The sequence below is a fragment of the Musca domestica genome, unplaced genomic scaffold (genome assembly GCF_030504385.1).
Source record: "Musca domestica strain aabys unplaced genomic scaffold, Musca_domestica.polishedcontigs.V.1.1 14, whole genome shotgun sequence".
Classification (NCBI taxonomy): domain Eukaryota; kingdom Metazoa; phylum Arthropoda; class Insecta; order Diptera; family Muscidae; genus Musca; species Musca domestica.
Window position 1 is genome coordinate 4,380,294 of NW_026712192.1, and position 121,896 is coordinate 4,502,189.

At 35.3% G+C, this 121,896-nt stretch overlaps 11 protein-coding genes across 11 annotated transcripts; 3 read left to right on the forward strand and 8 right to left on the reverse strand.

The window, feature by feature from the left end:
• Window positions 1-53,762: 53,762 nt before the first annotated feature.
• LOC101898502 (antigen 5 like allergen Cul n 1) lies at window positions 53,763-54,703 on the reverse strand. The gene is made up of 3 exons (XM_020037721.2): window positions 54,521-54,703; window positions 54,069-54,463; window positions 53,763-54,011 (listed from the first exon to the last, which is right to left on the reverse strand). Exons 1-3 carry the CDS (start codon window positions 54,671-54,673, stop codon window positions 53,765-53,767), a joined length of 795 nt encoding a protein of 264 aa, XP_019893280.2. The 5' UTR covers window positions 54,674-54,703; the 3' UTR covers window positions 53,763-53,764.
• A 4,975-nt stretch (window positions 54,704-59,678) lies between these two features.
• On the reverse strand, window positions 59,679-60,602 carry LOC101898326 (antigen 5 like allergen Cul n 1-like). The gene is made up of 3 exons (XM_005186196.4): window positions 60,455-60,602; window positions 60,000-60,394; window positions 59,679-59,931 (listed from the first exon to the last, which is right to left on the reverse strand). The coding sequence occupies exons 1-3, from the start codon at window positions 60,578-60,580 to the stop codon at window positions 59,679-59,681; spliced, it is 774 nt and encodes a 257-aa protein (XP_005186253.2). The 5' UTR covers window positions 60,581-60,602.
• A 3,195-nt stretch (window positions 60,603-63,797) lies between these two features.
• LOC101898151 (antigen 5 like allergen Cul n 1-like) lies at window positions 63,798-64,884 on the reverse strand. Its single transcript, XM_020037723.2, has 3 exons — window positions 64,568-64,884; window positions 64,110-64,501; window positions 63,798-64,050 (listed from the first exon to the last, which is right to left on the reverse strand). The coding sequence occupies exons 1-3, from the start codon at window positions 64,691-64,693 to the stop codon at window positions 63,798-63,800; spliced, it is 771 nt and encodes a 256-aa protein (XP_019893282.2). The 5' UTR covers window positions 64,694-64,884.
• Window positions 64,885-71,184: 6,300 nt separating this feature from the next.
• On the reverse strand, window positions 71,185-72,195 carry LOC101896237 (antigen 5 like allergen Cul n 1). The gene is made up of 3 exons (XM_005186184.4): window positions 72,006-72,195; window positions 71,552-71,946; window positions 71,185-71,488 (listed from the first exon to the last, which is right to left on the reverse strand). The coding sequence occupies exons 1-3, from the start codon at window positions 72,132-72,134 to the stop codon at window positions 71,236-71,238; spliced, it is 777 nt and encodes a 258-aa protein (XP_005186241.2). The 5' UTR covers window positions 72,135-72,195; the 3' UTR covers window positions 71,185-71,235.
• Window positions 72,196-76,458: 4,263 nt separating this feature from the next.
• LOC101898044 (antigen 5 like allergen Cul n 1-like) lies at window positions 76,459-77,847 on the reverse strand. Its single transcript, XM_059118994.1, has 3 exons — window positions 77,336-77,847; window positions 76,875-77,269; window positions 76,459-76,811 (listed from the first exon to the last, which is right to left on the reverse strand). The coding sequence occupies exons 1-3, from the start codon at window positions 77,459-77,461 to the stop codon at window positions 76,559-76,561; spliced, it is 774 nt and encodes a 257-aa protein (XP_058974977.1). The 5' UTR covers window positions 77,462-77,847; the 3' UTR covers window positions 76,459-76,558.
• A 2,622-nt stretch (window positions 77,848-80,469) lies between these two features.
• On the forward strand, window positions 80,470-81,525 carry LOC131801036 (antigen 5 like allergen Cul n 1-like). Its single transcript, XM_059118995.1, has 3 exons — window positions 80,470-80,648; window positions 80,767-81,161; window positions 81,228-81,525. Exons 1-3 carry the CDS (start codon window positions 80,529-80,531, stop codon window positions 81,487-81,489), a joined length of 777 nt encoding a protein of 258 aa, XP_058974978.1. The 5' UTR covers window positions 80,470-80,528; the 3' UTR covers window positions 81,490-81,525.
• A 9,885-nt stretch (window positions 81,526-91,410) lies between these two features.
• LOC101897817 (antigen 5 like allergen Cul n 1) lies at window positions 91,411-92,383 on the reverse strand. Its single transcript, XM_020037722.2, has 3 exons — window positions 92,222-92,383; window positions 91,764-92,158; window positions 91,411-91,696 (listed from the first exon to the last, which is right to left on the reverse strand). The coding sequence occupies exons 1-3, from the start codon at window positions 92,342-92,344 to the stop codon at window positions 91,441-91,443; spliced, it is 774 nt and encodes a 257-aa protein (XP_019893281.2). The 5' UTR covers window positions 92,345-92,383; the 3' UTR covers window positions 91,411-91,440.
• Window positions 92,384-101,229: 8,846 nt separating this feature from the next.
• Window positions 101,230-102,226, forward strand: LOC101897300 (antigen 5 like allergen Cul n 1-like). The gene is made up of 3 exons (XM_005186190.2): window positions 101,230-101,349; window positions 101,468-101,862; window positions 101,929-102,226. The coding sequence occupies exons 1-3, from the start codon at window positions 101,230-101,232 to the stop codon at window positions 102,188-102,190; spliced, it is 777 nt and encodes a 258-aa protein (XP_005186247.2). The 3' UTR covers window positions 102,191-102,226.
• A 6,629-nt stretch (window positions 102,227-108,855) lies between these two features.
• Window positions 108,856-110,166, reverse strand: LOC101897472 (antigen 5 like allergen Cul n 1-like). The gene is made up of 3 exons (XM_005186191.3): window positions 109,916-110,166; window positions 109,323-109,717; window positions 108,856-109,255 (listed from the first exon to the last, which is right to left on the reverse strand). The coding sequence occupies exons 1-3, from the start codon at window positions 110,033-110,035 to the stop codon at window positions 108,994-108,996; spliced, it is 777 nt and encodes a 258-aa protein (XP_005186248.1). The 5' UTR covers window positions 110,036-110,166; the 3' UTR covers window positions 108,856-108,993.
• Window positions 110,167-115,104: 4,938 nt separating this feature from the next.
• Window positions 115,105-116,355, reverse strand: LOC101897117 (antigen 5 like allergen Cul n 1-like). Its single transcript, XM_059118998.1, has 3 exons — window positions 115,964-116,355; window positions 115,470-115,864; window positions 115,105-115,405 (listed from the first exon to the last, which is right to left on the reverse strand). The coding sequence occupies exons 1-3, from the start codon at window positions 116,081-116,083 to the stop codon at window positions 115,144-115,146; spliced, it is 777 nt and encodes a 258-aa protein (XP_058974981.1). The 5' UTR covers window positions 116,084-116,355; the 3' UTR covers window positions 115,105-115,143.
• Window positions 116,356-120,665: 4,310 nt separating this feature from the next.
• On the forward strand, window positions 120,666-121,471 carry LOC101896940 (antigen 5 like allergen Cul n 1-like). The gene is made up of 3 exons (XM_059119004.1): window positions 120,666-120,724; window positions 120,771-121,139; window positions 121,210-121,471. The coding sequence occupies exons 1-3, from the start codon at window positions 120,666-120,668 to the stop codon at window positions 121,469-121,471; spliced, it is 690 nt and encodes a 229-aa protein (XP_058974987.1).
• The last annotated feature ends 425 nt before the right edge of the window (window positions 121,472-121,896 follow it).

Sequence of the window (121,896 nt, forward strand, 5' to 3'; positions counted from 1 at the left end):
ATTTCTATTCCCACACTTAATTTGATAATCAATTTTAATCCAATTTACATAAATAATGAATTAATTTGCTTCAGCGAAAAAAAATGTTATTTGAAATTAAGCCAACCGATAATTACACATTGCAGATAAAATTATAGTTTTAACCTTAATTGTAATTACACAGTGTTAACACGAAAAAGTTACAGACACATACATATAAATAGAAATTTTGTAATATGAAATCGATTTTATGAAATAGAACCATACACACACAATATTGTATTAGCATAAATTAGTACAAATTATCTAATTAAAATGCAGTGATATTACAAATATAAATATATGTGTGAAATAATATTATGAAATATATATGTGTATGAAATATATATGCCACAATGTGTCCCCAACTTTGGTTGGGTTTGTTTCCAAAAAAGTGCTGACGTACTTTTTGGTATCAGGTATTTTCAGATAGAAAAAATGCATTCTCATGGGCAATACTGCCTAAAAAATAAAAAATAGTAACACTGATTTTTCTTTTTTAAGCAAGGGGTGTCCATGAGAATGTGTTATTTTTTTGGCTCTCATGTGCCTGATACCAAAAAGTTACTAGGCGTTCGCAGTTTTATTAAAAAAATCGAGTACATCTTTGTTCCAAAAAATATTTGTTCTGAGCATCTTTTGCGTTGCCTAAAAAATTCACATTTGAAAGTTGTCGAAATTGTATATGTGATCGAGAGAAAATTATAAATTAGTGATGGATTGGATCAGAAACTAAGTTTCTTCCTGATTTTTTAATGGCTCTACGTGTCAAAAAAATGAGCATGGGGTTGGAGTTTAGGACAAGGCAGTAGTCTATCTATGGCCATCGAATTATTTTTAGCGGGTGAAACGGACCATACTATTTTGTGTGAAAAATACCAAAATTATGTAATATCGTTGACTTATATAGGCGGAAATCGTTTTTCTCCAAACTTCATACAATTCAATATATCAATACAGAATCCGAAATAGTTATGAGATTTACCTATCCGATTTTTCTAGTAAATATCTATAAACAGATAAAATAAAAAATAAGATCGGCAGAATGACAGAATTTTGAATACCCTCCACCATTTGCAACGAATTTGGAAATTTTCAAAGAAAAAAATAATAATAAGATTGGAATAGAATATAATCCTTAAAAAATCTGTTAAAATTTCAAAAATACCAAAAATAGGGGGTTACCGACATTTAGGGAAACCTGGTCCTAAAAGACAATTTTCTGTCATAATGCTAATGACACTGAAATAATGACGCTAAAATCAAAATACCAAATATAGGGGTGTACCGATATATAGAGGGGCTGTAAGGAGACCTGAACCTGCATAGACAATTTTCTGTCATAAACTATAGTACCACTTAGGAACATCAAATACGAAATTTGAAACAATTCGGGTGAATAATGTCGCTAAAATCATCAAATAATCATCAAATATAGGGAGTTACCGTTGTATGGGAGCAATACGAAGACCTGGCCCCGCATAAGCAATTTCATATCATAGATTATAGTAGAACTTCAAAATTCGAAATTAAAATCATCAAAATACCGAATATAGGGAGGTACAGTTATATGGGGACTATACCTAAACGTAGATAGCCCATTTTCAATACCAAAAGTCCTGCACACGAAACATGCATTTGAGTAAAATTTTATCATCCTACTTAGATTCGTTCGGAAGCTAGAGTGATTTTCACAGACGGACAGACAGACGGACGGACGGTAAAACTCTTCGATTTTTTGAAATTTCGTCCAGAGGTAGGTATTTTTACCCTGATTCCGGGAAACAATTTTTTTCTTGGGAGGTAGACCCGGGATCCCAGATTTGTGACCCGAAAGTCCGGGTCAAAACTCGGGCTAATCCCGGATCCATTTACCCGATATAGACAATATATATATAGTTTTTTTGGACCCGGTTTTTTTATAAAACCTCCGAAAACTCGAAAAAGGGTCCATTATGAGGGTCAATAAAATTTATGACAAATTATAGCTTACACTCTTAGCTTTCGGAAATTTGTGCTAATACCTTTTTCGGGTCTAGAGATATTCTCTTCTATGTATTTTCATCCGGCAACGCGAACTAAAGTTTTTATAGATTTAACAGTTGTTATAAATAACTGGCCTATGGCAGCGTCTCAAGATTTTCTCCTCTGGGTATGTCTCACACCGGCTAATGCGAACCAAAGTTTTCTGAATTTCTTAGCTTTTGCAAGTAGCTGGCCTTCGACCGGGGCTTCAGATTTTTTCTTCTGGGTATGTTCCACACCGACTAATACGAACCAAAGTTTTCAAAATTTGATACTCACTCTAACGCCGGCAACGCGAAATAAAGAGTTTTTCTTGAAAACATAATTTTAATGAACTGGTTAGAATAAGGTAATGCGGGTGGAAAGACCCATATCTCTAGGCACAAAAATGATAGTAGCACAAATTATAACATTTTGGAAAGGTAAGAGTTTCAGCTATAATATGGCATCAATTTTGTTGACCTCCATAATGGGCCTTTTTCGACTTTTCGGGGGTTTAGCCAAACTTTCGGACCGCTTTAAATAACCCCATCATGTGACCACTTGGATATTCATAAGCTTTCAATCGATAAATATATGGTCTATATCGGGTAAGTGGATCCGGACTTTCGGGTCAAAAATCTGGGGTACCACGTCCGTCCCCTATAAATAAGTTTCCCGAAATCAAGGTAAAAAAAACCTACCACAGGAAATATTTTCAAAAAATTGAAGAGTTTTTACTAAATTAGAGTTAAGCTTTTTTGGTAAATTTTCCATAGAATAATAAACATTTTGAATAATTATAATCAAATATGTCTCCGATTTTATTCAACCTTCGCATACGTCAATATTTTTATAAATTTTGTAAAAACTGAAGTTGGGATGCAAATATCCACTCTTGTTTGAACGTTTTGCTTCTTTTGGTCTTTGATCCAAAACTATTTTTAAATAGTGAAATTTCATCAACTAAAAGTTGGTTTAATTAAATTTTTATTCTATAATCTTTTTACCATCTGAGTTTGTTTCTATTACAACTTAACATTTATATTCAATTTCATTCTCCATCCATTCTCTGCCAAGTCTTCTGTAGCTGTTGTCTGTTTGGGTTGTAGACCATTCATGTTTTTGTTGCATACCTTGCATTCCAAAATATTCTGTCTGGCTTAAGAGCATGAATATGAATATGCAAATTTACTAAAACCGAACATATGAATATTTAGTAGGTGTATGCATGTCGGTGTCATTCGCATAAAACAACAGATGACATGCTTTATTATACCAATTAGAAAACCGAATGGAGATTTAAAATTCCACACGACTGCAAATGGATGCCTAGAACTCTAAAGTGCATATCGTTGCTATAGTTTTTAGAAAAACAAAAAAAAAAAAAAAAAAAAAAAAAAAGCGGTAAATGTAGTATGCTGTTTTCGAAAATTTTAAGATACAAGTAAAACGTAATGGATTCCGGTTAAGTATCTTGGACCATAAATCAATTATATTAAATATATTGCAATCAACATGGGATAAGAGATAAATGGTTTTCAGAAACTGGATGGTTTTGCAAAGTATGATGAGGTGAGAAGCTATTGGCATTAAATAATTGAAAAAACTTTTAGTATAACTAGAATAGATTTTTTTTAACAAAATATAGCACAAGGTCGATTCAAACAAATTAATAAACAATTTTTACTCTTCGTCGTAACGTATAAACATGCCAGGCTGCCCGAAACATTGCCTATAAATTTAATTAAACGCACTTATGTCTGAAACTTCTATACGATTGAAAGTGGTATTCGAGTATACCGTTTTCATAGAACCCACAGGAAAGGTTTTCCCGATATTCGATATTTTAATGTTTTTAGCCACATTTTCAGGAATTCATTTTTATACCCTCCACCATACTATGAAGGGTATATTAACTTTGTCATTCCGTTTGTAACTCCTCGAAATACTCATATCAGACCCAACAAAGTATATATATTCTTGATCAGCGTAAAATTCTAAGTCGATTTAGCGATGTCCGTCTGTCTGTCTGTCCGTCTGTTGTAATCACGCTATCATTCGAATGAATTGAGATACGTGGCTAAAATTTTGCACACATGTTTATTTTTCCAGTAGGCAGGTTAAGTTCGTAAATGGGCCATGTAGGTCCACGTTTTCATATAACCCCCATATAACGGTACCTCCCTATATACGGTATTTTGATGATTTTAGCGACATTATTCACCGGAATTGTTTCAAATTTGGTATTTGAAGTTCAAAATGGATACTACACCCTAAGACAGGAAATTGTCTGTGCAGGTCCACGTCTTCATATAGCCCCCATATAACGGTACCTCCCGATATTCGGTATTTTGATGATTTTAGCGACATTATTCACCGGAATTGTTTCAAATTTGGTATTTGAAGTTCAAAATGGATACTACACCCTAAGACGGAAAATTATCTGTGCAGGTCTACGTCTTCGTATAGCCCCCATATAACGGTAACGGACATTATTCACCGGAATTGTTTCAAATTTGGTATTTGAAGTTCAAAATGGATACTACACCCTAAGACGGAAAATTATCTGTGCAGGTCTACGTCTTCGTATAGCCCCCATATAACGGTAACGGACATTATTCACCGGAATTGTTTCAAATTTGGTATTTGAAGTTCAAAATGGATACTACACCCTAAGACGGAAAATTATCTGTGCAGGTCTACGTCTTCGTATAGCCCCCATATAACGGTAACGGACATTATTCACCGGAATTGTTTCAAATTTGGTATTTGAAGTTCAAAATGGATACTACACCCTAAGACGGAAAATTATCTGTGCAGGTCTACGTCTTCGTATAGCCCCCATATAACGGTAACGGACATTATTCACCGGAATTGTTTCAAATTTGGTATTTGAAGTTCAAAATGGATACTACACCCTAAGACAGGAAATTGTCTGTGCAGGTCCACGTCTTCATATAGCCCCCATATAACGGTACCTCCCTATATTCGGTATTTTGATGATTTTAGCGACATTATTCACCGGAATTGTTTTAAAATTGGTATTTGAAGTTCGTTATGGGAACTACAGTCTGTGACAGAAAATTGTGTGTGCGGGTCCAGGTCTTCGTATAGGCCCCATATATCACTACCTCCCTATATTCGGTATTTTGACGATTTTAGGTACAATACCCACCGAAATTGTTTGAGATGTGGTATTTGAAGTTCGTAATAGATGCTACAGCCTGTGACAGAAAATTGTCTATTCTGGTCCAGGTCTTCGCACAGCTCCAATTTAACGGCACCTCCTTATATACGATATTTTGATGATTTTAGCTACATTATTCACCGTTCTCGATTCCGAACAAATTGAAGTAGGTTCACAAAATTTTACTCAAATGTGTGTCTGCAGGAATTTTGGTATTGAAAATGGGCTATATATGCTCAAGTATAGTTAAAGCCCCCATATAACTGTACCTACCTATATTCGGTATTTTAATGATTTTAGATACTTTATTCACCGGAATCGTTTAAAATTTCGTATTTGAAGTTATTAATAGGTAATACAATCTTCGTGTAGCCTCCATATATCGGTGCCTCCCTATATTCAGTATTTTGATGATTTTAGAGGCATTATTTGCCGAAATTGTTTAAAATTTCGCATTTAAAGTTCGTAATGGGTACTAAAACCCATGGCAGAAAATTCTATATGCAGGTCTTTTTATAGCGCCATAGGAACGTACCTCCCTATATCCGTTATTTTGAGCATTTAAGCGACATTATTTTCTGGAATTGTTTCAAATTACGTATTTGAAGTTCGTATTGTAAGTCCAGGTCTTCGTTTAGGCTCCATATATCGGTACTTCCCAATATTTGGTATTTTGATAATATTTGCTACATTTTTCTACGGAATTGTTTCAAATTTCGTATTTGTATTTAGGAATGGGTACTACAGAGTATGGCCGAAAATTACCTATGCGGGTCCAAGTCTTCGTATGGACCTCAATAACGGTAACTCCCTATATTCGGTATTTTTTTTTAACAGTATTTTTCATCGTATTTTTTTATTTCCAAATTCCTTCGAAATGGTGGAGGGTATTCAAAGTTCCGCACGACCGAACTTACTGCTTTTTTACTTGTTTTTTTTTTTAGTAATTGCGTCTGCTCTGTGTTCGTAAGTGAATTTAGGATGAATGTGTGGTTAAGGGCTTCTTCTGATTTTCTTTGATCCAGACGTGAATAATAACCAATGGGGTTATCAGGAGACTCGCAGGGAATCAGCCTCATCATCATAGATCTTTCAGAACTTCTCAGGGACACCTTCAAATCAAATAACTTACCATTTGAAAGTGTCAGAGCGGAAGAGGTGAATAGGCCTCGACCCTCGCAATAAGAAAGCAATGAGAAACGAGTTGATTAGACCGCTCAATCAGTGTAGCACTTGGGCTGCACTCCGCTTCTGGTGCTGCTGATCTAGCCTGACTTTAGAGCGGTCCTATTTTGGGTGCAACACGGTGGTTGTGGTATGCATTCAAATCACCGGTATAACTTCGGCTCGATATGCCGTAGCATTCTCAGCCGGGTGCTGTGACCCGTAGTTCAGCGGAGGTGTAAGATAGCCATCAACCCCTTACCGAGAGGGAAGTAAAGGCCATACTAGCTGATGTGCGAACAGAGGCAGAACTCTGTGAGTGGGCTACCACTATCTAAGAGAACTCTGGGTAATTTCATAGAGGCGCTAGCCGATGCGACGCCTGTGCAATGGTAACATCATGGTTGAATCCGCTAAGGTTAATTCTATCTGTTTGGCTGATTAGTGCACACGATAACTCTCGAATGGAGTATCCGATATGATTTAGTTTTAGTGCATCGTAATATTTTTATCACAATCAGATCTAGGCAATATCGGTCCACACCTTCCAGTACCTACCCCACAAGTGTTACAATTTTAAATAATCATAACTCTTATAAAATGTGAACAGAGAGTCCGATTGTCTTTCAACTTTACACTTCCCAATATTTCTACCAACACATGATCTGGTGTGAAGATAGGATATAGCAGAACACTTCTTCTGACAATTCCTCTTAGAAAATTTCAACCAAACAAGTAATAATTTTGAGTTCTTCTTTAGTGTATGGGATATGATTAAAAACCATGCACATAAAAATTGAAATAAATGTCGGATTGTCTTTAAACTTGCACATCCCAATATTCAAGAAAATCTGAAAAAATATATATTCATTTAGCCGACATTTGAAGTTGGTTTAATCAATATAACGGTATCATATCCCATGTCTCTTTATGTTTCTATATACAATCGTCTACACAATAAATCTCATAGGGAATGTTTGATTAGGACCAAACTTTCTAAGTGCAATTTCATAAATGCAATATTTTATAAATACAAAATAAACCTTATCTCAACAGAAAATTTTATTTATAAATATGCTACTTTAAATGTAATCAACCACATGGAGTAAATAGCAACGACATTTTTTTTTTTTTTTTTTTTTTTTTTGATAAACGTGCAAATTTTAATCTAAAACTATTTTGTGTAATACCAAAACGCATGAATCTCAAAACTTTTTAAACGTACTAGTCGATTTTACTTTTGCACCGCGTTAGCCCACAAATTCCATAGAAATGCTCATTCTTATTCATTATTAATTTGTTTGTGTAATTTCAAGCATGCTTAGATGCCAAAACATCTGCAACTTTTGAAGAACAAAAGATGTCAGGCGTAGAGCAATGCAAATGACTTTTCAGCTGACGATTCTTGGCGTGAAAAACAAAAGAAACGTTTGGAAAAGTTACAACCTCCCAAACATTTTGTTGTGACGTTTATTTTTTTTCCTGAATTTACAGGCGTGAACAAACAAAGGTATTAGAACGAGGGGGGGATTACTCAAACCTAAACAATGTGAAAGATGTCTCTTATAATTATGACGAGAAATGCGGAAATTCATATTTAACAAGAGGCAGTTCTTGAGAAAATCATTTTATTTTTCTTTTCTTTTCCAAGTACCAAGAAGTAATGCCTAAGACAAACAAAATGATTCTTAGCAAACAGATAAAAAGAAGAAAAGGCGGAATGATGATATCCTTCAACATAATGAAATCTGAATGTTTGTGTATAATAAAAATCTTATTAGTGAAATTACAGGATAATATGTTAAGAAACAAATAAAAAAACAAGTAAGCAAAGGCTACAGTCGAGCGGGGCCGACAGTTGAATACCCTACAACACTATAATAAACCATACAGTTTATATAGGCGAAATACACGACAGAATTCCACAAGATATTGTGACAAATAATAAAAGAAAACCATCAGGTTTCGTTCTCTAATTTTCGAATAATAGCAACTTAAACTAATTTGCTCATTTCCAATTTATTGGTAGATGTTGCACGTAAATGGTCTTCCTAGATCTGGAAGCAATTTTTCCCAAAGACCTATAACCTCTCAGAAGTGGCAAAAGATTAACATTTATTATTGGTTTTTGACTGAAACGCATCTATATGAGATACAGACATTTGACTATATTCTTCAACGAAATCAGCGTTAACGAAATAGTCAGAAGGGCGTCTTTCCAGTATTTGTGAATTCTCCAAAAAGTCACAGGAATGGACATTTTCGTATTTTGTCTACAAAAGTTGGCAAACTATTTCACACATTGAATATTTTTGGATGGCCATCCAAAACTGCTTGGCTTTTGCAATGTCCGGTAACCCCCATTCAAATGTGCGTGAGGATCGGGCGATAATTACGACCTGCTGACAATTTTGCAGTTTTTTGGTCCATTTCAACCCCTAAATATATGGCGATCATCTCCAAAAAGAGTAGGCTTCTATTCTGACCCTCATCTTATCCCCATGCAAAATTTCGTAAGGATCGGGCCATAAATGCGATCTGTATATGATATCCTGATATCCTAACTACTTAGTTTTGTTAGCTGTAGAAATATTACCAAATGTTTAATTCAAAATGAAAATATGCCAAAAATATGACAAAATTGAAAAAATATGAGAACATTTTACAAAATCAATATTTTCATCTTTAGAGAGATATTTTTATGCGATTTTTTTAGACGTTTTTTCTTTCCTGCCAAGAGGCCATCCGAATTAATGAGAACTGTCGAAATCAGTTCAGCCGTTCTCGACATATAAGAGATCTTTCAAGCATATCTTCTTTGATAGACATATATATCGCACATATTTTGCTATATATCCAATTTGTTGGATAATAACATCAAAGTTAAGGTCAGAAGTAACCTCGTGATGGCTTTGTGATTTCGCCGGGATTTAAAATATTCACGGTTTAATGAAAAATTTTGATTTTTTTCAACACAAAGGATATGGTCCATTTTACCCGCTAAATATTATCCGATGACCACCCAAATTAGTAGGCTTCTTCCCCGCCCTAAACTCTATCTGCATGCGAAATTTCGATTGGTCTATAATTGCGACCTGTATAGCTACTGCAAAATCCGACATTTTTTCAGTATTTGGTCCATTTCAACCCCTAAACATTTGGCGATCATCTCCAAAAGCAATAGGGTTCTATTCTGGTCCAAGCCCCACCTACATTCTAAATTTCGTGAAGATCGGGCTATAATTGCGACCTGTAGAGTGATTACAAATTAACATGGACAGACGGATGGACGGACATACATAGCTAGATCAACTCAAATACTTTCCTATGTGGGAAACCAATATTTCGAGGTGTTACATAATTTTTGGCCCAATCAAACTTATAATACCCCCAACACATAGTGTTGTAGGGTATAATAAGCTAGGTTCAACCGGGCCGAACTTTCAATACCCTTCACAATTTTGAAGGAAAAAATTCCTAAACATTCACTCGAAATATACCGTTCAAAGAAAAATCGTTGTATGGGAGCAATACGAAGACGTGGTTGTCCTGGATGTACAATTTTTTTATCATAGGCTGTAGTACTCTTTACGAACTTGAATACGAAATTTCAAACAATTCCGGTAAAAAAACATCAGGAAACAATGCCAGTGAATAATGCTGCTAATATCATCAAAATACCAAATAAAGGGAGGTTCCGTTATATGTGGACTATATGAAGAAGTGGACCTACAAAGACAATTTTCCGTCATAGGTTGAAGTACCCATTACGAGCTTCAAGCAATTCCGGTGAATAATGTCCCTAAATACCTAGTAACAGGAGGTATTGTTATTTAGGGCCTAGACGAAAACGTTAACCTGCATATGCAATTTTTTTGTCACAAGCTGATATTCGAAAAAATTCCAATAAAAATGTCGCTTAAATCATCCAAATAGCGAATATCGGGAGAACTGTTGTATGGGGGCTTTACGATATTGTCTACCCATAAAGACAATTATTTTCCAGGGGGTAAAGTACTAAAAAGGAACTCCTTGTGTTTATTTTCAGACAATTCCGAATATCGAGAGGTATCGTTATATGGGGGATATACGATATGGTAGACCTATAAAGACAGTTCAGGCATAAAGTACTCACAAAAATCATCAAATAGGACTAATATATATCATCCTAGAATTTTACGCTGATAGGTCTAAAATTATTATTTCAATGAGTTACAAACGGAATTACGAACTTAGTATACCCTCTATACAATTTATTGTTGAGGGTATAAAATTTAAATTTTTATATTAAGGAATAGTTAAATGTCAGTTGGAGCTGACTATTATACCCTTAACCTCTCTGGTTGTATTGAAAAATGAAATAATTAATCTGACCCGAATTTAATAAAATTTTACAGAATCGCCCCTAAAGATCAAATATAATTTATATCATGGACATAGTACGGCTTCAGACAGCTTACAGCTGAAATTAGCTGCCAAATTAACGCATGACTTATATCTATATCTGAATCGATATTTGCCATATTCGAACTCAACTTCTGATATTAAAATTCATCTCATTTGGGCGTATATATTTTGGACTTCATGCAAAGTACCTGTAAGACAATTTCATGTCACAGGCTGTAGAACATATCAGGAACTTCAAATACGAAATTTGAAACAATTCCCGTGAATATTGCACCTAAAACCGTCAAAATACCGAATATATGGAGGTACCGATATATTGGGGCTATACGAAGACCTGGACCTGCATAGCCAATTTTCTGTCGTTGATTGTTGTACCCATAACAAATACCAATACGAAATTTGGAACAATTCCGGTACATAATGTCCTTATAATCATTATTATACCAAATATCGGAGGGTACCATTGTATGGGAGCTATACGATATCGTGGACCTACATAGACAATACTCTTCCAGGGGGTAAAGATCTCAGAAGGAACGCATTGTTCAATTCCATTGAAAAACTTGCCTACAATCATCAATATGCCGAAATCGGGGGACTATATAATATTGTAGACCGATATACCCAACATTCGAATTTTACCTGTTTGCAGGCAAAAGACTGATCTGGGCAAAATTTTAGCTTGCTATATTAGTTCATTTTGACTCTAGCGTGATTACAACAAACGGACATCGTTAGATCGTCTTAGAATTGTACGCTGATAAAGAATGCATATACGTTGTTGGGTCTAAAATAATCTACATACATACTACGCAAAGTAACCTACATAGAGGAGAATTCCTCAAAAAAAGTACAAAGTATATATATTCTGGATCAGCGTAAAATTCTAAGCCAATCTAACGATGTCCGTCTGTCTGTTGTAATCACGCTATCTTTCGAATGAATTGACATGGAAGGTTAAGCTCGTAAACGGGCCATTGCGATCCACGTATCCACCCAATATTCGGTATTTTCATGATTTTAGCGACATTATTTGCCGGAATTATATCGAATTTCGTATTTGAAGTTTGTAATGGGTACTACAGCCTATGACAAAATTTTTTGTATTCAGGTCTACGTCTTCGTATCACTTCCATATGACCCCCCACAGTCGGTATTTTGATAATTTCAGCAACATCAATCGCGGAATCGTTTGAAATTTCGTATTGGAAGATCTAAGTGGGTACTACAGCCTATGACATAAAATTTCGTATGCACGTCCACGCCTTCGTAAAATTCCCATATAACGGTTTTCATTTAAGTGGTAGTTTTCGGATTTTTTTTTTTTATACCCTACAACACTATGTGTTGGGAGTATTATAAGTATGATTGGGCCAAAAATTATGTAACACCTCGAAATATTGATTTCCCACATAGGAAAGTATATATGGATCTTCCTAGCTCGCCGAGTTGAGTCGATCTAGCTATGTATGTCCGTCCGTCCGTCTGTCCGTCTGTCCGCCTGTCCGTCTGTCCATGTTAATTTGTAATCACTCTACAGGTCGCAATTATGGCCCGATCTTCACGAAATTTAGAATGGAGGTGGGGCTAGCGTCAGAATAGAACCCTATTTCTTTTGGAGATGATCGCATAATATTTAGGGGTCAAAATGGACCAAAAACTGAAAAAATGTCGGATTTTGCAGTAGCTATATAGGTCCCAATTATAAACCAATCAACGCGGAATTTCGCATGTAGCTAGAGTTTAGGGCTGGCAAGAAGCCTACCAATTTGGGTGGTCATCGGATAATATTTAGCGGGTAAAATAGACCATATCTTTTGTGTTAAAAAAAATTCAAAATTTTTCTTTAAACCGCGAATATTTTAAATCCCGGCAAAATCGCAAAGCCATGACAAGCTTACTTCTGATCTTTACATTGATGTTAACATCCAACAAATCGGATATATAGCAAAATATTTGCGATATATATGTCTATCAAAGAAGATATGCTTGAAAGATCTCTTATATGTCGAGAATGGCTGAACTGATTTCGACAGTTCTCATTAATTCAGAATGGCCTCTTGGCAGGAAAGAAAAAACGTCTAAAAAATCACATAAAAATATCTCTCTAAAGATGAAAATATTGATTTTGTAACTTTTTCTCATATTTTTTCAATTTTGTCATATTTTTGGCATATTTTCATTTTGAATTAAACATTTGGTAATATTTCTACAGCTAACAAAACTAAGTAGTTAGGATATCAGGATATCATATACAGATCGCATTTATGGCCCGATCCTTGCGAAATTTTGCATGGCGATAAGATGAGGGTCAGAATAGAAGCGTACACTTTTTGGAGATGATCGTCATATATTTAGGGGTTGAAATGGACCAAAAAACTGCAAAATTGTCAGCAGGTCGTAATTATCGCCCGATCCTCACGCACATTTGAATGAGGGTTACCGGACATTGCTAAAGCCAAGCAGTTTTGGATGGCCATCCAAAAATATTCAATGTGTGAAGGAGTTTGCCAACTTTTGTAGACAAAATACGAAAATGTCCATTCCAGTGACTTTTTGGAGAATTCACAAATACAGGAAAGACGCTCTTATGACAAATGTCTGTATCTCATGTAGATGCTTTTCAGTCAAAAACCAATAATAAATTTTAATCTTCTGCCACTTCTGAGAGATTCTAGGTCTTTGGGAAATATTGGTTCCAGATCTAGGAAGACCAATAAATTGGGAATGAGCAAATTAGTTAAAGTTGCTATTATTCGAAAATTAGAGAACGAACCCTGATGGTTTTCTTCTATTATTTGTCACAATATCTTGTGGAATTCTTTCGAGTATCTCGCCTATATAAACTGTATCACTTATTATAGTGTTGTAGGGTATTCAACGGTCGGCCCCGCTCGACTTTATCCTTTGCTTACTTGTTTTTTATACCCTCCACCATACTATGGAGGGTATATTAATTTTGTCATTCCGTTTGTAACTCCTCGAAATACTCACGTCAGACCCAACAAAGTATATATATTCTTGATCAGCGTAAAATTCTAAGACAATTTAGCCATGTCCGTCTGTGTGTCTGTCTGTCTGTCTGTCTGTCTGTCCGTCTGTCTGTTGTAATCACGCTATCTTTCGAACAAATTGAGATAGAAGGCTAAAATTTTGCACACATGTATATTTTGCCAGTAGGCAGGTTAAGTTCGTAAATGGGTTATGTAGGTCCAAGTTTTCATATAGCCCCCATATAACGGTAACTCTCGATATTCGGTATTTTGATGATTTTAGCGACATTATTCACCGGAATTGTTTCAAATTTGGCATTTGAAGTTCGTAATGGATACTACAGCCTAAGACAGAAAATTATCTGTGCAGGTCCACGTCTTCGTATAGTCCCCATATAACGGTACCCCCCGATATTCGGTATTTTGATGATTTTAGCGACATTATTTAACGGAACCGTTCCAAATTTGGTATTTGAAGTTCGTAATGGATACTACATCCTAAGTCAAAAAATGAGCCATTTAGGTCCACGTCTTCCTATAGCCCCCATATACCGTACCTCCATCGATATTCGGAATTTTGATGATTTTAGCGACATTATTTAACGGAACCGTTCCAAATTTGGTATTTGAAGTTCGTAATAGATACTGCAGCAGAAAACAGAAAATGGACCATGTAGGTCCACGTCTTCGTATAGGCCCCATATACCGTACCCCCCGATATTCAGTATTTTGATGATTTTAGCGACATTATTTACCGAGATTGTTTTAAATTTCGCATTTGAAGTTCGTAATGGATACTTCAGCCCATGCCAGAAAATTGTCTGTGCAGGTCCACGTCTTCGTATAGCCCCCATATAACGGTGATTTTAGCTACATTATAAACAAATTTTTCTTCAAGTTTCGCATTTAAATGTTGTAATAACTTATGACAAAAGTTGCCTATGCAGGTATACGTCGTCGTATAGACATTCGGTATTTTTAAGATTTTAACAGAATTTTTAAAGGATTTTTTTTTATTTTATTTATTTATTTATTTTATTTTTTTTTTTGGAAATTGCCAAATTTGTACCAAATGGTGGAGGGTATTAAAAGTTCGGCCCGGCCGAACTTACAGCTTTTTTACTTGTTTTTTTTTTTTGAAATAGCTCAGTATCCTTCCAAATAGTGAAGGGTATTAAAAGTTGGGCCCGGCCGAACTTAGCTGCTTTTTTATTTGTTTTTATTTTTATTTTTTGAATTTTCGAATTAAGATCCCTTGGAATCTTTTCATTTTAATTGTTATTTAGTAGTGTCTTCAGAAATATTGCAGATAAAACACGAGGATTTCTTTGATAGAAAATTTTAGCTTTCAGTTTTTATGAGTATCTTGGCCATATGTTCCAGTCGATTTGGTTGAAAATTAGCATGTTAGTAAATATCGCCAAGACGCTCACAAAAACTAATAATTAATGTTTATATAATGATAATGATAATTTTTATGTAATTATGATAATTTTTTATATAAATAGCATTTTTTCATAATAAGATCTCATAAAGCCAAATTAGATGCAAAACATGGTCAAAGAATTAAAAATATCTGAAATCGGAGTTATCCTTTCAAAGCTTTTTCGTAAATGTTGCGAAAATCGATTCCTGAACCACTAAGCGTCGTCCTTGTACACAGACAGTAATCGCATGCCAATTTAAGAATTCTAGAATTCCAATTTAGTACTATTGGTGGCGACTTTTAGGTCGACTGTCAAGATTCTTGCTTAAAAATATTATAATTTTGTCTCCGAACCTCAGTATCAGTACATTTTAGAATGTACCTTTGGTACCTTTTTGATAAGACCGTTTAACTACGGCTACTTATCGGTTAATCAGTTCACATTAACTCATTATCTCAGATGTGATTAAATTAAATTTCCACAAGTTATTCTATTTCTCATGTTATATAAGTTAATTTCAACTTCTCCACATTTATATAAAACTTCTGTTATGTCTGGCTATACCACACAAATCATGTGCAAGCGCTGAAAATGAGAATTAATCTGCAAAAGATTAACATAAACTTTCCATTTATGTGCGTGTGAGTGTGTGTGTGTGTGCTCAACCACAGTCACGTTCACCCGCTTATGAATTTTGCCACAAACAATTTGCATGCAAAAATTTATACATACATATACATTTTAATCGACATCACGCTTGACTGCCAAATAATAAGGCCTGAACAAATGTTTGAAATTATTCATGATTCTATGAAAATCTCATTTAAAAATCAAAAGATTAAATATAAACAAACCACAATCACAATTTTATTCAATTTAAGACCTTTCCGCAGTGGTTGTATTTACAGGCGAGTTGTGAGGAAATTAAAAATTTAGATTAAAATTTTGTAATCTATTGATAATGTTTTATTATCCATTCCAACATTTAGACAATTTTCGAAGCGAATTTGGCCTTACTGAGAACCAAAAGTATAGCTTGGCAAATTTTTCTTGGATGTTAAAAAGAATTAAACAAATAACGCAAAGTGAATGGAATGCTCACCCTTCATAATGGTTGTTGTGCTATACTGCGTATACTTACTAATTCTTCTATAATTGTACATCATACGCTACAGTGTCTGGTTTCAATGGAATATATAGGAATATTAAAACAATATTGTGAAATATCATTGTTTTTTCCGGAATCTTGTCACTGCAAATAGACACACACACATACACACACTTTTTGCCTTCAGGCAAGGTCTTAACCATATTTTATTTCTTCCTTGAGGCTAAATACCCTTTTTTGGCTTTCACATTTTATATACTGCGTTTCGAACATCTGAATTGATATTATTAGATGGCCATCAGGATCATCGATAGCAAAGTTGTTGGAGGCAAAATTCCGACAATTGGAATGAATGTCTGCCACAAATAATAAAAGAAAGCCATTGTTTTTGAATTGATAATGGGCGGAAAAACAATTTTCTGCATTCAACAATAAAGATGTCATGTTAAGATGTTAAATCAATGAAAAACAAGTCAAATAGTATCAGTAGGTTCTGCCGATAGATGTATACCCCCAGCCTTAAGTTATGATTATACCAACTGATGACCCTTTATGTGGGAGGTTCCGCAGCAGTTAGCCAATACCTATTGTCCAATTCGTATCTGACCTAAGTGTGACATAAATTTAACAATGTGTCATGTTTGTACTATTTCGTCTACTTCCTATACTTTCTATGAGATGTGTGCAAATTTTTGGAAAATGTGGAAATATGCGTGAGGTACCAGATATAGCGGGCCGAAATACGGACTTCATCTAATACAGATTAAAAATATTGGTACATTTACATTTATATCCAAATTTATGCGAAATCATTGAGATGTAGTCTGAATGGAATAATAATTTCGTGTTTTATGTATTCAAAATGTTGACCCTTTGTGGGGAAGGTACCAAAAGGAGTGGACCAATACCATCCATCTTCACAATAGACCAAAAGTTAATAAAGATATTGTGATGTTTGAAGACAATCAGACTTTTATATCACATTTTATAAGAGTTACAGTTATGAAAAATGTTGACCCTTTGTTTGGGAAGTACTTGATGAAGTTGACCGATATTATCCATTTTCACACCTGACCTAGAATGATTCGAATGATAGTTTTTCTTCCAATGAGAACATCTCTAGAACGACTTCAAATATCTTGAAACGGGTTTGGTCCAAATGTTGTGAATTTTAATAATTTTTGCACTGAAATTCCAAGTTTAATACAATTTAGTACTTTTTATGCCCTCCACTTTGAAAATGAGGGTATATTAACTTTGTAATTCCATATATAACATCCATAAATATTCGTCGTAGACCCCATAAAGTACATATATTCATTATCAGCATAAAATTCTAAGTCGATTTAACGATGTGCGTGTATCTGTCTGTTGAAATCACGATAAGGCCCACACTATTTGACGAAGAGCTTCAAAATTTTTGCAAAACAATCTGAATTGTATCTAAGATGGTTAATATTAAAAATAAGATATATCGGTTCATGTTTTGGTACAGCCGCCATATATAAATTATTTTCGCCACATTTTTGCACGAATTGGTATTTGTAGGTCAAAATGGGTTCTAGCTCCGGTGGCGAAACAATAAATGAATAGTTCCACGTTTTTGTATAGCCCCAATATAACGCTACCTCACGATATTCGGTATTTTGATGATTTTTGCAAAATTTTTCGACGGATTTGTCTAAAAGTTGGTAGTTTTAGTTCATAATGGGTGATAGCTCCGGTAGCAGAACATTGAATTTCTAGGTTCAACTTTTTCTTATAGCCACCGATATTCGCTGTTTTTTTAAATCTAGTCACATTTACCCACGAAATTGTTTCAAATTTGGCATTTAAGAAGATTTGGTAGATGACATTCCCTGTATAGGTTCCCAATATAGGTTCCCGGTTCGGTATGGCCCCCATATGAAGGCCTCACCTTTTGAAAAGTTTAACAGCATTATCCTAACGGTCTTACTGGTATTTGTAGTTTAAAGTGGAACACGTTTAAATTCAGATATGTTTATATAAAAATATTTCCTTTACCCAATGATGGAGGGAATTAAAAGTTTGGCGTTGCCGAACTTAATGTTTTTTTATACCCTACACCACAAGGTGGTCAGGGTATTATGTCTTTGTGCATTTGTTTGTAACAGGCAAAAGGAAACGAGATAGACCCATAGTTTCTTTTGATGATCTGCATAGAATCACATTCTGAGTCGATTTATGCATGTCCGTCCGTCCGTCTGTCCGTCTGTCCATGTATTTTTGTAAACAAAGTACAGGTCGCATTTATTCTCCGATCCTGATGAAATTTTGCACAGATCACTTGTTTGGTCCAAGGGCGAACCCTATTGAAATTGGAGATAATCGGTCAAAATTTAGATATAGCTCCCATATATATCTTCGTCCGATTTGCATTTTATTGTGCACCAAACGTGTAATATCAGCCTGAATTGTATGGAATTTTGCATATACACCCAAATTAGGCCTGAAAATAAGTATGCCAAATTTGATCGAAATCGGTTCAGATATAGCAATAGCTCCCATATATATTGTTCATCCGATTTGTTATTTTTGTCCTCCGCAGCCGTAATATGCACTCTGCAACAACAATATTTGGGGAAATATATCAAATACAGCTCAGAAATACATTTGCTAAATTTTATCGAGATCGGTTCAGATTTCGATATAGCTCCCATATATAACTTCGTCCGATTTACCTTTTATTGTGCACCAAATGTCTAATATTAGTCCAAATGGGAAGGAATTTGGCACTTACGACCGAATCAGTCTAGAAGCTAGTATGTCAAATTTGGTGAGGATCGGTTCAGATATAGCTATAGCTTCCATAAATATTATTTATCCGATTTGCTATATTTGTTTCCAACAACCGTAATATGCACTCCGTAACAACGATATTCAGGGGAATATATCAAATACAGCTCAGAAATATCTTTGCTAAATTTTATCGAGATCGGTTCAGATTTGGATATAGCTCCCATATATATCTTTATCCGATTTCAAATTAATTGTGCACCAAAATTATAATTATAATCATAGCGTGTTTGATTGAATTCTCCCATAAAAACTTTTAATTGTTATGTGGAGCTCTACTAAATTAGCAAAGTGGTGTAGGGTATCATAAAGTCGGACCCGGCCGTCTTTAAGACTTTCTTTACTGGTTTTTTACTTGCTTAGTGTATATTTCTAAAACCATATAATATTAAAATTCTACGGACCTTATATACATTTGAAGAAAATTGTATATATTTACTTCATTCCGTTTGGAAGCTAGAGTGTTTTAAACATACGGACAAATATGGCTAAATCGATAAAAAAAATCTTATTCAATTTAAGAATATTTATACTTTATGTTGTCTAAAATACTTATGTCGAGGAGTTGCGTACGGAATAACAAACTTAAAAAAGCCTTCGCAAATTGTTAAAATTAAATTTGTTTTCATAAATCACTCTATGTTTCTAGGATTTTAGTACTCTTATAGCTTGTATTTTTAAAAACACATCATTCTCTACACCCACTAAATAGTTTATGTATTTACCAACTAATTGGGGTTATAATAAAAACAAGTTTACTTCGTTTATGTACAGTTTACCATTTTATAACCACTACAATCGACCACTGCCTTTGAAAAACACACATACACCAACTACGAAAAATAGTACCCAAGTAAATACCCATCCGAAGTGGCCATAAATAAATTTAGCTAAGAAGGAAAAAAAGATGAATGGATTGAAAGATATATAAACACAACAAGCTTAGCACTTGAGCACAAGACTCACAAGACATGATGGTGCTTCCCAAACAACTTATGACAGACACTAAGCTCTTATTCAAAATTTAATTTTGCAGTTTGCTGGAGTGGATTTTTTGTTGTTGTCGAACTCATTGAAATGCAAACTTTTTACGAATAGCTGGTGAACGAAAAATTGCAATTATAAAATTTCCAATGCATTCCGAACATAAGTGCATGCAGACAAACCAGCTTGCTGGGAGTTTCATTGTGAAACATATTTTTTAGAAACTTAAATAAGAAAATAAAGTAAAACATATTTGGTGAAGAAAGAAAATGATTTAAAACTTGCGATAAAAAATTGGAAGAACGAATTACGAAGTTTTTATTGGCTGTAATATTTTTGTTATAATTTGAAATACCGTGAAATCAAATTTGTTGTCTTAAAATCCGGAACATGACAAAATTAACCAGTAAGGAAAGCTCAAAAAGTATGCATATTTAGTAGAGCTCTCGTAAAAAGGTTTATACAGGGCATTTCAGAGCTCTATGAGATATTTGGTACAAAATCAATATCTATCTAATTCTATCGTGCATTTTACGAACTATAGTTATCTCTGAACCGGGTTTCTCCAAATTTGACGTATTAGCTTCTAGACTGAATTCGGTCTTATGTACGAAAATTCATGCCATTTGGGCTGATATTGGCCATTTGATGCACAATTAACACGAAATCGGATGAAGATATATATGGGAGCTATAGCTATATCTGAACCGATTTTTACTGAAATTGGTGTACTTGCTTCTAAGCTGGTTTCGGTCGGATTTGCCAAAATTGATGCTATTACGGCCATTTGGTGGTCAATCACCCGAAATCGGATGAAGATATATATGGGAGCTATATCCAAATCTGAACCGATTTCGGTAAAATTTAAAACAGCTATTCCTGTGCTCCATCTAATACCTGGTACCAAATATCACGGTTGTGGAGTGAATATTACGAATGTAAGGGACTAAAACACTAAATCGGATGAAACATATATATGGTTGCTATATCTATATCTGAACCTATTTTCACTAAATTTGATATACTTGCTTCTAGGCTGAATTTGGTCCGATGTACTAAAATTCAGTCCATTTGGACTTATATCGGCCATTTGGTGCACAATTAACCCGAAATCGGATGAAGATATATATGGGAGCTATATCCAAATCTGAACCGATTTCGATAAAATTACAAACAGCTATTTCTGGGCTATATCTTTTATCTGGTACCAAATATCATTCTTGTGGAGTGCATATTACGAATGTGAGAGGCTTAAACACCAAATCGGATAAAACATATATATGGGAGCTATAGCTGTTTCTGAACCGATTTTCTCCATATTTGTTGTATTTGCTTTAAGGCTAATCTCGGTCACATGTGCCAAAATTCGGGCCATTTGGGCTGATATTGGCCATTTGGTGGCCAATTAACCCGAAATCGGATGAAGATATATATGGAAGCTATATCCAAATCTGAACCGATTTCGATAAAATTTAAAACAGCTATTTCTGTACTCCATGTAATACCTGGTACCAAATATCACGGTTGTGGAGTGCATAGTAGGAATGTGAGGGACTTAAAGATCAATTCGGATGAAAGATATATATGGGATATATAGCTATATCTAAACCGATTTTCTCCAAATTTGATATACTTGCTTCTAGGCCGAACTCGGTTGGGTGTGCCAAAATTCAGGTAATTTGGACTGATAGTGGACATTTGGTGCACATTTAACCCGAAATCGGATGAAGATATACATGGGAGCTATATCTAAATTTGATCCGATTCTCACCAATTTCAATAGGGTTCGTCCTTGGGCCAAACAAATATTGTTTAGAAAATTTCATCTCAATCGGATAATAAATGCGACCTGCATTTTGTTCACAAGAATACATAGACAGACGGACGGACTGACATGCATAAATCGACTCAGAAAGTGATTCTATGAAGGTTCTCAAAAGTAACTATGGGTCTATCTCGTTTCCTTCTCCATGTTACAATCAAATGCACAAAGACATAATACCCTTACCACTATGTGGTGTAGGGTATAAAAACAGAACAAAAAGTTTAATGGAATTAGTCGGTATTTCCGACTGCTGCATACCTAAGTCAATGGAAAAGGAGGGGTCCGTTCAATCTGTTCTCCCACTTCCCTGTGTGAGTGGAAATATTGGAATGTCTGAAATTTGAGAATAAACGGACTCTTAGTTCAAATTTTATAATTATTCAAAGTTTTGACGATTTGTGGGAGAGGTAAAGGAAGGAAGGATCGGATATCTACCATCTTCATGCAAGATATTGCCGAAGTAGAAACATTGGGATGTGTGAGTTTTGAAAAGAACCGTATGCTCAAATCCCATTTTTACGAGTTTCATGGTTATTCAAAATGTCGACCCGTTGTAAGGAGGTACCAGAAAGAGTGGACCGATAAATTCCATCTTCAAATCAGACTTTAAGGTAAGTAGAAATAGTGGTAGTAGTAGAAATATGGAGAGAGCCGGATGCTTAATTTGGATTTTATATTAGTTTTGGTTATTCAAAACGTTGACCCATTGTGGGAGAGGTACCACAAGGAATGTTCCGATCCATACCATCTTTTAAACAGACATAGTTTTGATAGAAATATTGAGATGTGCCAAGTCTGATTGGAATCGGATGTTAATTTTGCGTTATATGAGCTTCATGGGTATTCAAAATTTTAACCCTCTGTGGGGGAGGTACCAGAAGTAGTGGGCCGATATATATTTCATCTTCAAACCAGACTTTGGGTAAGTAGAAATAGTGGGATGTGTGAAATATGAAGAGAACAGGATATTTTTTTCGGAATTTAAGATCGTTTTGGTTATTCGGAGCTTTGACCTTTTGTGGTTAAGGTACCAGAAGAAATGGTCCGATCTCTACCATCTTTATAACAGATCTTGTGTTGATGGAAAAATTGAGATGTGCCAAGTCTGAATAGAATGGGATGTTAATTCCTGCATATTCAAAATGTTGACCCTCTGTGAGGGAGGTACCAGAAGGAGTGGACCGATATATTCCATCTTCTAATCAGACTTTGCGTAAGTAGAAATGGTGGGATGTGTGAAATATGAAGAAGTTTTTTTCGGATTTTATGATCGTTTTGGTTGTTCTGAACTTTGACCCTTTGTAAGAAGGTCCTTTTGGAAGTGTGTACTCATTTAGATGAAAAGTACTGAACGATACTAAATTTAGTATTTAGAGGAACGGATGGACTTGAAATCCTGAAATTTGGCAGAGTGTAAGATTGGGATATGGAAAAAGTTTTCGAAAATTGTACTTATGGGCACGAACAGTACTAAATGGTACTAAATTTGGTTCAATATAAATTTTGGAAGAACCAATAGAGTTGGAGTCTTGAAATTTTCAAATAACATTACTATTGCATTGTAGGACTGAGGTATGTAGGAAGTTTTCGAAATTTCTACTTTTGTGTACTGAATTTGGTACAGTTTAAATTTTTGGTGAACCGGTAGCGTTGAAATCCTAAAATTTCAAAATTAGATTTCTGTTTCACTGTTTGATGGAGGTAGTTATGAAAATTTGTACTTAAGTGTACTAAATAGTACTAAATTTAGAACAATTTGGATTTAGGGGAACCAATAGAGCTGGAATCCTGAAATTTCGAATTAGTAGAATCAAATTTGAAGTATATAAGTCACCTTTTCATTTCGATTTGGTATTGTGATAATATTAATTTAAAAAATATATTTTAAGAAATCAAAACTTTTTAAATTGTCTAATTTCTTCTCCCACTTCTTTGTTCGTCTCACAGTAACCCAAAAACTTTTAAGAAAAACGAAATATCCAACTATATTTTACCACACTGGCACTAAAGTGCGTAACTGACCTTAACATCGTCCTACACATACAAACTTCGCACGAATACAAACACAACCCTCGATTTACCAAAAACCCAAGAAACTACTTAGAAAACTTTATTTCCTGAGACAAGCTGCTAAATGTTGTTAGATGATTTCCGTAAGTGTCCACCACATGCATGGGGAAACGTGTGGTTTACTCCAAAGCCACAAGTTATGTTATACTTTTAAATGGAAAAGTAAAGTAAGTAAGTAATATTTTTAGTAGTAAATCATTTAAAAGATATTTAAGAGATATTTGTTAGAATTTTTATATGGGAATTGGAAATTTTGCGAATTTGATAGGAAATTGATGAAGTAGTGATAGTTTTTTCTTTCAGCATACGAATATTATTATTCTACGACAAGACATCGTTCCAGATTTCTCTTGGATTCGAAATAACAGGATTGATAAAAACAAATTTTTTATCAGAGGGTACATATATTTTGGCAAATTATTTTATTGAAGTTGAAAAAAAAAAAAAAAAAAAAAAAACAAGTTTAAAAGTATCAGCCGACAGATGTATGCCCTCAGCCAATGGTCGATTATTTAAATATGTTTTGTGATAATTTTTAGAAAATGGTAAAGTAGTCGACCGAAGCATTACATTTTCACATTGAATCTAATATAGTTAAAACAATTGGTATGGACAAAATTACAAAAAAAAAATCGAACATTGTATGCGAAATCATAAATTCCATATTCATCTCAGGCATCTGGTTGAGAGAAATTTTGAAATATTTATATTGTAAAGAATCATTGACTTTTTTCGCAAGTTATGACAGATAAATGTATTGAAAATTGTGATCCTTTGTTGAATGCGTTAACAGATATATACCATCTTCACAGCAGATCTTGTGATGGCAAAAATATTTGGATGTGTGAAATTTGAAGGGAGTTGGATGGATATTTCGTTATCTTCGAGCGTTTTGTTTTTCAAAATTTTGAATCCTATGTGGGGGAGGTACCAGAAAAGATGGTTCGAACTGTGTTAAACAGGTTTTGTTTTTATGGAATGATTGAGATGTACCAAGTCTGAATGGAATCGGATACTAACTTTGCTTTTTATGAGCTTCATGGATATTCAAAATGTTGACCTTTTGTAGGGGGGTGGTGTCGCTGGTACTAGATGTAGTAGAACAATATATGTACCATTCCAGCAGATCTTGTATAAGTAGAAATAATCAGATGTGTAAAATATGTAGAGAAAGGGATGCTTATTTCGGATTTTATATACGTTTTGGTTATTCAAAACTTTGACTCTTTGTAGGGGAGGTACCAGTAGGAATAGCTGATCTCTACCATTTTTATAACACATCTTGAGTTGATAAAAATATGGAGACGTGCCAAGTCTGAATGGAATCGGATGTTAATTTCGCGTTTTATGAGCTTCATGGATATTCAAAATTTTGACCTTTTGTGGGGGAGGTACCAGAAGGAGTAGAACAATATATATTCCATCTTCACAGCAGATCTTGTGTAAGTAGAAATAATCAGATGTGAAATATGCAGAGGTGTTTATTTTGGATTTTTTAAACCCTTCGGTTATTCAAAACGTTTACCCTTTGTGGGGCAGGTACCAGGAGGAATGGGCCAATCTTTACCTTTTTTATAACAGATCTTGAGTTGATAAAAACATTGAGACGTGCCATTTCTGAATGGAATCGAATGTTAATTTCGCGTTTTATGAGTTTCATGGATGTTAAACATTTTGACCGTTTGTGGGGGAGGTATCAGAAGGGGTGGATCGATATATTCCATCTTCACAGCAGACCTTGGGTTAATAAAAATATTGTGATGTGTGTAATTTGACAATCGGACTCTTATATTACATTTTATAAAAGATAATATTATTCAAAATGTTGACCGTTTTAGGGGTGGTACTTGATGGAGTGGACCGATATTAAACATTTTCGCACATGACCCATCACTGATGCTAATGTTAGGATTTACAAAGTTGGAGCAAAATTCTCCTTACTTTTTTCTGAGTAGACCGATATTGTCCATCTGCCGAACTCGATCTATGTTTGATAATAACACTATGATGTGCCACATTTGGATCAAATCGGATACTCCTTTCGAGAGTTATCGTGCACACCAGTTAGACAGACAGACAGACAGAGAGACGGACGGACGGACATCGTCTCCCAATATCCTGAAACGGATTTGGTCTAAAGAGACCTAGGGTCTAAAACCATTATTTCGATGAGGCCTTATCAAATGATTTAGCCATATAGCTGGGAGTATAAAATGTATAATTATAGCAAACATAGAGGAGATTCTGTATGTGGTACCATATTATGTGAACGGTACTCTGGTACCGGTCATGGTATAGTATGGAGGGTATATTAAGTTCGTCATTCCGTTTGTAACTCATCGAAACAACAATTCTTGATAAAATTCTAAGACAATTTGGCCCTGTCCGTCCGTCTAATGTAATCACTCTAGAGTCAAAACGAATAAAGGTAGGAAGCTGATAGTTTGCACAGATCAGTGTTTTGTTTGCAGGCAGGTCGAGTTCGAAGATGGGCTATATAGTTCCACGATATCGTATAACCCCCATATAACGATACCTCCCTATATTTGGTATTTTAATGCTCTAGCTACATTTTTCAATGGAATTGTCTAAAAATGCATACTAGAAGTTCTTCCTAGGCACTTTACCCCCTGGAATAGAAATGTCCACATATAGAACCCACAAACAACGGTAACCCCCGATATTCAATATTTTTGACGATCTTTGGGTCTTCGTCCATCGCTTCCATATAACGGTACCTCCCAATATTCATACTTCGTATTTAGAGTTCGCAATGGGAATTACAGTCTGTGACAGAAAATTGTCTATGCAGGTCCACATCTTCGTGTAGCCCCAATATATCGGTACTTCTCTATTTGATATTTTGACATATTATTGATTGATAGGTGCAATATTCACCGAAATTGTTTGAAATTTTGTAGTTGAAGTTCCTAATAGGTATTACAGCCAAGTCTTCATATAGCTCCGATATAGTGGTATCTACATCATTCAACTGATATTTCTTAAGTTTCGCATTTGAATATTGTAATGGCTTATGACAAAAGTTGCCTAGGCAGGTCCACGTCTTCGTATAGACCCTAATATTACGGCAATATTCGGTATTTTTAAGATTTTAACATAATTTTTAACTGATTTTATTTTTACTATTTTTTTTTTGTTTTTTTGAAAATTTCCAAATTCGTTCCATATGGTGGGTGGTATTCCAAGTTCGGCCTGCCAAACTTATTGCTTAATTACTGGTTCTGATTAAAATAGAAAATACACAATTCCAATATTAAAAATCTTTATTGATTTGATGTTCCACAGTGTAACTGGCATTCACATAAAGCTTAACATGTAATATCTTCCTCAGCATACGATACGACAAATTTTACCAAGAAAAAGAAAACAGACAGACAATGCTAACAGTCAACATGATAAAAATGGAGATAAACACATTATCATGTCTTCCAGCTCTTCGGACAACTAAATGCTTTGGGGAATGTACAAAGCTCACTCAACACTCATTCCATTGAATTGGATTACTCCGGCATTGTGGGCGAAGTACTGGATATTAAAGGATGATGGTGGCGCTCACAAAAGTACAAATATGTCATGTCACTTTGACTAATGGGACAAATACGAAGCTGAACTTGATGAGCAAAGCGTATGAAAACAAATGGATTATTGGGCAAAAATAATTCCCGGAAATGGAATCAAATATTCCCTAAACCCCATTGACATTGGTAGTTTGTGTTTTATAAATGTAAATGTATTTTATGGATAAATTGGGGTTTGTTATAGATTCAAAGTATGGCATATTTTGGATAAAACAAGAGAGCATGCAAAAATTAAATTAGTAGATATCATTCCGGGCCATACATTACATGGAACAATAATTTGAACAAGTAAAAAAACATTACGTTCGGCCGGGCCAAACTTTTAATACCCTCCACCTTAGGGTAAAGTAAACATTAGAAGAAATGTGGCATAAACCATTAAAATGCAGAATATCGGCAGGTACCGTTATATTGGGGCTATACCAAATCGTGGACCTACACATACAATGTTTCGCCAAAGGAGCTTGAACCCATTATGTGAAAAAATGTGGCAACAATCACCAAATTACCGAATATCGGGAGGTACCGTTATATGGGGGCTATACCAAAACGTGGACCTATAATTACAATGACTCGCCACACGAACTAGGAGCCATTATGATCTACAACTACCAATTTTCAGAGAAATTCTTGAAAAAAATATGTTAAAAGTCATCAAAATACCGAATGTTGGGAGGTACCGTTATATGGGTGCTATACCAAATCATGGACCCATACATACAATGTTTCGCCACCGGAGCTGGAACCCATTATGACCAACGAATACCAATTTTAAGACAAATCCGTGAAAAAATGTGGCATAAATCATCAAAATACCGAATATCGGTAGGTACCGTTATATGGGGACTGTACCAGAACGTGGACCGATATATCTCATTTTCAATACCAACCATCCTAGACACAATACAAATTGCTCTGTTAAACGCTCTACGTCCAATAATAATGTGGGCTGTGATTTCAACAGACAGACAGACAGACGGACAGACAGACAGAGAGACTGACATCGTTAAATGGACTTAGAATTTTATGCTGATTATGAATATATATACTTTATGGGGTCTACGACGAATATTTAAGGATGTTACAAACGGAATGACAAAGTTAATATACCCTACTTTCCAAGGTGGAGGGTATAAAATATTCTAGCGGGGCCCATCTGTATTTGAACCTATTTACAAAAGTGTATCAAAGGGCTGCAATCTCCTGTTAGACATCGGATCGAATCGAACAATCAGTTTGAATCACTTTCGTAATAAAACATGAGCGTTTGAGATCGCTTGTTTTGCTTAGCAACATCAGTTGATAAGAGATTGATTGGAAGGTAGCAATCACAATTGTGACATTTCTCTTTCAATCAAGAGTTTGCAGGTTGCATTTATCATCCGATTGAGATGAAATTTCGTAAATAATATTTGCTTGGTCCAAGGACGAACCCTAATGAAATTGGTAAGAATCGGTTAAAAATTAGATATAGCTCCCATATATCTTCAACGGATTTCGGGTTAATTGTGCACAAAATGGTCAATATCAATCCAAATGACCTGCATTTTTGCAGGTCACATTTATTACCCGATTGAGATGAAATTTTCCAAACAATATTTTTTGGCCCAAGGACGAACCCTATTGAAATTGGAAAGAAACAGTTAAAATTTTGATAAAACTCTTATATATATCTTCAATGGATTTCGGGTTAATTGTACCCAAATGGCCAATATCAGTCCAAATGATCAGAATTTTGACTCATCCGACTTAATTAAGTCTAGAAGCAAGTACATCTAGTTTGGTGAAAATCGGTTCAGATATAGCTATGGCTCCTATATATATGTTTCATATGATTTGGTACTACCAAGAATGATATTTGGTGCCAGATATTAGATACATCCCAGAACTACCTCTGCCAAATTTTATCAAGATCGGTTAAGATTTGGATATATCCCCCATATGTAGCCCCCATATATATCGAAGTGATATCACGCTCTCTATAGCAAAGTTATTTGATATAAAAGATGAAAATGTCTCCGTCAAATTTGGTTAAATTCGAATTGGATATGCTCTACCAAATATGCATTGTGGTGTAGGGTATCATATAGTCGGTCCTGTCCGACTTTTGACTTTTCCTTACTGGTTTTCTATATAAAAATAATGGGATTGATAATTTTTTCTTTTCTAAAAAACTTAAATTGAATTGCTTCGAACGCTTAAAAAAGGAATAAGGTAATTCGTGATCGAATAAGAAAAATCCCGCACCCCCAAAACGTCAACATTTGGTTAAAAAAACAATGGAATCAATGCCCGACATTCTTCTTTCCTCGCACAAAAAATATATCATATGTTATATTGTTTCATTTATTATGTTTTCTCATTTATGAGATGATATATCTGAAACCCATGGATCTATCTTCTACTCCATGTGGGTTAGAAGATAGAAGTTTTTTCAACGGAATATTGAAAAATATATAAAAATATATAAATTTCCTCCACGATTTCTTTTTGCAAGTTTTGACACCTAAACATTTATTCGCATTCTAACAAAATGTTTAACCACGCAGTGGTCAAGGTGACAAAAAATCTAACATAGTACGATCTGGACAGGAACATTTATATAAGAACACTGAATACCGTTATTATTTAATCATTAGGAAATTTAACATTAGTAGTTAATTCATTCAGAGGGAACTAATATTTGGGATATCCAATTCTGAGTCGATTTAAATATGACGTATACATTTTTACCTTTTATACCAAATAAAAATGCTATAGAGTGTATATATATGAAACATATATATGGGAGCTATAGCTATATCTGAACCGATTTTCTCCAAATTAAATGTACTTGCTTCTAGACTGAATTCGGTCGGATGTACCAAATTTCAAAAATTCATTTGGACTGATTTTGGCCATTTGGTGCACAATTAACCCAATATCGATTGAAGATATATATAGGAGTTATTAAATATGAACCGATTTCACCAATTTTAATAGTGTTCGACCTTGGGCCAAACAAATAGTATTTATATTTATATATATTACAAATATTATTTCGAAAATTTCGAACTATCGGTCTGTCTCGCTTCCTTCTCCATGTTACAAACAAATGCATAAATACATAAAACCCTTACCACTATGTGGTGCAGGATGTAAAAAATCCGTCGATAAATAATGTTCAAATGAAAACCTGGGCTATACGAAGTCGTGGCACTGCATAAGTAATTTTTTGTCATAGGTTGTAGTACCCATTACGAACTTTTAATACAAAATTTTAAACAATTCCTTTGAATAATGTTACTAAAATCATTAAAATACCTAATATTGGGGGGTACCATTACAAGTGGTCTATACGAAGACGTGTACCTGTATAGACAATTTTTGGTCGTAGGTTGTAGTAAAAATTCCGAACTTCAAATGCGAAATTTTAAACAATTCCGAAAATCTTTAAAATACCGAATATCGGGTGGTATCGTTATAGGGGGGCGATTCGAAAACGTGGACCGACATGGTTCTTTTGATCCAGAATATATGTACTTTATAGGGTCAAACATGGGTATTTTGAGGAATTACAAATGGAATGACAAATTTAATATACCATCCATAGTGGAGGGTATAAAAATGACTCACAGACTATACAGAAGTGTGATTGGACATATTCTAACATACAGGGTTGCCCATATTCTACGGACCTTTCGGCCCATTCCAATCGACGAGGCTTGTCCGCAGGCAAGATTCTTTGCGTCAATTGAATTTTGTACGGGAACAAATGCAAATCAATGCGAATAGTCCGTTGTAAAGTGGACCGAGCCATGCCCAACTGCTGAGAACGGCATTTTTGGGATGTTATTGGGGACCTCTCAACACTGGCTCGTACGGCAGCGATATTCTCGGCCGATCACCTTGGTCGACTTTTATATGGCCTCTTCGGATTAGAAAGAGCCTTACCAGTCAAAAAATTTTCGTATAAACGCTTAATGGTCTTCTTAGAAGGCACACTTCTCACATTTTTATATCCTCCACCATACTATGGAGGGTATATTAACTTTGTCATTCCGTTTGTAACTCCTCGAAATACTCATGTCAGACCCAACAAAGTATATATATTCTAAGTCGATTTAGCGATGTCCGTCTGTCTGTCTGTCTGTCTGTTGTAATCACGCTATCTTTCGAATGAATTGAGATAGATGGCTAAAATTTTGCACACATGTTTATTTTTCCAGTAGGCAGGTTATGTTCGAAAATGGGCACTGTAGGTCCACGTTTTCATATAGCCCCCATATAACGGTACCTCCCTATATTCGGTATTTTGATGATTTTAGCGACATTATTCACCGAAATTGTTTCAAAATTGGTATTTGAAGTTCGTTATGGGAACAAAAGTCTGTAGCAGAAAATTGTCTGTGCGGGTCCAGGTCTTCGTATAGGCCCCATATATCAGTACCTCCATATATTCGGTATTTTGACGATTTTAGGTACAATACCCACCGAAATTGTTTGAGATGTGGTAAGTTCGTAATGGGTGCTACAGCCTGTGACAGAAAATTGTCTATGCTGGTCCAGGTCTTCACACAGCTCCAATTTAACGGCACCTTCTTATATACGATATTTTGATGATTTTAGCTACATTATTCACAGTTTATTTCAAGTTTCGAATTTGAATATGGTAATGGCTTATGACAAACAATGTCTATGTATGTCCACGTTGTATAGACCCCAATATAACGGCTATTTTTTAAGGATTTTATTTTTTGAAAATTTCCAAATTCATTGCAAATGGTGGAGGGTATCAAAAGTTCGGCCCGGCCGAACTTACTGCTTTTTAACTTGTTTAATGTTTTAAAAGCACGTTGAGTTTTCACAATTGACTTCTTCTATTGAATGTAAATTTCAGAGCGCTCGCGTGGCGTGTATTGGTTCATAGTAAAAATCTCCTGACTGACGCTTCAAAAGCGGTATGTCATTAAGCGATGTGACATCTCTATCAAAAGTTATGGCGTTGCCAGATGGGTCCGTCGAATATGGGCAACCCTGTATGCATATGTAGTGTGCTGGACAGTATTGGATAAAAAGTGTAATATATAAATCTTGAAGCATGTGTTATCTGTGTACCAGCGGGGCAATTAGGACTGCACCATCGTAGTCTTTAAAGACTATTCTTTATATAGACCCAATGCTACATAACAGAAGATCTCGCTGGGAAGAAAGCGATGGAAGAGTGGGCCAATAAAGCTTATACAACATCAAACAGTTATATAGGTCGCTATGGGAGATTCAATAGAGGAGATCATTTTTGATAGAGTACCAAAAAAAAAAAAAAAAAAAAAAGTGGCACTCGCCGAAAAACATATCGAGGACAGGGACTCTTGAAGCAATGGATGCATAGCGAGTATTCCGTTCGGAAGCTGCTGTTTCACGGACGGCTTAAAGTAAGGGGAGAGAACCGGACTAGGCCCGTTTATAGAAGAGGCTTTGAAATAGCTTAGTACTAACACGAGACCAATTACCACAAATAAATTCGCCATCAGGGCAGTAACAGCCAATACAGTCAAGTCAAGAACGGTATAGAGCAATACATATAATAATATTAAGTAAAGTTAAAAAAAAGCCGATTAACGGATGTAATCGCGGGACATCTGAGTTTTAAAGCACACTTGCACAGAGTAGGTTGTACGGATACTAGTACTTGCAGATCGTGCTGGGAAGAAAACGAACCTTTGAGCCTTTGATGGAGTGGACCGATATTGGCTATTTTCACACCTGCCTTAGCACTGAAGCAAATGTTAGGATTTGTAAAGTTGGAGCAAAATTGGATTATCCTTTCTCTTTCTGTGCAAAAAAATATATTTTTTGAAAATTTTGACCTTTTGTGACCTATCTTCGAACTCGATCTAAGTTTTGTCAAAAATATTACCATGTACCCAGTTTGGACCAAATTGGATACTCCGTTCGAGAGTTATTGTGCGCACCAGCCAGCCAGACGGTCGGACATCGCTAAATCGACTCCAAATGTTCTGAAACGGATTAGGTCCAAAGAGACCTAGGCACGTTTTGACCATATCAAATTGTATATACCCTCTGTAGCCACATAGCTGAGGGTATAAAAAATGGTCCCAAAAAAATATTTAATTCAATCTTTTTTTTTCAAAATCCTTTGAAAAGGCAAAAAATTGACGATAGATTTGCTAGATTTTATTTACTTTAATAAGTACTTCAATAATTTTATTAAACCTCATTACATTACTGAAATGTCATGGTCCCTCATAAAATCCACAATCTTGTTTCATGTCACATAATGCAATTAACAATAAACAAATAAAGTGCTATAACAATTGTGCAATAAATGTAGAAAAAAAAAATAATCGTTTACTTTATGGCTATTTTCAGCTATGAAAATATTTACAATCAGCTATGATTGACAATTAATCGCGTACAACATTACAGCACACACACATGTACATGTAACCATGAAAAATGCGGAAAATTAAACTGACACATTCACATCACACCGCCACCATTGTATGTCACTCACACTGATTTTGAATGGTCCTAAAAGTTTTCGTAGTTGAGGGCATGTAATGCCAATGCAAATTCCGTTGTAAATTGCAGCTTAAGCCACGAGGAATTTTCAATGCGAAAAATGCACCTGTGTGTTGTGATAGCGGAAAATGAAGTATGACGAAAATTAATTAAGTATGACGAAAATCCCATTAAGTGTGATTGATACTGCAGTATGTGATTAAAGAGGGGATTTTGGTGAGGAAAGGGGTTTTTATACCCTACGTCACATAGCGATAAGGGTATTATGTCTTTGTTTGTAACATGGAGAAGGAAGCGACACAGACCCATAGTTACTTTTAAGGATCTTCATATAATCACTTTCTGAGTCAATTTATGCATGCCACTCCGTCTGTCCATGTATATTTGTGAACAAAAACATGATCGCATTTTTTTATCCGATTGAGATGAAATTTTCGAAACAATATTCTAGTCTAGCAGGAAGTACATCAAATTTGGAGAAAATAGGTTCAGATAGAGCTACAGCTCACATCTTTATGTTTTATCCGATTTGCGGTTTACGTCCCCCACATGCGTAATATGTACTCCACAAGACAACTTATGGGGCTCATATATACCTAAGTCAAATTTTATCGAGATTGGATCAGATTAAGATGTAGCCCCAATATATATATATATTCATTCGATATCAAGTTATTATACCCTCAGCCATATGGCTACAGAGGGTATATATCATTTGATGCGGTCAAAACGTGCCTAGTCGAAATAACGGTTTTAGACCCTAGGTCTCTTTGGACCAAATCCGTTTCAGAACATTTGGAGTCGATCTAGCGATGTCCGTCCGTCTGTCTGTCCGGTTGGCTAGTGCGCACGATAACTCTCGAAGGGAGTAGCCGATTTGGTCCAAATTGGCTACATCGTAATATTTTTGTCAAACTTAGATCGAGTTGGGAGATGGGCAATATCGGTCCACTCCTTCTGGTACCTCCCCCATAAAAGGTCGAAATTTTCAAAAAAATATATATTTTGCACAGGAAGAGAAAGGATAATCCGAATTTGCTCCAACTTTGCAAATCCTAATATTTGCGTCAGTGCTAGGTCAGGTGGGAAAATGGACAATATCGGTCCACTCCATCAAGTACCTCCCCCACAAATGGTCAAAATTTTGAATAATTACAACTCTCATAAAATGTGATGTAAGAGTCCGATTGTCTTCAAATTTCACACATCCCAATATTTATATTAACCCAAGGTGTTAGGATGAACAATATCGGTCCACTCCTTCTGGTACCTCCCCCACAAAAGGTCGAAATGTTCAAAAAATATATTTTTTGCACCGAAAGTGAATGGATAATCCGATTCTGCTCCAACTTTGTATATCCTAAAATTTGCATCAGTACTAGGTCAGGTGTGAAATGGACAATATCGGTCTACTCCATCAAGTACCTCCCCCACAAATGGTCAAAATTTTGAATAATTACTATCTCATTAAATATGATGTAAAAGTCCGATTGTCTTCAAATTTCACACATCCCAATATTTGTATTAACCCATGGTCTGGTGTGAAGGGTGAATACATCGGTCCACTCCTTCTGGTACCTCCCCCACAAAATATTGAAATTTTGAGTACCTATGATGCTCATAAAAGGCCAAATTAACATCCGATTCCATTTAGACTTGGCACATCTGTCGCAATATTTCTATCATATTTTTGGGTCCGATAGGGAATGGGCAATATTGGCCCATTCATTCAGGACCTGCTCCATAGAGGATCAAATGTTTGAATAATCTTAACACTAGTCAAAATATATTTAAATAATCGAACATAGGCTGAGGGTATATATCTGGCGGCAATACCGACTGATACTTTTTAACTTGTTTGGATCATAGTTGGTATAATCTGCTTCACATAATTCCCAACACAAACTTTTTTGTTACGGGAGCTCTACTAAATAAACATAGTGGTTTAGGGTATCATACAGTCGGCCTCGCCCGACTTTTGACCTTAAGTGGTATCTATGTTTTCTAATGTAAATCTTTTTTCTATGGAACTTTTTACGCAGCCCTCTTAAATGGCTCCATAAATTTAAAGCATATTGCTTTTATGGCAATCAGAATTGTTGATGTTGTGTTTTTTTTTTTCTCTTCGTTTAACAAACTACGTTAACCCGAAAATGCCAAGCGTCTCAGACATAGGAAAATGGTTTACACAGAAATTAATGATTTGTCCTCAACAAAAATAGACACATTCGTAATTCATTGGCCTACTGAAAAAGTAATGGACACAAATCTCTCGGCTGATGGAAAAAGCAACAGTGAATGATGACTAACATTTGGACATGGATAATTTATATGTCTTAATAGGAACGTAAATAACACAGCCAGCCTTCTTTGAAGAACACACAGCAGACCTTTTCGAAATAAGGGGACATTTGAGACAAGAAGGACAATTTACAATACAAAAGTTTTCTAACATAGATTGATTGGGATGCGGTGAGAGGAAAGTCAAACACATCTTCTTTATACAATGAGACATCAAAGGATTTAAAATGGTTATAAAATGTTTTTGGGTGTCCTTTAGATTTATAATAACTATTAGGGAGCATAGCTACTTACGTTCGATTTGTTTGTATTGTATTTATTGAGAATAAACAATTTAAAGTTTCCATATGGTGACAATACAAACCAAATAAATTAAATGTATTTAAATTTCCGTGAGACCAGAACCAAATTTTTATACCCTCTACCATAGTGCGGAGGGCACTCGTATATTAAGTTTGTCATTCCGTTTGTAACACCAAAAATATAATTTTAGACCCCACAAAGTATATATATTCTTGATCAGCAAAAAATGTATGTCCTCCCGTCCGACTTACCGTCTGTGGAGATCACTCTAGCTTCCGACGAAATGAAGTAGGTTGATAAAATGTTACTCAGATGTTTGTTGGTATTGAAAATACCACGTTCCTGTATAGTCCTCATATTCGGTATTTTAATTATTTTTGTCAGATTCTTCACCGGAAATGGTTGGAATTTGGAATTTGAAGTTCCTAATGGGTATTACATCCCAGGACATAAAATTGCTCATGCAGATCCGCGCCTTCGTATGGCCCCCATATAACCTCCCTATATTAGGTATTAAGGTGTTTTTAGCGACATTATCCACCGGAATTGTTTCAAATTTCGTATTTGAAGTTCCTATTAAGTGCTACAGTGTATGACCGAAAATTTACTATAACTGTTCAAGTCTTTGTATATCCCCCTATATTCAGTATTTTGATGAATTTAGCGGAATTGTATCATGTTTCTTGTTTGATTATCGTAATGACATATGGCAAAAGTTGCACATGTCATTACGATAATCAAAAACAAGTAAAAAAGCAGTAAGTTCGGCCGGGCCGAACTTTGAATACCCTCCACCATTTGGAACGAATTAGAAAATATTCGAAAAAATAAAATCCATTGAAAATTCTGTTAAAATCTTTAATATAGCTAATATCGGAAGGTGCCGATATATGGGGGATATACACTATTGTGTATTGGACCTATACAGACAACCCTCTTTCAGGGAGTAAAGTACTCCTTGTGTGGATTATCAGACATTTCCGTTGAAAAATGTGGCTAACAACATCAAAATACCGAATATCGGGGGTACCGTTATATGGGGGCTATACGATATCGTCGACCGATATATCTTCGAACTTGACCTGCCTGCAGACAAAAGAGAGATCTGTGCAAGATTTTAGCTTCCTATCTTAATTCGTTTAGACTGTAGCGTGATTACAACAGACGGACAGACGGACGGACAGGGCTAAATCGTCTTAGAATTTTACGCAAATCAAGAATATATATACTTTGTTGGGTCTAAAATGATTATTTCGATGAGTTACAAACGGAATGACGAACTTAATATACCGTCTATCCTTTTTTTGGTGGAGGGTATAATTAACTCACAGAAAACTATTGGAGTATCTGATTTCGTTTAATCTTTTTACTATTTTTAACAGGCTTAGAACAGATTAAAATGTGTACAATATTCCACATTCCAATATCAATAATATATATGGAAAATATATCCAAATCTGAACTGATCTCGACAAAACATGGCGAAAATTTCTTTCGGATGTACCCAATATCTTATGCCGGAATTGGTTGACTTAAGTCTAAAATCGGATGAAAAATATATACGGAAGCTATAGCAATATCTGAACTGATTTCCAAATTGAATACACTGTATTCTAGGCTAAAATTGGTAGACTCAGAATTCATCCCATTTGGGCTAATATTATATATTTGGCGAACAATATACTTGAAACCGTACAAAGATATATGGTAGCAATACCCAAATCTGAACCAATCTTGATAACATTTGGCTGAGGTATTTCTGAGCTGTATCTGATATCTGGCACCAAATATCATTGTGCGTATTACGAATGGAGGAGGGGTCATAAACGCAAAATCGGATGAAACAGCTATGGAAGTTATAGCTGTATCTCAACCGATTTTCACCAAATTTAATAAACCTATGGGGAGGGGAAACTTGAAAACCCAACAAACACCATGGACGTTTCAGGAATGACTCTTTCCCCCGAAATTATCCAAAAGGCAGACAGACTCACACTTTCGCCAATATTGTACATTCGGCAAAGAGGAAAGTAGAGGTCGTCAAAGTAACCACCGAAGCCAACAAGAAAGTCGCATTCTCCAGATTTAACTATCGGCATGAACACTAACCCCTCCCCTCTTTTGGGTGAGCACCCACCCATAATAAATATCGAGGGATCCCTTAATGGGTCTTCAACTCCAAACCTCCTGCGAACCCAAGGAAGACCGAATGTCATTCACATAAAAATATGGAGTAAAGAATCTGAATCAGGGAAGACCGAAAGACATTCACATCAAAATGGGGAGTAAAGAATCCGAGTATCGTCGGGAATTAAACCTACATCAAAGAGGTTGCAGATCCAATAACAGGCCAACTCCTCTGGTTCAAATTCTCTGGTGCTTTCCCAAAAGACGGAATGGAGGTTGCATCCTCGAAAACGATTCGAAATTATCCCCATACATCAAGGAGATCCTTTAGTCGATATCATTGATAAGTCTGATTCTGAAGACAGTATCAACGATGATCACTGGTTGCTGATCACAAGCTGCACGAAAGTAGAACGGACTACAATATGCTGAGAGTTTTCCTTGTGGAGATTATTAGCTCATTGATTTTTCAGCTTAGACAATTTTTTATGACGATCTTCGTTCACAAAAGGGCATTGGGAACAATCGGGGAGAACTGTCCTTCAGGTTGGTATGAAATATTAATGTGAATTGTTTAAGTCCAATTAGGTTGCTGGACTGAACTATGACATCTACTGCCAATTTTACGTATGCACTTTTTACAATTTCGGCGATGCTTATTATGCAGTCTAGAAATGCGAACCACTTTCAATAGGACAAGTCCATATTCAATCGTATTTCAATTTATAAAAGTAATGGGTGGGAAGTCTGTCATTAACATCACCGGTACAAGCTTGGAAACTTTTCTCACAAGGGACTTAATGCACCGAAGGGGTGTTACTACTCTGAGCACCACGACATACATTTTGAAGTTTCTTTAGGAGAAAAAGCTAACACCAACTCTACCGAATTCAAAAAGGCTGAGATTTTGGAAATTTTGATAAGAAATGATCTAACATCACCGGTACAAGCTTGGAAACTTTTCTCACAGGGGACTTAATGCATCGAAGGGGTGTTACTACTCTGAGCACCACGACATACATTTTGAAGTTTCTTTAGGAGAAAAAGCTAACACCAACTCCACCGAATTTGAAAAGGCTGAGATTTTGGAAATTTTGATAAGAAATGATCTAAAAGTACTAAAATTGGTATATAAATGGTAATAAATTTGGTACAATTTGGTTGTGGTTGCACGGGTCGATCTAGATATTTAAAATGTTGGTATTGGGGTCTCTGCTGGTGGGTAGGGTTAAGTTGAAGAGTTTGGTTTGGAAATGAGTTCAGAAAGCGTATGAATGGTACTAAATGGTCTTTTGAAATCTGAAATGTAGCATTAGAATCACTGTTAGTGAATAGGGTTGAGATTTGGAGGTGGTTTTGGAAATAAGTACTAAATGGTACTAAATTTGATATTTGGGTAAGGGATTGAGTTAGAAGTCTAAAATTTGGCATTAGGATCACATCTTATCCGGTTTAGTTGATACATGACGGGAGATACGTACTAAAAAGTACCGAAATCAGTAAATAATATTAACATGGGTTATTGGGAAAAGACTATAGTTGGAAATCTGAAATTTGAAGTGTTGTGTAGGATAGACACAAACTAAGGCTTTTTCCAAATTCTAACAATACGTGCACAGAATGTACCAGAATCCACTACATTTCTTACCATTTGGAATTATGTGAATGGGTAGTGGTAAAATCTTGAAAATTAGTATGAAAATCAATTCTTGGAAATGGTTGTGTATAAGGAGGTGATTTCAGAAATGTGTACTAAGTGTAAGACCTGCACTAGATAGTACTAAATTTGGTACAATTCCCTTTTGGGTGAACGGAAGAAGCTGGTCATATGAAATGTTGGTATTGGGGTCCCTACTATTTGTAGGTTTAATAAATAGACTGTTTTAAAAAATGTTAGTACAAGTGCACGAAAAGTACTAAATAGTACTACATTTGTTACAATTTGGTATTGGGTGAACAGATAGAGCTTGAAATTCGGGTCGCTGTTCATGTATAGCCTCGATATCCATATATCGATGGATATGTAGAAAGTACAAGGTGGTACTAAATTGGGTATTGGGTGAATGTATAGAAGTGGAATCCGGAATTTTGATTTTGAGATCTCTGTTGGCGTCTTGTGTGGAAGTTTTTCAAATACGTACTATTATTATTCGAAAAGCACTAAATATTACTAATTTTGGATCACTCTTGGTTGCGAGGATGAAGAGATGTACAGGGTTGCCCATATTCGACGGACCCATGATTTTTTTTTTTTAATCAAAGAAAAAAAATAAAAATATGGAGGTTGGCAATGTTAATCCATTAATTTGTTCCAAGTAGATTTGTTTACATCAATTTTTGAATATGATATCCCTCAAATGGCCGCCTCTGGCGTTGATGACGTATTGTGCCATTTTTGCTGCATTTTCCATCGTTTTTGCCAACATTTCGGCCGGAATAGCGGCTATTTCTTCACGAATGTTGTCCTTGAGCTCTTCTACGGTCCTTGGCTTGTTAACGTAAACCTTTGACTTCAAATATCCCCACAAGAAGAAGTCAGGCGTCGTCAAATCGGGCGAACGCGGTGGCCAGTCCAAATCACCACTTTTCGATATCAAACGGCCCGGAAACAAATTCTTCAGAAAATCGATTGTTATGCGACTTGTGTGCGGTGGATCGCCGTCTTGTTGAAACCAGAACTGCCTCATACGTTATGGCGTTACCAGATGGGTCCGTCGAATGTGGGCAACCCTGTAGATTGTTTTGGATATGCGTACTAAATGTTCCAAATTTGATGTTGGTATTGGGCTGAAATACTGTAATTTGATATCGATGTTTGTTTGTGGTTAACAAATGGCTGTGGTTTTGAGAAAGAGTACTATAATTGCTCGAAAAATGCTAAGTGGTACTAAGTTGGTGAAGGGATAGAGCTGGAATCTTGAAATTTGATATTGAAAATGTGTACTAGGGTAAGTGTGCCTAAGTTCGGCATGTCCCAGTAGTCGGTACTTTTTTTTTTTAAGCCCAAACAAATTAATCTATTATAACTAAATATATTTTGTTTACTTCAAATATATTGTCAGCTATATTTGTGCCAAATTTTGCTAAGAAAAGATGAATTATTCTAACAAAAACCAGTAAAGAAAGTCTTAAAGTCGGGCGGGGCCGATTTTATGATACCCTACACCACTTTGCTAATTTAGTTGAGCTCCACATAACAATTAAAAGTTTTTATGGGAGAATTCAATCATACACCCTATGATTATAATTTAAAATTCAAGGGACTAAATATGCCGAAGCATTTGTATCTTTTAAATTCGGACTTGTATTGCCCATTTGGTGCGAAATTAATTTGAAATCGGATAAAAATATATATGGAAACTATATCCAAATCTGAACCGATCTCGATAAAATTTGGCAAAGATATTTCTGAGCTGTATTTGATATATTTCCCGGAATATCGTTGTTACGGAGTGCATATTACGGCTGTGGGTAACAAATACTAGAAATCGGATGAAAAATATATATGGGAGCTATAACTATATCTGAACCGATCTTCACCAAATTTGGCATACTACCTTCTAGACTCAATCCGGTCGTATGTGCCAAATTCCATCCCATTTGGACAAATATTAGACGTTTGGTGCACAATAAATGGTAAATCGGACGAAGTTATATATGGGAGCTATATCCAAATCTGAACCGATCTCGATAAAATTTAGCAAAGGTATTTCTGAGCTGCATTTGATATATTTCCCCAAATATTGTTGTTACAGAGTGCATATTACGGCTGCGGAGGACAAAAATAACAAATCGGATGAACAATATATATGGGAGCTATAGCTATATCTGAACCGATTTCGATAAAATTTGGCATACTTATTTTCAGGCCTAATTTGGTTGTATGTGCAAAATTCCATACTATTCGGGCTGATATTACACGTTTGGTGCACAATAAAAGGCAAATCGAACGAAGATATATATGGGAGCTATATCTACATTTTTACCGATTATCTCCAATTTCAATAGGGTTCGTCCTTGGGCCAAACAAATGTTGTTTGCAAAATTTCATCTCAATCGGATAATAAATGCGACCTGCATTTTGTTCACAAGAATACATGGACAGACGGACAGACGGACTGACATGCATAAATCAACTCAGAAAGTGATTCTATGCAGATCATCAAAAGGAACTATGGGTTTATCTCGTTTGATTTTGCCTGTTACAAACAAATGCACAAAGACATAATACCCTGACCACCTTGTGGTGTAGGGTATAATTAAATTTTTGTCTGTGAAGGTCCTCAACAATGCATATTCTTAAGAAAAGTACAATAAAGACGTCGAATCAGTTTGACTAAACAAAAATATTATATTTTAATGAATTAATTTATTATTATTATTAATTATTCTTACAAAAAAATTGGTATGCCGACTGTTGGAACATGCCATACCGACAATTGGCAAGTGGTGCCGACTACTGGCAAAAAAGCATTGTTTTAATAAAACTACAAATTTATGAAATTTAATAAAAAGTTATTAAAACTTTTTTTATTATTGCAAAAACTATACAAAATTTCGAATTTGAATAAATTAACTTTGTAATAATTGAAATGTTTCACTCAGAATGGTGGACGATTAAAAACGCGAAAATCCTAAAAGTGCCGACTACTGGTACACTTACCCTATAATTGTAGGAAAAGTATTAAACGGTACTAAATTTATTATTGGGTGTACATAGAGCTGAAATCTGTCGGAGTTTGTGTCTGTGGTTAAGATATGGGGTTGTGGTTTTGTAAATGTGTTTTCAAAAAGTGTCTAGAATGAAGGGATGTAGATTCTTTTGGATATGCATAATAAGTGTTACTAAATTTGGTATTGGTTAAAGAGATAGAGCTGAAATTCTGAAAATTGATACTGCTGCCAATGTTGGTTTTTAGGATTTACATATGGAGACGTTGAAATAGTTTTGGACAGAAAAATGGATTTTAGTCCATTGTGCACTGGTTTTATTAATATCCTCCTAGGTAAACTTCACAACGAAATATTTTGTAGACTTTTTTTGTGTAAAAGATAAACATTTTCCTAAAATTCGATTATACTCCTTTGTAGAATATTAAAATATTTTAAGAGTTTACAAAGTGTCCGCTCGACCATTCAATTTATTCCTTCTATATTTGAATTATGATTTTTCAGTAACATTTCCTGTTGTTGTGTTTGGTTGCATGAAAGTGTTATTTTGCTCTAAAGAAGATCAATTCCCTGATGAAGTATTTTATGGTATCACACTTCCGCCTGGCTATTTCTCTTTTTGCCTTGTTATACCCTACAACACTTTGTGTTGGGGGTATTATAAGTTTGATTGGGCCAAAAATTATGTAACACCTCGAAATGTTGGTTTCCCACATAGGAAAGTATATATGGATCTTCCTATCTCGTCGAGCTGAGTCGATCTAGCTATGTATGTCCGTCCGTCCGTCTGTCCATGTTAATTTGTAATCACTCTACAGGTCGCAATTACACCCCGATCTTCACGAAATTTAGAATGGAGGTGGAGCTAGGGTCAGAATAGAACCCTATTTCTTTTGGAGATGATCGCATAATATTTAGGGGTTGAAATGGACCAAAAACTGAAAAATTCCTGATTTTGCAGTTGATCTACAGGTCGCAATTATAGACCAATTGACACGGAAGTTAGCATGGGGCTAGAAATTAGAGCTGGGCAGAAGCCTTCCAATGTTGATGGTCATCGCGTAATATTTAGTGGGAGAAATAGGCCACAACATTTGTATTAAATAAAAGTCAAATTTTCCATTAAACCGCGAATATTTTTAATCCCGGCGAAATCACAAATAGACGAACAGGTCAATTCTGACCGTTACGTAGATGCCGATAGTAAATATATCGGATATATATAGCGAAATATATACAATGTGTATATACAAAGGAAGGGGATGTTAGCTAGAATGCTTATATCTCCAGAATGGCTGGACCGATTTTGACAATTTTTTTTCAATTCAGAATGCCCTCTTGACATAAAAGTATAAAATCTAAAAAAATCGCAGAAAAATATTTCAATAATGATGTTAATTTAGATTTTGTAGTATTTTGTGACATTTTTTATATTTTCATATTTTTTATCGCATGCGATTTTTTCAATTTGACTTTTTAATATTTTTTCACTTTATAACACAGGTTGGGGTTATTATATAAGGATTGCAAATATCGTACGATCCTCACGAAAATTTTCACAAGGGTAAGGTAGGCTCAGAAGGGCTAGGCCTATTGTTTTTAAAGATGACCGCAATATATTAGGGGTTGAAATGGACCAAACATTAAAAATTTTCTTGATTTTGCAGCCGTGAAGAGAGTTAAGGGAAAAATTCTAGCATTTTGGATGACCATTGGATTATATTTAGCTGTAAAATGGACTACAACAACTTACAGCACGACGGAGTGCATAAATATTCGGCAAATGTCCCTAGTCAAAATCCTAATTTCAAAAGCGAAATCTTCCAATATGGATTTGGACATAAGGGGGCTTCTAACACATTGTATTGTTGTAGGGTATTACATAGTCGGCCCCGCATGACTATAGCCTTTGCTTACTTGTTTTATTCCATTTTTGCTTTAGCAAACAATTTTGCATACAAACATAGCAAATAATTTCAGTCATGCCAGCAATTACCACATAATAAAAGGAAAATTCTCATTTTTGTGGTTTGGCAATCATTTATGCAACTCCACTCCTTCCACACATAACGTCATGATGCATTCATATCGTTAGCACTATGCCACCACCGCCACCACCCCCTTGGAAAGGCATAATTTAGGATAATTGAACATTTTCTTGTGGGCAAAATATGACTTTATAACAAAAAGGAACCAGGTAACGTGAGGGTTGGAGTGAGAACACAAAAGTTTGCTGTGAGAATAATTTGCATATTTTAAGCGAAAATAAAAGGCAAATGAATGAAAGTAACAAAATTTAAATTATCACACAGACACCCATCACCACCATAACCATGAACGTTCCCTGTAACCTTGATGCGTTGCAATGAATGGAAAAGTGAAATTTCACCTTGATCCAATAACAGAAGTACACCATCACTCACACCCTCAGTCGCCGACCGAAGCAAAAGGGGAAATCAATCGTGTTGTTGTTGTAAGGAAATCTGTTTGTAATACGATGAAATAATGCTCGTTATGTATCACCTTAAACCCCTTGGGGTTCTTATCTCTTTGAAAATCGTAACATGTACGCTGCTCACGTGGTGTAACAGCATGAGTGAATATTTCACTTAAATGCTGTTGACATTTGTATTTAAGACGCTAAGGACATGGGGTAAAAAATTTTTTCAACTTTTCGCCATATGATGATACATTTTGGAGTCAATGTCCTCTGGATCAGAGTAATATGTAGTTTCCATTGAGCAGTGATCACCTCAATGTTGTTATCAATCAATCTTACCTAAATAGTTAAACTACTTAACAAATACACTATGTATTACTAGGTTCGAGAAGTCCTTAAATATTTAAATTCACAATTTTTGTACAGCAAGGTCTTACCTCATAAGTTCTATACTTAAAGAAAAATCCCCAACATTTCTATAAAAATCGACGATTTTTGTCAAATTAAACATTAAACTTTGAATACCCTCCACCATTTGGTACAAATTTGGCAATTTTCAAAAAATAAAATCCATTAAAAAATTCTGTTAAGATCTTAAAAATAGCGAAAATAGCCATTATATTGGGGTCTATACAACGTAGACCTACATATGCATTGCTGTTATAAGCCATTACCATATTAATAATCGAAACGTGAAATAAACGGTGAATAATGTAGCTAAAATCGTCAAAATACCGAATATAGGGAGGTACTGATATATGGGGCCTATACGAAGACCTGGACCTGCAAAGACAATTTTCTGTCACAGGCTGTAGCATCCATTATGAACTTAAAATACGACGTCTCAAACAATTTCGGTGAGTATTGTACCTAAAATCGTAAAAATACTGAATATGAAGAGGTACTGATATATGGGGCCTATACGAAGACCAGGACCTGCATAGACAATTTTCTGTCATAGACTGTAGTTCCCATTTCGTACTCTAAATACTTAATTTGAAACCACTTCGGTGACTAATGACGATAAATTCATCCAAATACCGAATATCGGGGTACCGTTATATGGAGGTTACGAAGACGTGGACCTGCACAGACAGTTTTCTGTCTTAGGCTGTTGTATAAATTTCGAACTTCAAATGCTAAATGCTAAATTTGAAACAATTCCGGTAAATAATGTCGCTAAAATCATTAAAATACCGAATATCGGGGGGTACCGTTATATGGGCGCTATACGAAGACGTGGGACTACATAGCCCATTTTCAATACCAAAAGTCCTGCAGGCATAATACACATTAGAGTAAATTTTTATCAACTTTCTTCATTTCGTTCGGATGCTAGAGTGATTTCCACAGACGGATAGACGGACGGACATTGATAAATCGACATAGAGTTTTATGCTGTGGGATCTAAAATGTATATTTCGAGGTGTTACAAACGGAATGACAAAGTTAATATACCCTCCATACACACACATATATACTTGTTATACTTGTTATATCAGCCCAGATAGTATGGAATTTCGCACGTACTACCAGATTGGACTTGATAATAAGTATGCCAAATTTGATCGAAATCGGTTCAGATACAGACATTGCTCCCATATATATTATCCGTAATATGCACTCTGTAACAACGATATTTGGAGAAATATATCAAATATAACTCAGAAATACTCTTGCTAAATAATAATAATAATAATAATAATAATAATAATAATAATAATAATAATAATAATAATAATAATAATAATAATAATAATAATAATAATAATAATATTTGGATATAGCTCTCATATATATCTTCGTCCGATTTGCCTTTTATTGTGCACCAAAGTGTAATATTACCATAAATGGAATGGAATTTAGTGAATTTGCCCTGCATAGCCGTAATATAGACTCCGTAGTAACGATATTCGGTGAAATATATCAAATACAGCTCCTTTGCCAAATTGTATCGAGATCGGTTCAGATTTAGATATATATCTATCCGATTTCAAGTTATTTCACCATGTATAGGTAGAAATATTGGTATATTTGGTGCTTAGATAAAACTTTCGATATATTAAATATTTTAAAAAATTTAAAATAATTAAAAACGTTGAATATTTTTTTCGTAAATGGTAACATCCTCTGAACAACGCTGAGAAATATTGCGACATTACTTTGAAAATCCCGGTAATGTTGCAGAATGTGTGCGAAATTGTGGAAATACATTGGAAGATGAGAAACACCGTGTTGAATTTGAGGCACACTCGCTGCAAGTGATTGCAACAATTAATTTTTCGGACAAGAATTTCCAAATGCTCAGCAAAAGAACTAACAAAGTTTCTCTCTCGAGTCGCTGTCTTTTTGAAGAATTTTTCTTGATGATTTTTTATTTCGATAATTACAAATTTCAGGGTAACCAGACAGATCTAATGGCAATTTAAATCGGATAACATCGGCCAAAATCGCTTAACAGTTTTAAATCTCTTGTAACAAAAGTTCTTATCTACATCTATTGACAATTGTTTGACTATTGTTAATATTATTGGTATATGAGTTTATAGCGAGAATAAGATGTTGGCACAGCGACATCTATATTTCAGTAAGCATAACCACTTGGTGGATTTTAAAATGCGTTGGTTTAAACATGGACTAAATGACGCATGTTTTTACTTTTCCACCAGAGAGCGCCACAACAGCTTTTGTTAAGAGAGATAGACGTGCTTACAAACAGCTCTAAAGCTAATTTCACGAAAATCCACTTTTATTGGTTTGATAATCCTTAAAAAATATTCTCAAAAAAAAAAAAATCCATCAAAAAATCATGGTCCTTTAAAAATATACTAAAAAATACACGTTTATTGGTCTGATTGTCCTTAAAAAATATTCCTTAAAAAATCCACGTTTATTGCTCTAATATTTCTTGAAAAATATTCTTTAAAAAATCCACGCTTATTGCTCTGATGTTCCTTGAACAATATTCTTTAAAAAATCCAGGCTTATTGCTCTGATTGTCCTTGAAAAATATTCTTTAAAAAATCGACGTTTATTGGACTAGTGGTTCTTTAAAAAGTATTCTTTAAATAATCCACGTTTATTGGTTTGATGGTCATTGAAAAATATTCTTCAAAAAATCCACGTTTATTGGTCGGATAGTCCTTGATATTCTAATATTCTTTAAAAAATCCAAGTTTATTGGTTTGATGGTCCTTGAAAAATATTCTTTAAAAAATCCACGTTTATCGGTCTGGAGGTCTTTGAAAAATATTCTTTAAAAAATCCACGTTTATTGTCTAGAGGTCCTTGAAAAATATTCTTTAAAAAATCCACGTTTATCGGTCTAGAGGTCTTTGAAAAATATTCTTTAAAAAATCCACGTTTATCGGTCTAGAGGTCTTTGAAAAATATTCTTTAAAAATCCACGTTTATCGGTCTAGATGTCTTTGAAAAATATTCTTTAAAAAAATCACGTTTATCGGTCTAGAGGTATATGAAAAATATTCTTTAAAAAATCCACGTTTATCGGTCTAGAGGTTTTTGAAAAATATTCTTTAAAAAAATCTACGTTTATAGGTCTAGAGGTTTTTGAAAAATATTCTTTAAAAAATCCACTTTTATCGGTCCAGAGGTCTTTGAAAAATATTCTTTAAAAAATCCACGTTTATCGGTCTAGAGGTCTTTGAAAAATATTCTTTAAAAAATCCACGTTTATCGGTCTAGAGGTCTTTGAAAAATATTCTTTAAAAAATCCACGTTTATCGGTCTAGAGGTCTTTGAAAAATATTCTTTAAATAATCCACGTTTATTGGTCGGATAGTCCTTGAAAAATATTTTTTAAAAAATCCACGTTTATTGGTCTAGAGGTCTTTGAAAAATATTCTTTAAAAAATCCACATTTATTGGTCTAGAGGTCGTTGAAAAATATTCTTTAAAAAATTCACGTTTATCGGTCTAGAGGTCTTTGAAAAATATTCTTTAAAAAAATCCACGTTTATCGGTCTAGAGGTTTTTGAAAAATATTCTTTAAAAAATCCACGTTTATCGGTCTAGAGGTCTTTGAAAAATATTCTTTAAAAAATCCACGTTTATCGGTCTATAGGTCTTTGAAAAATATTCTTTAAAAAATCCACGTTTATTCGTCTGATGGTCCTTAAAAAATCCACGTTAATTGGTCTGATAGTCCTTGAAAAATATTCTTTAAAAAATCCACGTTTATTTGTCTGATGGTTCTTGAAAAATATTCTTTAAAAAATCTATGTTTATTGGTCTGATGATCTTTGAAAATTATTCTTTAAAAAATCCACGTTTATCGATCTGATGATCCTATAATATTTTTAAAAACTCCGCGTTTATTGTTCTGTTAGTCATTTAAAAATATTCTTTACAACATCCACGTTTATTGGTCTAGTGGTCTTTGAAAAATATTCTTTAAAAAATCCATGTTTATTGGTCCGATGGTCCTTGAAAATATTATTTAAGAAATCCCCATTTATTGTTCTGTCGGTCCTTGAAAAATATTTTTTAAAAAATTAACGTTTATTGGTCTGATGGTCCTTGAAAATATTTTTTAAAAAATCCACGTTTATTGGTCTAATGGTCCTTTAAATATATTCTTTAAACAAGTAAGCAAAGGCTATAGTCGTGCGGGGCCGACCATGTGATACCCCACAACACTACAATATGTTCGAAGTCTGCTTATATCCAAATCCATTTTGGAGGATTTCGTTTTTGAAATAATGTCAAAGAGCCACGCCCAGAGGTTACCCTTTTTGTTTTTTTGGCCCGGAGAATTTGGCAAAAGTTGTGAAAGTTGTGGTCCATTTTACAGCTAAAAGTAATCCAATGGTCATCCAAAATGCTAGACTTCTTCCCTGTCCTTAACTCTATTCCGATGCGAAATTCCGTGTCGATTAGTTTCAATTGTGGCCTATAGAGCGACTACAAAATTAGAAAAAAATAAATTTTTTTAGTCCATTTGCACCTCTAAATGTACATCTTAAGAACAATAGGCATTCTGACCCTACCCCCATGCCAAATTTCGTGAGGATCGGACGATAATTGCGACATGCATATAAAACCCTCAAAACGTAGTGTTGAAGGGTGTAAACATTTAGAAAATTTAAAATTAAAATTTGTAAGTCAATTGAAAAAATCGCACGCGATAAAAAAATATGACAAGAATTAAAAATAATGGAACAAAAAATATTTACTTTTTTATTGGTATATTATTCCGCGATTTTCTTAGATTTTCTGCTTTTCTGGTAAAAGACCATTCCGAATTAATGGGAATTGTGAAAATCGGCCCAGCGGTTCTAGATTTATAAGCAGAATACATAAGAACAATTCTTTTACATATATATGGTACCAATTTTGCTCTATATCCGATTTCTTGGCTATTAGCATCACTGTAATGGTCAGAAGTGATCTTTTAATGTGTTTGTGATTTGGTTGGGGTTGAAAATTTTCGCGCTTTAGTGGAAATTTTCCTATTTTCTTACATACAAGTTAGGGACTATTTCACCCGCTAATTATTGTCCGATGGCCGCCCAAATTGGTAGGTTTCTGCCCACTCCTAAACTCTAACTCCATGTAAGTTTCCGCGTCGATTGGTTCATAACTGTGGCCTATAGAGCAACTGCAAAATCAAGAAAATTTTCTGTTTTTGGCCCATTTCAACCCTTAAATATTTTGCAATCATCCCCACCTCCAATTTCAATTTCATGAGGATCGGTTCATAATTGCGACCTGTAGCTTGATTACAAAAAATCTTGAAAAATATTCTTTAAAAAATCCACGCTTATTGTTCTGATGGTCCTTGAAAAATACTCTTTAAAAAATATAAAATATTCTTTAAAAGATCTTGAAAAATATTCTTTAAAAAATCCACGTTTATTGTTCTGATGGTCCTTGAAAAATACTCTTTAAAAATATAAAATATTCTTTAAAAGATCTTGAAAAATATTCTTTAAAAAATCCACGTTTATTGTTCTGATGGTCCTTGAAAAATACTCTTTAAAAAATATAAAATATTCTTTAAAAGATCTTGAAAAATATTCTTTAAAAAATCCACGTTTATTGTTCTGATGGTCCTTGAAAAATACTCTTTAAAAAATATAAAATATTCTTTAAAAGATCTTGAAAAATATTCTTTAAAAAATCCACGTTTATCGGTCCAGAGCTCTTTGAAAAATGTTCTTTAAAAAATCCACGTTTATTCGTCTGATGGTCCATGAAAAATATTCTTTAAAAAATCCACGTTTATTAGTCTAGAGGTCCATGAAAAATATTCTTTAAAAAATCCACGTTTATTGGTCTAGAGGTCCATGAAAAATATTCTTTAAAAAATCCACGTTTATTCGCCTGAAGGTCCTTGAAAAATATTCTTTAAAAAATCCACGTTTATTCGTCTGATGGTCCTTGAAAAATAATAGTGGATTTTTTAAAGAATATTTTCAAAGACCTCTATACCGATAAATGTGGATTTTTTAAAGAATATTTTTCAAAGACCTCTAGACCGATAAACGTGAATTTTTTAAAGAATATTTTTCAAAGACCTCTAGACCGATAAACGTGGATTTTTTAAAGAATATTTTTTAAAGACCTCTAGACCGATAAACGTGGATTTTTTAAAGAATATTTTTCAAGGACTATCAGACCGATAAACGTGGATTTTTTAAAGAATATTTTTCAAAGACTATCAGACCGATAAACGTTAATTTTTTAAAGAATATTTTTCTAGAGGTCTAAAAATCTAGAGGTCTAAAAATCCACGTTTATCGGTATAGGGGTCTTTGAAAAATATTCTTTAAAAAATTCACGTTCATCGGTCTAGAGGTTTTTGAAAAATATTCTTTAAAAAATTCACGTTCATCGGTCTAGAGGTTTTTGAAAAATATTCTTTAAAAAATCCACGTTTATCGGTCTAGTGGTCTTTGAAAAATATTCTTTAAAAAATTCACGTTTATCGGTCTAGAGGTCTTTGAAAAATATTCTTTAAAAAATCCACGTTTATCGGTCTAGTGGTCTTTGAAAAATATTCTTTAAAAAGTCCACGTTTATCGGTATAGAGGTCTTTGAAAAATATTCTTTAAAAAATCCACGTTTATCGGTCTAGAGGTCTTCAAAAAATATTCTTTAAAAAATCCACGTTTATTCGTCTGATGGTCCTTGAAAAATGTTCTTTAAAAATCCAAGTTTATTCGTCTGATGGTCCTTGAAAAATATTCTTTAAAAAATCCAAGTTTATTCGTCTGATGGTCCTTGAAAAATATTCTTTAAAAAATCCACGTTTATGCGTCTGATGGTCCTTGAAAAATATTCTATAAAAAATCCAAGTTTATTGTAATATTGGTCCTTGAAAAATATTCTATAAAAAATCCAAGTTTATTGGTCCTTGAAAAATATTCTTTAAAAACTCCACGTTTATTGCTCTGATGGTCCTTGAAAATGTTCTTTAAAAAATCCACGTTTATTTGTCCTTGAAAAATATTCTTTAAAAAATCCACGTTTATTTGTCCTTGAAAAATATTATTTAAAAAAATCCACGTTTACTGGTCGAAGGTCCATGAAAAAATATTCCTAAAAAAATCCACGTTTACTGGTCTGTTGTTCCTTAAAAAATATTCTTTAAAAAATCAGTGTTTATTTTTCTATTGGTCCTTGAAAAATATTCCTTAAAAAAATCCACATTTACTGATCTGATGGTCTATGAAAAAATATTCTTTGAAAAATCCACGTTTATTTGTAATTATTTTATTCTTTAAAAAATCCGGAACAGTATTTGTATTTATGTATGTATTAGTACTTTTACCATTTGTTGACATTATAACGTTCTTTGCGAGAACACAAATTGGAATATTTTGGATTTCTGCCGGCTTTACATTTGGAAGCCGCTCTAGCGCAACCAGTATAGACGGGATTTTTAGCTATATTGGTCGTTGCATAATTACAGGCCAGTAAAAAATGTATAACACCGTTGCTGGTAAATGTGGAGGCAGCACAACCTAAGGCAATGTTCTGTTCCCCCACCATGGTTGTGAAGTGACCAATGTCTCTAAGGTAAGATCAAATTCTTAAAAATAATAAAAATTAAAATTATTTATTAACATACGGTCCCTTATAATTCGTAGGATAAGACCTTAGCTGCTTCCATTTTGTTTTCTTATATTCCTCATACCAGCCATCGATTGATGTTTTGATTAATCCTTTCATATCCAGCGTTTCCGTGTACGATATCATGGCCAAATTTTGCCCCGAATAATTATATCTTGCTGTATTTCGGCACTTATCATGGGTCATTTTACATTGGCGTACATTGTACGAAGCCATTTTAGCCAACTCAGGATCCCATCGCATTGTGGCCATACGACAGGCTGGCCTAAATTTGGCAACATTTCCACCGGCAATATAGTTACGCCTCTTATTATGTACATTAACAATGAGACTTTTCAGCTTTTTTCCTATCGGTACCATGGCAGCATTTTTCGGGCAGGAAGCATAGAATTTCTGAAAAGAGCGTCAATTAGAAGTTTGTTCTATTAATAGAAATTGGTAGTGTCATACCCCTGGCTGTCTTTTGCAGGCAATATGTCTAGCACCTGCTGGACACAATGCAGATTTACAATATTTGTTGGCAGCTACGCTTAAATATTCTGCAGTAGTGAGTAATGTTATTAGAAAATATATTTTCATTGCATTCTTGAAATTTAATTCCATTATTTGAAATTTGTTCGATCTCCAGTGTTGTTGAGGTTTAAATTTCATTTTTTTTTTCAATTTCTTATTGCAAAGTTAAGTTTATGTACATTTTTGTAATGTTTATATTTAAATCTCAATATTTATTATTTCAACTAGAATATTTTTCAATTTTTTTTCTTCAGATACTATTTCAACGAAATCGCAAACAATGTGTGCGAATATTTCAACATTTGAAACTTCAGTATCTGCGTACTATTTACACTTGAATAAACAATGTGAATGAATAGTTGCAAAATATGATGGTTTTAACCCCCCATCTTCACACAAAGAGGCTAGGTTTTAATTGTTTTCATACCCCCCACATACAGGGTGAGATAAAAAAAAACTACAACCAATTTGAGGCTGCTGTCATTTCTAAGCCACTCGTCCGACAGCTGTTAATATTATTCGAGTCACAGCTCATTATATTGTTTACAAGCGTACAAAAGCATTTTGGTGAGAATTTTCCAGAAAAAAAGTTATTCGTGATGGAATTCAAGCGTGATAGTGTGATTTCTTTATATTTGGCTGGAAAACCGCAAGTGGCTATCGTTAGAGCACTCCAGCATTTAAATGTGAATAAATCTTTTGTATCTCGTACCATCGCTCCTTATCGTGATACTGGTAACGTAGCCCGACGTCAGGGAAGTGGACGGAAGAAACCGGCAACATCAGCAGAAATAGTTCGAAAAGTAAAGAAGCGACTTGATCGAAACCCGCGTCGCAGTGGCCGAAAAATGTTTCGTGAGCTGAACATATCACAATATTCCATTCGGCAAATATTGGAAAATGAGCTCGGAGTAAAGCCATAGAAATTCCAAAAAGTGCAAGAACTTACACTGCAACAGAAAGAAAATAGACTCAAAAGAGCTAAAGAGTTGCTTTGCTGACCGAAAGTGGTGAATTGTCGAATTTGGCTTACTCCGATGAGAAAACATTCGTTGTCCAGCTGTTTGTAAACAAACAAAATGATCATGTTTACTTGCCAAAGAGGTCAGCTGAAAATGTGCACCTTCGGTTGGCCACCAGAAACTCGCGTCGCAGTGGCCGAAAAATGGCACGTGAGCTGAACATATCACAATATTCCATTCGGCAAATATTGGAAAATGAGCTCGGAGTAAAGCCATTGAAATTCCAAAAAGTGCAAGAACTTACACTGCAACAGAAAGAAGATAGCCTCAAAAGAGCTAAAGAGTTGCTTTGCTGACCGAAAGTGGTGAACTGTCGAATTTGGCTTTCTCCGGTGAGAAAACATTCGTTGTTCAGCAGTTTGTAAACAAACCAAAATATCGTGTTTACTTGCCGAAGAGGTCAGCTGAAAATGTGCACCTTCGGTTGGCCACCAGAAACTCGCGTCGCAGTGGCCGAAAAATGGCTCGTGAGCTGAACATATCACAATATTCCATTCGGCAAATGTTGGAAAATGAGCTCGGAGTAAAGCCATTGAAATTCCAAAAAGTGCAAGAACTTACACTGTAACAGAAAGAAAATAGCCTCAAAAGAGCTAAAGAGTTGCTTTGCTGACCGAAAGTGGTGAACTGTCGAATTTGGCTTTCTCCGGTGAGAAAACATTCGTTGTTCAGCAGTTTGTAAACAAACCAAAATATCGTGTTTACTTGCCGAAGAGGTCAGCCGAAAATGTGCACGTTCGGTTGGCCACCAGAACTCAAGCGCCGGCTATGGTGATGGTGTGGGCCGCCATAACAGCCGATGGTAGCTCTTCGCTCGTATTAATCGGCCGTGGAATCAGAATAAATGACGAATATTATCGCGAAAATATTCTGGAGGGTGTATTAAAGCCTTGGACAGGCAAAGATTTTGGCCGCAGACCTTGGACAATCCCACAGGACTCAGCATCATCGCAGTCAGCAGGCGCCACCCAAGAATGGTTATGAATTGAGGTTCCTCACTTCATTTCCAGCGCACAATGGCCAACAAAATCTCCGGATAGCAATCCATTGGACCAATGTGTCTGGAATATTTTGGAAAGCAAGGTTGGCACTAAAAAAAAAAACCAAAGTGTCGATCACCTCAAGCAAGCGCTTCGCCGGGAATGAGCCAAAATACCGCAGAACAACATTCGGGCAGCGTGTGACGGTTTCATTGGCCGTTTGAAGGTCATAATTCGTGCCAAAGTTGACCAATTCGAACCAAGCTAAATTTATTTTTAAAATTTAATGCTATTTCCGACATTTTTTGCTTTCATTCGATAAAATTTAAAAAAATATATAAAAATTATGGTGTTTGACTTTGTTGCAGTTTTTTATCTCACCATATACCCTACAAAGTATATTCTTATATTGAGATGAAAACAAGTAAAAAAGATGTAAATTCGGCCGGGCCGAACTTTGAATACCCTCCACCATTTAGTACATATTTGGCAATTTTCCAAAAAAAATAAAATTCATTAAAAATTCTGTTAAAATCTTAAAAATACCGAATGTAGCCGTATATTAGGGTCTGTACGACGACGCGGACCTGCATAGGCAAATTTTGTCACAAGGTATTACAATATTCAAATGCGAAACTTGAAAAAAATCTGTTTATAATGTAGCTAAAATCATCAAAATTCCGAATATAGGGAGGAATCATGGGAGTTGTAAAACGTGGACTGGCACAGACAATTTTTTGTCATAGGCTGTAGTATCCATTACGAACTTCAAATGCGAAATTTTAAGCAATTCCGGTAAATAATGTCGCTAAAATCATCAAAATGCCGAATATCGAGGGGGGGGGGAACCGTTATATGGTGGCTATATGAAGACGTGGACCTACATGGCCCATTTTCAATACCAAAAGTCCTGCAGACATATTACACATTTGAGTAAAATTTTATCAACCTACTTCATTTCGTTCGGAAGCTAGAGTGATTTCCACAGACGGACAGATGGACAAACGGACAGACAATGATGAATCGACATAGAATCTTATGCTGATCAAGAATATATATACTTTGTGGGGTCTAAAATGTATATTTCGGGGTGTTACAAACGGAATATCAAACTTAATATACCCTCCATAATATGGTGGAGGGTATAAAAATTTGCACACGATTTAGGTAAAAATTTTGACAGAATTATTTGAAATTCGGTATTTAGAGTTCGAAATGGGTTTCTACATACAAAACATGATCGGTATAAGCTCACATTGTTGTATAGCCTCCTAATACAGCACCACTCAATATTCTGTATTTTAGCGACTTTAGCTAAAATTTTCCACCAATCGTTTAAAATTTGGTATTTAAAATTTGCGATATATAAAAACTCCTCTAGCTGAACACTGTTCATGTAGACCCCAATAGCAACATGTTAAGATTACAGATCAATTTGTTCATTTGTTCAAAAAAGTACCGAATTTATTACCATTTAGTACAATGTCAAGATTTTACTTTCAGTCATTTCGCAAAGGCATTGATGAATAAATCAGTTATTCAGATACCTAATACCAAATTTAGTACCACTTGGTCCTTTTCGTTTCCGTTAGTATTCATTTCCATAACCACTTTAAATCTCAACCCTACACACTAATATCGACAAATATTGGAATTGTTTGTACCATTTAGTACCTTTCGAAAATCTACGGTATGCATTTCCAAAATCACTTTCATTCTGACCTCAACGCCAAAATTCAGAAACCTAATTTTATTCGTAAATAAATACTAAATTTTTTATACCCTCCACCATACATAATATGGAGGGTATATAAAGTTCGTCATTCCGTTTGTAACTCATCGAAATAATCATTTTAGACCCAACAAAGTATGTATATTCTTGATCAGCGTAAAATTTTAAGACGTCCGTCTGTTGTAATTACGCTACAGTCTAAACGAATTAAGATAGAAAGCTAAAATTTTGCACAGATCTCTCTTTTGTCTGCAGGCAAGTCAGGTTCGAAGATGGGCTATATCGGTCCAGAATATCGTATAGCCCCCATATAACGGTACCAGTCGATATTCGGTATTTTGATGATTTTAGCTACATTTTTTAATGAAATTGTCTATGAATCCATACTAGAAGTTCCTCCAAAGCTCTTTACCCCCTGAAAGAAAAATGTCTATATAGGTCCACGATATCGTATAGTCCGCATACAACGGCACCCTCCGATATTCGGTATTTTGATGATTTTAGCCACATTTTTCAATGGAATTGTCTGAAATTCCACACAAAGGGTGCGTTGTGAGCACTTTACCCCTGACAGAGAGTTGTCTATATACGCCTATGATATCGTATATCCCCCACGATATCGTATATCCCCCACATAACGGTACCCTCCTATATTCGGTATTTTGATGATTTCAGCCACATTTTTCAATGGAGTTGTCTGAAATTCCACCCAAGGGATTCTTTGTGAGCACTTTACCCCTTTACCCCCGGTCCACAATATCGTATATCCCCCCATATATCGGCACCTTCCGATATTAGGTATTTTAAAGATTTTAAAAGAATTTTCAATGGATTTTATGTTTTTGAAAATTTTCTAATTTGTTCGAAATGGTGGAGGGTATTCAAAGTTTGGCCCGGCCGAACTTAATGCTTTTTTACTTTTTACCATTCATTTGCTTTTGTACTCTGTAGTACTGGTACAGACACCGTCTCCAAAATGTCGATGGGTCTAAAGCCGGTATTTATGTTCCCTACCGGTAATACCATCCTGTATGAGTCGATTACCCCGGATTGAAAGCATTTATTTAAGACCATATCATATTTCTCAAATCGTTTGAGTATAATGAAACGATCTTGTAGTGGAATGTATAAAACGTTCAGTCCGGCTGAAATGCATATGCGTTTTATTTATTTTCATAAAATTTCCATTTATAGCATTTAAAACCCCACATATAATTGCAAATGCATTTCATACCAAATTTAAATAATAAAACCGTTTGAACATTTGAAAATATTTGAATATATTTCTTTCAACATGTAAATAATACAAGTCGTAATATTATATATTCAATATAATCGGATGTAGGCATCAATGTTCCTCTTCACCATTTGTTGACATTATACACTTCTTTGGGTGCACAGAGATTCGGATATTTCGAATTTCTACCGACTTTGCAATTAACCGCTGGTCTTGCGCATCCAACATAAATTGGTTTGTTATACATGTTCGTGGTTGCATAGTTGCAGGCAATTAAGAATGTCTTGTAATTTACACCATTGGTAGAATAAGTGGAGGCAGCACAGCCCACAGCAATGTTGCGTTCACCCATCATGGCCGTAAAGTGACCAATGTCTCTAAAGTAAAGGTGGACATAAATTTATTTCTTTTGAAGTTTCATACAAATTGAATAGTTTTTACTTACGGCCCCTGATAATTCAAAGGATAGGACTGCAACTGCTGCCATGTGGTATACTTATATTCCACATACCAGGCATTTATGGCTACGTTGATCAACTGCTGTATGTTCGGTGTGCCTGTGTAGGATCTCCAAGCCAAATTTTGCCCTGAAAACTTATACTTTGCAGTATTACGACACTTATCATGGGCCATTTTACATTGGCGTACATTGTACGAAGCTATCTTAGCCAATTCCGGATCCCATCTCATAGTGGCCATACGGCAAGCTGGCTTAAATTTTGCAATATTGCCGGTAGCAATATAATTACGTTTGCTGTTGTGTTCAGTGACAATGAATTGTTGAAGATTTCTTCCAATTTCAACCATGGCAGCGTCGGGGGAACAGGAGGACTCAAAGTTCTAAAAAATATGAAAATGTAATTCTTTTTTTTTGACTAACTTAATTTTGTAACCTCATACCCCAGTGTGATTGCAGGCAATGTGTGTAACACCTGTTGCACACAATGATGAGCCACAATAGTTGGCTGCGACTGCGCCTAACATTTCGGCAGAGAAAAGTGCTGCTATCAGGAAAATTATTTTCATAGTTCTTTAATGAGCTTTCAATTTCGACAAGTAGCTAGTAATGGCTCCAATTGCTTTGAAATTAGGCCTTTATATAGGCCGTGTTTTTTGCTTTCTTTAGATTTTACTGGCAGGATGCTAGTTTTACGTAAATTGCTCATATTATTTACACATAAAATATTTGTTTGCAAATATTTTCAGATCTTATCCCAACTTGAATATTTTTTGAATGAAATTTTTAGGAAATTTTTTGATTCTATTACAATTTCTTAAATCGTTGTGGTATTCCACACTTGAGTAAATATGCTACAAACATTTAGTTGAATTAGTACTTTTTTATTTTTATTTTTATACCCACAGCCATATGGCTGATATGGCTAAACGTGCCTCATCGAAATATCGAAACGTTTGTGGACCCTAGGTCTCTTTGTACTAAATCAGTTTTAGAACATTTGCAGTCGTTCTAGGGGTGTGTCCACTCCTTATGGTGTGGTGTCGATCTAAGGAGGTACTTTTGGAAATGTGTACTCATGTATACGAAAAGTACTAAACGGTACTAAATTTAGTACAATTTGAATTTGGAGGAACGGATAGAGCTAGAATCTTCAAATTTGAAATTAACATTACTGGCGGCGTTAAGAATTGGGATATGGAGGAAGTTTTCGAAATTTGTACTTATGTGCATGAAAAGTTCTAAATGGTACTAAATTTCGTATAATTTCAATTTAGGTGATCCGATAGAGCTGGGACTCCGAAATTTTTTGTTAAGATCACTGCTGGCGTTTGTAGTTAGGATATGGAGGTGGTTTTGGAAATGCGTACTACTATTGTTCGAAAAGTACTAAGTGGTACTAAATTTGATGGTTGTTCGAAAAAAGTAAATGGTACGAATTGTGGATCAATGTTGGTGTCTAGGATGAGTAGATTGTACATATTTATAGATTATGTTTGATATGTATACTCAGTGTTACTACATTTTTACCCTCTCTTCGGAAGTAGTTGAAATTTTCTCGTGTATCGCGATCAATATAAGTACCTATTTCATTTCAATGAAAAATTATTTATATATTGTTTTACCCTCCATAGTATAGAGGCTATATTAAGTTTGTCATTCCGTTTATAACACCTCGAAATATACATTTTAGACCCCACAAAGTATAAATATTCTTCATCAGCATAAAATTCTATGTCGATTTAACGATGTCCGTCCGTCTATCCGTCTGTGGAAATCACTCTAGCTTCCGAACGAAATGAAGTAGATTAATAAAATTTTACTAAAATTTATTTTATGTCTGCAGGACTTTTGGTATTGAAAATGGGCCATGTAGGTCCACGTTTTGTTAAAGTCCCCATATAACGGTACCTCTTGATATTCGGTATTTTGATGATTTTAGCTACATTATTCACCGGAATCGTTTCAAATTTGGTATTTGAAGTTCGAGATAGATACTACAGCCTAAAACAGAAAATTGTCTGTGCAGGTCCACGTCTTCGTATAGCCCCCATATAACGGTACCTCCCGATGTTCGGTATTTTGATGATTTTAATTACATTATTCACCGGAATTGTTTCAAATTTGGTATTTGAAATTCGTAATGGATACTACAGTCTATGACAGAAAAGTGTCTGTGCAGGTCCACATTTTGGTACAGACCCCATATAATAGTACCTCCTTATATTGATGATTTAAGCAACATTATTCACCGATTTTTTTAAGTTTCGCGTTTAAATAGTGTAATGACTAATGACAAAAGTTGCCTATGCAGGTCCACGTCGTCGTTTAGACCCTAATATGACGGCTACATTTGGTATTCTTAAGATCTTAACAGAATTTTTAACGGATTTTATTTTTTGCCAATTTTAAATTGCCAAATTAGTTCCAAAGGGTAGAGGGTATTCAAAGTTCGGTCCGGCCGGATTTACAGCTTTTTTACTTGTCTACTTATTATAATTTTATTTATATAACAAACATTTTTAAACAAACTTTTTTTTTTTTTTTTTTTTGGTAAAATTAAGAGGGGTAAAATTTTCCACTGTTTGGCTTTGTTCCGTTTTCTGCTGCTTCGCTTCAACAAAATACACATACATCCCACTCTAAAACGAGGACCTATATAGATAATTCTCTTTCAATTGATAAAGTACTCATAAGGAATTTCTTGTGTGGATTTTTAGACCATTCCATTAGAAAATGTGGCTAAAATCATCAAAATACCGAATATCGGGCGGTGCGGTTATATGGGGGCTATACGATATCGTGGACCTATATAGATAATTCTCTTTCGAGGTATAAAGTACCCACAAGAAACTCCTTGTGTGGATTTTCAGACAATTCCGTTGAAAAATGTGGGTAAAATCATTAAAATACCGATTATCGGGGTATCAATAGATATACCGCACCGAGTTTCACTAAATGAAAAAAATTGGTTGAATATGGAAAAATCTCTGCAATTTGGGCTGATATTACATATGTATATGGTGAACAAAACCCGTAAAATCGGATATCGAAGCTAAAAAAAATTGAACCGATCTCTATAAAATTTTTGTAAAGGTTTTTTTCGATCTGTATCTGATGTCCGGTATAAGATATTATACGGGTGAAGGACTTTAACATCAAATCGGATGAAATATATATGGGAGCTATAGATTTTTCAGAACCGATTTTCACCAAAAAAATTTAAACACTTATTTCTAGACTGAATTCCGTCGGATGTGCCAAAATTTAGGTAATTTGGACTGATATTGGCCATTTGGTGCACATTTAACCAGAAATCGGTTGAAGTATATATGGGAGCTATATCTAAATCTGAAACGATTTTGACAAAATTGTAGCCACTCATTTCTCTGTATGTGATATCTGGTACATAAGATTATTGTTGTAGAATGGAATCGGATGAAACATTTATATTGGAGCTATAGCTATAGTTGAACCGATTTTCACCAAATTTGATGTACCTACTTCTAGACTGAATTCGGTCGGATGTGCTAAAATTTAAGTCATTTGCACGCACAGACGGACTGACATGCATAGATCGACTCAGAAAATGATTCTATGAAGGTTCTCAAAAGTAACTATAAATCTATCTCGTTTCCTTCTCTATATTACAACCACACAAAGACATAATAGCCTTACCACTAGGTGGTATTAAAAACAAAAAAATCAATAGCCGTTATATTTTATTTTCAATATATTTTGATATATGTCAAGATTTGAACATTTTCTATTCATTACATTTCCCATTCACCAATTGTTGACATAGTAGACTTCTTTGGGTGCACATAAATTCGGATACAGCGAATTTCTACCGACTTTGCAATTCACACCAGGTCTAGCGCAACCCGTATAAACTGATCTGTTCAACATGTTCGTGGTTGCATAATTGCAGGCAATTAAGAATGTTCTATAGTTAACACCTTTAGTCGAATATGTGGAGGCAGCACAGCCCACAGCCATATTGCGTTGACCCATCATGGCTGTAAAATGGCCAATGGCGCTATGGTAAAAATGGGAATAAAATTTTCTTGAAACGAATTGTACTTCGATTTTACTTACGGTCCCCTATAGTTCGGAGGATAGGACTGCATCTGCCGCCATGTGGTGTGTTTATATTCCACATACCAGGCATTTATGGCCTGCCTGATCAGTTGCTGAAAGTTCGGTGTGCCTGTGTACGATCTCCAGGCCAAATTTTGCCCTGAAAATTTATATTTTGCCGTATTGCGACACTTATCATGTTCCATTTTACATTGGCGTACATTGTACGAAGCTATTTTAGCCAACTCAGGATCCCATCTCATTGTGGCCATTCGACAGGCTGGCCTAAATTTGGCAATTCTCCCGGTAGCAACGAAGTTGCGTTTAGTGTTATGCTCAACGACAATGAGTCTTCGCAGAGCAGGCCCCATTTGAACCATGGCAGGATTGGAGCAGGTGGCATAGAATTTCTTAAAAAAAAAAAAAAAAAATTATTTTAATTTTTTTGATATCAGCATAATTGTGTTGCTTCATACCCCAGTATTGTTACAGGCAATATGTTTAACCCCATTTGCACACAATGATGCATGACAATAGTTGGCAGTGGCTGAAGCTAAAAATTCGGAAATTATAAGAACAACTTTTAAAAAATATATTTTCATTTTTTATCGAAATATCCAATCGCTTCGGTCGTCTTCACTATTTTATAGCTCCAACTAGTTTGAAATTACTTATTTGTGTATGCCTAGTTTTGTACTCTGTTTGTACCTGCCAAGAGGATATTAGTTTTACGTACATTTTCCATTTTGTTTATACACAGAAATAAATCAACGATAAATATTTGTGCTCAAATATTTTTTATATCTTTTGCAGATTTTATTCCAAATTAACAAGTTTTTGAATGAAATTTGTAGGAAAATTTTGACACACGAGTAATAATTTTTAATTACAATTCCTCATATCTGTGTCGAGCCCCCCACTTGAGTAAATAACAACAAATATTTACGCGAATAAGTGTTTTGAAAATTTGCGTTTTTATACGCCCCAAATATTTATTTATTTTTATTTCGTTTTAAGTAAAATTTGTTTTTGGAAAGAGAGGGAGAGAGTGCGCGTTTCTGTTGTAATGATTCAAATTTCCGCATTGATACACCTATATGGACAACATATTCAAATAAAGATTTTATGGGATTTAAGACCTATATTTGATATTCCAGGTGTCAAAAATCATCAAAATACCGAATATTGGGAAATACGGCTATATTTGGCTATACAAACACGTGGACCTATACATACAGTGTTTCACCGAAAGAGCTAGAACCCATTAAGACCAACGAATACCAATTTCTTGACAAATCCGCGAAGAAATGTGGCAAAAACCATCAAAATACCGAATATCGGGAGGTACCTATATATGGGGGCTATACCAAATCGTGGACCTACACATGCAATGTTTCGCCAACGGAGCTAGAACCCATTATGACCAACAAATACCAATTTTCAGACAAATACGTGAAAAAATGTGGCAAAAATAATCAAAATACCGAATATCGGGAGGTACCTTTATATGGGGGCTATACAAAAGCGTGGACCTATACATGCAATGTTTTGCCACACGAACTGGGACCCTTTATGACCTACATATACCAATTTTCAGACAAAATCATGAAAAAAATGTGGCATAAATCATCAAAATACCGAATATCGGGAGGTACCGTTATATGGGGACTGTACCAGAACGTAGACCGATATATCTCATTTTCAATACCAACCATACTAGACACAATACAAATTGCTCTGCTAAATTTTGGCGCTCTACGTCAAATAATGTGGGCTGTATCGTAATTTCAACAGACAGACAGGCAGACAGACGGACATCGTTAAATCGACTTAGAATTTTATGCTGATTAGGAATATAAATACTTTATGGGGTCTACGACGAATATTTAAGGATGTTACAAACGGAATGACAAAGTTAATATACCCTCCTTTCCAAGGTGGAGGGTATAAAAAGGTTTGTCTCTGATGTCATTTGAAATATTTCTATTACTTGTACAAATAAAAATTCATTTATTTGCACCCCTTAATAACGGTTATGCCTGCAGGTTCTTCTTCTATATCTATAAATTGGGAAAATGTTTGTTTGTTTGTAATTTATGGACTCGAAAATCACTGCACCGATTTTCCTTAAAATTCCTAAGTACAGGGTGATATGAAAAAACTGCAACCTACTTCAGACTGCTGTCATTTCCAAGCCACTCGTCCGACAGCTGTTGAAATTATTCCAGTACCAGCTCATTATAATGTTTTCAAGCGTACAATAGCATTTTGGTGAGAAAAGCTATTCGTGATGGTATTCAAGCGTGATAGTGTGATTTCTTTAGATTTGCCTGGACAACCACAAGTGGATATAGTTAGAGCACTCCAGCATTTAAATGTGAATAAATCTATTGTGTCTCGTACCATCGCTCGTTACCGTGCTACTGGTAGCGTAGCTCGACGTCAAGGAAGTGGACGTAAGAAAACAGCAACATCAGTTGAAATGGTTCGAAAAGTAAAGAAGCGATTTGAACGAAACCCGCGTCGCCGTGGCCGAAAAATGGCTGGTGAGCAGAACATATCGTAATATTCCATTCGGCAAATATTGAAAAATAAACTCGAGGTAAAGCCATTGAAATTCCAAACAGTGCAAGAACTTATACCGCAACAGAAAGAAAATAGACTTAACAGAGCTAAAGAGTTGCTTCGCTTGGCCGAAAGTGGTGAACTGCCGAATTATGTTTTCTTCGATGACAAAACATTCGTTGTCCAGCAGTTTGTAAACAAATAAAATGGTCGTGTTTACTTACCAAAGAGGTCAGCTGGAAATGTGCACCTTCGGTTGGCCACCAGAACTCAAGTGGTGGCAATGGTGATGGTGTGGGCCGCCATAACAACCAATGGTCGCTCTTCGCTCGTATTAATCGACGAATAAATGCTGAATATTATCGCGAAAATATTCTGGCAGGAGTATTGTAGCCTTGGGCAAGCAAACATTTTGGTCGCAGACCTTGGACATTCCGACAGGATTCAGCACCATTGCTCTCAGCAGGCGCCACCCAAAAATGGTTACAAAATGAGGTTCCTCGCTTCATTTCCAGCGCACAATGGACACCAAAATCTCCGGATACCAATCCGTTGGACTATTGTATCTGGAGTATTTTGGAAAGCAAGGTTGGCACAAAAAAAATACCAAAGTGTCGACCACCTCAAGCAAGCGTTTAACCGGGAATGGGCCAAAATACCGCAGAGCAATATTCGTTTGAAGGCCATCTCACCCTGTATATTAAAACATCACCTGAAAGTAACATTGAATATATACAATCTTTAAATTCCACTTGGAACTGAAGATATAGTCAAATTATTTAAAGTCGGTTGAGGTTTTGCTATATCTCCCATATATTTATTTCAGCGGATTTCATGTGTGGTATGTACCAAACCCGATATATATGACCGATTGCAATAAAATTCAGAATATGTTGCGGAATTTGGTTACAATAATACATTTTACAAATTAATTAGAAATCGGTTAAGATTTGGATATAGTCCCCATATATATATTGTCGGCCGATTTCACATGTTGGACGCACCAATTTCAATGAAATATGGATGGTGTGACGGAATTAGATGTAAAAGTAAATTTTGTCAAATTATATTGAAATCGGTTCAGGTATTAGGCTAACAGTAAAAAAAACTACACAACAATTTAATTGAGGATACGATTATTGCGGAGAGGTATGTTGGTACCTCGAATTCTCTAATAGCAACAGATATGTCACTCAACTTTAAAATATTGCAGTTTCCTGCACGCTTGGCATTTGCTATGAAATTAATAAATCCGAAGGACAAACCCTTCGTGCATGCGCACTAAATTTGACATGTTCATGCATTTCTAATGGTCAGCTGTTCCTGTCATGTTCACGCGTTGGTTTTTATACCCTCCAGCATAGTATGGAGGGTAAATTAAGTTTGTCATTCTGTTTGTAACAACTCGAAATATACATTTTAGACCCCACAAAGTATAAATTTGCTTGATCAGCATACAATTCTGTGTCGATTTAGCGATGTCCGTTCGTTCGTCTGTGGAAATCACTCTAACTTCCGAACGAAATGAAGTAGGTTGATAAAATTTTACGCAAATGTATATTATGTCTGCAGGACTTGGTCCTGGTAGGTCCACGTTTTGGTACAGTCCCCTTACAGTAGTACCTCCCTATTTTCGGTATTTTGGTGATTAAAGCGACATAATTTACCGGAAATGTTTCAAATTTGGTATTTGTAGTTTGTAATAGATATTACAGCCTATGACAGAAAATTGTCCGAGCAAGTCCACGCCTTCGTATAGCCCCCATAAAACGGCACCTCCCGATATTCGCTGTTTTGATGATTTTAGCGACATTATTCACCGGAATTGTTTCAAATTTGGTATTTTAAGTCCATAAAGGATACTACAGCCTAAGACAGAAAACTGTCTGTGCAGGTCCACGTCTTCGTATGGCCCCCATATATCAGTACCTCCCGATATTCTCATTTTGATGATTTTGGCGACATTATTCACTAGAATCGTTTTAAAGTTGGTGTTTAAAGTTCGTAATGAATACTACAGTCTAAGTCAGAAAATTGTCTGTGCTGGTCCACGTTTTCATATGGCCCTCATATATCAGTACCTCCCGATATTCGGTATTTTGATGATTTTAGCGACATTATTCACCGGAATTGTTTCGAATTTGCTATTTGAAGTTCGTAATGGATACTACAGCCTAAGACAGAAAACTTTCTGTGCAGGTCCACGTCTTCGTATGGCCCCCATATATCAGTACGTTCTGATTTTCGGTATTTTGATGATTTTCGCTACATTATTCACCGGAATTGTTTCAAATTTGGTATTTTAAGTTCGTAATGCTTACTACAGCCTATGACAGAAAATTGTCTGTGCCGGTTCACGTCTTCGTATGGCCCCCATATAACGGCACCTCCCGATATTCGGTATTTTGATGATTTTGGCGACATTATTCACTAGAATCGTTTTAAAGATGGTGTTTAAAGTTCATGATGAATACTACAGCCTAAGGCAGAAAATTGTCTGTGCAGGTCAACGTCCTTTGTATGGCCCCCATTTAACGGCACCTCCCGATATTCGGTACTTTGTTGATTTTAGTGACATTTATCACCGGAATTGTGTCAAATTTGGTATTTTAAGTTCGTAATGGATACTACAGCCTAAGACAGAAAATTGTCTGTGCCGGTCCACGTCTTCATATAGCCCCCATACAACGGTATCTCCCGATATTCGATATTTCGATGATTTTAGCTACAATATTCACCGATTTTTTTTTTTTTTTTTTTTTTTGAATATTGTAATGACTTATGACATAAGTTGCTTATGGAGGTAAATGTCGTCATATAGACTATAATATACCGGCTAAATTCGGTATTTTTAAGATTTTAATAGAAATTTTAAGGAATTTTATTTTTTTTTTTTTTTGTTTTGAAAATTGCCAATTTCGTTCTATATCGTGGAGGGTATTCAAAGTTCGGCCCGGCCGAACTTACAGTTTTTTTTGTTAAAATTAATTTCAAACTGAAGATGCTTGACAGAGAAACAAAACATGAAATGTGTGTGAGACCATTGCTGCAAAAAGATAATAGCTATAACATCGCCCTTTACCTCTGTCAAATTTTTTCGAGATCGGGTCAGAGTAAGATATAGCTCCCATGCATATTATTATTTATTCTTTATCCGATTTTAAAATTAAGCCTTCTCAAAGCCATAATATGCATTTTATAGAAATGATATTTAGTACACGAGGTCACTAAAAAATACCTCCGTCAAAAAAGCGAAAATCGATTCAAATAAAGACCGAGCTCTTATACCTTAGTTTCAACCGAATTTAAAGTTAAGCCCATAGTAGTGTGGTATATCATTAAGTGGGACCCACCCGACTTATGTTCTTTCCACACCGGTCTTTTACTGCTTTATTTGTTATTTGTGTTTTTTATACCCTCAGCCATATGGCTACAGAGGGTATATATCATTTGATACGGCCAAAACGTGCCTAGTCGAAATAACGGTTTTAGACCCTAGGTCTCTTTGGACCAAATCCGTTTCAGAACATTTGGAGTCGATCTACCGATGTCCGTCCGTCTGTCTGTCTGTCTGGCTGGCTGGTGCGCACGATAACTCTCGAAGAAATTATCCGATTTGGTCCAAATTGGCTACATCGTAATATTTTTGTCAAACTTAAATCGAGTTCGGAGATGGGCAATATCGGTCCACTCCTTCTGGTACCTCCCCACAAAAGGTCGAAATTTTCAAAAAATATATTTTTTGCACAGAAAGAGAAAGGATAATCCGATTCTGCTCCAACTTTGCAAATTCTAATATTTGCGTCAGTGCTAGGTCAGGTGTGAAAATGGGCAATATAGGACCACTCTATCAAGTACCTCCCCCACAAATGGTCAAAATTTTGTATAATTGCAACTCTCATAAAATGTGATGCAAGAGTCCGATTGTCTTCAAATTTAACCCAAGGTCTGGTGTTAAGATTAACAATATCGGTCCACTCCTTCCGGTACCTCCCCCACAAAAGGTCGAAATGTTCAAAAAATATATTTTTTGCACAGAACGAGAAAGAATAATCCGATTCTGCTCCAACTTTGCATATCCTAAAATTTGCGTCAGTACTAGGTCAGGTGTGGAAATGCATAATATCGGTCCACTCCATCAAGTACCTCCCTCACAAATGGTAAAAATTACAATCTCATTAAATGTGATGTAAAAGTCCGATTGTCTTCAAATTTCACACATCCTAATATTTGTATTAACCCATGGTCTGGTGTGAAGGGGGAATACATCGGTCCACTCCTTCTGGTACCTCCCCCACAAAATATTGAAATTTTGAGTATCCATGAAGCTCATACAACGCCAAATTTCCGATAGGAAATGGGCGATATTGGCTCATTCCTTCGGGATCTGCTCCATAGAGAGTCAACGTTTGAATAATCTTAACACTAGTCAAAATATATTTAGATAATCGAACATGGGCTGAGGGTATATATCTGGCGGCAATACCGACTGATACTTTTTAACTTGTTTTATTAATTTTGTCTTCAAGCTTTGAAACATAAAATGTTGCAATAATTTCGAAATTATTTTTTAAAACATTTACCATTTGTTGACATTGTATACTTCTTGGGGAGCACACAAATTGGGATATTTTGGATTTTTGCCAGCCTTACAACTAGCAGCTGCCTTAGAGCAACCTGTGTAGATTGGTTTACCGAGCATATTTGTGGTTGCATAATTGCAGGCAACTAAAAATGTTTTATAACCCACACCCGGTGTTGAATACGTGGAGGCAGCACAGCCCACCGCAATGTTGCGCTCACCCATTAGAGCAGTAAAATGGCCAATTGCTCTAAGAAAAAAACAATACATTTCTAATATCGATTAGCAAAGAGAAACGATAACATTAACTTACGGTCCCTTATAATTCGGTGGATACGACTGGAGTTGAGACCATTTGGTATATTTTTGTTCCGCATACCAGGCATTTATGGAAGCTATCAATAACTGCTGGACATTCGGTGTTCCCGTAAACGATCTCCAGGCCAGATTTTGACCTGCAAATTTAAATTTTGCTGTATTGCGACACTTGTCGTGAGACATTTCACATTGCAGAACATTGTATGAGGCTATCTTAGCTAGTTCAGGATCCCATTTCATTGTGGCCATACGGCAAGCCGGCTTGAATTTGCCAATATTACCACCAGCTACAAAATTACGTTTATTGTTATGGGCATTGACAATGATTTGTTGCAGATTGGCGCCAATCTGTACCTTGGCAGCATCTTTGGAACATTTGGAGTGAAATTTCTAAAAAGTAAAGTCGATTTTATTTTTATTCGTCGGGGTAAATATTTGTTTTCGCATACCCCAGTGTTTTTGCAGGCAATATGTGTATCACCTTTGGGACACAATGACGAGTTACAATAGTCGACTGCTGTTACGCTAAAAATTGCAACAATAGTAATAAGTAGTGTAATTAGAAAATATATTTCCATTTTCCTCTGTATAGTCAATTCCGACAACTGGAGTGTACTAACTTCTAAATTGAATTTATTTGAAGTTAAGAGGCATTAAATTCCAAGTATTTTTAACAGGATGTTATTCTGCGCCGCGTTTTAATTTTGAAACCTCAACTGCAAATATTTGTGCTCAAATACAATTCAAATTTTTTTGCCCTCTTTTCCAACAAATAAATAATTTTAAGCAGAGTAAGAATATTGTTATCGCCTATATCACTTGTATAAACAACAACAATTATCTGTACTAAAAAAGCGGGCTTACACCTTATACTCTCACCTTAAAATTTTTTGTCATTCTATTTCTCATTCTGCAATACCTTAAATTCTGCAATTTCTTAATCTTCGCCAAATTCTAGTTGGAATGTCTATAGGTAATCATTCAGATTTTTAAATTTATTCATACCTAAATTTCAGTAGTTTTGGACAAATTAATTTACCCTCAGCCATATGGCTAGAGATGATATATGTTATTTGATAGGGCAAAAAACCGCCATCATCGAAATAACGGTTATAAACTCTAGGTCTCTTTAGACCAAATCCGTTTCATGACATTTGGTGTCGATCTAGAGATGTCCGTTCGTCTGTCTGTCTGGTTGGCTGGTATGCACGATAACTGTCGAGGGGGTATTCAATTTGGTCCAAAATAGGTTCATCGTAATATTACTCTCAAACTTAGATCGAGTTCGGAGATGAGCAATATCGGTCCACTCCTTTTGGTACTTCTCCCGCAAAAGTTCCAAATTTTCCAAAAAAAATATTTTATTGCACATAAAGAAAAAGTATAATCCGATTTTGCTCTAACTTTGCAAATTCTAATATTTTCTTCAGTGCTGGGTCAGGTACGAAAATGGACAATACCCACTCCATGAAGTAACTGCCATACAAAGGGTCGAAATTTGGGATAATTATAAATGTCATAAAATGAATGATTATCTTCAAATTACACACAGCACAATATTTTTATTAACCCAAAGCCTGGTGTGAAGATGATTATATCGGTACACTCCTTCTGGTACTTCCCCCACATAGGGTTAAAGGGTTTTGAATAACGAAAACTATCATAAAACCCTAAACAAGCATCTTCTGTTCATATTCACAAATACCATTATTTCTGCTAACACAAGATCTGCTATGAAGATGGGGTATGTCGGTCCACTCCTTCTGGCACCGCCCACACAAACGGTCAACATTTTGAATATCCATGAATTTTAAATAATTGTTTTTAGGCTTGTATTCTATTGGATGTGCTGCCCCAAGAAATTGAAATCGGACGAAGATTTTATCTAAAATTGGACCGCTTATCACTAATTGTAATAGGGTTCGTCCTTGGACCTAACTACTGATTTGTAGATAGATTTCAATCAGACAGTAAATTTGTTTACAAAAATACATGGACAAACGGGCAGAAGGACGAACATGTAAAAATCGACTCAGAATATCATTATATGCAGATCATCAAAGGAACTATGGGTCTATCTCGCTTCCTTCTCCATGTTACAAACAAATGCACAAAGACATAATACCCTTACCACAGTGGGCTGTAGGTATATAAATCGATATTTTCAAACGTATGACAGGATTTCAATTTTAATTTGTAAGGAGCTACAGTCGTACTGACTTAAGCTCTATTTCCACTTTTGAAGAAAGCTAATTTCTAAAATATGCCAGCAATGTATTTCACGGATTTTGAAAAACAAGCATAACGCTTATTTGTGTTATTTAACTTTCCTCATATCAAATCCTCTGGTTTATTCCGATTTTCGAAATTTCGGCACAATTGGATACAACATTGCCTTTTTCGAAATGGGTAATTTCAACGAATACCACCCAACAAAGTAGAAGTTGATCAGCGTAAAATTCTAAGTCGATTTAGTAATGTCCGTCTGTCTGGTGTAATCACGCTATCTTTCGAACGAATTGAGATAGACGGCTAAAATTTTGCACTCATGTTTATTTTCCAGTAGGCAAGTTATGTTCGTAAATGAGTCATGTAGGTCGACGTTTTTATATAGCCCCCCATATAACGGTACCTCCCGATATTCGCTATTTTGATGATTTTAGCGACATTATTAACCGGAATTGTTTCAATTTTGGCATTTGAAGTTCGAAATGGACACTACAGTCTACTGACAGAAAATTGTTTATGCATGTCCACGTCGTCGTATATACCCCATTTCTCAGTGCCTCCCTATCGTATTTGCGATTTTAGGTACAATATTCACCGAAATTGTTTGAGATGTCGTATTTGAAGTTCGTAATGGATGCTACAGCCTGTGACAGAAAATTTTCTATACAGGTCCACGTCTTCGTATAGCTCCGATATAACGGTACCTCCCACTTTTCGACATTTTAATGATTTTAGCGTCATTATTTACCGGAATTGTTTCGAATTTCGTATATGGGGTTCGGAACCGTTACTACAGCCTATGCCAAAAAATAGTATCCAGCACCACGTCCTCGTATAGCCCTTCATTTGAACGGCATTTTTCGACGGAATTATTATTATAATACCCTACATCAGCTACTGGTCTTTGTGCATTTGTTTGTAACATGGATAAAGAAGCGAGATAGACCCATAGTTAGTTATGTCTTGTGAACAAAATGCAAATGCATTTATTATCCGATTGAGATGAAATCTTGCAAACAATATTTTTTTGGCGCAAGAACGAACCCTATTGAAATTGGTGATAATCGGATCAGATTTAGATATAGCTCCCATATAAACTCAACCGATTTCGGGTTAATTGTGTACCAAATCACCAATATAAGTCCAAATGACCTCAAAGTTGGTACATCCTCAAAGTTGGTATAGCTATAGCTCCCATATATATGTTTCATCCGATTTGGGGTTTTAAGTCCTTCACATGCGTAATATATACTCCACAGCAATGGTATTTGGTACCAGTAATCAAATACAGTCCAGAAATGGCTCTGACAAATTTGATATATCATTGTTGTCGAATGCATATATATATATATATATATATATATATATATATATATATATATATATATATATATATATATATATATATATATATATATATATATATATATATATATATATGCATTCGACAACAATGATATTTGGTATCAGATATTTTACAGAGCTCGGATATAACTTTTCCAAATTGTATCGAGATCTGCTAAGACTTGGATATAGCTCCCATATATAGCCTTTATCCGATTTCAGGTTTATTGTGCAAATAATGTCTAATATCAGCCCAAGTGAAGTGAATTTCGGGACGTACGTTTCCATTTCGTGAAACTCGGCTCCGATATATATTTTTTAGTGATATCATGCACTCTCTAGCAAACTATAACTGCTCTGAAGCCAAATGCTGGTAGGTGTTGGTCCTTCTCGAAGTGATATCATGCACTTTATAGCAAACTGTAACTGCTCTGAAGCCAAATGTTGATAGGTGGTATTATCTACTTGAAATATATAATTTTGTTACGGAAGCTCTACTAAATATGCATTTTGGTGTAGGGTATCATATGGTCGGCCCCGCCCAACTTTTGACTTTTCCTTACTGATTTTAAATTTTTAAAATTTTTTCAAAGTTCGACCTGGCCGAACTTAGCTAATTTTTTAACTTGTTTAGAATTTATATAAGAATTCGTAATGGGATCTACAGTCTGTGGCAAAAAATTGTCTATGCAGGTCCAGGTCTTCGTTTAGGCCCCATATATCAGTACCTCCCTAAATTCGGTATTTCGATGTGTTTAGGTACAATACCCACCGAAATTGTTTGAGATGTCGTATTGGAACTTCGTAATGGATGCTACAGCCTACGACAGAAAATTGTCTATGCTGGTCCAGGTCTTGGTACGATTTTAGGTACAATACTCACCGGAATTGTTTGATATGTCGTATTTGAAGATCGTAATAGATGCAATAGCCTATGACAGAAAATTGTCTTTGCAGGTCCAGGTCTTCGTATAGCTCCGATATAACGATACCTCCCCATATACGGTATTTTAATGATTTTAGCTACATTATTCACCGTTTATTTCAAGTTTCGAATTTGAATATGATAATGACTTATGACAAATAATGCCCATGTAGACCCCAATATAACGGCTATATTCTTATAGTCCCCAATATAACGGCTATAATCGGTATTTTTAAGAGTTTAACAGAATTTTTAACAGATTATATTTTTTGAAAATTTCTAAATTCGTTCCAAATGGTGGAGGATATTCAAAGTTCGGCCCGGCCGAATTTACTGCTTTTTAACTTGTTTATTATTTATAATGGTTTTCATACTATTTATGATATATTTTATTAAGTAAAAAAGTAAAAAATAACTAAACTCTTATAAAATAATATCAAATTATTGATTGAATTTAAGAATCTCAATGGAACTTAACTTACATAACAAAACATAAACAAATATTCACCAATTGTTGACATTGTAGCGTTCTTTAGGGGAACACAAATTTCGATATTTGCTATTTCGTCTCGTTTTACATCTGGCCGTTGCTCTAGAGCAACTTCGGTAGACGGGTTTCTTGGAAATGTTTGTTGTAGCATAATTGCAGGCCACTAAAAATGACTTGTATTTAGCACCTTTGGTGGAATACGTAGATGCTGCACAGCCCACAGCAATGTTGCGTTCACCCATCATGGCTGTAAAATGGCCAATGGCACTAAGGAGTGATCGAAAAAAATTAATAAATATTGCCCAAAAATAATATATTCCATTTACTTACGGTCCCTTATAATTCGTCGGATAGGATTGAATATGAGTCCTTTTGGTGCTCTTAACTTCCGAATACCAGGCATTAATGACAGCTTTTATTAGCTCTGCTCTATTTGGTTTACCATAATATGATTTCCAGGCCAAATTTTGACCCGAAAACTTGAATCTTTGTGTATTGCGACATTTGTCATGGTTCATCTTACATTGACGTACATTGTACGAAGCTATTTTAGCCAGTTCGGCATTCCATCTCATTGTGGCCATACGACAAGCTGGCCTAAATTTAGACACCTTGCCACCGGCAATACGATTACGTCTTTTGTTGTGAACATTGACAATGAGGTTCCTGAGTTTGGGTCCAATTCGTATCATGGTAGCATCCTTTGGACAGCTCTTATAAAAATTCTTAAAAAATAAGATTTATGCTGTTAAAATTAGAAAAATTAAAAACTGTATGGTTGCCAATCTTACCCCCTTGTTTTTGCACGCAACATGCTTCACTCCAGCAGGGCACAAGTTCGAGGCACAATAATTTGCATTTGTTGAACCGAATAACTGTTGAGCAAGAAATCCCATCAAAATAATTGTCAATTTCATTTTCCCGTGTAATGCTGAGATGTTCCCTAAGTTCGAACACAAGTCTGACTCTGGGTTTGGTATGATCCCAGATTATTTTTATGAAGTTATGTCTCCTATAGTTTCTTGAGACGAAGTTATTTTTGAACAAATGTTTATTCATTGTCATCATAGATAAATATTTACGATTAAAATAGATCCAATTATAAATACAATTTATTTGTAATATTTTCATGAATGTTCGATGAACTCATTTCTATGTGGCCCACATGGTGTATTTGGAACTCAGCACTTGAACAAACAACGAGAATTTACTAAATTAGCTTGATTGAGGCTCTAGTTTATTTGTTGTTTCTAATTTAGAAAAATATTTGGGAAATAATTGGAACGTAAAAATAATTTAACTGTCAAAATTGACATCCAATAAAACAATACTGTAATACACATATGGGCAAAGTCTGAGGTATATTAACCCAACTTTGCAGATAAATAAACGTGGATGAGCAAATAAGTTTCCCGATGGACAAAGTCGCCGCGAACTGAACTTTGAATTTTTTGCTTGTGTCCTTGAGGTAAATATGGAATCGTCCTTGGGTCCGCCAAATAACTTTTTATACCCTCCACCATACATAGTAGGGAGGGTCTATTAAGTTCGTCATTCCGTTCGTAATTTATAAAATAATAATTTTAGACCTAACAAGATCAGCGTAAAATTCTAAGACAATTTAGCCATGTCAGTCCTTCTGTTGTAATTACACTAGAGTCAAAACGAATTAAGACAGGAAGCTAAAAGTTTGCAGAGATCAGTCTTTTGTGTGCTGGAAGGTCAAGTTCGAAGATGGTTCACTATATCGCATAGCCCCCACGGTACCCACAGATATTTGGAATTTTGACGTTTTTAACCACATTTTTGAATGGAATTGTCAGAAAATCCACGCCAGGAGTTCCTTCTGATATTCGGTATTTTGATGATTGTAGCCATATTTTTCAATATAATTATCCGAAACTCCACACCTCGAGTTCCTTCTGGGTATTTCAACCCCTAGAAGAGTATTGTCTATATGGGTTCACGATATCGTATATTCCCCCTATAACGTTACCTCCCTATATTCGGATTTAAATGATTTTAGCCACATTTTAATGCAATTTAATTTTCGTACAACCCGATATTCGGTATTTTGGTGATTTTAGCCCCAATTTCAATGGAATGGAGTTTTTGTGGGTACTTTACCGCCTGCAATAGAATTGTCTATATAAGTTCACGATATCGTATGTCCCCCATATAACGGTACCTACTGATATTCGGTATTTTGGTGATTTTAGCGACATTATTCACCGGAATTGTTTCAAATGTCGTATTTGAATTTTGTAATTGATAATAAGGCCTAAGACAGAAAATTGTCTGTGCAGGCCCACGTCTTCGTGTAGCCCTCTTATAACGGTACCCCCAAATATGCGGTATTTTCATGACTTTAGCGACACTGTTTACTGGAATTGTTTCAAATTTGGTATTTGTGGATACTACAGCCTAAGACAGAAAATTGCTTGTGCAGGTCCATGTCTTCGTATAGGCCCCATATAATGGTACCTCCCGATATTCGGTATTTTGATGATTTTTGTGACATTATTCACCGGAATTGTTTCAAATTTGGTATTTGAAGTTCGCAATGGATACTACAGCATATGACAGAAAATTGCTGGTGCAGGTCCACGTTTCGGTATAATGGTACATCCCTATATATGGTAATTTCATGATTTCAGCTACATTCTTCACCGAATTTTCTTTCATATTTCGCATTTGAATATTAAAATGGCTTATGACAAAAGTTGCCTATGCACATCCACGTTGTATACATACGGCTACATTCGGTATTTTTAAGATTTTAACAGAATTTTTAACAGATTTTATTTTTTTTTTTAAATTTCCAAATTCGCTCCAAATGGTGGAGGGTGTTCAAAGTTCGGGCCGGCCGAAGTTACAGATTTTTTACTTGTTATGAATTTCTGCCAGAAAAGTCAGTGCATATTTCGAACTCAAAGCACAAAGATTTAAGATAATTCTGTTGAAAAATGTTTCGATTTTTTTCGAGGCGCTACAAACGGAATGGCATTAAAGTATGTTCAAAACCTTAACATTTTTTGATCGAGGTTCGAAAATGAGTGGACCAATAGTTTGCAACAAAGCCAAACGCCATAATTTTTGCATTTATTTTTTTTTTTTAATTTTATTGAATGAAAGCAAAAAATGTCGAAAATAATAAATAAATTCTTGCACCGAAATTCAAAATACCGAAAATAGGGAGGTACCATTATATGGGGGCTATACCAAAACGTGGACCTTCATTGTACATTTTCAATACCAAAAGACCTGCATTTGAGTAAAATTTTATCAACCTTCTTCATTTCGTTAGGAAGATAGAGAGATAGATTTCCACAGAGGGACAGACTGGTGGAAATGTATATTTCGAGGTGTTACAAAAGTAATGACAAACTTAATATACCCTTCATACTATATTGGAGGGTATAAAAACGGAATGACAAACCACTATGGGTCAGGATAAAAAATCAAAAAGTTGGGAAGATCATAGGTTTTGTACCATGGCTGGACCTGTACAAATCAGGTCCAGAGAAATGTCATATTTAAATTAGAAGTTTAAAAGAAATACTGGAAATAATTATTTTCGTATTTACAATCATCCATTTCACAATTGAGAAGAGAAATCAGAATATTTTTTAGATTATTAAGAAATAATTTCCAAAAACTTCCATTATATTTGAAATACGCTTTGTCAGGGTTAAATAAATATTTTCTTGTCAAGAAAAGAGCAGACAAACAGCTTAACAGAGTTTAGATAAACAGTATCTATTTGTTTTCGTTCTAGAAGAACAGGTGTTAGACCGCGCTGAGAAACATCTGTAGCTGTTACATTTAAATGATATTATTAACGTATATTGTAATGGCCTTGATCTTAAAAATATCTTAGAACCATCTGTCAATTTTTTTTAGTACTTAAGGGGTGAATTTTCAACAGTTCTCTATCAGTTCAACAACATCTGGAGTTTGAATTATAGATACTTAGAGGTGAAAATGAATCAGTTTGTCAAAATTTTAATTATCGGCACGGTTATTGCTTCGGCTTTGGCCACCGATTATTGTTCAACAGATTTGTGCAATAAAGGAGTGACACACGTTGCCTGTGGCAAAAAGGTATGTGCAGAAGCTGAGTACAACAATAATTCTATAATCCTCGAAAGGTCCCTAAGGATTAACTTGACTTCCGTATCAAAAACATTTATTTTAATGACAAATGAACATCCAATTTCAGCAATTTGCCAGCTCATGTCCCTCAAATGCTGCTTTCGTCACCATCGACAACAATCTAAAAGCCGAAATCGTTCGTGCCCACAATGAAAAACGTAATTTGGTAGCTGGTGGTGGTGTCAATGGTCTTGCACCTGCTTGTCGTATGGCCACCATGGAATGGGATGATGAATTGGCTAAAGTTGCTGCCTATAATGTCCTGCAATGTAAGATGTCTCATGACAAGTGTCGCAACACTGAAACCTTCCAATATGCTGGACAAAACTTGGCCTGGAGATCATTCTGGGGTAAACAAAGTTACAGTACACTTTTCCAAAAATCCTTTGCCATGTGGTATGATGAAGTAAAGGATGTGAAAATGTCTTACATTGATGATTTCCCGGTTGGCTATAGTGGACCGTGAGTTGGAAATTTGGAATATATTAACCATTTTATTTTTATTTCGATTTTTTTCTTATTTTTCAGTATGATTGGCCATTTCACAGTAATGATGGCAGATCGCAATGTTCGTGTGGGTTGTGCTGCTGCCACTTACGATGACACCAGAATTTCTGGGGATAGACAGATTTTCTTGATTGCCTGTAATTATGCCACCACCAATATGTTGGGTTTCCCCATCTATAAGAGCTGCAGTTCTCCCGCATCTTCATGCACTTCGGGTAGAAATTCCCAATATCCCAATTTGTGTTCCACATCGGAAAAATATGAAGTTAATAAGTGGTATTAAATAATGAGTTCTGTTACTTTTATTTGTTGATTTTGCTTTTTATAATTTATCTAACCTTCGTAAAATAAAAAAAATTAATTGTTTTTCAATATAAAAATTTGTGTTTGATTAAAGAAAATCAATCGATTTTCTCAAACAACTATTGGGGACTGGGTCTTGTTTTACATAATTTCCAAATATCAAATTAATGCTGGTTCAGATGAGAAAATAGACTTAAACGAAAACATAAAAACATCTGGACCCGCTATATAGGGCTAATATGAAAACATTGAACTGTTCGTTAAAGGAGATCATAAAATTTTCGGCATCTTGATGGAAAATTTTGAAATTGGTATGTTTTGGACTGTTTAAATGTAAGGTAATATGGCTGGAAAATTTATAAAAAACCTTTAAGGTACCTTACATCGGTAGGTTTTGTTAAATGGTTAATGTTCCCAATATTAGATATTTTACGAATATTATTTTGCAAATTTCTTTTGTTCAGAGACTCACAAGATCTAAAATAATTCCTACTTTGAATTTTTCAAAAAAAAAAAAAAAAAAAAAAAAAATAGAAATAAAAATTAAATATAAGGGGATATTTTTCTCGGATTCGACAAATAATTTTAAATTTTAGTACATAATTTTGAATGTAATTTTCATAAAGACTATCTTACCTTTTACATGAGCTGTAATTTATTATGAAATTTTGTGTAAAATATTCCTTTTGTCGACACCATCCGTCTAAAACCCAATTTTATGTTACTTGAAGTTTAACATTTTCGACCAAAATACTCCCCGTAATTTTATCTGCAATATTGCCGCAGGCATTATATACTTGAAATGCATGGATTCCGAGAAATCTTGAACCGAAAATTTCCGAAAATGTGGAGGAGGGAGGGAGATCTTGCCCCGTCTTTATTGTTACTTTTCGATGTAAACTTTCAAAACGCCGATACACGTGCCTTCTTTTTATACCCTCCATCTTGGATGTTTGTTAAACATCTAAATATTCGTCAGAGACCAATATTTACTGAAAACAAGTAAAAAAGCAGTAAGTTCGGCCGGGTCGAACTGTCAGGAGGTAAAGTGTTCACAAAGAACCCCTTGTGTAGAATTCAGACAATCCGTTGAAAAATGTGGCTAAAATCATCAAAATACCGAATATCGGGGGGTACTGTTATATGTGGACTATATGATATCGTGCACCTATATAGATAATTCCCTTTCGTTGTGCGGATTTTCAGACCATTCCATTGGAATATGTGGCTAAAATCGTCAAAATCCCGAATATCGGGGGATACCGTTATATGGGGTTTATACGAAAATTTGTACCTATATAGACAATTCCCTTTCAGGTGGTAAAGTGCTAACAAGTAACCCCTTGTGTAGAATTTTAGACAATTCCGTCGAAAAATGAGGCTAAAATCATCGAAATACCGAATATCGGAGGGTACCGTTATATGGGTGATATACGATATCGTGGACCTATATAGATAATTCTCAGCCAAGGGATAAAGTACTCACAGAGAACTCCTTGTGTGGATTTTTATACAATTCCATTGAAAAATGTGGCTAAAATCATCAAAATACCGGATATCGGTGGTACCGTTATATGGGGGCTATACGATATCGTGGACCGATATAGCCCATCTTTGAACTTGACCTGCCTGCAGACAAAAGGGAGATCTGGGCAAAATTTTAGCTTTCTATCTTAATTTGTTATATGGGGGCTATACGATATCGTGGACCGATATAGCCCATCTTCGAACTTGACCTGCCTGCAGACAAAGGGAGATCTGGGCAAAATTTTAGCTTTCTATCTTAATTTGTTTAGGCAGACGGACGGACAGGGCTAAATCGTCTTAGAATTTACGCTGATCAAGAATATATATACTTTGTTGGGTCCAAAATGATTATTTCGATGAGTTACAAACGGAATGACGAACTTAATATACCCCCCATACTATGTATGGTGGAGGGTATAATAAGATATATCGGTCCACGGATAGCCCCCATATAAAAGTACCTCCCGATATTCGGCATTTTGCTGGTTTTAGCCACATATTTCCAGTAATTTGTCAAAAAAAAATTAGTATTTGTTGTTTGCAATGGGTTCCAGCTTCGGTGACAAAACATTGGTTATATAGATCCACGTTTTCGTATAGCCCCCATATAACGGAACCTCCCGATATTCGGTATTTTGATGGTTTTAGCCACATTTGTACACGGATTTGTCACAAAAATTGGTATTTGTAGTTGCTTATAGGCTCTAGCTCTGATGGAGGAACATTGTACCCGTATAACGGTTCCTCTAAATATTCGGTATTATGATAGTTTTACCCAAACTTTTCTACGGATTTGTCTAAAAATTGATATTTGTAGTTCGTAATTGGTTCTAGCTCCGATGGCAGAATATTTAAAATCTAGGATCCATCGGATATTCAGTATTTTGACGATTTAAGCCACATTTTCTAATAGATTTGTGTAAATTGTGTAAAATTTGATATTTAAGACTTGCAATAGTTTTTATTTGTTGTAGTATAAATTTGTCTGTATAAATTCCCGTCTTAGCATGGCCCCCATATAACGACTCCCACCATTTGCCTACCGATCTTACTGGAGTTTGTAGTTTAAAGTGGAACAGATTTGAATCCAGATACTTTTACATAAAAATGTTGTCTTTACCCAATGGCGGAGGGTATTAGAAGTTCGCCCTGCCGAACTTAATGCCTTTTTACTTGTTAATCCTATTATCGTAATCTGCTGCATTTTCCCCATAATTATTGATACAATTAAATTTTGTTGCACAGTGTAATTAGATCTGGTGTGAATGTGGAACTTTCATGAGCCTTTCTCACAAAGTGTCCACTTTTTTTATAACGAAACTCTCAGAAATTGCGAAAATTTTAACCACTTTTCTTCAAAGTTCGCACATTGCAATATTCGAACTAAAATTGGATCTAGTGTAAAATTGGGATATGTAGGCCCATTCTTTATGGTAAATTCCCAAAGAAGGACATTTTTGGTGTCTGTTAGTGTCGGATTTCGAGAAAAAGATGTGCTGAATTGTGCCAGGTTTGTGCTCAAATGCACCGATTTTTTGAAATTCGAAAAATTTTCTAAGATACTTGAAAAAAGATTTATTTCGAAAAAAAAATCTGAAAGAATTGCATTTTTCGAATTTTGATAAAATTAAAGTTGTGCTGAATTTTACTAAACTTGTGCCCATTTGCAGCGTTATTTTTTTTTTGGATCTCTCTTACAAAAATCGAAAAAAAGATAACTTCGAGAGTATGCCAGAATTGCAACTTTGCATATTTGCATATTTTTATACCCTCCACCATACTATGGAGGGTATATTAACTTTGTCATTCCGTTTGTAACTCCTCGAAATACTCATGTCAGACCCAACAAAGTATATATATTCTTGATCAGCGTAAAATTCTAAGTCGATTTAGCGATGTCCGTCTGTCTGTCTGTCCGTCTGTCTGTTGTAATCACGCTATCTTTCGAACGAATTGAGATAGAAGGCTAAAATTTTGCACACATGTTTATGTTTTCAGTAGGCAGGTTAGGCAGGTTCAGTTCGTAAATGGGCCATGTAGGTCCACGTTTTCATATAGCCCCCATATAACGGTACCTCCGGATATTCGGTATTTTGATGATTTTAGCGACATTATTCACCGGAATTATTTCAAATTTGGTATTTGAAGTTCGAAATGGATACTACAGCCTAAGACTGGAAATTGTCTGTGCAGGTCCATGTCTTCGTATAGCCCCCATATAACGGTACATCCCGATATTCGGTATTTTGATGATTTTAGCGACATTATTCACCGGAATTCTTTAAAATTTGGTATTTGAAGTTCGAAACTGATACTTCAGCCTAAGACAGAAAAATGTCTGTGCAGGTCTACGTCTTCGTATAGCCCCCATATAACGGTACCTCCCTATATTCGGTATTTTGGTGATTTTAGCGTCATTATTCACCGGAATTGTTTGAAATTACGCATTTAGAGTTCGTAATTGAAACAACTGTCTATGACAGAAAATTGTCTATGCAGGTCCACGTCTTCGTATAGCCCCCTTATAACTGTACCTCCCTATATTCGGTATTTTGGTGATTTTAGCGTAATTATTCACCGGATTTTTTTCAAATGGTGGAGGGTATTCAAATTTCGGCCCGGCCGAACTTACTGCTTTTTTACTTGTTTCTCAATATCTTTAACCGTTTTCGAAATTTGATAATTTCGAAGAAACCCAGTATTTTTCAGTAAATCGCTGTAATTGTTTTAAAAATCTAAATATCGAGATGCGGTGCTGATTTGTGCTCACTTAGCAAAAATTTTTCCTCTATTTCTTTATTCGTTACAATCCAAAAAAATTGTAAAATGTGGAATTTTTATTTTATTTTCTGAAAAATACAGATTTTTCGAAATTGTCATATCTCGAAACGAAATTTGTTTGCATTTTGAACGAAAAATTCGGCACAATTCTTTGTTTCGATATTCGAACATTGCAATTCCAATGGACACCACATGAAGGTCATAGAGAAATAAATGGTCGAATGCTAGGGGTCGTAAAACGGATTAAAACTCTTCAACTTGTTTTCAATATCGCTTCACGTTTTTGCATTAAAAGCGTTTTTAAGGTCTTGTTAACTTTTTCCAGCCAAAATGGCTGTAGTTTGATATTTTTAAATCAAAATATGTAGAACACATCTTCGTAAAACAATTACAACTGAGATCCGTACCACTACGCTATAATTATTGAAATTTGAAAGACGTTGCAAATTTTTTCAAAAAACACTTTGAATTTCGGAATTTCGATGCCTCCATCTCCACTCAGGTCCCAAAAATGGATGTGGCCCAATATAACGGTTTTGGGAATATTGATGTTCAGGACACAATTTTCTTTGACATTCTAAGATCTCCTTTAACGAAAATTCGTCATACGTTTTTGGGTTTCAATTTTTTGCCTTGAACCAACATTAATTTGATATTTGGAAATTATGTAAAAGCCCAGTGTCCAGCCCAGTTCCTAATGGTTGCTTGAGAAAATCGTTTGATTTTCTTTAATTAAACACACATATTTATATTCAAAAACAATTATATTTATTTTTTTATACCCTACAACACTATGTGTTGGGGGTATTATAAGTTTGATTGGGCCAAAAATTATGTAACACCACGAAATATTGGTTTCCCACATAGGAAAGTATATATGGATCTTCCTAGCTCGCCGAGCTGAGTCGATCTAGCTATGTATGTCCGTCCGTCCGTCTGTCCGTCTGTCCGTCTGTCCGTCTGTCCATGTTAATTTGTAATCACTCTACAGGTCGCAATTATGGCCCGATCTTCACGAAATTTAGTATGGAGGTGGGGTTAATGTCAGAATAGAACCCTATTTCTTTTGGAGATGATCGCCAAATGTTTAGGGGTTGAAATGGACCAAATACTGAAAAAATTTCGGATTTTGCAGTAGCTATACAGGTCGCATTTATAGACCAATCGACGCGGAATTTCGCATGTAGCTAGAGTTTAGGACGGGGAAGAAGCCTGCCAATTTGGGTGGTCATCGGATTATATTTAGCGGGTAAAATAGACCATATCTTTTGTGTTGAAAAAAATCTAAATTTTTCATTAAACCGTGAATATTTTAAATCCCGGCGAAATCACAAAGCCATCACAAGGTTACTTCTGACCTTTACTTTGATGTTAACATCCAACAAACCGGATATATAGCAAAATAGGTGCGATATATATGTCTATCAAAGAAGATATGCTTGAAAGATCTCTTATAAGTCGAGAACGGCTGAACTGATTTCGACAGTTCTCATTAATTTAGAATGGCCTCTTGGCAGGAAAGAAAAAACGTCTTAAAAATCGCATAAAAATATCTCTATAAAGATGAAAATATTGATTTTGTAAAATTTTCTCATATTTTTTCAATTTTGTCATATTTTTGGCATATTTTCATTTTGAATTAAACATTTAGTAAAATTTCTACAGCTAACAAAACTAAGTAGTTAGGATATCAGTATATCATATACAGATCGCATTTATGGCCCGATCCTTACGAAATTTTGCATGGGGATAAGATGAGGGTCAGAATAGAAGCCTACTCTTTTTGGAGATGATCGCCATATATTTAGGGGTTGAAATGGACCAAAAAAATGCAACATTGTCAGCAGGTCGTAATTATCGCCCGATCCTCGCGCACATTTGAATGGGGGTTACGGGCATTGCAAAAAGCCAAGCAGTTTTGGATGGCCATCCAAAAATATTCAATGTGTGAAATAGTTTGCCAACTTTTGTAGACAAAATACGAAAATCTCCATTCCAGTGACTCTATGGAGAATTCACAAATACAGGAAAGACGCACTTCTGACTATTTCGTTAACGCTGAGTTCGTGGAAGAATATAGTCAAATGTCTGTATCTCATATAGATGCGTTTCAGTCAAAAGCCAATAATAAATGTTAATCTTTTGCCACTTCTGAGAGACAATGGGTCTTTGGGAAATATTGGTTCCATATCTAGGAAGACCACTTACGTGCAACATTTACCAATAAATTTGAAATGAGCAAATTAGTTAAAGTTGCTATTATTCGAAAATTAGAGAACGAAACCTGATGGTTTTCTTTTATTATTTGTTACAATATCTTGTGTAATTCTTTCGAGTATCTCGCCTATATGAACTGTATCGTTTATTATGGTGTTGTAGGGTATTCAACGGTCGGCCCCGCTCGACTGTAGCCTTTGCTTACTTGTTTTGGCATATTTTCATTTTGAATTAAACATTTGGTAATATTTCTACAGCTAACAAAACTAAGTAGTTAGGATATCAGGATATCATATACAGATCGCATTTATGGCCCGATCCTTACGAAATTTTGCATGGGTATAAGATGAGGGTCAGATTAGAAGCCTACTCTTTTTGGAGATGATCGCAATATATTTAGGGGTTGAAATGGACCAAAAAATTGCAAAATTGTCAGCAGGTCGTAATTATCGCCCGATCCTCACGCACATTTGAATGGGGGTTACCGGACATTGCAAAAGCCAAGCAGTTTTGGATGGCCATCCAAAAATGTTCAATGTGCGAAATAGTTTGCCATCTTTTGTAGACAAAATACGAAAATGTCCATTCCTGTGACTTTTTGGAGAATTCGCAAATACAGGAAAGACGCACTTCTGACTATTTCGTTGAAGAATATAGTCAAACGACTGTATCTCATATAGAGGCGTTTCAGTCAAAATCCAATAATAAATGTTAATATTTTGCCACTTCTGAGAGATTATAGGTCTTTGGGAAAGGAAGATCTAGGAAGACCATTTACGTGCAACATCTACCAATAAATTGGAAATGAGCAAATTCGTTTAAGTTGCTATTGTTCGAAAATTAGAGAACGAAACCTGATGGTTTTCTTTAATTATTTGTCACAATTTCTTGTGGAATTCTGTCGAGTATTTCGCCTATGTAAACTGTATGGTTTATTATAGTGTTGTAGGGTATTCAACAGTCGGCCCCGCTCGACTGTAGCCTTTGCTTACTTGTTCTGTCATATTTTTATCGTATTTTTTATCGCATGCGATTTTTTCAATTGACTTACAGTTTAAATTGTATTTTTTTTAATTTATAACCCTGCAATACTATGTTTTTAGCGTATTATGCATGCATGTGGCAATTATCGTCCGATCCTCACGAAATTTTACATGGGGTTAGAATTAAAGCCTATTGTTCTCAAGATTTACATTTAAGGGTTCAAATGGACTAAAAAAATTATATTTTTCTAATTTTGTAGTCGCCCTATAGACAACAATTGAAAACTAATCTACACGGAATTTCGCATATTTTCAAAAACGAAATCTTCCAAAATGTTTTTGGACATAAGGGGATTTCGAACAAATTGTAATGTAGTAGGGTCTCACAAGGTCGGCCCCACACGGCTATAGGTTTTGCTTACTTGTTTAAGAATTATATCCATATCTATAAAAGAGGAAATTTTTGTATGTTTGTTTGTTTGTAATTTATGGAATCGAAAACCGGTGAATAGATTTTCCTGAAAATTTCCATATATACTGCAACATCGCCTGAAAGTAACGTAGGCTATATACATTTTTGAATTTCCACTTGGTACTGGAGATATAGCATCAGAATCGGAGGTACCTCCCAAAAATTTAGATTTTATATGCACTTATCTATTGATTGGTTGAAGAAACAGTCTCCAAATTTGGAATACGTAACGGAATTCAGAACAAAAATAAGTTTGAAAAATTATATTGTAATCAGTTCAGATTTGGATATATATTTTCGGCCGATTTCGTTCATTTGATGCCTCAAACACAATATGAATGTTTGATTCCAATGAAATTTGGAATATGTGACGGGATTTGATCCGAAAATAAATTTGTCAAATTATATTGAAATCGGTTCAGATTTGGGTATAGCTCCCACACACATTTTCGGCCGATTTCATGTATTTGGTGAACCAAACACGATATGTATTTCCAATTGTAATGAAATTTAAAATAAATAACGGAATTGGGAGCCAAAATTAATTTGTCAAATTAAATTGAAATCGGTTCAGATTTGGATATAGCTCCCATATATATTTTCGACCGATTTCATGTATTTGATGCACCAAACACGATATGTATGTTCGATTCTAAAGAAATTTGGAATATGTAACGGGATTTTGATTAGAAAATAAATTAGTCAAATTATATTAAAATCGGTTCAGATTTGATTATAGCTCCCATATATATACTTAGCCGTTTTCACATATTTGATGCACCCAAAGCGAGAGATACAAAATCTAGCACCAGAAAAAAATTGCCAAATTATATTGGAATCAGTTGAGGTTTGGGTATAGCTAACATATATATTTCGGCCGATTTCATACATGTTATGCACCAAACATGATATATATCACCGATACCAAAGAAATTCAGAATGTGTGGCGGAATTTGGTTAAAATAATAAATGTGGCAAATTAATTGAAAATTAGTTAAGATTTGGATATAGCTCCCATATATATATTCTCGGCCGATTTCACATATTTGACGCACCAATTTCAATGAAATATGAAAGGTGTGGCGGAATTTGGTGTAAAAGTATTTTTTTTTTAAATTATATTTTAATTGGATCAGATTGGGATATGATTTTAATAAGAACCATTGACCCACAACGCCTTAGGCTAACACTAAAATACAACACAACAATTGATTTGAAATACGCTTATTACGGCGAAGTATGTTGCTATCTCGAATTCATTAATTGCAATAGAAATGCCACTTAACTTCAAAAGATTGCAGTTTACTGCACGCTTGGTATTTGCTATGAAATAAATAAATCCGAAGGACAAACCCTTCGTGTATGTATGTCATGTTACTGCTTTTCTAATGGTTTTGGTTATTTACGCATTAAAGTAGAGTTTTTTTTTTAACCAACATATATTCGTAAATAAAATTTTGAATGCATATAAAATCAAAAGGGGTAGCGAAGCGCACCGGGTTCAGCTAGTATCTCATAAAATGCGAAATAGGCGTCAGATTCTTTTTAAATTTAGATATAGCTCCCATATATATCTCTAACCGATTTCGGATTAATTGTGCACTAAATGGCCAATATCAGTCCAAATGACCTAGATTTTGTCACATCCGACCGAATTCAGTCTAGAAGGAAGTACATCAAATTTGTGTTTATTATTTAAATATTTTTTAATATAATCCTTGTCGAAGTTATACCATGAATTATTCAGCAATGTTATTTTTTGGTATGACCTACTTCACATAAATTCCTGATATATATATTTTTTTGTTACGGGAGTTCTACAAAATACGCAGCAGTGGCTTCTCCTTCCTTGGATTTTGTTTGTAAACATTTGAGTTTTGGAAACAACTCGTATGTAATTTTGTTCGATAATGGTATATATTTTAATGTTGTTCAAAATTTAAAGCTTTATTTAATACCATCTGTTCACATTATAGGCTTCACCAATTGAACACAAATTTGGATACTGGGGGTTTCGGCCAGTAATGCACGATGTGCCGGATGAATTACAGTTGGCATAAATGGGAAAATCAATCATATTGGTGGTGGCATAGTTGCAGGCGATTAAGAATATTTTATAGGAAACTCCCAATTTGGAATATTTTGCAGCAGCACAGCCAACGCGGATATTGCGATCAGCCATCATTACGGTGAAGTGGCCAATTGTTCTGTAATTGAATAAATGAATCTTTTTTTTTACTATTTTACATTTTTCCCTAGCACCACTTTACTCACTTCCCCTTGTAATTTTCCGGATATTTACGAATAAATTCCATATTACTGTTCTGCACTTCATCATACCACACGTCTAGAGCTCTTTGAAACATTCTTGTTTCATTTGGATTTCCATAATAACCAATGGTTATTAAATTCTGTCCAGAATATAGAAACTCATTTGTGTTACGACATTGATCATGTTGCATCAAACACTGACGAACATTCAGTTCGGCCAATGATGCCAATTCGGGATGCCATTGCATTGTTGCCATGCGGCAAGCTGGCAGATGTTTAGCATCACCTCCTCCGGCAATAAAATTTCGTTTCTCATTGTGCCCGCGTACAATAAAATCCCGAATGGATGGATTAAGGGGGACAATTGTAGCATCTGCGGGACAATTACTGGAAAATGTCTGAGGAAATTGAAATTGGTAATAATGATATCGAACGTGATATTTTTTCGTTTTTTTAATTACCCCATTATTTCCACAGGCAATGTGCTTAAGTGCTTTACGACACAGAAACGGAGAGCAGTAGTCCGTGGCTCCGGTTATTATGATAAATGCTGTAAAAACCAGCAACTTCACAAGAATTTTCATTTTATTTATATCGCATAGACTTCCGATTCTTAAATAAAATGTATATTTTTGTTAAATTTATCTTTGACGAAATTCACAGCGGAACGTTCAGATTTTAACTGAATTTTATTATGTTATCAGAAAACAATGGTTAGTCATTGTTCATTCGGCTGTGTTATCTAGACACCTTGCTCTAAAAATATCTCTTGATAATAGGGAGGCTCGAAGACTTTTTCCTTTTTACCAGTGCCTGACTTGATACACAAGCAAAAAATAAAATAGGTCAGTTTTTTTCTATGTTACAGCTATGAGAGTAGGGTTATATAAGGTCATAAAAATGACACATTATTTTAGATTTAAAGAACTTCTATTACCGATTCTATACCGACATAAGTCCTATTTAAATAATATGAGGGTAATGCATATGGGAGATATATCCTAATCAGTACCGATTTCTATAAAACTTGCAAAAGGTATTTATACCCTACAACACTATGTGTTGGGGGTATTATAAGTCGCAATTATGGTCCGATCTTCACGAAATTGAGAATGGAGGTGGGGCTAGGGTCAGAATAGAACCCTATTTCTTTTGGTTGAAATGGACCAAAAACTGAAAAAATTCCTGATTTTGCAGTTGCTCTACAGGTCGCAATTATGGACCAATCAAAGCGGAAGTAAGCATAGGGCTGGGAAGAAGCCTTCCAATTTTGAAGAAGAAACCTTCCAACATTTGTTTTAAAAAAGTAAAAATTTCCATTAAACCGCAAATATTTTTAATCCCTGGCGAAATCACAAATAGACGAACGGGTCAATTCTGACCGTAACATAGATGCCCATAGTAAATATATCGGTTATATAGCGAAATATATACAATGTGTATATACAAAGTAAGGGGATGTTAGTTAGAATGCTTATATCTCAAGAATGGCTGGACCGATTTTGACAAATTTTGTCAATTCAGAATGCCCTCTTGGCATAAAAGTATAAAATCTAAAAAAATCGCAGAAAAATATGCCAATAAAGATGTTAATATAGATTTTGTAGTATTTTGTGACATTTTTTTTATTTTTTTTTTATATTTATTATCGCATGCGATTTTTTCAATTTGACTTATAATATTTTGTAATATTTTTTCACCTTACAACACAGGTTGTGATACTATATGCAAATATCGTCCGATCCTCACGAAAATTTTCACAAGGGAAGGGTTGGGCTTAGAAGGGCCAGGCCTATTGTTTTCAAAGATCTCCGCAATATATTAGGGGTTGGAATGGCCCAACAACTAAAAATTGTCCTGATTTTGCAGCCGTTATAAAGGTCACAAATATAAACCGAAGGACACGAAATCTCGCATAAAGTTAGAGTTTAGGACAGCGGGTACAATGGACCACTAATTTTGTGTAAACAAATACCAGCATTACATACAAGCGATATCCTAAATTCACAAAAGGCGAACTTCTGGTTTTTTATGCTGATTTCGTTGACGAATATAGCCAAATATCGTAGACAAGCAAATCATATAGATGAGTCTAAATTTGGAGGTACGGAGGGGCTTCTTGCTTTTGGAGGTGATTGCAAAATACTTAGGGGTTAAAATTAACCAAGAACAGAAATATTTTTCCCATCACACAATTGAAGCCAATCGACACGCCTGTGAAGAGAGTTAAGGACAGGGAAGAATTCTAGCGTTTTAGATGACCTTTGGATTAGATTTAGCTGTAAAATAAACTACAACCTCTAACAGCCCGACGGAGTGCAGAAATATTGGGCAAATGTCCCTAGTCAAAATCCTAATTTCAAAAGCGAAATCTTCCAATATGGATTTGGACATAAGGGGGCTTCTAACATATTGTAGTGTTGTAGGGTATAACATAGTCGGCCCCGCACGACTATAGCTTTTGCTTACTTGTTTTGAAAGTAATTTTGGTACTAAAATCAAGCAAGTGCTTCGATGGGAATGGGGCAAAATATCGCAGAGCAACATTCGGGCAGCATGTGACGGTTTCATTGGCCGTTTGAAGGTCATAATTCGCGCCAAAGTTGACCAATTCGTACAAATTTAAACTTCTTCTAAAATTTGATGAAATTTTTTGCTTTCATTCAATAACATTTAAAAAAGAATGTAAAAATTAGGGCGTTTGACTTTGTGGCAGTTTTTCATCTCACCCTGTATAATAAAGATATGGGTGACCGAAATTTAACACACTTCATTTTAGGGTTAAATTTGCTAGCCTCTCTCTCAAAATGCATCAAGTTGGGCAAAAATTACGCATTTCGCGAGATTCTATGGAGACTCTTTGGAGTCACAATTGCAAAATAAATGTGACCTGAATTTGATTTACAAAAATACATGGACAAACTAAACTGCATAAGTCGATTCAGAATGAGATTCTATGGAGATGATTTGAAGGAACTATGGGCCCATCTCGTCTCCTTTTGCCTGATACAAACAAATGTACGAAGACACAATACCCTGTACCACAGTGTGGTGTCGGGTATAAAAATGTCAAATGTTAACATCTGTCTGTCAAAAATTAAACAAAAACTCATAATTTAAGGGTTCTGCAAAATCACAAATTTAAATACTTCAAAACCCTCCCATGTATGATAAGGTTGTGGATATCAACATTTCAGTAGTTCGGCTATCTATATCTATAAAAGAGGAAAATGTTTGTATGTTTGTTTGTTTGTTTGTTTGTTTGTAATTTATGGACTCGAAAACCGCTGAATAGATTTTCCTGAAAATTTCCATATATACTGCAACATCGCCTGAAAGTAACATAGGCTATATACATTTTTGAATTTCCGCTTGGAACTGGAGATATAGCACCAGAATCGGAGGTACCTCCCAAAAATTTAGAATTAATATGCACATATCTATTGATTGGTTGAAGACACAGTCTCCAAATTTGGAATACGTAACGGAATTTGGAACAAAAATAAGTTTGCCAAATTATATTGTAATCGGTTCAGATTTGGATATAGCTCCCATATATATTTTCGGCCGATTTCAAGCATTTGATGCACCAGACACGCTATGTATCCCCAATTTCAATGAAATTTGAAACGTGTGATAGATTTTATCTAAAAAATTGATTTCACAAATTATATTGAAATCGGTTCAGATTTGGATATAGCTCCCATATACATTTTCGGCCGATTTCATGTATTTGGTGGACCAAACACGATATGTATTTCCAATTGTAATGAAATTTAAAATAAGTAACGGAATTGGGAGCCAAAATGAATTTGTCAAATTAAATTGAAATCGGTTCAGATTTGGATGGATATATGGGAGCTATATATATTTTCGACCGATTTCATGTATTTGATGCACCAAACACGCTATGTATCTCTAATTTCAATGAAATTTTGAATGTGTAGCGGAAATTAAAACAAATATACATTTGTCAAATTATATTAAAATCGGTTCAGATTTGGATGTAGCTCTAATATATATTTTCGACCGATTTCATGTATTTTATGCACCATACACGATATGTATGTTCGATTCCAAAGAAATTTGGAACATGTAACGGGATTTTGATTAGAAAATAAATTAGTCAAATTATATTAAAATCGGTTCAGATTTGGATATAGCTCCCACATATATTTTCCGCCGATTTCACATATTTGATGCACAAAACACGATACGTATTTCCGATTCCAATGAAATTCGGCATGAGTGGCTAAATTTGGTACAAAAATAAATTTGACAAATTATATTCAAATACGCTCAGATTTGATTATAGCTCCCATATATATACTCAGCCGATTTCACATATTTGATGTACCCAAAGCGAGAGAGACAAAATCTGGCACCAGAAAAAATTGCCAAATTATATTGAAATCAGTTGAGGTTTGGATATAGCTAACATATATATTTCGGCCGATTTCATACATGTTATGCACCACACATGATATATATGACCGATACCAATGAAATTCAGAATGTGTGGCGGAATTTGGTTACAATAATAAATGTGACAAATTAATTGGAAATTAGTTAAGATTTGGATATAGCTCCCATATATATATTCTCGGCCGATTTCACATATTTGACGCATCAACTTCAATGAAATGTGAAAGGTGTGGCGGGATTTGGTGTAAAAGTAATTTTTTTAAAATTATATTTAAACCGGATCAGATTGGGATATGATTTTAATAAGAACCATTGACCCACAACGCCTTAGGCTAACACTAAAAAACAACACAACAATTAATTTGAAATACGCTTATTACGGCGAAGTATGTTGCTATCTCGAATTCACTAATTGCAATAGAAATGCCACTCAACTTCAAAAGATTGCAGTTTACTGCACGCTTGGTATTTGCTATGAAATAAATAAATCCGAAGGACAAACCCTTCGTGTATGTATGTCATGTAACTGCTTTTCTAATGGTTTTGGTTATTTACGCATTAAAGTAGAGCAATATATTTTTTAAATTTTTAAATTTGTTTTTTTTTTAAACCAACATATATTCGTAAATACAATTTTGAATGCATATAAAATCAAAAGGGGTAGCGAAGCGCACCGGGTTCAGCTAGTATATAATATACAATGAAAGAATTGTGAACCTTCCGTTCTACTGTCCTGTTTGTTATTTGAAAAAAAAAGTTAAAAAACCCTCCTTTTTTATGTGGAGGGTATAAAAATTAAGTTGAATTGATCCTCTGAAGTCGTGTCGGCTTGTATATGTTTTTTCTTTTCACATTTTCCTCAATACTCCCTATGATACACGGTCAATATTATTATTTTTTGTTGCCAGATTCAAAACAGCATCGTTATCTTTTGTGCGGAATTACGTATTTAACAACATCTGCATTTGTTTATTAAAAATGCTACCATAGGAGTCAAATATTATTATACCCTCCGCCATATGCTTACAGTGGCCAAAGGCCAAATAGGCCAAAAGTTGCCTCATGGAAATATAGATTTTAGACCCAAGGTCCCTTTGGCCCAAATCCGTTTAGGTATATTTGAAGTGCACGACAACTCTCGAAGAGAGTATTCGCTTTTGATCCAAACTTGATACATCGCAATATTTTTGTCAAATTTTGATCGGGTTTGTAGATGTGCAATATTGGTCAAAATTGCTGACCTTTGACCAACTCCATCAAGTATCAAGTACGGTCCACTCCATCAAGTACCTCCCACACAAAGGGTCAAAAGTTTGAATAATGATAACATTCATTAAATGTCAAATAATCATTCGCTTCTCTTCAATTTGTATGCCCTCAGCCATATGGTTACACAGGGTATACATCATTTGATACGGTCAAAAGGTGCCTCATGGAAATAACGGTTTTAAACTCTTCCCCTGCGACAAATCCGTTTCAAAACATTTGGAGTCGATCTTTATGTGTCCGTCCGTCTGTCTGTCTGACTAGTCTCGAAGGAAGTATCCCATTTGATCCAAACTTGGTACATCGTAACAATAATGTCAAACTTAGATCGAGTTCGGAGATGGGCAACATCGGTCCACTTCTTCTGCTACCTCCCCTACAAAATGTCAACATTATCACAGAAAATAGTTTACCGTATAGAGAAAGAAAGGATCATCCAATTTTGGGATAACTTAGCAAATCTCAATATTTTTATCAGTACTATGTCAGGTAGACAATACCGCAATAAGTTTGTCATTTCGTTTGTAAAACCTCGAAATATACATTTTATTCCCAACAAAATGTATATATTCTTGATCAGCATAAGTTTGAAGAGAAAAAAAACTGATTTTTAACATTTTGGTTGGACGTAAAAACAGTGGACAAATTTTTCTTATATTCACTCGTTACCGTAGTGGCTAGAATGGTTAGATAGCCCCAAAATATCATGAGGCTCATTTTCGTCTTACCCTCTTTAGACATATGGCTAAGGGTATAAGAAAGAAGAAATAAGTTTGATACCAAATCTTTTTTCATTGAAAACCAGTAAAGAAAGTCTAAAAGTCGGGCGGGGCTGACTTTATGATACCCTACACCACTTTGCTAATTTGGTAGAGCTCCGTATAACAATTAAAAGTTCATACACGCTATGATCATAATTTAAAGTTCAAAGGACTGAATATGCCGAAGCATTTGTATCTTTTAAATTCGGACTTGTATTAGTCATTTGGTGCACAATTAACTTGAAATCGGGTAAAGATATATGTAGGAGCTATATCCAAATCGGAACCGATCTCAATAAAATTTGGCAAAGATATTTCTGAGCTGTATTTGATATATTTCCCTGAATATCGTCGTTACGGAGTGCATATTACAGATGTGGGTAACAAATATAAAAAAACGGATGAAGAGTATATATGGGAGCTATAGCTATATCTGAACCGATCTTCACCAAATTTGACATACTAGCTTCTAAACTTAATTTGGTCATAAGTGCCAATTTTATTGCATTTGGGCAAATATTACACGTTTAGTGGACAATAAAAGGTAAATCGGACGAAGTTATATACGGGAGCTATAACCAAATCTGAACCGATCTCGATAAAATTTAGCAAAGGTATTTCTGAGCTATATTTGATATATTTCACCAAATATTGTTGTTACAGAGTACATATTACGGATGCGGAGGACTAAAATAACAAATCGAATGAACAATATATATGGGAGCTATACCTATATCTGAACCGATTTCGATAAAATTTGGCATACTTATTTTCAGGCCAAATCTGGTTGTATGTACAAAATTCCATACCATTCGGCCTGATATTACACGTTTTCTGCACAATAAGAGGCAAATCGGACGAAGATATATATGGGAGCTATATCTAAATTTTAACCGATTATCTCCAATTTCAATAGGGTTCGTCCTTGGACCAAATGATTTGTGCAAAATTTCATCTGGATAGGACAATAAATGCGAACTGTACTTTGTTTACAAAAATACATGCACAGACGGACGGACGGACATTCATAAATCGATTCAGAATGTGATTCTATGCATATCATCAAAAGTAACAATGGGTCTATCTCGTTTCCTTTTGCCTGTTACAAACAAATGCACAAAGACATAATACCCTGACCACCTTGTGGTGTTGGGTATAAAAAGTAAAAAGCAATATGTTCGGTTGGGCCGAATTTTGAATACCCTCCACCATTTGGAAGGAATTTGTAAATTTTCAAAAAATCATAAAAAATCCGAATATAGAATCGTTTAGAGCATAAACGAAGACCTTAACCTTTTTATGCTAATTTTGTCATAGGTCATTTCGATATTCAAATACGAAACTTAAAACAATTTCGATTAATAGTGTCAATAAAGTCATTAAAATACAGAAATGTTTTCTGCCATGGAATGTACTACTCCTTAGGATCTTCAAATTCTCAATTTGAAAAGTGTGACACAAATCATCGAAATGACGAATATCTGGAGACTATGTCAACATTTAGACTTATATTGACAGTTCTATGCAAGAATGGCCGGACATCGCAAAATCGAAAATTATTGTTTTTGTTGATCAAGAATATGTATACTTTGTGGGGTATAACATTTATATTTCGAGATATAACAAGTAAAAAAGCTGTAAGCTCGGCAGGGCCGAACTATAAACTCTCTCCACCAAATTTTCGAAAAATAAAATCTGTTAAAAAATCAGTTAAAATCTTAAAAATACAGAATGTAGCCGTTATATTAGGGTCTATACGTCGACGTAGACCTGCACAGGTAACTTTTGGGGCTATACCAAAACGTGGACCTGCACAGATAATTTTCCGCTTTAGCCAGTAGTATCCATAACGAACTTCAAATACCAAATTTGAAACAATTCCGGTGAATAATGTCGCTAAAATCATTAAAATATCGAATATCGGGAGATACCGTTATATGGGAGCTATACGAAGACGTGGACCTGCACAGACAATTTTCTGTCTTAGGGTGTAGTATCCATTTCGAACTTCAAATACCAAATTTGAAACAATTCCGCTGAATAATGTCGCTTAAATCGTCACAATACCGAACATCGGGAGGTATCGTTATATGGGTGCTATACAAAGACGTTGACCTGCACAGACAATTTTCTGTCATAGGCTGTAGTATTTATTACGAACTTCAAGTACCAAATTTGAAACAATTCCGGCGAATAATGTCGTTAAAATCATCAAAATACCGAAAATAGGGAGGTACCATTATATGGGGGCTATACCAAAACGTGGACCTTCATTGTACATTTTCAATACCAAAAGACCTGCATTTGAGTAAAATTTTATCAACCTTCTTCATTTCGTTAGGAAGATAGAGAGATAGATTTCCACAGAGGGACAGACTGGTGGAAATGTATATTTCGAGGTGTTACAAAAGTAATGACAAACTTAATATACCCTTCATACTATATTGGAGGGTATAAAAACGGAATGACAAACCACTATGGGTCAGGATAAAAAATCAAAAAGTTGGGAAGATCATAGGTTTTGTACCATGGCTGGACCTGTACAAATCAGGTCCAGAGAAATGTCATATTTAAATTAGAAGTTTAAAAGAAATACTGGAAATAATTATTTTCGTATTTACAATCATCCATTTCACAATTGAGAAGAGAAATCAGAATATTTTTAGATTATTAAGAAATAATTTCCAAAAACTTCCATTATATTTGAAATACGCTTTGTCAGGGTTAAATAAATATTTTTCTTGTCAAGAAAAGAGCAGACAAACAGCTTAACAGAGTTTAGATAAACAGTATCTATTTGTTTTCGTTCTAGAAGAACAGGTGTTAGACCGCGCTGAGAAACATCTGTAGCTGTTACATTTAAATGATATTATTAACGTATATTGTAATGGCCTTGATCTTAAAAATATCTTAGAACCATCTGTCAATTTTTTTAGTACTTAAGGGGTGAATTTTCAACAGTTCTCTATCAGTTCAACAACATCTGGAGTTTGAATTATAGATACTTAGAGGTGAAAATGAATCAGTTTGTCAAAATTTTAATTATCGGCACGGTTATTGCTTCGGCTTTGGCCACCGATTATTGTTCAACAGATTTGTGCAATAAAGGAGTGACACACGTTGCCTGTGGCAAAAAGGTATGTGCAGAAGCTGAGTACAACAATAATTCTATAATCCTCGAAAGGTCCCTAAGGATTAACTTGACTTCCGTATCAAAAACATTTATTTTAATGACAAATGAACATCCAATTTCAGCAATTTGCCAGCTCATGTCCCTCAAATGCTGCTTTCGTCACCATCGACAACAATCTAAAAGCCGAAATCGTTCGTGCCCACAATGAAAAACGTAATTTGGTAGCTGGTGGTGGTGTCAATGGTCTTGCACCTGCTTGTCGTATGGCCACCATGGAATGGGATGATGAATTGGCTAAAGTTGCTGCCTATAATGTCCTGCAATGTAAGATGTCTCATGACAAGTGTCGCAACACTGAAACCTTCCAATATGCTGGACAAAACTTGGCCTGGAGATCATTCTGGGGTAAACAAAGTTACAGTACACTTTTCCAAAAATCCTTTGCCATGTGGTATGATGAAGTAAAGGATGTGAAAATGTCTTACATTGATGATTTCCCGGTTGGCTATAGTGGACCGTGAGTTGGAAATTTGGAATATATTAACCATTTTATTTTTATTTCGATTTTTTTCTTATTTTTCAGTATGATTGGCCATTTCACAGTAATGATGGCAGATCGCAATGTTCGTGTGGGTTGTGCTGCTGCCACTTACGATGACACCAGAATTTCTGGGGATAGACAGATTTTCTTGATTGCCTGTAATTATGCCACCACCAATATGTTGGGTTTCCCCATCTATAAGAGCTGCAGTTCTCCCGCATCTTCATGCACTTCGGGTAGAAATTCCCAATATCCCAATTTGTGTTCCACATCGGAAAAATATGAAGTTAATAAGTGGTATTAAATAATGAGTTCTGTTACTTTTATTTGTTGATTTTGCTTTTTATAATTTATCTAACCTTCGTAAAATAAAAAAAATTAATTGTTTTTCAATATAAAAATTTGTGTTTGATTAAAGAAAATCAATCGATTTTCTCAAACAACTATTGGGGACTGGGTCTTGTTTTACATAATTTCCAAATATCAAATTAATGCTGGTTCAGATGAGAAAATAGACTTAAACGAAAACATAAAAACATCTGGACCCGCTATATAGGGCTAATATGAAAACATTGAACTGTTCGTTAAAGGAGATCATAAAATTTTCGGCATCTTGATGGAAAATTTTGAAATTGGTATGTTTTGGACTGTTTAAATGTAAGGTAATATGGCTGGAAAATTTATAAAAAACCTTTAAGGTACCTTACATCGGTAGGTTTTGTTAAATGGTTAATGTTCCCAATATTAGATATTTTACGAATATTATTTTGCAAATTTCTTTTGTTCAGAGACTCACAAGATCTAAAATAATTCCTACTTTGAATTTTTCAAAAAAAAAAAAAAAAAAAAAAATAGAAATAAAAATTAAATATAAGGGGATATTTTTCTCGGATTCGACAAATAATTTTAAATTTTAGTACATAATTTTGAATGTAATTTTCATAAAGACTATCTTACCTTTTACATGAGCTGTAATTTATTATGAAATTTTGTGTAAAATATTCCTTTTGTCGACACCATCCGTCTAAAACCCAATTTTATGTTACTTGAAGTTTAACATTTTCGACCAAAATACTCCCCGTAATTTTATCTGCAATATTGCCGCAGGCATTATATACTTGAAATGCATGGATTCCGAGAAATCTTGAACCGAAAATTTCCGAAAATGTGGAGGAGGGAGGGAGATCTTGCCCCGTCTTTATTGTTACTTTTCGATGTAAACTTTCAAAACGCCGATACACGTGCCTTCTTTTTATACCCTCCATCTTGGATGTTTGTTAAACATCTAAATATTCGTCAGAGACCAATATTTACTGAAAACAAGTAAAAAAGCAGTAAGTTCGGCCGGGTCGAACTGTCAGGAGGTAAAGTGTTCACAAAGAACCCCTTGTGTAGAATTCAGACAATCCGTTGAAAAATGTGGCTAAAATCATCAAAATACCGAATATTGGGGGTTACTGTTATATGTGGACTATATGATATCGTGCACCTATATAGATAATTCCCTTTCGTTGTGCGGATTTTCAGACCATTCCATTGGAATATGTGGCTAAAATCGTCAAAATCCCGAATATCGGGGGATACCGTTATATGGGGTTTATACGAAAATTTGTACCTATATAGACAATTCCCTTTCAGGTGGTAAAGTGCTAACAAGTAACCCCTTGTGTAGAATTTTAGACAATTCCGTCGAAAAATGAGGCTAAAATCATCGAAATACCGAATATCGGAGGGTACCGTTATATGGGTGATATACGATATCGTGGACCTATATAGATAATTCTCAGCCAAGGGATAAAGTACTCACAGAGAACTCCTTGTGTGGATTTTTATACAATTCCATTGAAAAATGTGGCTAAAATCATCAAAATACCGGATATCGGTGGTACCGTTATATGGGGGCTATACGATATCGTGGACCGATATAGCCCATCTTTGAACTTGACCTGCCTGCAGACAAAAGGGAGATCTGGGCAAAATTTTAGCTTTCTATCTTAATTTGTTATATGGGGGCTATACGATATCGTGGACCGATATAGCCCATCTTCGAACTTGACCTGCCTGCAGACAAAAGGGAGATCTGGGCAAAATTTTAGCTTTCTATCTTAATTTGTTTAGGCAGACGGACGGACAGGGCTAAATCGTCTTAGAATTTACGCTGATCAAGAATATATATACTTTGTTGGGTCCAAAATGATTATTTCGATGAGTTACAAACGGAATGACGAACTTAATATACCCCCCATACTATGTATGGTGGAGGGTATAATAAGATATATCGGTCCACGGATAGCCCCCATATAAAAGTACCTCCCGATATTCGGCATTTTGCTGGTTTTAGCCACATATTTCCAGTAATTTGTCAAAAAAAAAATTAGTATTTGTTGTTTGCAATGGGTTCCAGCTTCGGTGACAAAACATTGGTTATATAGATCCACGTTTTCGTATAGCCCCCATATAACGGAACCTCCCGATATTCGGTATTTTGATGGTTTTAGCCACATTTGTACACGGATTTGTCACAAAAATTGGTATTTGTAGTTGCTTATAGGCTCTAGCTCTGATGGAGGAACATTGTACCCGTATAACGGTTCCTCTAAATATTCGGTATTATGATAGTTTTACCCAAACTTTTCTACGGATTTGTCTAAAAATTGATATTTGTAGTTCGTAATTGGTTCTAGCTCCGATGGCAGAATATTTAAAATCTAGGATCCATCGGATATTCAGTATTTTGACGATTTAAGCCACATTTTCTAATAGATTTGTGTAAATTGTGTAAAATTTGATATTTAAGACTTGCAATAGTTTTTATTTGTTGTAGTATAAATTTGTCTGTATAAATTCCCGTCTTAGCATGGCCCCCATATAACGACTCCCACCATTTGCCTACCGATCTTACTGGAGTTTGTAGTTTAAAGTGGAACAGATTTGAATCCAGATACTTTTACATAAAAATGTTGTCTTTACCCAATGGCGGAGGGTATTAGAAGTTCGCCCTGCCGAACTTAATGCCTTTTTACTTGTTAATCCTATTATCGTAATCTGCTGCATTTTCCCCATAATTATTGATACAATTAAATTTTGTTGCACAGTGTAATTAGATCTGGTGTGAATGTGGAACTTTCATGAGCCTTTCTCACAAAGTGTCCACTTTTTTTATAACGAAACTCTCAGAAATTGCGAAAATTTTAACCACTTTTCTTCAAAGTTCGCACATTGCAATATTCGAACTAAAATTGGATCTAGTGTAAAATTGGGATATGTAGGCCCATTCTTTATGGTAAATTCCCAAAGAAGGACATTTTTGGTGTCTGTTAGTGTCGGATTTCGAGAAAAAGATGTGCTGAATTGTGCCAGGTTTGTGCTCAAATGCACCGATTTTTTGAAATTCGAAAAATTTTCTAAGATACTTGAAAAAAGATTTATTTCGAAAAAAAAATCTGAAAGAATTGCATTTTTCGAATTTTGATAAAATTAAAGTTGTGCTGAATTTTACTAAACTTGTGCCCATTTGCAGCGTTATTTTTTTTTGGATCTCTCTTACAAAAATCGAAAAAAAGATAACTTCGAGAGTATGCCAGAATTGCAACTTTGCATATTTGCATATTTTTATACCCTCCACCATACTATGGAGGGTATATTAACTTTGTCATTCCGTTTGTAACTCCTCGAAATACTCATGTCAGACCCAACAAAGTATATATATTCTTGATCAGCGTAAAATTCTAAGTCGATTTAGCGATGTCCGTCTGTCTGTCTGTCCGTCTGTCTGTTGTAATCACGCTATCTTTCGAACGAATTGAGATAGAAGGCTAAAATTTTGCACACATGTTTATGTTTTCAGTAGGCAGGTTAGGCAGGTTCAGTTCGTAAATGGGCCATGTAGGTCCACGTTTTCATATAGCCCCCATATAACGGTACCTCCGGATATTCGGTATTTTGATGATTTTAGCGACATTATTCACCGGAATTATTTCAAATTTGGTATTTGAAGTTCGAAATGGATACTACAGCCTAAGACTGGAAATTGTCTGTGCAGGTCCATGTCTTCGTATAGCCCCCATATAACGGTACATCCCGATATTCGGTATTTTGATGATTTAGCGACATTATTCACCGGAATTCTTTAAAATTTGGTATTTGAAGTTCGAAACTGATACTTCAGCCTAAGACAGAAAAATGTCTGTGCAGGTCTACGTCTTCGTATAGCCCCCATATAACGGTACCTCCCTATATTCGGTATTTTGGTGATTTTAGCGTCATTATTCACCGGAATTGTTTGAAATTACGCATTTAGAGTTCGTAATTGAAACAACTGTCTATGACAGAAAATTGTCTATGCAGGTCCACGTCTTCGTATAGCCCCCTTATAACTGTACCTCCCTATATTCGGTATTTTGGTGATTTTAGCGTAATTATTCACCGGATTTTTTTCAAATGGTGGAGGGTATTCAAATTTCGGCCCGGCCGAACTTACTGCTTTTTTACTTGTTTCTCAATATCTTTAACCGTTTTCGAAATTTGATAATTTCGAAGAAACCCAGTATTTTTCAGTAAATCGCTGTAATTGTTTTAAAAATCTAAATATCGAGATGCGGTGCTGATTTGTGCTCACTTAGCAAAAATTTTTCCTCTATTTCTTTATTCGTTACAATCCAAAAAAATTGTAAAATGTGGAATTTTTATTTTATTTTCTGAAAAATACAGATTTTTCGAAATTGTCATATCTCGAAACGAAATTTGTTTGCATTTTGAACGAAAAATTCGGCACAATTCTTTGTTTCGATATTCGAACATTGCAATTCCAATGGACACCACATGAAGGTCATAGAGAAATAAATGGTCGAATGCTAGGGGTCGTAAAACGGATTAAAACTCTTCAACTTGTTTTCAATATCGCTTCACGTTTTTGCATTAAAAGCGTTTTTAAGGTCTTGTTAACTTTTTCCAGCCAAAATGGCTGTAGTTTGATATTTTTAAATCAAAATATGTAGAACACATCTTCGTAAAACAATTACAACTGAGATCCGTACCACTACGCTATAATTATTGAAATTTGAAAGACGTTGCAAATTTTTTCAAAAAACACTTTGAATTTCGGAATTTCGATGCCTCCATCTCCACTCAGGTCCCAAAAATGGATGTGGCCCAATATAACGGTTTTGGGAATATTGATGTTCAGGACACAATTTTCTTTGACATTCTAAGATCTCCTTTAACGAAAATTCGTCATACGTTTTTGGGTTTCAATTTTTTGCCTTGAACCAACATTAATTTGATATTTGGAAATTATGTAAAAGCCCAGTGTCCAGCCCAGTTCCTAATGGTTGCTTGAGAAAATCGTTTGATTTTCTTTAATTAAACACACATATTTATATTCAAAAACAATTATATTTATTTTTTTATACCCTACAACACTATGTGTTGGGGGTATTATAAGTTTGATTGGGCCAAAAATTATGTAACACCACGAAATATTGGTTTCCCACATAGGAAAGTATATATGGATCTTCCTAGCTCGCCGAGCTGAGTCGATCTAGCTATGTATGTCCGTCCGTCCGTCTGTCCGTCTGTCCATGTTAATTTGTAATCACTCTACAGGTCGCAATTATGGCCCGATCTTCACGAAATTTAGTATGGAGGTGGGGTTAATGTCAGAATAGAACCCTATTTCTTTTGGAGATGATCGCCAAATGTTTAGGGGTTGAAATGGACCAAATACTGAAAAAATGTCGGATTTTGCAGTAGCTATACAGGTCGCATTTATAGACCAATCGACGCGGAATTTCGCATGTAGCTAGAGTTTAGGACGGGGAAGAAGCCTGCCAATTTGGGTGGTCATCGGATTATATTTAGCGGGTAAAATAGACCATATCTTTTGTGTTGAAAAAAATCTAAATTTTTCATTAAACCGTGAATATTTTAAATCCCGGCGAAATCACAAAGCCATCACAAGGTTACTTCTGACCTTTACTTTGATGTTAACATCCAACAAACCGGATATATAGCAAAATAGGTGCGATATATATGTCTATCAAAGAAGATATGCTTGAAAGATCTCTTATAAGTCGAGAACGGCTGAACTGATTTCGACAGTTCTCATTAATTCAGAATGGCCTCTTGGCAGGAAAGAAAAAACGTCTTAAAAAATCGCATAAAAATATCTCTATAAAGATGAAAATATTGATTTTGTAAAATTTTCTCATATTTTTTCAATTTGTCATATTTTTGGCATATTTTCATTTTGAATTAAACATTTAGTAAAATTTCTACAGCTAACAAAACTAAGTAGTTAGGATATCAGTATATCATATACAGATCGAATTTATGGCCCGATCCTTACGAAATTTTGCATGGGGATAAGATGAGGGTCAGAATAGAAGCCTACTCTTTTTGGAGATGATCGCCATATATTTAGGGGTTGAAATGGACCAAAAAAATGCAACATTGTCAGCAGGTCGTAATTATCGCCCGATCCTCGCGCACATTTGAATGGGGGTTACGGGCATTGCAAAAAGCCAAGCAGTTTTGGATGGCCATCCAAAAATATTCAATGTGTGAAATAGTTTGCCAACTTTTGTAGACAAAATACGAAAATCTCCATTCCAGTGACTCTATGGAGAATTCACAAATACAGGAAAGACGCACTTCTGACTATTTCGTTAACGCTGAGTTCGTGGAAGAATATAGTCAAATGTCTGTATCTCATATAGATGCGTTTCAGTCAAAAGCCAATAATAAATGTTAATCTTTTGCCACTTCTGAGAGACAATGGGTCTTTGGGAAATATTGGTTCCATATCTAGGAAGACCACTTACGTGCAACATTTACCAATAAATTTGAAATGAGCAAATTAGTTAAAGTTGCTATTATTCGAAAATTAGAGAACGAAACCTGATGGTTTTCTTTTATTATTTGTTACAATATCTTGTGTAATTCTTTCGAGTATCTCGCCTATATGAACTGTATCGTTTATTATGGTGTTGTAGGGTATTCAACGGTCGGCCCCGCTCGACTGTAGCCTTTGCTTACTTGTTTTATTTTGCGAAGGTCAGATAACTTATACAAAGAAAATCAACAAATAAAAGTAACAGAACTCATTATTTAATACCACTTATTAACCTCATATTTTTCCGATGTGGAACACAAATTGGGATATTGGGAATTTCTACCCGAAGTGCATGAAGAGGCGGGAGAACTGCAACTCTTATAGATGGGGAAACCCAACATATTGGTTGTGGCATAATTACAGGCAATCAAGAAAATCTGTCTATCCCCAGAAATCCTGGTGTCATCGTAAGTGGCAGCAGCACAACCCACACGAACATTGCGATCTGCCATCATTACTGTGAAATGGCCAATCATACTGAAAAATAGAAAAAAAAAATTAAATAAAAATAAAATGGTTAATATATTCCAAATTTCCAACTCACGGTCCGCTATAGCCAACCGGGAAATCATCAATGTAAGACATTTTCACATCCTTCACTTCATCATACCACATGGCGAAAGATTTTTGGAAAAGTGTACTGTAACTTTGTTTACCCCAGAATGATCTCCAGGCCAAGTTTTGCCCAGCATATTGGAAGGTTTCAGTGTTGCGACACTTGTCATGAGACATCTTACATTGCAGGACATTATAGGCAGCAACTTTAGCTAATTCATCATCCCATTCCATGGTGGCCATACGACAAGCAGGTGCAAGACCATTGACACCACCGCCAGCTACCAAATTACGTTTTTCATTGTGGGCACGAACAATTTCGGCTTTTAGATTGTTGTCGATGGTCACGAAAGCGGCGTTCGAGGGACATGAGCTGGCAAATTGCTGAAATTGAATGTTCATTTGTCATTAAAATAAATGTTTTTGATACGGAAGTCATGTTAATCCTTTGGGACTTTTCGAGGATAATAGAATTATTGTTGCATTCATTAAAATAAATGTTTTTGATACGGAAGTCATGTTAATCCTTTGGGACTTTTCGAGGATAATAGAATTATTGTTGCATTCAGCTTCTGCACATACCTTTTTGCCACAGGCAACGTGTGTCACTCCTTTATTGCACAAATTTGTTGAACAATAATCGGTGGCCAAAGCCGAAACAATAACCGTACTGATCATTAAAATTTTGACAAACTGATTCATTTTTCACCTCTAACTTTCTTTAATTCAAACTCCAGATGTTGTTGAACTGATAGAGAATTGTTGAAAATTTACCCTTTAAATACTAAAAAATTGACAGATGGTTCTGAGATATGTTGAAAATCAAGGCCATTACAATATACGTTAATAATATCATTTAAATGTAACAGCTACAGATGTTTCCCAGCGCCGTCTGCCACCTGTTCTTCTAGAGCAAAAAGAAAAAGCTATTGTTTATCTAAACTCTCTTAAGCTGTGTGTCGGTTATTTTCTTTATATAAAAGAAAAATATTTATTTAACCCTGAAAGGCATATTTTGAAATTTAATGGAAGTTTTTGAAAATGATTATTTCATAAACTATAATATATTCTTATTTGTGTTTTCAATTGTGAAATGAATCATTGTAAATGCGCAATTTATGTTTTTGAACATTTCGTAGACTACGAATATAAATATGAGAAACCATAATTTGTATTGAACGAGCCAAGGTAACACAGAAGGCGAATCAATGAAAATATTAAAATTTTCAGTATCGAAAGTTTTTTCCCTCAGAGAATGGAGAATTTCCACTTACTTTAATCTCATTTCGTATTACTTCATGTCCTCGAAAGTTAAAAGAATAGGCAAAACTCACATCATTTATAACTTGTTTCAATTTTATAAAAAAAACGCTTTTTTCGGCAAACGATCTTCTCCACTTTTCAATTTTAAATGTAATTACAATAACTGGTATTGACAGCTAAATTGGTAGTGAGTGTCTGTGCACTTTCTGTGCGACTTCTTCATAAGCCGTGGGTCGAGCCAAACTCTATAAACATGTAATACAGCAGGCGATATATTAAAAATATTGTCATATGGAGGATATAGAGGTATTTACACGAAGGCAAAACTTCTTAATAATTAAAACTACCATAGCAAGGGAGAATCCCATCCTGATGTCTGATGAGAATATGGTATTTATCGGTGCACTTATCCTCTCTTAACGGGTTAAACGAAACTTTGAATACCATCCACCCTTTGCAACGAATAAGGAAATTTTCAAAAAAATAAAATCCATTAAAAATTCTGTTAAAATCTTTAAAATACCGAATAGCGGAAATTTGCCGATATATACCTATATAGACAGTTCCCTTTCAGGGGGTAAAGTGCTCACAAAGAACTCCCTGTGTAGAATTTCACACAATTCTGTTGAAAAATGTGGCTAAAATCCTCAAAATACCGAATATCTAGGGGTACCGTTATATGGGGGCTATACGATATCGTGAACCTATATAGATAATTATCTTCCAGGGGATAAAGTGCTCATAGTGAACTCCTTTTGTGGAATTTCAGACAATTTCATTGAAATATGTGGCTAAAATCAGTAAAATACCGAATATCTGGTAATACCTTTATATGGGGGATATACGATATTGTGGACCTATATAGACAGTTCCCTTTCAGGGGTTAAAGTGCTCACACAATTCTGTTGAAAATGTGGCTAAAATCCTCAAAATACCGAATATCTAGGGGTACCGTTATATGGTGACTATACGATATCGTGAACCTATATAGATAATTATCTTCCAGGGGATAAAGTGCTCACAGTGAACTCCTTTTGTTTGAATTTCAGACAATTCCATTGAAATATGTGGCTAAAATCATTAAAATACAGAATAAAGGGGGGTAACGTTATATGGGGGATGTACGATATCGTGGACGGATATAGCCCATCTTCTAAGTTGACCTGCCTGCAAATAAATTCGTTTGACTGTAGCGTGATTACAACAGACGGACAGTCGGATGAACGGACAGGGCTAAATTTTACGCTGATCAAGAATATATACTTTGTTGGGTCTAAAATTATTATTTCGATGAGTTAAAAACGGTGATACGGTCAAAACGTGCCTCAAAGAAATAATGATTTTAGACTACAGGACTCTTTAGACCAAGTCCGTTTCAGGACATTTGGAGTCGATCTAGCGATGTCCGTCCGTCTGTCTGTCTGGGTGGTGCGCACGATAACTTTCGAAGGGAGTATCCGATTTGTCCCAAACTTGGTACATCGTAATATTATTATCAATCTTAGATCAAGTTTGGAGATGGGCAATATCGGTCTGGTACCTCCCCCACAAAACATCGAAATTTAAAAAAAATGTTTTATTGCAGGAATGAGAAAGGATAATCCGATTTTGCTCCAATTTGGCACATTTTAATATTTGCATCAGTGCTCAGGTCAGGTGCGGTCCGAAAATGAACAATATCGGCCCACTCCATCAAGTCAGGATTGTGAATAATTACAACTATTATAAAATGCGATGAAAGGGTCCGATTGTCTTCATATTACGCACATCACAATATTTTTATCAACGCAAGGTCTGGTGTGAAGATGGAATATATCGGTCCACTCCTTCTGATACCTGTCCCACAAAGGATCAAAATTTTCAATATTATTATCAACTATAACTTGCGAAACTAGTCATCGATTCTTTACATCTTACTATATCGAAATATTTCTCTCAACCGGAAATCTGAGATGAATATGGAATTTATGATTTTGCATTAAATTGGATATAAATGTTCGATTTTCTTGTAATTTTTGCCCATTCCAAAATGAAAGTGAAATATTTCGATCGACTATATATGGTAAATCACGCACATTTTAACATTTTCTAAAAATTATCACATATGTCATAAAAAGTTAAGGAAGTAACCAATTTACTCCGAACCTGGCACGTTGCAATATTAATATCATAATTATTAAGGTCCGATACGAAATGCACAATATTAGTCCATTCTTTCGGAACCTACTCCACAGAGGTCAACAATTTGAATAATCATAACAGAGGTCAACATGTTTTTAATGATCTTACATAGGATGAGGTTATGTATCTGTCGGCAAAACCAATTCACTGATGGGGTGCAGGATAGACTTACCAAAGGGTTTCTGAAAATTCGAACTTTTAGGTTACGAAAACTTCTAAAAGGTTACCATTTGAAATTATGAGAGCAGATGGAGCAAAAAACTTGAAATTTGCTACAAATTGGTATTGGATGAACAAATAGTGCTTGCAGTTTAAAATTTTGTATATGGATCGCTGTTAATGTGTAGCCCAAACGTATGGAGCTAGTTTAGGAAGTGTGTACTATAATTGTATGAAAAGTAGTGAATGGTACAAAACTTGGTATACGAAACTATCGTGGTGGTTTGAAACGTCCTATAATGCTAAATGGTACTATAAAGTACGCAAAATGCTAAATGATACTAACTTTAGTATTGGTGAAAGAGATAGAGATACAATTCTGAAATTTGATATTGAGGTCTCTATTGGTATCTGGGATTGAGATCTTGTGGTGGTTTTACTTTCGAAAAGTACTATATTAAACTAAATTTGGTATTGGGTGAAGGTATAGAGTTAAGACCGGAAAATGTTATACTACGACAACTGATGGTGTCTAGGTTTCAGATATGGAAGGCTTTTGCAAATGAGTACTTTAATTGTTCGAAAATGGTACTAAATTTGATTTGATTTTGATTGATTTCTGGAATTGAAATGTGGATGTGGTTTCAGAATACAGGGTGAGATGAAAAAACTGCAACCAATTTCAAACTGCTGTCATTTCTAGGCCACTCGTCCGAGAGCTGTTAAAATTATTCCAGTGACACCTCATTATATTGTTTACAAGCGTTCAAAAGCATTTTGGTGAGAACGTTCAAGAAAAAAAGTTATTCGTGTTGGAATTCAACGTGATAGTGTGATTTTTTTATATTTGGCTGGAAAATCACAAGTGACTATCGTTAGTGCACTCCAGCATTTAAATCTGAATAAATCTTTTGTGTCTCGTACCATCGCTCGTTACCGTAGCATAGTCCCACGACAAGGAAGTGGACGGAAGAAAACATCAAAATCAGCAGATATGGTTCGAAAAGTAAAGAAGCGATTTGATCGAAACCCGCGTCGCAGTGGCCGAAAAATGGATCGTAGGCTGAACATATCGCAATATTCCATTCGGCAAATATTGAAAAATGAGCTCGGGGTAAAACCATTTAAATTCCAAAAAGTGCAAGAACTTACAACGCAACAGAAGCAAAATCTACCAAAAAGAGCTAAAGAGTTGCTTTGCTTGGCCGAAAGTGGTGAACTGTTTTGGTTTTTTTCCGATGAGAAAACATTCGTTGTCCAGCAGTTTGTAAACAAACAAAATGATTGTGTTTACTTGCAAAGAGGTCAGCTGAAAATGTGTACCATCGGTTGGCCACCAGAACTCAAGCGCCGGCCATGGTGATGGTGTGGGCCGCCATAACAGCCGATGGTCGCTCTCCGCTCGTATTAATCGACCGTGGCATCAGAATAAATGCCGAATATTATCGCGAAAATATTCTGGAGGGTGTATTAAAGCCTTGGCCACGCAAACATTTTGGCCGCAGACCTTAAACATTCCAACAGGACTCAGCACCATCGCACTCAGCACGCGCCACCCAAGAATGGTTACAAAATGAGGTTCCGTGCTTCATTTCCAGCGTACAATGTCCCCCAAAAATCTCCGGATACCAATCCGTTGGACTATTGTGTCTGGAGTATTTTTTGGAAAGCACAGTTGACACTAAAAAATACCAAAGTGTCGATCACCTCAGGCAAGCGCTTCGCCGGGAATGAGCCAAAATACAGTAGAGCAACATTCGGGTAGTGTGTGACGGTTTCATTGGCCGTTTGAAGCCCATAATTAGTGCCAAAGATAACCAATTTCAAGAAATCTAAACTTATTCTAAAATTTGATGCTATTTCCGACATTTTTGCTTTCATTCAATAAAATTTAAAAAAAGTAAAATAATGGCGTTTGACTTTGTTGCAGTTTTTTTATCTCACCCTGTAGTCCGAACAGAAAATTTGGTGGTGGTTTTCAGTCGAACTTCAGAGTTATAGCCTAACAAATTTTTGTGACCATGAAATGTAACATGAAAATATTCCTTCGTTGCCCAAAAGGAATTTACAACACATCGACTTTGACCCCCAATTTGTGTCACAGTGTAATGATAAATCAGAGAATTTATATTATTTTAATTATATTTTATTTCAAAAAAAGATCCAATAACAAACAAACATCAGCAGAAAACTATTAGCAATACAGTTTAATACCACTTATTAACATCATATTTTTCCGAAGTAGAACACAAATTGGGATATTGAGAATTTTTACCCGAGGTACATGAAGTCGCTGGAGAACTGCAATTCTTGTATATGGGGAAACCCACCATATTGGTGGTGGCATAATTACAGGCAATCAAGAAAATCTGTCTATCCCCAGAAATTCTGGTATCGTCGTAAGTGGCAGCAGCACAACCCACACGAACATTACGATCGGCCATCATAACTGTGAAATGGCCAATCATACTGAAAAATAGAAAAAAATGAAATAAAAATAAAATTGTTATTATATTCCAAGTTTCCAACTCACGGTCCACTGTAGCCAACCGGGAAATAGTTAATGTAAGACATTTTGACATCCTTCACTTCATCATACCACATATCGAAAGATTTTCCGAAAAGTGAACTATAATTTGGTGTACCCCAGTACGATCTCCAGGCCAAGTTTTGTCCAGCATATTTAAAGGATTCCGTGTTGCGACACTTATCATGAGACATCTTACATTGCAGAACATTATAGGCAGCAATGGCAGCTAACTCATCATCCCATTCCATGGTGGCCATACGACAGGCAGGTGCAAGACCATTGACACCACCTCCGGCCACCAAATTACGTTTTTCATTGTGGGCCCTAACAATTTCAGCTTTAAGATTGTTGTCGATGTTGACAAAACCGGCATTGGAGGGACATGAGCTGGCAAATTTCTGAAAATGTAATTGTTTAGATGAAGTTTTTAAGGCCAATAGATTTGAAGATTTTACACTTTGTTTACTCAATCTTCGATTTTTCTTTTTCGAACTTACCTTCTCACCACAGGCAACATGTGTGACACCTTTATTGCACAAATTTGCCGAACAATAGTCGGTGGCCAATGCCGAAGCAATGAACGTGGTGACAACCAAAATTGCTATGAACTTATTCATCTTCCTTGGTATACGTTTCTACTTTTCACTGATGTTACTTTTTAACTGATGTTAATTTTGAAGAAATGTTCTTCTTAAATACCTAAAATCTGACAGATGGTTTTTAGATTTTTTTATTCTTTTAAGATTGTTTTGATATCAACTGATAAGTCTAAGTAAATATTAGGCTTACAGGTGTTTCCCAACCTTGTTTTGACCTTCCGTCTAGTTTTGATAACTATTTCCACGTGTAATCTTAGATTTGCGTATGTTACGTTTTTCAGTTACGTCAATGTCTGTATGTTTTTGAATAAAAAAAACAAAAGAAAAATATTATAAAGTAAATATTATTGAGATACGTAATTGTAAAATATGGGACTAAATAAAGTCGCTCCAATTGTAAATTTCCATTGGCTAATTCTTAATGAATGTTTTTTTCTACATCATCATTACATCGGTGGCAATATCGGTCCACTCCTTCTAGTATTCCCCCACAAAAGGTCGAAATTTTCAAAATATTTATTTTCTGCACAGAAAGAGAAAGGATAATCCGGTTTTCCTCCAACTTTACAAATCCTAATATTTGCCTTAGTGCTAGGTCAGTTGCGAAAATGTACAATATCGGTTCACTCCATCAAGTGCTTCTCCCACAAAGGGTCCAAATTTTTTATAATTATAACTTTTATAAAATGTGATGTAAGAGTCCGATTGTCTACAAATTTCATGCATCTTAATATTTTTATGAAACCAAGATCTGGTATTAAGACGGAATATATGGGTCCATTCTTTCTGGTACCTCCCCCACAAAAGGACGAAATTTTGAATATCCATTAAGCTCATAAAAAGTGAAATTAATATCCGATTCCATTTAGACTTGGCACATCTGAATATTTCTATTAACATAGGATCTGTTATAAAGACGGTAGAGATAGGACCATTCGCTCTGGTACCTCCCCCACAAAGGGTCAAAGTTTTGAATAACCAAAACGTTTATAAAATCCGAAATAAGCATCAGGTTCTCTTTATGTCTCACACATACAAACATTTCGACTAACTCAAGATCTGTTGTAAAGATGGGATATATCGGTCCATTCTATTAAGCAGAAACCTGACATGAATATCTAATTTATCGATATTTTTATGATTTTGCATAAAATTGGATATAAATGTTCGTATGTAAAAAATACTCAAAATCTATACAAATTTTGCAGCGTGTTCGGAAATGTGCCATATTTTTCAAAAATAAAAATGACACCCTTAGACCAACTTCAAATGTCTTGACACGGATTTGGACCAAAGAAACCTAGGGTCTAAATTTCGATGCGGCACATATGTACCCTCTGTAGCCATATGGCTGAGGGAGACGCCATAAACTATATATATATTCATGATCAGTATAAAATTTGACTTAACGATATCCGTTAGTTTGGTCAAATCTAGATATAGCAACCTTATTTGATACAGAGCTTTGATATCTGGCAAATAGTTTGTATTGTGTGTGGTATGGTTGATATCCATAGAACGGTACCTCCTGATATATGTTGTTTTGATGACTTTGGACACATTTTCCTACAGAATTGTTAAAAATTGGGTATTTAGGGATTATAATGGATTTTATCTCCTGTGGCACAACGTTGTCTGTAAAGGTCCACTTTTTTTGCAGCACACATACAACGGTACCTGCAGACATTCGGCAGATATTAGACCATTTAGGCCATATATTTCATTTGTTTAATATTCCGTTTATGTAATTTATAGCGAGTTCTACCATATACAGGGTGAGATAAAAAAACGGCAACAAAGTCAAACGCAATAATTTTTACATGTTTTTTTAATTTTATTGAAAGAAAGCAAAAATGTCGGAAATAGCATCAAATTTTAGAACAAGTTTATATTTGTTCGAATTGGTCACCTTTGGTACGAATTATGGCCATCAAACGGCCAATAAAACCGCCACACGCTGGCCGAATGTTGCTCTGCGGTATTTTGGCCCATTCCCGGCGAAGCGCTTGATTGAGGTAATCGACACTTTGGTATTTTTTAGTGCCAACCTTGCTTTCCAAAATACTCCAGACACCAAAATCTGTGGATAATAACCAATTTTGGTGGACATTGTGCGCTGCAAATGAAGCGAGGAACCTCATCTTGTAACCATTCTTGATGCGTGCTGAGTGCGATGGTGCTGAGTCCTGTTGGAATGTCCGAGGTCTGCGGCCAAAATGTTTGCGTGCCCAAGGCTTTAATAAACCCTCCAGATTATTTTCGCTATAATATTCGTCATTTATTCTGATACTACGGTCGAGTAATACGAGCGGAGAGAGTCTATCGGTAGTTATAACGGACCGCACCATCACCATGGCCGGCGCTTGAGTTCAGGTGGCCAACCGTAGGTGCACATTTTCAGCTGACCTCTTTGGCAAGTAAACACGATCATTTTGTTTGTTTACAAACAGCTGGGCAACGGAGAAAACCAAATTCGACAGTTCCTACTTTCAGCCAAGCGAAGCAACTCTTTAGTTTTTTTGTGTATATTTTCTTTCTGCTGCGGTGTAAGTTCTTGCACTTTTTGGAATTTCTATGGCTTTACCCCGAGCTCATTTTTCAAGGCTATTTTGAAGGTTCTAGATACATTTTCCCACGGAATAGTTTCGAATTAGGTGTTTAAAACTCGCAATAGATAACCTTTCCTCTCTACACAGAGTTACATTTTGGTATAGCGCCTATATAACGGTTCAATCCACTTTATGATATTTTATAGCCTCCATCATAGTATGGAGGGTATATTAAGTATGTCATTCCGTTTGTAACACCTCGAAATATACATATTAGCCCCACAAAGTATTAAATATTCTTGATCAGCATAAAATTCTATGTCGATTTAACGATGATCGTGCGTCTGTCTGTCCGTCTGTGGCAATCATTCTAGCTTCCGAAAGAATTTAAGTAGGTGTTTTGGTCTACAGAACTTTTGGTATTAAAAATGAGCTATATAGGTCCACGTTTAGGTATAGCTCCCCATATTCGGTATTTTGATGATTTTAGCGACATTGTTTATCGGAATTGTTTCAAATTTCATAATGGGTACTACAGAATGTGACAAAAAAAACTTGTATGCAGATCCAGGTCTTCGTATAGCCCGCACATAACTGTACCTTCTAATTTTCGGTATTTTGATGAATTTAGCTTCATTATTCACCGGAATTGTTTTAAATTTTTTGTGTTTGGTGTGTCTAATAGGTTCTACAGCCTGTGACTGAAAATTTCTATTCAGGTTCAGCAACTGCCTATATGCTGTATTTTGATAATTTTCACCGGAATTCCGATTTTCATTTCCTAATGGGTACTACATCTTGTGACAGAAAATTTGCTATGCAGGTCCGTTTTGTATTTGGATATTGTGATGGCCTATGACAAAAGTTTCCTATGTACACCCACGTTTTCATATGGACCGGAGTATAACTGTAATTCCCTGCATTCTTAAGATTTCAAGAGAATTGTTAATTTTTTTTTTAAATTTCCAAATTCATTCCAAATGGTGGGGAGTATTGTTTTAACTGCATTATCCAACAGGACTCACTGGTATTTGCAGTTGCAAGTGGAACATATTTGAATATTGAATCCCAATACTTTTGTCCATCAAAGTTTTATTTATGTAATTGTGGAGGGTATTGAAAGCCCGAATTTAACTTTTGATACTTGTTGATATTGAAAATGAGACATATAGGTCCAAGATTTTTTGTAGAACCCATATAATGGCATTACCCGATTTAAGGTTTTTATAGCCTTCACCATACATAGTATGGAGGGTATATTAAGTTCGTCATTCCGTTTGTAACTCATCGAAACAATAATTTTAGACCTAACAAAGTATATATATTCTTGATCAGCGTAAAATTCTAAGACGATTAAGACCTGTCCGTCCCTCCGCCGGTTGTAATCACGCTAGAGTAAAAACGAATAATAATTGGAAGCTATAATTCTACACAGATCAGTCTTTTGTGTGGAGGCAGGTCAAGTACGAAGATGGGCTATTATCGGTCCACGATATCGTATGGCACCCCATATAGCGGTACCCCCCGATATTCGGTATTTTTATGATTGCAGCCACCTTTTTTAATGGAATTGTTTGAAATTCTTCACAAGGAGTTCTTTGTGGATACTTTACTGACTGTAAGAGAATTTTCTATATAAGTTCACGATAACGAATAGAACTTTAATCATATTTTTCTAGGTTTTTTTTTTTTTTTAATTTTAATATCGGGACAAATCGGTGGGACAAATGGCTGTCGTCCTACTGTAAATATTTGATTTCTTAGCAAACATAGTTCATTGTGGGTACTTCCGATTGCTCTTGATATTTGTAGCAAAAGCTGTAAGAGAGGCAACGGCTGTTGTGTTAGGAAACACTTGTAATTGTACCATTTAAATAGTTTAATCAACTTTTATGAAAATGTCCTTGATCTCCGAACACATTCTTAAAACCTGTTACATTTTCTGTATATAAGCAGAATTCGTTTCCCAAATCTCTATGAATAATACAATCGCGGTATTTATCTTTGGCATGTTCCTAACATTTGCCATGGCCACTGATTATTGTTCAACAATGTTGTGTCCCAAAAACTATACTCACATCGACTGTGGCGATAAGGTAATCCTTGAAATGTAAACACATTTTTGTAAACTGAGAGATTTTTTCTTAAATATTTAGGAATTCCATTCGACATATCGATGACAAACTAAAAGCTGAAATTGTACGGGCCCACAATGAAAAACGAAACTTCGTTGCTGGAGGTGGAGTCGAACATTTGAAGCCTGCCTGTCGCATGGCAACCTTGGAATGGGATGATGAACTGGCCGAAATTGCCTCCTATAATGTTCTTCAGTGCAAAATGAACCATGACAAATGTCGTAATACTGAAGCTTTCATATATTCGGGTCAAAATTTGGCTTGGAGATCCTATTGGCGCCCAGCAAATATCGCTCGGCTCTTTAGTAATTCTTTTGCTTTGTGGTACAATGAAGTTAAGGATGTTAAAATGGATTTTATTAACTCTTTCCCTCGTGGCTATAAGGGACCGTAAGTGGCACAGGAGATATTGTCTTTAAATATGAACATAAATTAATTTGTTTATTTTGAAAAATTTCAGTGAAATTGGCCACTTCACTGTCATGGTGGCCGATCGTAATATTCGTGTGGGTTGTGCCGCAGCCAGTTATGTAGATATCCGAATTGATGGCGGTAGGCAGATTTTCCTGCTTGCTTGTAATTATGCTACGACAAACATTCTGGAGTTACCCATCTATGCCAACTGCAGTACTGCGGCAACATCATGCTCGAGTGGCACCAATCCCCAGTATCCCAACTTGTGTTCAGTTTCCGAAAAGTACGATGTTAATAAGTGGTATTAAGATAACATATTATTATTCCTAATTGGAGTTATTATACCCTACAACACTATGTGTTGGGGGTATTATAAGTTTGATTGGGCCAAAAATTATGTAACACCTCGAAATATTGATTTCCCACATAGGAAAGTATATATGGATCTTCCTAGCTCGCCGAGCTGAGTCGATCTAGCTATGTATGTCCGTCCGTCCGTCTGTCCGTCTGTCCATGTTAAATTGTAATCACTCTACAGGTCGCAATTATGGCCCGATCTTCACGAAATTTAGAATGTAGGTGGGGCTTGGACCAGAATAGAACCCTATTTATTTTGGAGATGATCGCCAAATACTGAAAAAATGTCGGATTTTGCAGTAGCTATACAGGTCGCAATTATAGACCAATCGACGCGGAATTTTGCTTGTAGCTAGAGTTAAGGGCGGGGAAGAAG

Excerpts from the sequence above, each read along its gene's own strand:
- LOC101898502 (XM_020037721.2), bottom strand. The coding sequence starts at position 54,673 with ATGGAATTAAATTTCAAGAATGCAATGAAAATATATTTTCTAATAACA. Across the intron at positions 54,464-54,520 it reads CCTGCAAAAGACAGCCAGGG|AAATTCTATGCTTCCTGCCC; the intron begins GTATGACACTAC and ends CGCTCTTTTCAG. Across the intron at positions 54,012-54,068 it reads CCTACGAATTATAAGGGACC|AGACATTGGTCACTTCACAA; the intron begins GTATGTTAATAA and ends ATCTTACCTTAG.
- LOC101898326 (XM_005186196.4), bottom strand. The coding sequence starts at position 60,580 with ATGAAAATAATTTTCCTGATAGCAGCACTTTTCTCTGCCGAAATGTTA. Across the intron at positions 60,395-60,454 it reads TTGCCTGCAATCACACTGGG|AACTTTGAGTCCTCCTGTTC; the intron begins GTATGAGGTTAC and ends CATATTTTTTAG. Across the intron at positions 59,932-59,999 it reads CCTTTGAATTATCAGGGGCC|AGACATTGGTCACTTTACGG; the intron begins GTAAGTAAAAAC and ends CCTTTACTTTAG.
- LOC101898151 (XM_020037723.2), bottom strand. The coding sequence starts at position 64,693 with ATGAAAATATATTTTTTAAAAGTTGTTCTTATAATTTCCGAATTTTTA. Across the intron at positions 64,502-64,567 it reads TTGCCTGTAACAATACTGGG|AAATTCTATGCCACCTGCTC; the intron begins GTATGAAGCAAC and ends TTTTTTTTTAAG. Across the intron at positions 64,051-64,109 it reads CCTCCGAACTATAGGGGACC|CGCCATTGGCCATTTTACAG; the intron begins GTAAGTAAAATC and ends TTTTTACCATAG.
- LOC101896237 (XM_005186184.4), bottom strand. The coding sequence starts at position 72,134 with ATGGAAATATATTTTCTAATTACACTACTTATTACTATTGTTGCAATT. Across the intron at positions 71,947-72,005 it reads TTGCCTGCAAAAACACTGGG|AAATTTCACTCCAAATGTTC; the intron begins GTATGCGAAAAC and ends TTTACTTTTTAG. Across the intron at positions 71,489-71,551 it reads CCACCGAATTATAAGGGACC|AGCAATTGGCCATTTTACTG; the intron begins GTAAGTTAATGT and ends TTTTTTTCTTAG.
- LOC101898044 (XM_059118994.1), bottom strand. The coding sequence starts at position 77,461 with ATGAAATTGACAATTATTTTGATGGGATTTCTTGCTCAACAGTTATTC. Across the intron at positions 77,270-77,335 it reads TTGCGTGCAAAAACAAGGGG|AATTTTTATAAGAGCTGTCC; the intron begins GTAAGATTGGCA and ends TTATTTTTTAAG. Across the intron at positions 76,812-76,874 it reads CCGACGAATTATAAGGGACC|TGCCATTGGCCATTTTACAG; the intron begins GTAAGTAAATGG and ends ATCACTCCTTAG.
- LOC131801036 (XM_059118995.1), top strand. The coding sequence starts at position 80,529 with ATGAATCAGTTTGTCAAAATTTTAATTATCGGCACGGTTATTGCTTCG. Across the intron at positions 80,649-80,766 it reads ACGTTGCCTGTGGCAAAAAG|CAATTTGCCAGCTCATGTCC; the intron begins GTATGTGCAGAA and ends ATCCAATTTCAG. Across the intron at positions 81,162-81,227 it reads CCGGTTGGCTATAGTGGACC|TATGATTGGCCATTTCACAG; the intron begins GTGAGTTGGAAA and ends CTTATTTTTCAG.
- LOC101897817 (XM_020037722.2), bottom strand. The coding sequence starts at position 92,344 with ATGAAAATTCTTGTGAAGTTGCTGGTTTTTACAGCATTTATCATAATA. Across the intron at positions 92,159-92,221 it reads TTGCCTGTGGAAATAATGGG|ACATTTTCCAGTAATTGTCC; the intron begins GTAATTAAAAAA and ends CAATTTCCTCAG. Across the intron at positions 91,697-91,763 it reads CCGGAAAATTACAAGGGGAA|AACAATTGGCCACTTCACCG; the intron begins GTGAGTAAAGTG and ends ATTCAATTACAG.
- LOC101897300 (XM_005186190.2), top strand. The coding sequence starts at position 101,230 with ATGAATCAGTTTGTCAAAATTTTAATTATCGGCACGGTTATTGCTTCG. Across the intron at positions 101,350-101,467 it reads ACGTTGCCTGTGGCAAAAAG|CAATTTGCCAGCTCATGTCC; the intron begins GTATGTGCAGAA and ends ATCCAATTTCAG. Across the intron at positions 101,863-101,928 it reads CCGGTTGGCTATAGTGGACC|TATGATTGGCCATTTCACAG; the intron begins GTGAGTTGGAAA and ends CTTATTTTTCAG.
- LOC101897472 (XM_005186191.3), bottom strand. The coding sequence starts at position 110,035 with ATGAATCAGTTTGTCAAAATTTTAATGATCAGTACGGTTATTGTTTCG. Across the intron at positions 109,718-109,915 it reads ACGTTGCCTGTGGCAAAAAG|CAATTTGCCAGCTCATGTCC; the intron begins GTATGTGCAGAA and ends ATTCAATTTCAG. Across the intron at positions 109,256-109,322 it reads CCGGTTGGCTATAGCGGACC|TATGATTGGCCATTTCACAG; the intron begins GTGAGTTGGAAA and ends TCTATTTTTCAG.
- LOC101897117 (XM_059118998.1), bottom strand. The coding sequence starts at position 116,083 with ATGAATAAGTTCATAGCAATTTTGGTTGTCACCACGTTCATTGCTTCG. Across the intron at positions 115,865-115,963 it reads ATGTTGCCTGTGGTGAGAAG|AAATTTGCCAGCTCATGTCC; the intron begins GTAAGTTCGAAA and ends TTACATTTTCAG. Across the intron at positions 115,406-115,469 it reads CCGGTTGGCTACAGTGGACC|TATGATTGGCCATTTCACAG; the intron begins GTGAGTTGGAAA and ends TCTATTTTTCAG.
- LOC101896940 (XM_059119004.1), top strand. The coding sequence starts at position 120,666 with ATGTTGTGTCCCAAAAACTATACTCACATCGACTGTGGCGATAAGGTA. Across the intron at positions 120,725-120,770 it reads GATAAGGTAATCCTTGAAAT|GAATTCCATTCGACATATCG; the intron begins GTAAACACATTT and ends TTAAATATTTAG. Across the intron at positions 121,140-121,209 it reads CCTCGTGGCTATAAGGGACC|TGAAATTGGCCACTTCACTG; the intron begins GTAAGTGGCACA and ends GAAAAATTTCAG.